Source organism: Rhamphochromis sp. 'chilingali' (genome assembly GCF_963969265.1).
Source record: "Rhamphochromis sp. 'chilingali' genome assembly, chromosome: 8".
NCBI lineage: Eukaryota > Metazoa > Chordata > Actinopteri > Cichliformes > Cichlidae > Rhamphochromis > Rhamphochromis sp. 'chilingali'.
This window is the reverse complement of record NC_137935.1, coordinates 29111597-29255775: the sequence shown is the minus strand read 5'-3', so window position 1 is coordinate 29255775 and position 144179 is coordinate 29111597. Positions and strand designations below refer to the sequence as shown.

The 144179-nt window shown below is 40.1% G+C and overlaps 7 protein-coding genes and 2 long non-coding RNA genes across 14 annotated transcripts; 3 read left to right on the top strand and 6 right to left on the bottom strand.

Moving 5' to 3' along the window:
- Positions 1-6229: 6229 nt before the first annotated feature.
- Positions 6230-8426, bottom strand: LOC308401808 (tripartite motif-containing protein 16-like). The gene has a single exon (XM_080890241.1). The coding sequence runs from the start codon at positions 8373-8375 to the stop codon at positions 6702-6704; it is 1674 nt and encodes a 557-aa protein (XP_080746367.1). The 5' UTR covers positions 8376-8426; the 3' UTR covers positions 6230-6701.
- A 6021-nt stretch (positions 8427-14447) lies between these two features.
- On the top strand, positions 14448-41337 carry LOC308401806 (von Willebrand factor A domain-containing protein 5A-like). 2 transcript variants are annotated; one of them, XM_080890239.1, is made up of 23 exons: positions 14448-14594; positions 16506-16553; positions 17138-17340; positions 17430-17652; positions 18223-18389; positions 18473-18587; positions 18727-18875; positions 18974-19062; positions 19155-19299; positions 19686-19765; positions 19856-19970; positions 23118-23276; positions 23362-23465; positions 29555-29772; positions 30435-30461; positions 30758-30784; positions 31668-31706; positions 35701-35739; positions 36624-36665; positions 37274-37428; positions 39372-39495; positions 39602-39725; positions 41083-41335. In XM_080890239.1, exons 2-22 carry the CDS (start codon positions 16514-16516, stop codon positions 39679-39681), a joined length of 2340 nt encoding a protein of 779 aa, XP_080746365.1. In that variant the 5' UTR covers positions 14448-14594; positions 16506-16513; the 3' UTR covers positions 39682-39725; positions 41083-41335. The 2 variants fall into 2 exon arrangements, with proteins under 2 accessions (XP_080746365.1, XP_080746364.1); XM_080890238.1 differs by having other exon boundaries at positions 39602-41337.
- A 4457-nt stretch (positions 41338-45794) lies between these two features.
- Positions 45795-61725, top strand: LOC308401807 (von Willebrand factor A domain-containing protein 5A-like). 3 transcript variants are annotated; one of them, XM_080890240.1, is made up of 21 exons: positions 45795-45978; positions 46558-46605; positions 46731-46933; positions 47023-47245; positions 48443-48609; positions 48693-48807; positions 48938-49113; positions 49206-49294; positions 49440-49584; positions 49955-50034; positions 50197-50311; positions 50414-50572; positions 50669-50772; positions 50901-51109; positions 51190-51222; positions 54236-54262; positions 55146-55184; positions 56883-56930; positions 59267-59415; positions 59586-59709; positions 59798-61725. In XM_080890240.1, the coding sequence occupies exons 2-21, from the start codon at positions 46566-46568 to the stop codon at positions 59875-59877; spliced, it is 2325 nt and encodes a 774-aa protein (XP_080746366.1). In that variant the 5' UTR covers positions 45795-45978; positions 46558-46565; the 3' UTR covers positions 59878-61725. The 3 variants fall into 3 exon arrangements, 1 of the variants encoding a protein (XP_080746366.1); XR_013972613.1 differs by lacking the exons at positions 59586-59709; positions 59798-61725 and having other exon boundaries at positions 45796-45978; positions 51190-56441; positions 59267-59321; XR_013972614.1 differs by lacking the exons at positions 56883-56930; positions 59267-59415; positions 59586-59709; positions 59798-61725 and adding an exon at positions 55299-55326 and having other exon boundaries at positions 45796-45978; positions 51190-55184.
- Positions 61726-78803: 17078 nt separating this feature from the next.
- On the bottom strand, positions 78804-109355 carry LOC308401803 (von Willebrand factor A domain-containing protein 5A-like). 3 transcript variants are annotated; one of them, XM_080890233.1, is made up of 22 exons: positions 109232-109355; positions 108411-108458; positions 108045-108247; positions 107733-107955; positions 107253-107419; positions 107055-107169; positions 102933-103108; positions 102764-102852; positions 101783-101927; positions 98366-98445; positions 98175-98289; positions 96318-96476; positions 96139-96242; positions 95203-95423; positions 93806-93847; positions 90984-91016; positions 88818-88847; positions 88002-88022; positions 87021-87065; positions 81990-82144; positions 79140-79263; positions 78804-79049 (listed from the first exon to the last, which is right to left on the bottom strand). In XM_080890233.1, the coding sequence occupies exons 2-22, from the start codon at positions 108451-108453 to the stop codon at positions 78970-78972; spliced, it is 2370 nt and encodes a 789-aa protein (XP_080746359.1). In that variant the 5' UTR covers positions 108454-108458; positions 109232-109355; the 3' UTR covers positions 78804-78969. The 3 variants fall into 3 exon arrangements, with proteins under 3 accessions (XP_080746359.1, XP_080746360.1, XP_080746361.1); XM_080890234.1 differs by lacking the exon at positions 90984-91016; XM_080890235.1 differs by lacking the exons at positions 78804-79049; positions 79140-79263; positions 81990-82144; ... (1 more) ...; positions 88002-88022; positions 88818-88847 and adding an exon at positions 89191-89889.
- A 2799-nt stretch (positions 109356-112154) lies between these two features.
- On the bottom strand, positions 112155-113953 carry LOC308400907. Its single transcript, XR_013972438.1, has 4 exons — positions 113721-113953; positions 113553-113609; positions 113313-113442; positions 112155-113229 (listed from the first exon to the last, which is right to left on the bottom strand). It is a non-coding gene; the product is annotated as an uncharacterized lncRNA (long non-coding RNA).
- A 4728-nt stretch (positions 113954-118681) lies between these two features.
- Positions 118682-121419, bottom strand: LOC308401591 (uncharacterized protein; the record flags this gene model as incomplete). The annotated part of the gene is made up of 7 exons (XM_080889865.1): positions 118682-118799; positions 118921-119031; positions 119334-119423; positions 119738-119852; positions 119936-120038; positions 121103-121215; positions 121411-121419. 6 exons carry the CDS (start codon positions 121417-121419, stop codon positions 118937-118939), a joined length of 525 nt encoding a protein of 174 aa, XP_080745991.1. The 3' UTR covers positions 118682-118799; positions 118921-118936.
- Positions 121420-122005: 586 nt separating this feature from the next.
- Positions 122006-124412, bottom strand: LOC308401210. The gene is made up of 4 exons (XR_013972488.1): positions 124159-124412; positions 123991-124047; positions 123751-123880; positions 122006-123667 (listed from the first exon to the last, which is right to left on the bottom strand). It is a non-coding gene; the product is annotated as an uncharacterized lncRNA (long non-coding RNA).
- A 4743-nt stretch (positions 124413-129155) lies between these two features.
- Positions 129156-136895, bottom strand: LOC308401544 (von Willebrand factor A domain-containing protein 5A-like). The gene is made up of 9 exons (XM_080889815.1): positions 136630-136895; positions 134809-134923; positions 134512-134670; positions 134323-134426; positions 130410-130471; positions 130212-130326; positions 129808-129897; positions 129395-129505; positions 129156-129273 (listed from the first exon to the last, which is right to left on the bottom strand). Exons 2-5 carry the CDS (start codon positions 134869-134871, stop codon positions 130426-130428), a joined length of 372 nt encoding a protein of 123 aa, XP_080745941.1. The 5' UTR covers positions 134872-134923; positions 136630-136895; the 3' UTR covers positions 129156-129273; positions 129395-129505; positions 129808-129897; positions 130212-130326; positions 130410-130425.
- Positions 136896-142761: 5866 nt separating this feature from the next.
- Positions 142762-143904, top strand: LOC308401543 (regenerating islet-derived protein 3-gamma-like; the record flags this gene model as incomplete). Its single annotated transcript, XM_080889814.1, is given in 6 exon segments — positions 142762-142788; positions 142790-142812; positions 142913-143001; positions 143127-143483; positions 143569-143613; positions 143827-143904. Coding segments are annotated over 6 exon segments (564 nt in total). The 3' UTR covers positions 143850-143904.
- Between the last annotated feature and the right edge of the window lie 275 nt (positions 143905-144179).

The window sequence follows — 144179 nt, the reverse complement described above, 5'->3', positions numbered from 1 at the left end:
GAATTACCTTTTTTGCATTAGTAATCCCTTACTTTACTCGTTACTTGAAAAAAGTATTCAGATTACAGTAACTTGTTACTGTCCATCTCTGGCTATGACATGAAAATGGAACAATCAGACTAAACAGATAAACATTGTGTATATTTATAGGTGTTTGTACTATTTGTGTTGTATTTGCATATCCAGGGCCGTTTTGTTTTTTTATCGTTTACATAGGAGCTCAATACTGTATATAGCTTTGATAGCCTTTGTAATGGGCTTTGTCCCAAAGCGAAGACTTTTACCTGATAACCTCAGCCTGTTTGAGGTTGATTAATACATTTTAAAGCTGGATGTGGCGTTTTCATTTTTCTCTAATATGTTCCGCCTGTTTTGTTTTTTTCTTGTTTTTTTTTTTTTCTTTTTTTTGCATAGTGCCAAGTTTGGCTCCACTTGGGTGGGGTAAGTTAAAGCTGAGCAACAACAAGCATCTACACACACACACACACACACACACACACACACACACACACACACACACACACACACACACACACACACACACACACACACACACACGTGCATTTCTGTAGAATAAAAATAAAGAAACCAACACATTTGTATTTGAACTAATTTGAAATGTTAAATGCAAATAGCTGCAGTATTTGCTTTAATAGCCTTTGTAATGGGCTGTGTCCCAAAGTGGAGCTTTTTACCTGAAAACCTCAACCTGTTTAAGGTTCATTAATAAAGTTAAAAGATGGAGGTTGTGGTAATGCCAGTTGTTATTTTTCTCTAATTTGTTCAGCTTGTTGTAAACTTTAAACCGGATTGTTTTTTTGTTTTTTTTACATAGCATTACGTGGTGATCCAGGTAAGTAGAAGCTGAGTGACAACACACATCTACACACATGTGCATTTCTGATAATCAAAACAAAGAAACAAACATATTAGTATTTGAGCTGATTTGAAATGTTAAATGTCGAACATTTACTGCACATTTGCTGCAGTATTTGTTTGCTGTTTGATAGTTGCTGTAACTGGCTGTGTCCTTAGTCAGCCACTAAAGGCATGCAAACAATTCCTTCCTGTGAATTTTTTTGAATTATTAAATAATTAGAAATGTAATATATTAAATATGTGATTCTATTACAATTCATAGAAGGTCGTATATCTATATGTAGCTCCTTCAATAAAGAGCTGTTTTCTTCTTAACTGCACAAAAGAGTAAAAACAATGAAAAAGACCCTTTAATGAGTCAATGTGTCCAAACTTGAATGATTAAATATAGGTGGTGTTTATCAACATGTAGATTTAAATATAGTTTAAATATTGTAGTAATAGTCTAACCTGCTGTAAGACTCCAGAAACTTAGTATGATGTGAAGAAATTACATCATAAGATTAATGTTTTTTTTCATGGTTATTTGCTTTCCTTAAAGATAAAGAGATGAATGTGAAGTACAATGATACGTTTAAGAGCAGAATATCTGAGTGTGGTTCAGATGATCCAAAAGCAAAAAATGACATTGACTTTAAAGTATTTGTTACAAGAAATCAAGATTTGGATTAGAAAGGTGACAGTGATGTACATTTAAATACTTTTATACTATTTGTTTTCTATTTGTATTTTAACACATCAGTAATTAAGTGTTCTTTAACAAATTCTGATAAATGTACTGACTCTATTTTTTGTTTGTTTAATTCTTTCTTTATTTTTTACATTATAGAGTGTAAATTAAAGGGTAAGTAAAACCTAAATGACACATCTGCACAGTCTATGTTAATGTGTAGATGTGTGTATCTGTACATTTGGGGGGGGAAAGGGTTAGGGTTACCCTAAAATAAAAATCAACTTTCATGAATGTGAGAATCCATATTTTGTACTTGTAATTTGGCCATTTCTGTGATCTGTTAAACACAGAGGAAATGATGTGAGCTATTACATGTAGGAGCTGGTAATGTGGTCCATAGCAACATGTATGTCAGGGGAATGTTTGTGTCTCTGACAGCCAAAAGAATATTATCATGGAGTGTGTATGCTAAGGGCAGAGGGGCACAATAGTGCACATTTCTTACATTGTATTAAATCAGGAAGTGAAAAGGTTATGATTTTTTTCTTGGAATATGACTGTTTTTGTGAAATTCATGCATTCAGATACTATTGCTGAGGCATTCTGTGTAATTACCTCAAAAATGTTGCTTTGTGTTTACCAATTAAAAAGGATTCTTCATGAACGGGAGGAAACAAAAGGTAATGGAAGGTAAGTTTAAAAAAAATGAGAGCATGTATTTTAGTTTTAACATGTGTGTTTTTTCAAAAGGTCAACTGAAAGAAATTCTTTTTTTCTTAATGGGTGTGACACCATCAGTTATAATTTGCTGGGTTAGAATAAAGTAAGAAAAAAAATTAGCATGCATTGTCTTAGTAGATATGAAGGAAATTTAATGCTTAGTGGAAGTAACTGTATAACAATGTTTAGTTCATCTTGATGCATTCTCAATCATCCAGGGAAGTAAATCTTTAAAAAGTTGATTCTGTTCATCTGGACGTAGCGTTTTGTGGGAGAAACGTTTCGTCACTCATCCAAGTGACTCAGCTGAGACTGAAGAAGTCACTTGGATGAGTGACGAAACGTTTCTCCCACAAAACGCTACGTCCAGATGAACAGAATCAACTTTTTGGAGAATGTTTAGTTCAGTTACTTTGATATTGAGACCCAGTTTTCTCCTGTTGAATAATCTTTTAGTCTTATATTCCAATAAATCATATTAAATTAATCTGATTATGTGTATTTATGTATGTATTTATTGGCCATACATTTTCCCAGTAAAACATGCGAAACACATACTTTACAGCGTATCAAGCTTTCATTTCATCAGCTTGATTGCCTTCAGATAGTATTCATTAAAACCACTTTAACTGATGCTGGGGTGTTGCCAGTTTTATTTTTCTTTAATAAGTTAGACTCCAAACCTATATTTGCTCCAATGGCCATGAGTAAGTTAATATGACTATTTTTGACAAATCTGTGCATTTAGATACTATATCTTAAGGAATTATCTGTAATTACCTCAAAAAACTTTTTTATGGTTTAACAATTTCAGATGCAGACCCAAGAACAATGATGGCAGCAAAAGCACGAAGGAAATGTAACAACTTGAGATCATGTATTTAATTTTAATTAACATGTAGTTTTTGTCTAAAGTCAGCTGATGGAAATTTTTATTTTCTTAATATGTGTCTGTCAAGAGATGTATTCTAAAGACACTTCTTCAGTAGAGAGTCAGAGAGTGGAAACACACAGTTTTACTTGCAGCAAGGGCAGTCACAGAGCGCTCACACGAGAGTGGGGGCTCAGGGACTTTCTTAATATTTGTCAAACCATCATTTACAATTTGCTGGGTTACAATAAAATACTAAGTACTTATTCATTTCTATTTTTCTTATATTGGTAGACATGAAGGGAATTTAACGCTAAGTGGAAGTGACTGTACAATGTTTAGTTCAGTTGCTTAGATAATGAGTTTTCCAGTTTTCTCCTATAGAATAATCTATTAGTCTTATATTCCAGTAGATCAAATGAAAACAAGGATTTAAACACTGTTTTAAGCCCCTGAATTTAATATATTGTTGATATATTTTCACAGTATAGTATGTGAAATGCATAGTTTACATCGTATCAAGCTTTCATCTCATCAGTTTGATTACTTTCAGATGGTATTCATTAAGACCACGGTAGCTGATGGTGTGGTGTTGACAGTTTTTATCTTTATTAGTGAGTTCAGACAGTTGTAAACATTTGATGTTTGATGTGGAGCTCTTATGTAATGATTACATTTTTAAGATGTAATTTTCAAGTGAAAAACATAATATTTATCTGTTGCATAGTTTACAGTGCGGTGTTTTATGCATTGAGTTATCATGTAGAGTTCTGTTTGTCATCTAGCACCATAATCGGGTTTTGTTTTTATTGCATCTTAGATTTTCCAGCTGCTGTGCCTGAGCAGCCACCCAGAGACCCTTTGCTGCAGTTAGTCTCCCTGCAGGAGGCGTCTGGCTGCTGGCTGCTTGATCCAGCTCTGGCTGCTGCACTGGGACAGACCAACGAGGAGGTGGAAAAGTCAAAGCCTGAAAAGGTGCACTGCTGTCAATTTAAATATTAACACAAAATGATGATGTGAGATAAAACAGATTTGATTCTATAATTTGAACAAAAACACATGATATAATTAAAAACACACCATAAAACAAATAAAATGAAGTCAAACTAAACGTAGGCCTGCCTCACAGCCTGAGAATAAACATCTGCATATCAGAAGCAAAAACACTGGTGGTAATCACACTCCTAACCTCCCACTGAGCTGCACCAGCGTCTGATATTATCCAGAAACCACACGGCAGCAGAAATTATTTTCCTCATCAGTTGTTGTAAAAACATGTCAGCACATTATTTTAGAGCATTTATGACATCACTGTTTGGGATTTCATCAGGAAGAGCATCCAGTGTAATAATCTGCCAAATCAAATATGCAGAGCTGCCCACCTTGGTGACCCCGTGTGACAAAGAAGTACACAAACATATGTAATATTACTGGTTGTAGAAAGTAAAATGTGTGTTCTGTCTGGTTTATTTGATTGATTTTGATTTGGGGAATTAGACCAGCAGTGAAGTGTGGGCCACCATTGTGGCTCTGATCTGGCTTCATGGTTTCAAGATGGATGCAAAGGACGAGTGGGAGCTTCTGGCTATGAAGGCTGCCTCGTGGCTCTGTGCTCACAATGGTACTAGCAATGATTGTAACAGATAAAATAACAGCTTTAAAAAACTGTTTCATTCTACAGCTTTCCTCCCACAATCATTATTTTAATATCTGTTTTGTGTTTTTAGCACCGTGTGTGTCAGAGTGTGTGGATGCTGGAAATGTCCTGCTGGGTTGCAGCATGAAGAAAGAAGCTCTGGGACTCTGAGGGTTTTCTTAAAGTAGCTTCATCTTCAGAGTGAACAGAAGCAGGTCTGCTTACTCCACACTGCCTTTGATACAGAGCTGTTTTATATCATCAGCCCCTTTTACATGTTTATTTGTTATGAAATGAAAATTGCTATATATTGTTGTTCTTAATTGGTACTTGAAATTTGTACCATATTTTGGTTATGTGCACAATTATCTGAATACTCCTAACACAGTAGAAGATTGGACCACTGCTGTGGCAGCTCATTCACAAAGTGTTTTAATTCCCTTTCTCTGCCACTAGATGGCGATTATGTTCATGCTTTTACTGATTTCACACAGAAACACCAAAACCAATCTAAGAAGTCTTTTCCCTTCCTGTTATAGTTCTGAAAATGGCTTCAATTCAGGACATTTTCAAGATGGTCCTCAGTAAATTGGAGTGAATAGAGCTAAACATTTAAAATAACTATTTACAGTGTTTACACCATCTTATAAACAAAAAGTCTATCTTGTTTATTTAAAAAAACAAAACGATTTTAAGGCCAAATTAAAATGAAAACATACAGAACGTCATTCTGTTTTTCCCACAGGAGTTACAATTTTATCCATAAAACACTTTCATTCTGGTAATCGACACTGATTGATCCTTGAACGTCTTAAGGCAGCACATAGTCTTCGTTCATGTTTGCTTACTTATGACTGTAGCTGGAGTTGAACTGTAGTCAAATGTAAAAAGAATGCCAACTGAAAAGCTGTGTTAGGTCTAATAAAGACTTGTCAATAGTTTAATTGACTTTACATTTCAGGGAGGTATGAATGGCAAAGTACTGAAGAAATGACAAAAGATATGTTTTTAAATACTACCAGTTTTGTATTTGTAAATCACAATTTCAAAGTCAGTACTTTAGTTGTTCTTTTTATAAACTTATGATGCAATTTCATCCCTCTTTTATTTTCCTCGATATATAACACTCTCATTTTCTTTTGAATGTTGCTGTTCTTGTTATCTTTGTATTAATTGTAATCATTTTTTATTTTGAAATCATAGCATATACCTGACCTTCTCCATACATGGGGAGCTACCTGCTGTGATCACTGTTTGTGAATAAAGGGGCAGCTGAAAGTAGCTTTTAGATCATTTGGTATTATTTCATTTTCATTGTTAAATCATGAAGTGACATCACATTTTTACGTGAAAAATTATATTAATTTAGACATACACACATATTTGTAACTATAAATGCAAGAAAAGTATATCCATATAATTGTCATTATAATCTCAAACAACTCCAGGATCCAAATTTTGGTTACATTTTAAAAGTTGAAGCCACATTAGGTTTACAATCATATATGAAAAGGAAAATTATTTTTTACATTTTAGAGTACTCATTATTTTACTTTTGTGAGTAAAATGATAAAACAATAAAATGCCTAATCATTCACTAACAGATGAATCTTTACAGCTCCAATGCATGTTTTGCACTTAGCCTAGGACAGCCACAGAGTTACACAGAATAAAACCACTAACCAGACTAAACTAGACAGATTAATGATTTAAAGTATGCTGAATATAAAAAGTAGCATAATTTAAACTCACATTAACTCATGTTAGCTATAATAACAAATTCTGATTTATATTTATATAAATATAAGTACAGTTGTAATCACTGCAAAATTATTCTCAGATCTGTCGCCCACTGAATGCTTCAGAAAAAGCCTCATTTAGAGGTATACATAATGATCAGGGATCAAAATGAACTTGTCCTTCTATTTGATTTGAATCAACTCTGCAGTGACTCCATCTACCCAAAGCCAAAGTCCAACCGAGAGAGGCTGAGTGAATGTGGTCTGGACTCTGTGGAGGAGGGTCATGGTTTCAGAGATGCTGTAGAATGACATAATGCCTGCACTGTGATCCAGGTAGACCCCTACTCTGAAGGACCGAGGACCTGAGAGCTTAGTTTGTACATTGTTGTGCCAAAATACATAACTGTTTGTGTCACAACATAATGCCCATGATTTGTCATTGAAACCAAATAAACATTCATATGACTTCCCTATTCTTCTGATATTCTTATATGCAACTGCTACACCGACTCCTCCCCCTCTCCATTCCACCTCCCAGTAGCAACGCCCAGTCAGACTCTCTCTACTCAGGACCTGCTCCCATCCACTGAATCTATCTGGATGATGAAAATAAGCCTGTTTTTGTTTCACCCTTGTTGCTTTTCTATTGCCCTCAGATAATAACACATGTGGAAATGCAGTGTTTGGATCCAGTGTGATTTCACTGGAGTATTTTAAGAATCCAGCCCTGGTCTTTGGCTCTGGTGGTGAGAGCAGAGCATCCTTTTCAGTGACTTTTAGTGAGGAATTTGTCCATTTCTCTCTCAGAAATTCCTGTAGTTTATCTCTGGCCTCTGAAAGAGCTGCTGTCACATCCTCAAAGTACCTCTGAGGACAGATGCTTATACTGGATGAGGGTGTAGAGTCAGTGAGTGTTGACAGTGAGGGGTAGGTGTGTAGAAACTGGTTGTGATCCTCAGTGTGTGAGAGCTGCTCCAGTTCTGCATCTTTCCTCTTTAGCTCAGCGATCTCTTTCTCCAGTTTTTCCAGAACCTCTTTGACTCGATTCACTTCAGTTTCCTGCTTGGATCTGATCTGCTGCTTCACATCAGAGCTTCTATTCTGAATGAGACTAATCAGTTCAGTGAACATCTTCTCACTGTCCACCACTGTTTTATCAGCAGAGCTAATGATGGCCTCCACCTGTTGCTGAAGCAGCTTGACATCTTTCTCTCTGTTCTGGATACTCTGCTGGATTTTTAGTCGTCTCACCTCGAGCTCTTTCTGTTTCTCTGTCCTTTCTGTTGCAGCCGGGACCGTTTCATGGCCTTTATGTTCATCCAGCAAGCAGAGATAGCAGACAGTCTGCTGATCAGTACGACAAAAAATCTTCATCACCTCATTATGGCGAAAACAGATGTTCTCTTGGAGCTTCTTGAATGGCCCAGCAAGTGTATGCTTACTTAGTTGGGCAACATCATGGTGAGGTTGTAGGTGTTTCCTGCAGTCAGAAACTAAACAGACCAGACAGGTTTTGCTGGCTTTTAGCTTCATTCCAGTACAGACATCACAGGACACGTCTTCAGGTCCAGCATAGCAGTGATCAGCCAGAATAGCCTGGGGTCTAGTTTTCTTCATGTCTTCCACCAGCTCTGCCAACAAGATGTTTTTCTCCAGGATAGGCCTTGGTGTGAAAGTCTTCCTGCACTGAGGGCAGGTGTGGATTTGCTTCCTGTCCTCATCATCAAAGTGGATTTTAATGCAGTTCAAGCAGTAGCTGTGTCCACAGGGAATAGTCACTGGAATTTGCAGTAGCTCCGAACAGATTGAACAAGAGAATTTCTCTGAATCCAACTGATTTAGTCTCTGTGCCATTTCTCCTCTCAACAGCAGTGAATCACCAGATATTGGGCAAAAGCAGCTCAACTCAACTCACAGCATTCTGTGAGCTGAGTCTGGAAGGGGAGGAGCCAGCACAAAAGCAACACTGAAACCTGTTTCTAAGAAAAGCTGCCAAACTATCAAAGATTCCAGGACAGGGAGCAGTCTGAGTCGACTTCCTTCTTTCTTTAGAACTCCTTTGGCATGTTAACCTGAAATAACCTTTTAATATATAAATTTTTGGTGTTCACCTGTGCATGTTTATGTTAATTTTTCTATTCCAAACAGCAAAAAAAAATGTGATCCAGTATTAGTCTGTGAAGGTTCTCAGTCATCCAGGTCATCGTAGTCTAAGGAGCTTGGAAAGAAAAGACTTTGCTTTCCAAGGCATGGCATTTCCTTCCTTTTTTACAACAGCTGTGTTTATTAAATTCATATTGATGAATCCAGTGACTTAAAGTTTATCCCGTCTTCACATTTCAGATAGTAGAAACGGCTGTAGAATATGGGTAAAGCCTTTCTTCAATCATGACTAATAACTGAAACTCCTCCAATAATTAGTGAAATGCTACACTACTAAGCAACAAATGAACCTGAATGCTTGTGGCTCAGGAGATGCACTCAAAACAGAGTATAGAAGTGTTATATAAGTACCAGTCCATTTAAGGTATATTGAATATGAAGAAATAGTATAGTTTAGCTCAGAATAAGTAAGAAAGGGGAAGTGACTTTGAATTTGGCGTGGTTGTTATTGCCAGATGGGCTCATCTGAATATTTTAGGAACTCTTCATCTACAAAATAGTGAAGAAGGCACTAATTCTCCCATTTATGAACTAACTACTTTCAGCTGCTCCCTTGTAACATGGCACCACCACAGTGTGATGCTCCACGTGTGTGATTTTGGCAGTTTCATATCAGAAGCCCTTCCTGCTGACAGTTGCTCTGATATGAGACTGATGACTCCATGAGATAATAATAATGGATTGGATTTATATAGCGCTTTTCAAGGCACCCAAAGCGCTTTACAATGCCACTATTCATTCACTCTCACATTCACACACTGTTGGAGGCAGCTACAGTTGTAGCCACAGCTGCCCTGGGGCAGACTGACAGAAGCGAGGCTGCTATATCGCTCCATCGGCCCCTCTGGCCAACACCAGTAGGGTAAAGTGGAATCGATAAGGGCACAACGACCAGGACAGAGAGCCCGGGGATCGAACCGGCGACCTTCCGGTTACAGGATACACTTCCCAAACCCCTGAGCCACGGTCGGAGCATCATGCCTCGTTAGCTGGGGGTCCTGGAGGACCCAGCCAGCACATCCCCGTGACCACTGACAGCTCTGGGGAGTCCGTTTAGCCACCGCCTGCAGTGTCACCTCCTGTGACTTCCACACTGTCGCCTGCAGCGTCTTGTCCTGCAGTTGCCATGCCACCAGCTCGTCCACATCTGGCTCAGCCTGCTCGACCTTGCCCACATCTGGTTCGGTGTCAGCAGCCACCTTCCAGGCCGCTGACTGGACTTCTTCGCCGGCGTGGTCAGCCTCCTCAACTGCTCCGTCGCCACCGCTGGTTCTGCGGTCGGCCTCCTGAAATGCTGTGCCATAGACTTTTGTGCCGTCAACCTCCGGGTCAGCCCCCTGAAGTGCTCAGTGATGAACTATTGAGCCGTAGGCCTGCAGGTCGGCCCCCAGATCAATGTGTTTGAACTCATGACACCTATTCTGTTTGGGACTGTTCTGTGCTCCTGTGCCCTCTGTGGACATTTTCTTTTGGACTTTGTTTTGGACTGGGTTGGTGACCCAGTGTCTTCAGTTTTGCATCATTATTGAATTTTTTGTCATCACTTTCCTTTTCTAGTCTTTTGATTTCTGTTCTGTGTTCTATGGCTGCTGTATCCCTAAGTCATGTCGGCGTCTGTTTTGTTTCCTGTTTTACTTTGACATAAGACACAGACTTTCAATGTATTTAGTTTTGCTTCCCTCGCTCTCGTCATGTCAGATTACTCCCAGCTGTGCTCCCCTTCTGTGTCTCATGCCCTCGTTATCCCAGTGTGTATTTAAGCCCTGTGTTTTTCTTGTTCTGTGTTGGGTTGTGGATAGGGATGGGTATCGAGAACCGGTTCACACTGTTTCAATTCCTTGGAATTGTTTGCCATTTTTGCAAACGATTCCCTTATCGATTCCAGTCGCCCCGAATGACGTCACCACGTTGCGGAGCGTCATTTACCTGGCAGGAAACACGGCGCGTAAGCGGCTCAAACGCTCAAAAGTTTGATTATACTTTACGAGAACGGATGACAACAGGGCAACTTGCAATACTTGCAAAGTAGTTTCATTTAAGGGAGGAAACACTACGAATATGCAAAAGCATTTGCTCACAAAACACGTGATGACCTTAAATGAATGTCATGTTTTTAATTCCGCTCCGGACTCGTGAATCTCAACCCAGCAGCAGCGGTAACGTTTGCACGTCCTCTCCCATTAATGCGGCAGGTAAATAATCAACTAACAGTGCATATTATGTTAGCGCAATCTGCCTTATTACAAAACCGGCCATTACTGTGCATTTAGGTGACCATGATGAGAGAGACAGACAGAGTCTGGCTCAGATGCTGGCAGTTCTCGCTGCAGTCTACCGGTAGCGCCTCCTTTCAGGCCAGGATAGACGAATGTCACCGAGCAGTGACTAAGTTTGTGGTCAAAGGCTTGCACCCATTTGCCACAGCAGATGCCCCCGATTTTCGGTAAGTGAATGTGTTTAATTGTAGGCAGGGACATTACTGGATATTCTTGTGTAATTGCTACTGAATAATTTATAATTTATATACTTTGTTATTGCTACAGAAGAATATTTATTTTATTATTTTACATTTACATTTTTTTTCCCTGGGGACCCTGTGACACCCATTGAAGAGCCGTAGGCTGGATCTCTTAAGATCTCACTGTTGGGTTTGTAAGGCCATGTTACTCCTAAATTTCTATCTTGTTAAAAGAGAAGATATAAAACAAAGTTCTAAGCTAATCGACCTTAGTGTTCTCCTTTTTTTAAAAAGAATCGATAAGAGAATCGATAAAGAATCGAATCGTTAAACAGAATCGAAAATGGAATCGGAATCGTGAAAATCTTATCAATACCCACCCCTAGTTGTTGACGTTCACGGCCTCCCTGTGCTGTGTTTGGAAATTATTCTTAGTTCTTGGTTCTGTTCCCGTGGGTTCTTTAGTTTTAGGTTCCAGTGTCCAGTCTAGTTTTGTGTTTATGATTTTGGTTGTGTTTCAGTAATGTTTATTTCTCTGATGAGTCATCCCAGTGAATAGACTGCACTTTAAGTTAACCTCTTGGTTATGAGTCCTGTGTGTGGGTCCTCCATCCTGCCTGCTCCACAGCACACTGCGACTGCTCCGTGACAAAAGATCTGCATTCGTAACAGAAACTACAACATACTCCTAAACAGGAACCAGGAAATAAATACATGTACCAGCAAAACTGGATTCCGTTTCTGAGAAAAGGAAGTGATTGTCAGAGGTTTGTAATTCTAATGAAGAGAGCAGTTTAAGCTGACTTTATAACTTGTTTGGGATCCTTTTCCCCTGTGGCATTAAAATTTTAAGGTTGTGGTTGTTAAATAACACACTGGTGTCATGAAAGGATATTTGTGATAAGCTCAGTTTGTTATAAATTTTACAGATGATAATGTCCTTTTCTTTTGTAAGTTACATTTAAATAAAACATTAAATAGCTGTGCTTTGCTCCTAGGAAGAAGCAAAGTAGTGGTAACTACAGAGGATAGCTACTCAAAAACTGTTCTCTTGCATATGCATGTTTTGTTATAGTTGCATATCACCCAGCACAGTGAATGCTTGTGCATCACCCAATTCACCTACACAATACCCTACACAATAATACACATAAACATACAGTGATATTTTTCAGTGTAAACCAACTGATATTTGTGGAAGTTATAATACTGAAGTTAGGGGATGATGTTATCAGTGCATGTGTAGTGGGTTAGATTTTGTAAATGTTCTGTTTCTGCATGGTGTCTGTGAACGCAGCATGAACATTCAACTTTCCCCTAGCTCTCCAATCAGAGGTTGGTTATAAGGTGCAGCTGTGGCCTACACCCTGAGATGAGTTTGATTTTTATTTGGGATTAATAGAAGCTTTAGTGTCTTACTGATTGATTAATTACTTAGGAACCTGCAGACATATCAGTATAAAATGTGCGGGGGCAGCTGCAAAGCCCATAACCAGTGCTTGATATCCATCATGGCCACCTCTTAGCTCAGGGCCTGCAAAACAAGCAGCTTCTCCCCACCAGTTTTAACTGGTTGTAAAACTCTGCCGGGGGGTTACTCTTTTGGGAAGACTAACTGAAGAAAACTGGTTCTGAACAAAAGTTGCGCATGATAATATTTAATCACTCCTTGCCTGCTTTATTAAATAATAATTGAAGGAAGAAGTGTAAATAATGTAAATACCACCATATTTATATCATAGTTCATAATATAGCATGTGTATTTCAGTAATAGCCTATTTATTTTAGTATAATTGTGTGCAGTTCTTAACAGTCCACACGAGTCCAGATTTCCAAGGACACAGATCACATGAGAGTTATCTGTGATACTCCTAACTATAAGTTAACTTCAGTTAACCAAGTCACAAAATTCTTTTATCATTAAAAACAAAAACACTCATATCTCCTGTTAATTATCGCAGTGTCAGCTGTTTAATTCACAGCAACTTCTGCAGCAAATATGGTAACCATGGACACTGAGCGGATGGATCGATGCAGGTCAGACTTTGGGAAGTATCCCTCATGTCTCTTTGAAACTAAAAAGAGGTCATTCATCAACTGTGCAGCTAGTTTTCCAGCACGGTTCTGCTGTAAAACTGCAAAACAAATGGAATGTGTTGATGATGACAATAGTGGGTCTGCCTGGGAGTTTTACTGATGAGCATCAGTAATAAAGTCATAGACAAAACTTTATTTACCATTTTCATGTTGGCTGCAAAATTTTTTTTACATATAAGATCTCATATGTAGTGTCTGTTAGACACAGACACTCCTTGCTCAGAATGGTCGTACCCATGAGAACAACAAATAAAATATTCTTTCAAACACTGTTTGATGCTGTAGTATGTTTTTATTTGATTTGTTCTCATAATAACTTTTCTATTTTAGCAAGATGTGTGTCTGAGTGTGTGGAAGCTGGAAATGTCCTGTTGGGCTGCAGAGTGAAGAAAGAAGCTCTGGGTCTCTGAGGATTTTCTTAATGTGCCTTCACCTCCAACAGAAGCAGATCTACTTACACCATACTGCCTTCAGTTCGGTGCTGAGTGTTATAAATGCTGTTTAATCAGTATTTCTTTAAATTTCTTTTGAACTATTTCTATGATCTGTAAGCCAACTATACAACCTTATTTGTGCTGATTAATGAAAGGTATGCACAGTAAATTACAGAATAACGTGGAAGAGTAAGCTCAATTATTTTGATTAAGATTTTTCAGCACTTCAGAGCTTTTGCAAAGTAAAAATGAAACTCACAGAAGGTATTCTCAAGTAAACAAAAAGAAAACAAACAAGCTATAGCTCCGCCCACCCAGTACATACCGTTTTTTTGAGACAACAAGGAAATGGAATTGTATAGGATGCAAAATACAGTAGAAGTTAAAAGAAATAAGGGAATGAATAGGCGGGGGGAGATTGTTATGTGTAGAATAAGAACAGGGCATTGTTTCCTGAATGGCACTCTTTTTAGGATGGGGAAACATTTAACGGGGCTGTGTAATGTAATTGGTGTGGTGTTATGGAAACAATTGAGCATGTATTTATTAACTGCAGAAGGTATGATAACCATAGGAGAATGATGAGGGTAGAATTGGGAATTAGGGGGGAACTCAGGTTTGAAAAGGTGGTTGACTGGCTAAGATGTCATGAAAGGAAAGGAGTGGTTCTTCGGTTTCTGAGAAGAATGGGATTGTTGAAGAGGATTTAAAGAGCTAAGTGCAGTCTAAGTAACAGCAGAGGGTGGCAGTAATGCAACTTCGATGGATGCAAGCTGCCGTTAAACTGGAAGAAGAGGAAGAACAAGGAACTGGGACGTATCCGACAGAAGTGACTTGTTTCTGCAACGGGGTGTGTAAACACTACTACAAGCAAAAAGAGCTGTAGTCAGCCTGCCCGGATACAACTACCTGTCCACACAGGTAAGCTTCTATTGCGCATGATTCTTCATTTGGGGTCTCGAGTGCCATATTATTCATATTTGACAGGTGGATTTTAACCATCCCATTCTTCATGAGTTTGTCCGTCAGTTCATTCCTAATGTCACATCATTGGTTTCTGTTTCAGTTTTCATTATTGCCTTTAAAAAAAAATGCTTTCGGGTCAAAGTCAAAAAAAAGTTTCAAAACTGTTTCAAAACAATTTCAAATAGTTTTGTGTTTTGTGAAAAAGAACTACTGCCTTAAGTTAACTTTTAGAACCTAAGAACCTAAGGCAGTAGTTCTCTATTATTGCCGAGGTGCACAGTCACTCTGTCACAAGAAGAAAGATGCAAGTTTTCGTCTGCACAGTGAATCCTCTGACTGGAAGTTATCAACGCATGGAAAAAGTCCTCGGTTTTCCATCTTAACTGGTTTTCTGGTGGCGTTTTTCAACATTTCACTCCGTGTAAAAATAATCCATATTTTTCTAGTCACAGATTCCTCACATTAATGCGAATCTTTGTAGAAGCGAAGACGCAATCTTAGTAAGACGCGTGTCGAGTCATTGACGTTTAGACGATTTAACGGGTCAAGGGGAATTTGTTTTCTCTTAAGAAAACCGCTCCCATAAAGCATGCACTCTATATAACGCACTCTACTGCGTTGGTCAGGAGCAGGATTTGTTCAGAGTTGCAGTTTTAAATTGATTGGAATGAATTGTTTCACACTGTTGGATTTGCAGATACAAACACAGAACGCATTTAAGGATTTCAGTTCAATAAATAAAAATCTATTTGGTCGATGTTATTGACTCAACTGATAATTAATTTCATATTTTTCGGTGATAATTTGATATGATCTGCTGACAAACCGAAGCATCTAAGCGAATTTTATGTATTTTATGTTCAATATAGGTATTTGTTGTGCCTGAAAATGAATAAATAAATGAAAATGAAATGAATGAATGAAAGTAACTCTTGATGTTTTAATATTTAAAGTTTCGGAGCTCTAATGCGCAGCTGCCATATTAGAAATAAACAGCAACACTGAGAGTGCACTCAGCTTTATAATAGTAAATTAAATTAAGATTTTTATTTCATCGCTCTGTGTGCGCATATTCTGTTATAGATTTATTTTTAATCACCCTTTTATCATTGTCACCTGATAAAGTGTTTGAATGGATTGCGCTGTATTCATAAGAAGCGCCATGTTACCAGTAGAGCCCCCCCTCCCCCGTCGTTCGTGTGCCACGGTGAAGTCAGCCGCCTCTTATCCGACGGTTAAATTGCTTGCGCCTTTTCAGTAAGCTTTACGGTAGCGCATCTTTGTGTCCTTTGTTGTTGCCCCCAACACACATAGGAAATTAAGCGAAATAAAGCTCTTGGAGTTCTTGTTTTTACCAGTTAAGTTTTTATTTACTTTTCTTTTTACTTTTGTTGGTAATGTGCTTCTTCGTTCATGATTCATTAAAATCCTAAATGTTACCTGCACCCACACTACATTTGTCCCCAGTTTCACCCCAGTCAACTGCAAAATTCCTGAGAGGTTAAAGGACAGTTATGCTCAAACTCAACTAATGCTGCAGCTATAGATTATAATTCTATCGAATATACCGTTGATTAATCGGATAAGAAATACTTTTGTCTTATTAATGAGCAATAACAAAAAAAAATCAAAAGAAAAGCAATACAGGGCTTTTAAAATGAACTCCAATGTTTTTGTTTCATTTGTTAAAAAACTAAAAACAACAAAAACAACCCTTTAAATGTCATATTAAGTTTTTGTTTTAAGGAAACGTTTTCTTAAATGCAGAATTTTATATGTATATAAAGTAGAGCATTGTTCCAGGCTGCATAGATGAGAAATATTTCTTGTGTTTAATATTAATATCGCTATGTTTTTGTTTCACAGGAACGATTATGAACCGCTGTGGTCTGCTAACTCTCCAGAGGGAACCAGGTACTGACAGGAAATAAAGTTTTCTCTGCAGACTCTTTTCATTCATGTAACATTCAAATGTAAAGACTTTAATCAGTTGTAGTAACAAATAATAATATATAATTGTTTCACCCTGACTGAGGCTGTACTCAACTATCAACATGAGAATTGCATTGAGGTTCGTGGCCATTTTCATCTTCTACTGGCCAAAGCATACATAATAAAAACGTCTGGGTCTCCCACACTTACTGGTGGAGAGTTCAGGATGGCAGCAAGCTCACTCTGTACAAGTTGGTAAAGTTGACCATATGCATCCTGGGCAGTGGGCTGCTGCTACATATGGCTACGGGTCATGCAGAGTATATCCTTGTAGTAGAAAAGTAAAGAGGAAAATTAATTGATAAAAAATAAATAAATAAATGAATCAATATGAATAAAAATAAATACACATTGCGACACTATCGAACAGTCAAGTTTAAGTATCAGCTTGTTAATAGTTGACTTTTGTGTGGCTGAAATATAACACAAGACACAATCTGTGAATCAACCATTTGCAAAACATCTGTATGGTTTATGTAGTTATTCTAATTCTGTTTGTCTGTCAGTTCCTCTGAAGAGCATTGAGGTGGAGCTGGAGGTGAGGGACCATGTGGCTACAGTGGTCTCCACTCTGAACTATGAGAACAAGGAGGACAAACCATTAGAGGCTGTTTTTGTCTTCCCTCTGCCTGGAGATGCTGCTGTCTGTCATTTCAGTGCTCAGATTGGACAGACGCAGATTGTAGCTGAGGTGAAGGAGAAACAGAAGGTGAGCTGGACAGTAAATATAACCTGATTATAAGTGAGCTTCAAAATAAACACAGTGAATGTCACTGACATGTGTCAGCTGTGCTTCAGGCTCGTGAGGAGTATGATGATGCTCTGAGCTCCGGTCAGCAGGCCTTCCTATTGGAGGAGAGTGATCAGAGTCCAGATATATTCTCTCTGAGTGTGGGCAGTCTGCCTCCAGGAGAGAGTGCCTCCATCAGGTTGGAGTACGTCACTGAGCTGGCTGTGCAGGCTGATGATGGTCTGAGGTTCTGTCTGCCTGCTGTGCTCAACCCTCGATACCAACCTCAGGGTAGGACAACTTCAGAATACTTGGACCAGAAATGTTTAAACCATATTAGGTCTTTAACAAACATTGAAAACACTGACAGAATACAATGTATGGCAGAAAATTAAGTCAAGATCCAACTTCATTTTCTAGAAGAAAAAGTGATATAGATATTTTTCATATTATAAACTTTGTAAGAAACCAGAGGCAGATGTGTTGAGTAACCACAGACTGTAACTTTTCAGATTTTCTTGTCAGCTTGATATGTTGCAAGTGAAATTTGAATATATAAAATTGTTATGGGGATTTGTGTATGTTACAGTTTGCTATTAGAATTGATCAAGTATGTGGAACATTTGCAAAACACACAGAGTACAGCTGTTAAATTGTAAAGCTGCTCACACAGATGCATGGTTCTCTATCATTTGTACTCTGATAATCTAGTTATTCCCGAACAGCTGAAATAGAACTGTTTTTTAAAAATACCTAATTTTACTGAAATCCTTATTCGAAGCAGAGGTTTTTAGCAGCTGAAGTTTTTTCTTGTGAGCAGCCTTATTGTTTACAGCATTTCTAACCTGATACTGTGTGCAGGTAGTGAAGGTGCAGGTGTCCAGGTGACTTCTGTTCCAGCCTCTCTGGTGCCCTACAGTCTGTCTTTTTCTGCCCGAGTGTCCTCTCCTCGTCCAATCTCTAAAGTAGAGTCCAACTGTTCCCTGGACCGTCTGCAGTACCTCAACACTGATCAAACCCAGGCCACGGTAGGTAGAGTGCTGATGTGTCTGCTGTGTGTGGTTGTTGCTTATTACTGAGGAATAAATATGAATGTGTTTGTGGTGTGCAGGTCAAGCTGGCTGCAGGACACAAGTTTGACAGAGATGTTGAACTGCTGATTTATTACAAAGACGCCCACCAGCCCACTGCTGTGGTGGAGGCAGGACAGGCCTCTGCTGAGCCGGGTGAGTGAAAATGGAAGAGGTTGTTAGATACATTTTTATTAGCAAATTATCTTTACTCATCAGCTCAGGAGTTCAATATGTTTGAATAAACACTTAAAGGCGATGTTGTTTTAAGTTTTTTCTGTCTCTGATTTCTCAGGTTCTCTGATGGGTGATCCAGTGGTGATGGTGAGTCTGTACCCTGAGTTCCCCCAGTCTGTGATGTCTTCAACGGCTTCATGTGGAGAGTTTGTGTTCTTAATGGATCGATCTGGAAGTATGAGTAATACTCGCATCCGCAGTGCCAAGGTATCCATCATTTGTTCTTACACTCATATTAGATAGATATTCTTTCACAGTGTTCCTCTCACACAGTGGCCTCACCATCTTTTCCCTCTTCCCTTCAGGACACTCTGCTGCTCCTGTTGAAGAGTTTACCAATTGGCTGCTATTTCAACATTTACAGTTTTGGGTCCAGATATGAACACATCTTCCTGTGAGTATCAACAACAACAACAACAAAGGCCCTGCTGTCTTTGCTAAGCTATCTTAATGGATGTTTTGGTGCATGTGTTTATGTGATGGCAGTAAGAGTGTGGAGTACAGCCAGCAGACCATGGAGGAGGCTCTGAAGAAAGTTGAGCAGATGGAGGCTGATCTTGGAGGAACAGAGATCCTGAAGCCCATCAAACATATTTACAGCCAGCCCTGCATTCCCAATCAGCCCAGACAGGTAACACATAAAGTGGGACACTAGGAAAGCTGCACAACCTGTCTGTCAGGTTGTGCAGCAGATAATCTGCTCATAAGAACATTGGTGGTTCGATTCCTGGCTGCATGGCAATGTGTTCTTGATCCCAATGTGCATAATGTAGAGTGAGTATGTGCATGTTACTGCTTTATAGAAACCCATGGAAAAAAGGGCCTGTATTCACCCATTTTATTTGAATAGGTGAATGAGACATGTTGCATAAAGAGATTTGAGTGCTCAAGCAGAGTAGAAAAGCACTAATAAAACACAGCCCAGTTACTATTTCTGAAAACTAACTCAGCTCTCAGAACAAGCTGTGTGTTTGTGGGTCTGGTGATATGTCCTTATGTGTAAACTCTCCTCTCCAGCTGTTTGTCTTTACTGATGGAGAGGTGGGGAACACCAAAGAAGTGATCGATCTGGTGAAGAAGAATTCAGGTTCTCACAGGTGAAACCACAAAACCACAGTTATATCTACACAGTTTTCAGGATGTCCAACATGTCCTCTTTGTGCTCAAAGACAATTGTTTTATTGCAGGTGTTTCTCTTTTGGGATTGGGGAAGGGGCCAGCTCTGCTCTCATCAATGGGATGGCCAAGGAAGGAGGAGGTCACGCTCAGTTCATCACAGGGACTGACAGGATGCAACCAAAAGTAAGACATTAAACACAATTATGAAGGAGGATAATGACACCATATGAAGGTCTTACTAAACATACTTAAGCAACTCATAAAAGACACAATCTTATTCTGCTGTTTTGATTAATGGTAATAAATCCAATCAAAGGTTTTTGTTTGACACCATCAGCAGATTCCTTAATCCACCTCAACCTGTTTTCCCTGCCATGTATTCTAGTGACTGCTTAAAAAGTCTGCACGTCTTCAACTGGACCAAGTCTCTTGATCAGTTCTCTTCTCTGAGTTTAAACTAATTTTCTCGACAGATCTCCTTGACATTATTTCACACATGCAGTTTTTTTACTCGGAGGTGCACTACCCTTCCCAGTCTACCCAAGACTGGCAGCCACGACCAGGCCGGCAGACATCCAAGATCCTGCACATCAGCCACGCTGCTTTGCTAGCTAAAACACCGGTGTCGGCACATAAGAACGTTGTCATAGCCTGTCAACGATGTTGATTAGCTGCGTATATACGAATGTGAATCGCATCATTGGCTGGAGCAGCCAGTCACCGGTCACTTACTGACTCACACTCCAACGCAGATTCTCTGTGTGCGGAGCCTGTGCCAGCAGTGCGCGATTGCACAGAGGGAACATTGCCTAAGGGTACATCTTTTGCCATCTTACAATGCTGTGATTGCAGCCATTCCCCAACTCTCTGTGAATGGTGCTCATGGCCATTGATCAGTGGTTGTTGATCAATGTTCATGAGTGTTTGCATTAATGATCAAGGAACTGACCTCCCACCCCATGTTCCTTCACTGGGCTGGTTTCAGTCATAATGCAAATGTTCTGTTTATAAGATTGGGGAAACCTGCAGTCAGCTGAGACTGAAGAAGTCACTTAGTTGAGTGACAAAACATTTCTCCCACTGAAAACGCTACATCCAGATGAACAGAATCAACTTTTGGGGATTTACTTACCTGGATGATTGATTATGCATCAAGATGCTGGTGGCTTCAGTTTAACTACCTTGGGGCTAATGATGGAGCCCCACCTTGTATGGGTGAATGCAACAGTGACTTTAGGTAAATATCTTTTGCAGCAAGCCATACCTTCTGCCCAAGTAGCTACCTGGGAGTGCGTGGTCTGTGGTGGTCTGCTTAACGGCGCTAGCGCTCATCTTTCCAGACTAATGTCTCTCTGGCCCGTGTCCAGACACGTTGATATCGCTGCTGCTGCGCTGAGGGAACTGCCAGTTCTATCTCTGTTTCTGGGAACAAAGTGGCTGGTATCCTAAGGAGATTTCAAAAGAGAGAGAAACCAGTAACGGATGAAGTGTGAGAGTTGTGTGCATACTCCACTCAGAGGAGATATGATGACCATGTTGAAGGGTTGTTGAACGTGAGACAGCAAAGTGTAGCCTCCAGCTCCTGTTTCATCTGCTCTGTTTGGCTGCTGGTCTGGCTATGATATCCAGAGCTCAGACTGACCCGGCCTCCTAATGCTGAACAAAATGACCTCCACACCTGTGAAGTAAACCAAGGGCCTTGATCAGACATGATCTCCACCGGAATACCATGGAGTCGGAAAACATGATCTGTTAACAATTTAGCTGTCTCAGCAACTGAAGACAGTTTTTTTTTTTCAAGGCTATACGGTGGGCTAACTTAAAAAAAAACAAACTGTTAAATATGGTGATTATTACAGTTTTGCCTGAGGAAGCAGGGATATGATTGTAGGAAACAGCGACGTTAAAACATGCGTAAAATAGTGACCAGCGAGCCTGATGGGCTCTCAGTCTCTTGGCTGTCCTTAAATAGATTAAGTTCTTATGATTATCCAGATCACAAAAGGATGCTCTGCCCCCCTTGTAAGTGTCTCCATTCTTCTAGGCCCAATTTTACAGCCAACAACTCACGGTCATCTACATCATAATATCTGGGGAAAGACTGCGAGAAAAGAAGGCACAGGCTTGTAGTTTGCCTTGAGAACCTGAGTACTGTGAGAGGACTGCTCCAACACCAGAGTCTGATGCTTCCACTTCTACAATACACAACTTTGAGTGGTCGGGGTGGATGAGAATGGGAGCAGTTGTGAATAAGTGTTTTAATTTTGAAATGGCGATTCAAAGAAGGCAGTGTGTTTGTTCAGCCTCACTTCTAGTACCGGTGCCCACCTCTCAATTTTAAATACACGTAGACATTGAGGGTTCTTTGGGGGGGGGGCATGCTGACACTTGCTTTTGTCTGGCAGGTGAACAGGGGCAGGTCATTGGCACCATGCCCCTCCCATGTTTTAAATTCACTTTTGAACAGCACGAATCAACACCACATATGAATGGGCAGAGTGACGCATGGGGTCGTCACAAACTGCTGATGCCAGGAGAACAGGAGAACTTCCCTGCTGCTGCAGGACTGGAAGCGGCCTCCTTGTCTCCACCCCAGAGTAAAGGAACCCTCTCCTGGGTCTGGTTATTGCCTCAGATAATAATACTGATGGCTTTGGTCTGGTGGGTAATGGTAGTGAAAAATTGGTTATTAAGGGCTGTAGCAGGGATGGGAGGATTTAACAGGATCAAAGGGAGATGTAACTCGTTAGCTAACCTAATATCAATTAGGTTCTGCTCAGCTCCTGAGGCTTGAAGTGACCTAGTGATCTAGTTGAGACTGAGGATGACCAGAAGGAGAAGCAGAGATTCAGTGGAAGTGAGGGATTCGCCCAACCGTATGCCCGAATTTACCAGTGGGCGGAGTCTTTTGGCCAAATTGGACAGGTCGCCATAAAGTGATTTGGAAAATTTCTCTGCAACGGAAGCATCTCTCCCTTTCTTCAGCTGGAGGTGGCGACACTGGGACTGGGATCGGAAACAAAGGGAGTCAGGACAAAGACAAGCTATGAAAGAGAGAAAGCATTCATTGGTTACCTTACCCTTGATCTTTTCCCCTGTATTTTGGTCCATAGTTTGCATGTTGGAATAAATGTCTGAATGTATGGTTGATTATGTGTCTGTTTATGTGCATGTATGTATGTTCAAACATGTTATATACATTAATAATATTATAAGTCAAGTTAAACATTACAGCAGCAGCAGATACATATTGGAGATCAGACCTGCAGTGAGTGAAATGTCTGTTCCAGCTGTTTGTGTATATTTGGAGAGTTTTTCATTATTTTTCAGGTGATGCAGTCGCTGCGATTTGCTCTGCAGCCAGCTGTGGTCGACATCTCAGTCACATGGGATTTACCAAAGGAAGTGTCTGTCACTGTCCTCTCTCCACCAATCACAACACTTTTCCAGGGTCAGAGGTCACTGATTTATGCCCAGCTCACTGGACAGGTAGGAGCAGCAGCCTCTCATGTTGTTGTTTAGGTATTTGATGACAGTAATTAACGTGACTTCTAACACTGTAATTCTGTGTCAGCGCTCAGAGGCAGCAGAGGGCTGTGTGATGCTGAAGTACAGCCTGGCAGGTCATCCCTCTGAGAACCAGCTGCACTTCAGTCTCAGACCTGCAGAGGACGCTGGGTAAAGCAGTTTAACACAAACAACACTTCTGTTTTGAATTGTGAGTTTCCACGTGTTGAATTTAAAACAGTATTTTCAGAAACTTAACTCTACTTACTGGAAAACAGTTAATAATACCCAAACCTAATGCTGTGTGTCTAGTTTTAAACATGTTTCACTTTTTCCTAATCATTATTTCTTGGATTAGGGATATCATAACATCTAATAGTATATCATTACTGATCACAAACATATTAGACATGACAGAGTAATCTCAGTCTGCCGTTTGTGTGAAATCAAGGAGACATTGTTTGAATTCAAGTCCAAACACTTTTGTGCAATAATCTGACACTTTTACTCTAAAATACACTAAGAACAAACAGATTGACACACACAGGAACATCACCAACAACAACTAATTTGTGTCCTCAGAGCCTGCTTTTGTAAAGAATGACAGACTTGTCTGCACATTGCACACTGTCATAGTGTTTGTTTAGAGAAGAAAACAAAGTCTGTCTGACTTTTAGAGGCAAATCCATCAGCAGCAGAAAGAAATCTGTGCAAGATACTGTCAGGACTCCTTCAGCCTGATTACTGCGGTTACGTCAGTGGTTCCCAAACTTTCTTTTGCTAGGCCCCCTCTTTATTTTACAAGAAAATCTTGTCCATGATTTGGACAGGGGGAACAAATTGTGGCAGGATCAGCCTGTCATTATTTGTGTTCCACTATAACTTTACTGTATAAAGTGTCAAAATGTCAGGGATAGTAAGTCATTATAAGAAGTTTTTGTGAACTAAAAATCCAGAATGTGGGATTCTGTTTGTCCGTGATTTGGAGAGCCCAGGGGTGCTCCCGACGCAGGGGAAACTAATTCTGCCGGGGAGACCTACCTTGGCACTTGTGCAGGTGAGGCCAAAGGCAAGATATGCTTCACCATATTTTCTAGTCTTTGGCTTGGAAGGAAGTTAGTTTGGAGACATAGTTGTGGGAGCCCTGTCAAAAACCTGTCCATTATGATAGCAGTGTCCAAGCATTCTTTTTTTCTTTAATTCATAACACTATTTAAATTCAGGCACTATCTCTATTTTTAACATTACTCGTCAATACTTTCCCGTTGGAGCTGTATCAGATGACCCTAAACCATCCCTTAGGTATGCTGCAACTGGGTTGTTGGTGGCTTACCATGATACACTGAGCATTTTATTTTCACTCTCCATGTGTTTATACACCAAACTGCACTTCTCTTGCTTTCTCTCTTTCATAGCTTGTCTTTGTCCTGACTGCCTCTGCTTCCTTCTGTGGGATTTCTGCCTTTCTTTGAGGTCTAGGGAGCGGACCCAGCTTTGGTGTTACTTTAAGGACAGCTCGGGAATTTCTTAAGCTAATGGGTAGTTTTTCTTGTACTACACAAACTACTACCTGCTTGTTAAAAAGTAACTTCAAAAAGTTAGTAAAGTCAAACCCAGCTCATGGGTCATTCTGTTTGAAATCAACACAGGACTTCTGCTCAACCATCCATGATTTTCATAAAAATGTTATGGTACAAAGTTTGGGCACGTATAACGACTACTGTGAAATTTTAACTTCAAATATTAAATACTACACAAGATATTTTCTTCAAAAAATGCTCTTTTGAACTACGCTGTACTGCTAAAACAAAAATATCAGTAGGTTGTCCTGTCAAAATAGAATATATGTATATTTTTAATTTGTGAGACCCAAGTGACTCCATTTCAAATAATAACATTTTGTCAGGGTCCTGGGTCTCCTGACCCAGCGTTTTTAGTTCTTTGTGAGTTTTCTTAGTATTTTGTCGAGTTCTCATGTGATTTATTCTATGGTTTCTAGTTTTGATCCCTTGCCCCTCATGTTTCTCTGTGCCCCCTCTGTTCTGTGTAAAGTCCGTGTTTCTTGGTCTGTGTCTTGGCATGTTTTGAGTTTCCTGTGTTTTTTGTCACTCTGTATTGTGAATTATGTTCTCATGGTTGGTATTTTGTTGCTCCCTTGAGTCAGTTTCTTGTGTTCCAGGATTTCACTCTGTGTATTATTTATCATCTCTAGTCTTTTGGTTCTTAGAGTCCTCTGCCTTATGGTTATGTCTCCGTTTCTTAGTTGTTCTGTCTCCACCATGTCAAGTTCGCGCCTCAGTGTTATACTTCCTGTTTTACTTTGAAGGTCTGTGTCTCATGTGAGTGTATCCTAAGCTGTATCCCAATTCAGGGTCTGCAGCCTTAAAGTACGCAGCCTCAACGGTCCTCAAGGGCCGCGTACTCAAAGACCGCTAAGGCCGGAAGTGCGAGGCTTGTGAAATGGGACGGTCTAGCCTCCGTCGCGCTGCCCAGGTTGCCTAGCAACTATGATAGCTGGAAACGTGTGGTTGACAGAAATGAAGGAGAACATATTTTCACTTCCTCAAACACTGCTGAGTTTGTCCTGGTGGATCATCAGGGGTGCAAAGCCTCACAGATGATGTGCAGCAGTGGATCCCTCAGTCTGTCCTCACTCTGGACACTTGCAGTTGTCACACATGGGAATCAAATGTGTGATAAGCTGCAGGATTCAAACACAAGTGTAACTTATAAATACATGTTCATACTTTTATTCCACAATCAGAGAGAAAGAAACAGAGAGAGCGTGCAGGGCAGACAGACAGGTGACAGTCTCAGGTGTATACACTGCTACAAAACAGCACAAGAGAAGGAGGATTTAGTGTTTGTGTTATTACGAGTGCTAAACAAGAAGAGTTCCCAGATGGTACAGTGGACACATGTGTGACTCCTGTGATTAAAGCATCTTTCTTTCAGCTTAACGAGTGAACCGTCAGCTCGTTCAAACACACGTTAAAGTCCGTTTGGCTCGACACCACCGAACAGAGGCAGCAATATAACATAGCTAACATTAACATTGCAGTGAATCCTGCTTGTGCCGTGATATTCAGGACTGCAAACCGAGCAGCATCACTGACTTTCAGCTTGTTGTGATTGTGGATATATGACTGACTTTAATTATCCATAAAATCATCACATTCTCTGTAAGATTAAGGTCGACTATTGTATTATTATATTTTAAAGGCTTTAAAAGCAAGTAAAAGCTGAACGTACAAACATCGCTAATGGCGACATGTGGCCAACAGTAATGTTTTAATGTTCCTCATTATTAAACATTCGCACATAAATAAGTGACATAATATTCCGTACTTACTTTTCACAGTTTACTCTTCGGCCGCTCCGCTTCTGCCATCTGCGGCAAAATTATCCACACCGACTGCCACACTATGAATTGTGGGATATGTTGGGCCATGAAGTCTACACTGCCACAGCCTTAAAATTCAGGGAAATGAAGGACGCATTTCGAGCAGCCTTTGAATTGGGACAGCCTTCGGCGCGCCACTGTGACGTAATCGGCCTTAAAATGTGGCCTTTAAGGCTGCAGACCCTGAATACGGCCCTACTTTGTTTCCTTGTCTCGTCAGTTCTGATTTCCCCCAGCTCTGCTCTTCTTCTGTGTCTCATTCCCTCGTTATTCCCCAGTGTATTTAAGCCCTGTGTGTCTCTGTGTCAGTGTTACGTCGTCCCTCATTGCGGTGTGTTACTCTGTCCCTGTGTTTCCTTGAACTTAGATTTCCCAGTGTAGTTTTTTTTTTTTTTTTTTTTTAAATGCGTCTTCCTTGCCAGCCAATAAAGCTGTGATTTTGAGTTCATCCCTTGAGTCTGAGAGCCTGCATTTTGGGTCCAACTCCTTCCTGCCACACAGCACTTACTGACACATTTAAAAAAAAAAAATTCCACTTGACCTTCTGGACACTCTAGTATTTGTTGTATTTTGAAGAGACAACGTACTGATTATTTTTGTGGCATGACTTGTCATGTTTGCTCAATGCCACATGAAATTTGAAAGGAAATACCATTTTCTTTAATTCAATTCAGTTTTGTTGATACAGCCCCAAATCACAACAACCGTTGCCTCAAGGCACTTTATATTGTAAGGTAGACTCTATAGTAATACATACAGAAAAAAACCTAACACTCATATGATCGCCTATGAGCAGCACTTTGGCCACAGTGGGAAAGAAAAACTCCCTTTTAACAGGAAGAAACCTCCAGCAGAACCAGGCTCAGGGAGGGGCGGGGCCATCTGCAGCGACCGGTTGGGGTAAGAGGAGGAAGACAGGATAAAGACATGCTGTGGAAGAGAGACAGAGAATAATAACAAGTATGATTCTGTCCAGAGAGGTCTGTTAACACATAGTGAGTGAGAAAGGTGACTGAAGAAGAAATACTCAAGGAAAATAATAACAAAATCCAAATTTTTTTCAATTTTGTTATTAAGAATATCATGTTAAAAAGTATTAAGCATCCTTTATTTTGTCATATTGTGAAATTAAAAAATAAATATTCAGAAATTGGCACTAATCACCTTTTGAATAGTAAAGCTCTTTAGTGCTGTTTACCTATATCTGCCTTTGAAGGAGTGCTGGACTCCATTGCCCTTATATCAATAAAGTGCCTAACACACAGTACACAGTGTAACTATAATATAAAATATGCATATGCACAACACAACTGAATGACATAATTTCTTTGTACATTAGAAACATTACAGTCTATGTGAATAAGCCAGCTAATTTGGATCATTCCACCCTGGAACAACAAGAATCCAAAGAAACCATTAAAAGCTCAGAAATACCATCAAATTCATGCCCTTGATGAGTGTATGTAAACTTCTCATAACACCTGTGCAAAGTTTTGTGTTCTTGCAGAAATTCTTTCACAATGAGTAGACTTTAACCCTGTGACTCAGTGGTCCTGAACAATTGCATACAATATTGTTAACAATCTACCAATCAATGTTTGACTCACTTCCAGCTTATTGTAGCTTTCCTCCCTTTCAGCAACTTCTACGCTGCAGTCTGAGCTTTTCTACACTTGTTATGATCAAATGAAGTGACAGTGTTGACTTTTTAGCTGCAGTTACTTGTCAGAATCAAAGGCAGAGACTCCATTCCCACAAAAAAAAAGCAAAGTTAGACTGAGACTGAGGCTCAGATACACAGATAATTTGGGTTATTTTGGTCATTCTTTTAAATGGACATTTGTGAGGTTGGTCATTGATCAGGTTGAGTTGAGGACTCTGTGCCGGCCAGACCAGTTCTTCCTCATCAAACTTGCTTATGTATCTTGCTTTGTGCACTGGTTTGCAGTCAGGGATGACCCCTTCCTGCTAGAACAGGTGGGGGCCCAGTAACCCTAGCCCAGGCAGGGTTAACTGTTCCCTGATTTTTTTTCACTCAGAGGGGTCTTTTGATACATAGACAGACAATTTATTAGTCATTTAATATACCTGATTATATTCGATCAGTATTAAGCATAGCTATTTGCAATATATGTAAAAACCACCATCACTTCATGCGGAGACCCCTTCGGCGCCAGCTGCGGCCTTAAGGCTGGAGCTGAATAAAACTCCCTGATAACGACTGTGTTTAGACTGTTCCCCCCCATTCCATACAAGGCCACCTGGGTTGGCTGGAAGACTGTTTACTTAGCCTGGCGGGCCGAAGGACACTGTCTCAGCTGAACTCTGGACACACACATACACTGATATGCACACACTGATCCCCCCTCCCTTTCCAAACGCCTTCGATGCTTGTGCCCTACCGGGGAAGATGGCAGTCGACTGGACCAGCGCAGACACGCTGCAGGACCGGATGCGCTGTCTACACCGGCTCTCTCTTACCCTTTACCCGCCCCTGTTGCTTGTCTTGTGTTTCTATGGTGTATTGATAGTCATGTGCTTTTTGTGCTGAGGTGTTTTTTCTGTTATCAAACTGTTCTCAGGAGCTCAGTCTGAGTGGAGTTTTTTTCTCCTCCTCTTACCTCATGTTATGTATTTCCGTTGTTTTTTCCTATCAGCCTACCTTTCTGACATGTCTCCACAATGTGATGTTTGTGTAAAGTTGGTCAGAAGGTTCCTTTGTAAGTGTGCATGCGCCATTAGCGTGCTGCCTGCTGTAACCCTAATTTCCTTCGGGATTAATAAAGTATTCTGATTGTGATTCTGATTCTGATCACATATGACATATGATTCTGTGTGTTTTCCTTCTTGCCTGCAGACTAACAGTTCACAGGTTGGGTGCTCAGACTCTCATTCGCTCCCTGGAGATGGAGGAGAGAGAGCACAGAGTACAGCAAGATGGAGTGAAGGAGAAGGTGGTGCAGCTCAGTGTCGAATCAGGAGTGAGCAGTTCGTTCACTGCCTTCATTGCTGTCAACAAAGACAACAGCGAAGTGATTCAGGGACCTCTTGTGCGCAGAAATATTCCAACAGCCCGTGAGTTGTTGTTTTTTTTTTTTTTAAACTAAAATACTCAAACACAGTTTGAAGATGAAGAAAGCTGAACTTGAATGAAAAGAGTACAATGATAAATAGAAGAGCAGACTATCAGAGTCAGTTAACAGGATCCAGACGTTGTACAAATTTTTTCTTAAAAAGGTTGGTTAAAGCAAAATATGAGATTCAGTAGCAAAAATATGGTACAGTTATTCAAGATATTGACAGGAGAAAAAAACAGTATATTTTAAACAGTGTTTTTGTATTGTGTTATATTTGCATATCAGCCTATGAATGTTAAAAAGTAAGACATTAAATCTCTGGACCTTTAAAAAAAAATCATTTTACATCTGTGCATTTCAAAATATATATATATATATATATATATATATATATACATATATATATATATATATATATATATATATATATAAAAACATTTCTGTTTTTAACTTTTTTTGAAATGGTAAGTATACAATACTGTATGCAAATAGCTTTGATAACCTTTGTAATGGGCTGTGTCCCAAAGTGAAGACTTACCTGATAACCTCAGTCTGTTTAAGGTTGATTTATACATTTTAAAGATTGACGGTGTTTTGTTTTTCTTTTTCTCTAATAATATTCAGGCTGATATTTTTTTTTTCTTTTATTTTTTTGCGTAGTGTTTCTTTTGGCTCCAATTGGTTGTGGTGAGTAAAAGCTGAGCAAAAACATGCATCTACACAAATATGCATTTCTGAAGAATAAAAATAAAAAGACCAACACACATTTTTATTTGAATTCATTTGAATACTGTATGCAAATAGCTGCAGTATTTGCTGTGACAGCCTTTGTAATGCGCTGTGTCCCAAAGTGAAGTCTTCACCTGATAACCTCAACCTGTTTAAGGTTGATTTATACATTTTAAAGATCAACGGTGTGGTAATGCCAGGTTTTATTTCTCTCTTATATGTTCACCCTCAACCTGACTTTTTTTTTTTCATAGTCATGAGGGCTGCTCCATCCACGATTAGTAAGTAGAAGCTGAGTGACAACACACATCTACACACATGTGCATTTCTAAAATAAAAACAAAGAAACCAACATATTTGTATTTGAAATGTTAAATGTCAAACATTCACTGCACAGTTGCTGCAGTATTTATTTTCCCAGTTGTTGTAATTGGCTGTATTTATACTACCATTTATGATAAGTTGCAGGTCATGATAATGACCTCAGAAGCCATAAACGTACTGATCTAAACAGCAAATGAAATGTCTAATTTTCCCAACATTTCCATATTAGCGTCATAATCAAGCTGCAATTCCTTCCTGTGAAACTAACTTTTTTGAATTATTAAATAATTAGAAATGTAATATATTAAATATGTGATCATGTAGTTCCTTCCATTAAGAGCCATTTTCTTCTCTACTGCACAAAAGAGTAAAAATAATGAAAAAGACCCTTTAAATGAGCCAATCTGTCTGAACTTGAATGATTAAATATAGGTGGTGTTTATCAACATGTAGATTTAAATACAGTTTAAATATTGTGGTAATATTCTAACCTGCTGTAAGACTCTCAGAAGCCAGAAACGTAGTATGATGTGGAGACATTACATGTTAAGATGAAATATTAATCTGTTTTTGTCAGACAGATGAATGTGAATAAAAAGAGTACGATGATAAATTTAAGAGCAGAATATCTGAGTCAGGTTCAGATGATCCAAAAGCAATAAATGACATTGACTTTAAAATATTTGTTACAAGAAATCAAGATTCTGATTAGAAAGGTGACAGTGATGAACATTTACATACTTTTATACTATTGTTTTGTATTTGTATATCAACAAATCAGTAAGTTAGTACATTTCTTAAGAATTTGCTAAGGAACACTGACTCTATTTTACGTTATAGTGTGTGACTCCGCAGTGATGTTTGAGGAAATTGAAGCAGGTAAGTAAAACCTAAATGACACATCTGTACATCTATGTAAATGTGTAGCTGTTTGTAGAAGGGACCGGGCCCATACAACTACTGGACATAACCTGCATCAGTACCACATGGAAGCTTCTGTTCAGGCATCATAGCGGCAAAGATGAATAAGCACATGGCTCAATACATAAGCGGGGCACAAAAAGGAATTGGCATCAATACCAGAGGCACAAAACACCAGCTACTGATAGAGACTGCAAGACTTGGCTGACCAAGCCCCACACTCGGATCCTGGAATGCCTAAAACTGTACAAGATCAACAGGACCCTAAGAGCTGTGGAGAGGCTGCTAGGAAGGCTGAAACCACCAAGTACCTGCAGAGGGTCAGACAGGTCCTGAGGAGTCAGCTGAACAGTAAGAACAGATCCAGGCTATCATCACTTACGCCCTGCCCATGATCAGGTACCCGGCTGGGATAATAAGAGATAGAAGCCACTGACATCAAGATAAGGAAACTCCTGACCATGCATGGAGGGTTCACCCTAAGATCAGCACCCTGAGGCTGTATGCTAAGTGGAAGAAAGGAGGACGGGGACTGGTGAGTGTTACACCCCGGCCTAGGCAACCGGAGTGCAACACGAAAAAAGTAAAAATAAAGGAAAAAAAAAAACCACACACCCACACAAAAACCCCCCACTAAAGCTCACCACCAAAATCCCGAAACGAAAGTATCGACAAATCTATTTACAACAAACTATTTATTTACAACAAAACACCAAACTATTTACAACACGGGGGAGATCGCGACCATGACACACTGAAACACAGGGTTTAAATACCTAGAGGGAGCAATCAGGAAAATGGACAACAAGAGGGAAACACAGCTGGGGCAACTCAGAACTGACGAGACAGGGAAACATAATCTGAAAAGACTAAGATAACACAGACTTTCAAAGTAAAACAGGAAACGCATAACAGTCACGCCAAAAAGAACACACTGACAACACCGAAACGTAACAGTTCCCCCCACCCAAAAATCAAACATTTAACACCAAGTGAAAAGTTTGATCCAGACAGACGAAGCCGATGAAGGCTGGAGCGGTCCCACTGACCCTCCAGCAGACGATGAAGGCTGGAGCGGTCCCACGGACCCTCCAGCGACGACAAAGGCTGGGGCGGTCCCACGGACCCTCCCCTCAGCGAAGGCAGACGAAGCTGATGAAGGCTGGAGCGGTCCCACTGACCCTCCAGCAGACGACGAAGGCTGGAGCGGTCCCTCGGACCCTCCAGCGAAGGCGGATGAAGGCTGGAGCGGTCCCTCGGACCCTCCAGCGGAGACGGACAGCTGAAGCGAAGGCAGACGAAGATGATGAAGGCTGGAGCGGTCCCACTGACCCTCCAGCAGACGACGAAGGCTGGAGCGGTCCCTCGGACCCTCCAGCGAAGGCGGATGAAGGCTGGAGCAGTCCCACGGACCCTCCAGCGAAGGCGGATGAAGGCTGGAGCGGTCCCACGGACCCTCCAGCGACGACAAAGGCTGGGGCGGTCCCCGGACCCCCCAGCGAAGGCAATCCCGGACGAGCCCCCATATGTTACACCCCGGCCTAGGCAACCGGAGTGCAACACGAAAAAAGTAAAAATAAAGGAAAAAAAAAAAACACACACACACACAAAAACCCCCCACTAAAGCTCACCACCAAAATCCCGAAACGAAAGTATCGACAAATCTATTTACAACAAACTATTTATTTACAACAAAACACCAAACTATTTATAACACGGGGGAGATCGCGACCATGACACACTGAAACACAGGGTTTAAATACCTAGAGGGAGCAATCAGGAAAATGGACAACAAGAGGGAAACACAGCTGGGGCAACTCAGAACTGACGAGACAGGGAAACGTAAACTGAAAAGACTAAGATAACACAGACTTTCAAAGTAAAACAGGAAACACATAACAGTCACGCCAAAAAGAACACACTGACAACACCGAAACGTAACAGTTCCCCCCACCCAAAAATCAAACATTTAACACCAAGTGAAAAGTTTGATCCAGACAGACGAAGCCGATGAAGGCTGGAGCGGTCCCACTGACCCTCCAGCAGACGACGAAGGCTGGAGCGGTCCCACGGACCCTCCAGCGACGACAAAGGCTGGGGCGGTCCCACGGACCCTCCCCTCAGCGAAGGCAGACGAAGCTGATGAAGGCTGGAGCGGTCCCACTGACCCTCCAGCAGACGACGAAGGCTGGAGCGGTCCCTCGGACCCTCCAGCGAAGGCGGATGAAGGCTGGAGCGGTCCCTCGGACCCTCCAGCGGAGACGGACAGCTGAAGCGAAGGCAGACGAAGATGATGAAGGCTGGAGCGGTCCCACTGACCCTCCAGCAGACGACGAAGGCTGGGGCGGTCCCTCGGACCCTCCAGCGGAGACGGACAGCTGAAGCGAAGGCAGACGAAGATGATGAAGGCTGGAGCGGTCCCACTGACCCTCCAGCAGACGACGAAGGCTGGAGCGGTCCCTCGGACCCTCCAGCGAAGGCGGATGAAGGCTGGAGCAGTCCCACTGACCCTCCAGCGAAGGCGGATGAAGGCTGGAGCGGTCCCACGGACCCTCCAGCGACGACAAAGGCTGGGGCGGTCCCCGGACCCCCCAGCGAAGGCAATCCCGGACGAGCCCCCATATGTTACACCCCGGCCTAGGCAACCGGAGTGCAACACGAAAAAAGTAAAAATAAAGGAAAAAAAAAAACCACACACCCACACAAAAACCCCCCACTAAAGCTCACCACCAAAATCCCGAAACGAAAGTATCGACAAATCTATTTACAACAAACTATTTATTTACAACAAAACACCAAACTATTTACAACACGGGGGAGATCGCGACCATGACACACTGAAACACAGGGTTTAAATACCTAGAGGGAGCAATCAGGAAAATGGACAACAAGAGGGAAACACAGCTGGGGCAACTCAGAACTGACGAGACAGGGAAACGTAAACTGAAAAGACTAAGATAACACAGACTTTCAAAGTAAAACAGGAAACACATAACAGTCACGCCAAAAAGAACACACTGACAACACCGAAACGTAACATGAGTGTCAGTGCCACAGTCCAGAATGAGACAACAAATATCCACCAATACAACCGACCACGCGCTCAGTGAATACCTCAGGCAGCAGAAAACCAAGAAAGAGGAGGAAGAGGCTGTTGTAGAAGGACAGTCCCCTGAACGGTGTGTACCACCGGCAGATAGAGGAAGAGGCCGACATCCAGATGTCCTGATCTGAAAGACAGCACAGAGGCACTAATCATGGCAGCACAGGAACATGCTCAGAGCATATATACCTGTGTGTATGTATGAGTGAGACAGTTTTTGAAAGTCAAAGTGATCTGATTTGTTCACTGAACTTAAACTCAGTATTTATTCAGGTTAGGATGTACGCATTTGGAAAAAAATAGTTTTAGGTGTGGTTCAGTGTGTGGACTGAACATGCACATGTGAGTCCTCATGTGTCATTGTGCACACTTGTGGAGCTCAGTTTATGCTTGTGGATCGACCCTTTGTTGAACACATTTTTCTCCATACATATGCATCAGTTAGAGCAGCAAACAAGCAATAAAAAGAGTAAATACAGCAAAACCAGTTTTCATCAATGTGATATTTTGTACAGTTTCTGTAAATACACAGACTGTTAAACACAGAGGAAATGATGTGAGCTATTACATGTAGGAGCTGGTAATGTGGTCCATAGCAACATGTATGTCAGGGGAATGTTTGTGTCTCTGACAGCCAAAAGAATATTATCATGGAGTGTGTATGCTAAGGGCAGAGGGGCACAATAGTGCACATTTCTTACATTGTATTAAATTGGGAAGTGAAAAGGTTATGATTTTTTTTTCTTGGAATATGACTGTTTTTGTGAAATTCATGCATTCAGATACTATTGCTGAGGCATTCTGTGTAATTACCTCAAAAATGTTGCTTTGTGTTTACCAATTAAAAAGGATTCTTCATGAACGGGAGGAAACAAAAGGTAATGGAAGGTAAGTTTAAAAAAAAAATGAGAGCATGTATTTTAGTTTTAACATGTGTGTTTTTTCAAAAGGTCAACTGAAAGAAATTCTTTTTTTCTTAATGGGTGTGACACCATCAGTTATAATTTGCTGGGTTAGAATAAAGTAAGAAAAAAAATTAGCATGCATTGTCTTAGTAGATATGAAGGAAATTTAATGCTTAGTGGAAGTAACTGTATAACAATGTTTAGTTCATCTTGATGCATTCTCAATCATCCAGGGAAGTAAATCTTTAAAAAGTTGATTCTGTTCATCTGGACGTAGCGTTTTGTGGGAGAAACGTTTCGTCACTCATCCAAGTGACTCAGCTGAGACTGAAGAAGTCACTTGGATGAGTGACGAAACGTTTCTCCCACAAAACGTTACGTCCAGATGAACAGAATCAACTTTTTGGAGAATGTTTAGTTCAGTTCCTTTGATATTGAGACCCAGTTTTCTCCTGTTGAATAATCTTTTAGTCTTATATTCCAATAAATCATATTAAATTAATCTGATTATGTGTATTTATGTATGTATTTATTGGCCATACATTTTCCCAGTAAAACATGCGAAACACATACTTTACAGCGTATCAAGCTTTCATTTCATCAGCTTGATTGCCTTCAGATAGTATTCATTAAAACCACTTTAACTGATGCTGGGGTGTTGCCAGTTTTATTTTTCTTTAATAAGTTAGACTCCAAACCTATATTTGCTCCAATGGTCATGAGTATTAAATCAGAAATGAAAAGGTTATGATTTTTTTCTTGGAATATGACTGTTTTTGAGAAATCCATGCATTCAGATACTATTGCTGAGGAATTCTCTGTAATGAACTCAAAAACGTTTTTTTGTGTGTGTGTTTACCAATTCAGATGGATTCCCAATGATGGAAGAAGAAAACCAGTCAAGAAAATGTAAGTAAAAAACAAAATGAGAGCATGTATTTAGCTTTAATTAACAGGAGTGTTTTTTCAAAAGGTTAACTGATGGAAATTCTTATTTTCTTATTGTCTGTAACACCATCAGTTATAATTTGCTGGGTTAGAATAAAATAAGAAAAATAAGCATGCATTGTCTTGGTAGATATGAAGGAAGTTTAAGGCTTAGTGGAAGAGACTGTATAACAATGTTTAGTTCAGTTGCTTTGATATTGAGATCCAGTTTTCTCCTGTGTAATAATCTTTAAGTCTTATATTCCAATAAATCAGATTAAAATAATTTAATATATAAAACCATATATTTTCTCTGTAAAACATGTGAAACACATACTTTACATCATATTAAGCTTTCATTTCATCAGCTTGATTGCCTTCAGATGGTATTCTTTAAAACCACAGTAACTGATGGTATGGTGCTGCCAGTTTTAGTTTTCTTTAATAAGTTCGAACTGTTGTAAACATTTGATTTTGTTGTGGAGCTCTTATGTAATTATTACAGTTTTAAGATGTAATTTATGGTTATCATGTAGAGTTCTGTTTGTCATCTAGCACCATAATCGGGTTTTGTTTTTATTGCATCTTAGATTTTCCAGCTGCTGTGCCTGAGCAGCCACCCAGAGACCCTTTGCTGCAGTTAGTCTCCCTGCAGGAGGCGTCTGGCTGCTGGCTGCTTGATCCAGCTCTGGCTGCTGCACTGGGACAGACCAACGAGGAGGTGGAAAAGTCAAAGCCTGAAAAGGTGCACTGCTGTCAATTTAAATATTAATACAAAATGATAATGTGAGATAAAACAGATTTGATTCTATGATTTCAACAAAAACACATGATATAATTAAAAATACACCATAAAACAAAGAAGATGAAGTCAAACTAAATGTAGGCCTGCCTCACAGCCTGAGAATAAACATCTGCATATCAGAAGCTAAGGCTACGTCCACACTAATGCGTTTTCGTTTGAAAACACATTGTTTTCTCTCCGTTTTGGTCTCCCGTCCACACTGAGACGGCGTTTTCCTCAAGGAAAAATGCACCATTTTGAAAACGCTCTCGAAAACGTATACACTTCAAAACGGAGCTGCCCCATCGCAGTGTGGACACTCAAAAACGCAGACTTTCTAAAGCGATGACGCATTTTAGTCATGTGATGCAGTCATGTGACCAATTAAACAAAGATAGCGGAGGGCATTATACAGCAGTTGTTTTGATTGCTCTCAATTTTGACAGCCCTAAAACAGATTATTATCAGTTTGTACATGCTCCAGATAGCTTTTCTTCAAATTCTTTAATTCTCACGCGCTTTTGCGCATACGCAGTACTGGAACGTAAGCGTTTTGGGCCGTTTCAATGTGGACGCGCAACTCAGACGAAAACGCAGTCTGCAAATCTATCCGGGCTAGTGTGGACGTAGCCTAAAACACTGGTGGTAATCATACTCCTAACCACCCACTGAGATGCACCAGCGTCTGATATTATCCAGAAACTGCAGAGCAGCAGAAATTTTTGACTGGCAGGCTGGCAGTCCATCAGGATCGGCAACAGCACTTCAGCCAGCATTATTACAAATACTGGCGTCCTCAGTCCCATCCTATACACCCTGTACACCGTCACATCCAACAAGGATAACATCATTTTGAAGTTCGGACAATTCTGCAGTGGTCGGTCGCATCACTGGAAGAGATGAGGCGACTTACAGGAGGGAGGTGGTCAGTCTGGTGTCATGGTGTGAGGACAACAACCTCACCCTCAACACTGGCAAGACAAAGGAGATGATAGTGGACACGAGGAAGAAGAGGAGGCCTCACCCACCGCTGTCTATCCGGGGCCTTGAGGTGGAGAGGGTGAGCAGCTTTAGGTACCTGGGCGTCTACATCTCTGAGGGCCTCACCTGGACACTGAACACCACACAGCTGGTCAAGAAGGCTCAGCAGCGGCTTTATTTCCTGAGAAGGCTGAGGAAATTTGGTATGTCGGCCAAGATCCTCAGCAGGTTCTACAGCTGCATTGTGGAGAGCACACTGACCAGCTGCATCACTGCATGGTATGGCAGCACTACTGCCATGAACTGAAAATGCTTGCAGAGAGGTTCAGAAGTGTGAAATCCAGAACATCCAGACTCAACAACTTCCCCACTGCCATCAGACTCTTGAACAGCTGACCCATTCTGAACAGTAATAATAAATTTTTTTTGCACGTCTGGTCATCTTACATATTAAGCCAACATATTAAGCTATAGCTCTTTTACACACATCTGTTTCAAATTTTCATATTTTGTCTCCTTTTCTGTCTTCATTTTTTTATTTGTACTATTTGTATTATATGTTCTATTTCTATTGTATATATTAATCGACATTTGTGGGTGGAAGGAATTTCATTGCACAGAAAAATGCCTTTTCTCTTGTGACACATGACAATAAGCACTGTGAATCCTTGTATTATTTTCTTCATCAGTTGTTGTAAAAATATTTCAGCACATTATTTTAGAGCATTTATGATATCACAGTTTGGGATTTCATCAGAAGAGCATCCAGTGTAATAATCTGCCAAATCAAATATGCAGAGCTGCCCACCTTGGTGACCCCGTGTGACATAGAAGTACACAAACATATGTAATATTACTGGTTGTAGAAAGTAAAATGTGTGTTCTGTCTGTTTTATTTGATTGATTTTGATTTGGGGAATTAGACCAGCAGTGAAGTGTGGGCCACCATTCTGGCTCTGATCTGGCTTCATGGTTTCAAGATGGATGCAAAGGACGAGTGGGAGCTTCTGGCTATGAAGGCTGCCTCGTGGCTCTGTGCTCACAATGGTACTAGCAATGATTGTAACAGATAAAATAACAGCTTTAAAAAACTGTTTCATTCTACAGCTTTTCTCCCACAATCATTATTTTAATATTTGTGTTGTGTTTTTAGCACCGTGTGTGTCAGAGTGTGTGGATGCTGGAAATGTCCTGCTGGGTTGCAGCGTGAAGAAAGAAGCTCTGGGACTCTGAGGGTTTTCTTAAAGTAGCTTCATCTTCAGAGTGAACAGAAGCAGGTCTGCTTACTCCACACTGCCTTTGATACAGAGCTGTTTTATATCATCAACCCCTTTTACATGTTTATTTGTCATGAATTATGTACCTAATTTTGGTTTTACCATTGTGGAAAAAAAAGTATGTCAAAATTGTCTGAATACTCCTAACACAGTAGAAGATTGGACCACTGCTGTGGCAGCTCATTCACAAAGTGTTTTAATTCCTTTTCTCTGCCACTAGATGGCGATTATGTTCATACCTTTACTGATTTCACACAGAAACACCAAAACCAATCTAAGAAGTCTTTTCCCTTCCTGTTATAGTTCTGAAAATGGCTTCAGTTCAGGACATTTCCAAATGGTCCTCAGTGAATTGGAGTGAATAGAGCAAAACTTTTAAAATAACTATTTACAGTGTTTACACCATCTTCTAAACAAAAAAGTCTATCCTAGCTTTTATTTTTAAAAAAGTAATATTTTAATGGCCAAATTGAAATGAAACCATACAGAACGTCATTCTGTTTTTCTTGCAGGAGTTACAATTTTATCCATAATACACTTTCATTCTGCTAATTGACACTGATTGGTCCTTGAACGTCTTAAGGCAGCACATAGTCTTCATTCATGTTTGCTTACTCATGTAGTTCGAGTTGAATCTGAATTTCCCAAAACTGCCTGTTTTGTAATGACTTTCCAAATAATACTTAGCATAAAAAATTAGAAAATTTATGTTTGGTCTCTCATTTCTTTGTTTGTGATTCCACTAATTACACAAGGATTTCATAATTTTTGAAGCCACACTGAAAATACTCAGCAATCTGTGCATTCATGACTGGACGTAATACCGGTAGCTTAGCTGTAACATTTGTAAGGCTTCAGCTTCAGGTTACAAGGAAATGACATCATTCACGTAGATTACTGATTAGCAGTGCTAACTCGAAATTTCTAGTTACTTTTCTCAAAATTTTGAGTTAATAAGTCAAAGTTTCGATAAAATAAGTCAAAATTTTGAGTTATGGATCCTTTTTTAATTTTTTTTTTAGTGGCAGAAACGGTCTTCCATACAGAGCACACCTCCTTATCTAAGGTTTTCTGTGTTTCTTATTCTCTTTAAAAGTTCTGCTGAGGGCCTCCTATACTCGAAGTCTAAGAGCCAACTCTGTTCTTTGGCTCGACTTTCTTTCATAATCTTTTCACTTTTGTGAGAAATAAAACACAATTTAAAAACAGATTGTCATAAAAAGAAATGACATCAATAACTACACCAAGGACATTCAAAACAAATTTTAAACTTGGCTTAAAGACCATAAGTCTGATCTGAAAATGTCGACCAACTTCAACATTTAGATTGTGACACTAACTTGTCTCTCTTCCACAGTGTGTTTCTTTTGTCCTGCTCCCCTCTCCCTTAACCAATTGTGGCAAATGGCTGCCCCTTCCTGAGCCTTGATCTCCCAGAGGTTTCTTCCTGTTAAAGGGAGTTTTTATTTCCCACTGTTGCCAGGTACTTGCTCAAAGAGGATCATTCAATTGTTGGGTTTTTTTCTGTATTACTTAGTGTATTTACCTTACAATATAAAGCACCTTGAGGTGACTGTTGTGTTGATTTGGCGCTATATAATTAAAACTGAATTACATCTCTGAAGAAATGTTACATGCATGTTTTGTTGCCTTTTTAAAGTGATGGGGGAGTAATTGTAATGGGCTAATAAAAAGGGACAGACGTGCTCTGTGTAAAGATCAACCCTTTGACCACCATTCACTGCATCATTAATTGCTTTAACTTATAGTCCATAATGCTGTAAAAACAAAAGAAGGAAAAGCTGAGTCATTTTCACATTTTTATTGAGGTTTGAATTCAGAAAGTCTGTTGCTGATCTCAGTAAATGTAACAGGATGTCTCCGTCCCTGCCTGAAAATTTACAGATGTGGGTAAAACAGGGTGATGTGTTATTGTCAGGTTTGCGTGAATAACAGGACCCAAATGCAGGACTTCCTGAGAAGCCACAGGCAGTTTATTTACTTCACTTACTATTTATATCAGTTTGGCCAGCAGTCACGTATAGGTTCAAACAAAATGGCACGAGGCTGCAAAAATATTTATCATCTAGTAATCTTTATTAATGAAAGCATGAGTGTACCCACCAAAACACACCAAAGAACCCAACCCCTGTAACAGCAACTGGCTTCTTTTTATTCTCTATCAGTCAGGTGAGCATCTGGAATAGCCCAAGTCTGGGGGAAGCAAAAAAATGAGAAACAAAACATCCACATATGCAAACATCAAACCACAATATAACACATGGAAGACATTTATATTTTGTACAAAGTCCTATGAATAATTCAATATGTGTATGCTAGAAAATGCACAGATACATAAATAACAATCTTCTTGTGGGACATGTGTGTGTGAGAGAGACGCAGAGAGTGTCGAGTGTATGTGTGTATGTCACCCCCAAATTTCACACCTAAAAATAACTATATTAATAGTATTAATTAATATAATTATATTAATATTAATTTTAGTATCATTTTCTCGAATGATTTTCAAATGTTATATTTTCCTAACTTTTCTATTGACAACAGTACAGGATAGAATAAAAACAGGTTTTATATCCAGTTATGAGGCATTGCTGCTTCAGCAGTCTGGTTTGTCATTAAAAAGACTTTGGTTGCTGTGGCAGAAAGGTAATTTCATGACACAAATCAGTGATGCAAATTTATAAAAACACTTTAACTGAAATATAGTAAAAGTTCAAACTGGAGCCTAACACGTGGAGACAGACAGACCATTTGCCCTCACATTCACATATGGACACTTTAGAATGACCAATTAGCCTAACCCCAAGCCAGAGTACCCAGAGAAAACCTACGCAAACACATGGGGAGCATGCAAAATCCACAGCCAGCAGGTGGTGGAATCGAATTGAACTGCCCTGCTTGCTGTAAGGCAACAGTGCTAATCACCGCACCACCATGCTGCCAGCTCACTGGAGATTACTCCTCGTTCTTTTGGAAACAGGGACAAAACGAAAAAAAGACAACAGATAGTTAAACTTTCTGATTTAGCCCAATTATTTAGGCTAAAGCCAATAAGATAGTTACAGACTATGTTTATATGAAACATGCGTATACTTACTGCATGTGATGTATTTTAACCATACGTATTGACTTATACATATTACAGAATTTAATGTTGCGGGTCCCAAGGATGAAGACAACCGTGATAAATATGTTACCTGAAAAAGCAGGTGAAGAGCAGAGTAATGAAGACACAATGCGTCTCAGTTTTTCTCCAGTACGTGTCTGAGGAAGCAGTGGAAGGTGGGCTCCCTTACTGCTCCCCGAAACCCTGGAGCAACCACCAACATTCTGCCCCCACTGCTTTCCAACGTAATATGGGTTTCTATTCTTTTAAAGAAACTGAAAATGAATACATATATTAATGAAACATGTCCCATAACACGTGTTTTACACAGAATATCCCACTCTGGGATCCCACAGTAACACCAGCATAGAAGAAATGGCTTTGATTTTGCCACCCTATTTGATTTCCATGCCACCCTCTTTCAGTAGACAGGATGTGTGAAACAGGAGTATATGAACACACACACACAGTGTTAAAGGTGCTATGTTGGGTGGGTGTATCGGGGAGTTTGAGTGTACAGAATGAGTATGACTGTATGAAAACTAGAGTGCTGTTAAAATGTTTTGACTATGGTGCACTTTTTTTACTGCAATAGGAGGGGGTCTTTTTTCTTTAAAAAGACCCCCTTTCACAAGTGTAACAACTGTGATTCGGCCGGGGACATTATTTTTGGGCCCTTTCCACCTGAAGCAAAAACAGCTTCTCACAGTCTTTCTCACCCTCTCTTGCTCTCTCTCTCTTTCTCACTGTATTGGTAAAATAATGCATACCAATAATCAATACTGTCAGTAGATTCTTTCCAGCTTTTGATCAGCACCATGGACAGCAACCACAGTCAGAGGTCAGGGGAATGGACACATTTACTCACACCATCGTCTTCCACTAGGATGCCACGAGCCCTAAACAGATTTAATCTTGGTAACATAACAGAAAGACAATTGTAATGTTGATAAGCATGAAAGAGAAGAGAGAAGCCCATTAGACGCAGGTCCTCACAGATAGAATGAAAGGGAGTGATAATATAAAACAAGAGAATTCCTCACTCACAGACACACACACACTAGGAGTGAAGATTTCAACATACAAGTGGTAACAAAGTTTCGCTCCTTTACAAAAAAAAAACACTCACTCTTTTGTTCAGCAAAACATTGACAATCTTCCTCTTCTGAGCATCTGTTCTTTCTCCTTTGACTCACTAAACAAAATTTAAAATGCAGCTGTGCTAACTAGCTCCTAGCTGATAAACAAATTGCTTCATAGATGATACCAGCAGTCAAATATGTCAAGTACACTGTCAAGAGGCAACCCGTTCTCACTCCCAAAGCGTAACATTTTACGCTAGGTGACAAATCGTCACCATATTACGTTTTCGGCTACCCACCACGTTCCTAAATGACGACCTCGGAAAAAGAGGAAATATGAGAACCGTCTGGACTGAACCTACACATGTTCGCTCTTTTTCTTCAAATCGCTTAGAAACACGCTATTTAACATCATTAAAGACCTGGTTAAGGTCAGGAATAAGGTTATGGTCAGGGCTAGGGATAAGGTTAGGTTTAGGGCTGGAATACAGGTCTGGAACGTCTACTACCGCGGGAGCGTCATTGCACTGGATTCCAGCCATAACCCGCCGCGTACCATAAGAACGCCGAAGGTCTCCTTTCGCGTTCCTCAGGAACGCCGCGGGACGTGACAAAACGTCCACATGTTACGCCTCGGGAGTGAGAACGCTCTGCAAGAGGACACATCCTCCAAAGTAAAGAAGTATTTGTACTTTGTTAATTCCTGCCTCTGGTAACATGTTTCTCTCAATCACAACACTTACATTATCTAAAATTAAATAAATAAACAGATAATAATAATAAGAAGAATATTCAAACCTCATTTTTTTTCTAGGTTTTAATGATAAGATACTAATAATATACCCATCGTGAAAAAAAAAGACTGATCGGATTAAAGGGGTGTGACTTGAATGAAAACTGTGATGATGGTTACAGATTGACAGAAACTGTAACATAAAGCTCCTCACACCTGTGCTCTCAGGAGCGGCCTGTTTGGTACCCTGGGTGTACACTCCCTCTGCCTTTTTTCTAAACTGAGCCTAAACTGAGCCCTGAACTCTTTCAGCTCCCAACCGGCTCTTCAGGTTGTTTTGTTGCTTTAATTTATTTATTTTTAACAACAATATAAAATGATGCACAAAAGGAATTACTAATGTAAAAGAAAACACGTGGTTTTATTTATATATGTATATATATATATAAATATATACGGTGGCCCCTAGAGACAAAGTACGTACAAACTCCAAAGCACATTTCTAGCATTAACTGAACTTCCAAAACAAGAGCTACCTAGATCGCTTAAATTACACAATTGAAAGCATATGTGTATTGTTTGTGTATTTATACACAAGCACTCACATATATATTATATTATACAATAATTATAATTATATCATATAATACAAACAACTACTATTTACATTTCAACTTTTAACTATTTAAATTTTCAGCTGTTTCCTTTTGAACAAATTTAAAACGAAACAACACAAAACACTGCAAACCACAGCGCAATTAAATATAAATTCAAATATGAAAATAAAAAGAAGATGCACATTCTCTGTCTTGTAGGCCTGCATGAATAAACTTTCTGAATCCTTTATCATCCGCAACTGAAAATAGTTGTGGATGCTCACTATACCTTTCTAATGTGACCTTGTTGCCCCTGGCTCTCTTTCTCTCGCTTTCCCTCTGACTCTGTTCCTGTGCTATTACCGCCCCTCCCCCCTCTTCCCAGCACAAAGCACAAGGCTCACGTGCTGAGTGAAGCAGAAAAAAGTGCCAGAGGGTGAGAGAAGGGGGAAAAATCCACGACTCCCAATAAGGAGTCGGCTCGCATCGTTCACTTCAAAGAATCGGCTCTTATAGCCGTTTCGTTCGCGACCGACACATCACTACGCCACTGGGTGCTCTCGTACAAGAAAATCGAGCATACCCGGTGGCAGTCTTGTTTCAGTTAGGTCAGTGTTGTTATCGAAAACATTACGTGTTTTAACACCATTCTTCACGTATTTAGAGGAGGGGGCTGCAGTAAAACTGTACCGGAAACATCAGTACATTCTTTGAGGTAAGTCTGTCCGTTATTACAGCAGCTGGACTGACAGGAAAACCTGAAAGCTTATCGCTGTCATGTGGGCGCTGTCACACAGACATTCCGCACTAACTGTTTATGTGTGTCTACAGTCATGCAGTGGAGAAAGTCCACAGGATTATACAACAGACGGCATGTTTAATGTGAAACTGAAAGTCATGGTCAGAGGGACGCTTGGCTGGTTATAATAATAAACAAAACCCGAGGCCTGTACAAAAAACCCTGATTAATGCGTCAGCGAGCTGTTCCCGACAGTGACTCTCCTTTTAGCTGCTTACATCACCAAAGTAACTTGTACTCAAAACATAAATCGGTCAGGAGCAATTTGTGTTACGAGTTTCGGTTAAAAATCGACCAGAAGCGCCATGTTTACAGTGATTCCTTTATTTGATGAAGGTTTATTTTAGGCACAGAGCCTAAAAAAGAAAGTAGTTAACGGAGAACGTTTATTCCCACGGTCGACATACCCGTTCTCTCTGACTGCGGCTATATGTTTTGAATGTTCCGTATTTGTAAAGTGTAAAAGTTTCAGTATTAAGTGTTCTTGTTTTACAGGTAAGATAATGGATTGCTGTGGTCTGCTAACTCTTCAGAAGGAACCAGGTACTGATGGAAAAGAAGTTAATTAAAACAACTTCAAATGTAGATTTTGTTGTTGTTGTTGTAATGGCACATAATAATACCCTGATGTATGGTTTGTATTTATTCTAATATTATTTTTCTATCAGTTCCTCTGAAGAGCATTGAGGTGGAGCTGGAGGTGAGGGACCATGTGGCTACAGTGGTCTCCACTCTGAACTATGAGAACAAGGAGGACAAACCATTAGAGGCTGTTTTTGTCTTCCCTCTGCCTGGAGATGCTGCTGTCTGTCATTTCAGCGCTCAGATTGGACAGACGCAGATTGTAGCTGAGGTGAAGGAGAAACAGAAGGTGAGCTGGACAGTAAATATAACCTGATTATAAGTGAGCTTCAAAATAAACACAGTGAATGTCACTGACATGTGTCACCTGTGCTTCAGGCTCGTGAGGAGTATGATGATGCTCTGAGCTCCGGTCAGCAGGCCTTCCTATTGGAGGAGAGTGATGAGAGTCCAGATATATTCTCTCTGCGTGTGGGCAGCCTTCCTCCAGGAGAGAGCGCCTCCATCAGGTTGGAGTACGTCACTGAGCTGGCTGTGCAGGCTGATGATGGTCTGAGGTTCTGTCTGCCTGGTGTGCTCAACCCTCGATACCAACCTCAGGGTAGGACAACTTCAGAATACTTGGACCAGAAATGCTTCAACTATATCAGTGAAAGTCTTGAACCACCTTCCAACCTTCACACCACTGACAGAACACACAAAAAAACCGTCTTCCAACTTTGCCAGTTACTGTAAGGTGTGAACACAGAACCAGATATGAAACTGTTGCCACATACAGGAAAACACATACAGTGCGAAAAATCTGGAAGATAATTAGGTCAAGTTTCAAGTTGATATTCTGCAAGAAAAAGGATTCACTTCTCATCACATTGTGATTACCAAATATAAAAAGCTGTGAAAAAGAAATGTTCCAGTCCAGTGAAAAGCTTTAGTGCATCCTCAGAGAAATTACAAAAAGCCCAAAAGCTGTATCTCAGATTCTACAGGCCTCAGCTAGCATATCAAATGTTAGATTTCGAGGTATTAGAATAAGACTGAACAAGTGTGGCTTATTTTTTAGGGGTTGCAGGAGAAAACTTCTTTTCTCAAAAAGAAAATGGCAGCATGGCTTTTGTTTTCAAAGTTGCACCTAAACCAATCACAAGACTTCTTGAAAGATGACAAACAAACCCAAAACTGGAGATATTTGACTGATTGACCATCACAGTCAGAGAAAACCAAACCAATCAGCACAAACACCTCATAAAACCTTGTTGGAACTGGTGTGTTTAGTTTTGACAGGACTGCATTTGTCAGATTATAATTTTTTTTGGAAGTAGGTTGATGCAGTGTGCAAACACAGACTCTCCCTCTCGTCATGATTTTATATCAGTAAATGGTTTTAAATGAGTGTGTTTATATGGAGTTTCCCTTATTTTTTTCCAAAAGTTAGATCATAAAGAGGTTTATATACTTAACACTATTTAATTCTCGCTGACATGAAATTTTATATCACCCTAACAGATTTTTTGTTTTTTCTGAAGAAGGAATAGGCAAAAAATGATGTTTGTGTTTTGTTACCGATATGGTTCATTATTCCATCCATAGGTCATAAAAGTCAAGTTATTCCTTTTCTGTCACTTTTTCATTGTTTTGAATTAAAACAGCTGTAAAGTAGTTTTGTTTATATTGAGCAAAATGCTTATTTTCCTCATTTTATCTGTACTACCATGTGAACCAGAGAGTCTTTACAGCCTAAATTATTTGATTATATTATGCCTCATTAATTACATCATTTATAACCTGATGTTGTGTGCAGATAGTGAAGATCCATTATTCCAGGTGACTTCTGTTCCAGCCTCTCTGGTGCCCTACAGTCTGTCTTTTTCTGCCCGAGTGTCCTCTCCTCGTCCAATCTCTAAAGTAGAGTCCAACTGTTCCCTGGACCCTCTGCAGTACCTCAACACTGATCAAACCCAGGCCACGGTAGGTAGAGTGCTGATGTGTCTGCTGTGTGTGGTTGTTACTTGTTACTGATGAATAAATATGAATGTGTTTGTGGTGTGCAGGTCAAGCTGGCTGCAGGACACAAGTTTGACAGAGATGTTGAACTGCTGATTTATTACAAAGACGCCCACCAGCCCACTGCTGTGGTGGAGGCAGGACAGGCCTCTGCTGAGCCGGGTGAGTGAAAAATAAGTGAAGTCATTAGTTTGCAAATAAAAATTGTTCTTCTTCAATCTAAAAGTTAATTGTGTTGGAGCTATTACAAAATGTAAACTTGACATTTTTCTGTCCTTTTCATGTGTTTCAGGCTCTCTGATGGGTGATCCAGTGGTGATGGTGAGTCTGTACCCTGAGTTCCCCCAGTCTGTGATGTCTTCAACGGCTTCATGTGGAGAGTTTGTGTTCTTAATGGATCGATCTGGAAGTATGGACTGTGCTACGAATAACACTGAGCAGAAGGAAACTCGGATCAGCAGTGCCAAGGTATTTATGATGTGGTGTTAGTGTTACAAAATATTTCCTTAAATTGTTCCTCTCACACAGTGGCCTCATCATCTTCTCCCTCTTCCCTGAAGGACACTCTGCTGCTCCTGTTGAAGAGCTTACCAATGGGCTGCTATTTCAACATTTACAGTTTTGGGTCCAGTTATGAACACATCTTCCCGTCAGTTGTATTCATATGATCTCAGTGATATCACTGTAAATGTGTGATAAGATATCTTCCCTGCTGTTAGTCAACATGTTGCCTTTGGATGATTCTGCAAAACTCCAGGTTATGTTTGATCTCATTTGTGTGTTTGTCATGGCAGTAAGAGTGTAGAGTATGGTGAGAAGACCATGGAGGAGGCTCTGAAGAAAGTTGAGCAGATGAAGGCTGATCTTGGAGGAACAGAAATCCTGGAGTCGCTCAAACATATTTACAGCCAGCCCTGCATTCCCACTCAGCCTAGACAGGTAACACACACACACACACACACACACACACACACACACACACACACACACACACACACACACACACACACACACACACACACACACACACACTTTAATAATGTCATTCTTTAGTCTTTCTTTTTTCTCATTCATTACTCCAACATGTAAGTTAACCATGAATCAAGCCCTGTATCAGTCTCATATAATCTGCTAATTATACATGAGTTGATCTGTTGAGTGGCTACTGTTCCTCTCACTCTTGCTTAAAGCTTCTTCTCTTTGTTTTTACTTGTTAAAACAGTTTACTGACTGCATACTTGATTACATATCAGAGAGTTGTGTTTCAGCTTGTGCAGTTGAAAAACTGTGTGTAAACTCTCCTCTCTAGCTGTTTGTCTTTACTGATGGAGAGGTGGGGAACACCAAAGAAGTGATCGATCTGGTGAAGAAAAATTCAGGTTCCCACAGGTAAAACAAAAAAATGTGATTATATGTGCTATATGCCAAGTGTGTCTGTTTTTAAAACAACTGCTGTATTCTCGCAAACCAGAAAACAACAACTACATCTACACAATTCCCAGAATGTCCAACATGTCCTCTGTGTACTCAGAGAAAACTGTTGTGTTGCAGGTGTTTCTCTTTTGGGATTGGGGAAGGGGCCAGCTCTGCTCTCATCAATGGGATGGCCAAGGAAGGAGGAGGTCACGCTCAGTTCATCACAGGGACTGACAGGATGCAACCAAAAGTAAAACAATGACTCATAAGAGTTACAGCAAAAAATGATTTGTGTTTTAAAAAAAAAAAAAAATTGGACAGAAGATATGATTTCAGTTTTTGTACTCATCAGGTGATGCAGTCACTGCATTTTTCTCTGCAACCAGCAGTGGAAGATGTTTCTGTTACATGGGATTTACCAAAGGGATCCACTATCACTGTACTCTCTCCACCAATCACATCACTTTTCCAGGGTCAAAGGTCACTAATTTATGCCCAGCTCACTGGACAGGTAGGAGCAGCATCTTCTCACAGTGTAGATCTCTGTGTTTATGCTTGTCATGTTTTGAAAAGATAAAATTGATTTGACACCGTAATTCTGTGTCAGAGCTCAGAGGCAGCAGAGGGCTGTGTGACGCTGAAGTACAGCCTGGCAGGTCATCCCTCTGAGAACCAGCTGCACTTCAGTCTCAGACCTGCAGCAGACTCTGGGTAAATGAGCTGTTAATCTACTGGATTTATTAGATAATAACTTTACAATAGTTCACTTTGCATGTAACATGATAATTACATGGTAATTGTGACCATGTCACCATACCAATATTTTCTCTTGTCTGTAGCTTAATAGTCCACAGGTTAGCTGCTCGGACTCTTATTTGCTTGCTAGAGATGGAAGCAGAAAACAATGAGGAAAAAGAAGAAGTAAAGAAGAAGGTGGTGCAGCTGAGTGTCCAATCAGGAGTGAGCAGTTCTTTCACTGCTTTCATTGTTGTCAATACAGACAACAACAAGGAGATTCAAGGACCTATTCTGCACCGAGATATTCCAAGTAACATGAATAATTAGCAATCCTATCTACTTCATATTGTTCTTGGGGCATTCTTATCTTATCTTATCCTATCTTATCAGTGCCTGATGTCTATCGTTCCTGTACTTCGTTTGGTGAGTACAAGGTTTTTTACCATTGCAAACACAGTACAAGTACTTCTACACACACACACACACACAGTACTCATGAAGTGTTAGACGCATACGTGTGTGTGTGTGTGTAAAATCCCCCTCTCGCCCCTGTTGGTGGTTCTGAAAGATAGGTTCATGGTGAAGCTGAGAAACGTGACCTCAGTGACTGATTATCAAGATTACATGAAGTACACTCTGAGGGTCTATTAGAAGATACGAATGCAGCAGTGCAGACAATGCCTATTGTGACCATCACTGAAATCAACTAAATGATCTACACCACGGCAGCAGTTATCGGTGAGATGGTTGTCTACAAGATGAATAGCCACCAGGAGCAGTACATGTACCAGAAGTCTAGAGGCCAAGATCAAGGCATTATGGAGGGAACTAATCCAACTATCAGAGCTGCAGAAAGATGTGATGAAGACAGGGATGCCTAAGTAGTATAGCAAGCTGTCCATACCTGATGCCTTGGAAATTGCTGACCAAAGACAGAGCTATTATATTATTATGTTAGATTTATAGGACTTAGTATAATAACCATGGTAATCGGAGCACTCAGTGCAGTGACCCCCAAGATAGGTGAGTGGCTCCAGCAGATCCCAGGAACATTATTTGAGCTCTCTGTCCAGAAGAGCACAGTCCTGGGAACAGCAAAGATACTATGTAAAGCACCTGAGCTTGAAGGCTAGACTGCCCTCAAAACTAGTGGGGAATTTATATGTATATTACATAAAAAAGAGAAGCTCTATATTTGGAGACTTCAAATGGCATTTTCAATTTACCCTATTTGGTGCTTAAATCTTTGTTTTAAATCTTATCTTATCTTATTAGTGGCTGCACACTAGGGCTGCCACAAACAATTATTTTGATAGTCGACTAGTCACCGATTATTTTTGCGATTAGTCGACTAATCAGATCATCATCCATTGGACGTAAAACTACAGCTTATTGCACCAGCAGCATCTGCTCTTATATAACTATCATTAGCTTACAGCTTTGAGTGCTTAAGGTCTGTGCTAACTAAAAATAAAGACAAGATGATAGTTTATTGAATTTTAATGAAATTTGCAGATTGTTTCGGTGAAGATTAATAAACTCCTTGCTATCTAAAATATAACAGGACACCGGAGTATATTCTCGAGTATCTCACACTTCTGATAATCAGTTGTCTGCTTGACGTTTATTCAGCTGTGTAAAACTATAACTTGAACCTCAGCCAAACCGATTTACTCAGGAACAAATAAAATACAAAAAAAAAGCCAAACAATAACATTTTAAAGTTATCTAAGTGACTTATGTATGTTTAACCTGAGTAGTGAAAGACGGCGGTGGGTTTGAAAACGATTTGCAGGGAGTCCGGTGTTCTCACAGGCTCTAGTGAGCCTTGCCCCCCCGCTAGCTATCGAGCTGGTGGGTAACAGACGTCTCCGAAAACGTCGGAGCGCTTTTGAAAATATGTGGTGTCCTGATAAACTGAGCCGATATATGTTAAACGTTTATTTTGTGACCCAGAAAGAATAATAAGAGTAATAATAAAACTAACTAGCTGCCGCCATTGTTGGAAACTGAGCTGGGCTGCGCTATGAATTCTGGGACACAGCTTCTTCTTCTTCGGGGTTTAACGGCAGCTGGCATCCTTGTACATGCAGTGCTGCCATCTTTTGTTTCAGTCCGTTATTACACTCTTAAATCCTACTACTCATTCCTGCGTCTTTTGTGATCTTACAAAGCTTCAAACGACGCGCTGACTATTAAATTACTCGTCAACGATTTTGATAGTCAACGTAATCGTGACTAGTCGACTAATTGTGGCAGCCCTACCGCACACTATCGTTCCCCTGTTTCGCTCGGGGAGTTCAAGGTTTTTTACCATTGCAAACACAGTACAAGTACTTCTACACACACACATACACACACACACGTGTGTGTAAAATTGGCTGGCTGAAGAAGCTGACTGCACTCCATGTGCGTCTGGCTGCACAAATGAACCAGCTACTAGTCAATGACACTTGTAATGGCTAAACAAAGGCCTGATTCCCAAGGACCCCCAGGAGAAACCAGTCCCATCCAACTACTGGCCGTTAACCTGCCTCAGTACCACATGGAAGCTCCTGTCAGGCATCATAGTGGCAAAGATGAATAGGAACATGGATCAATACATGAGTGGGGCACAAAAAGGAATAGACAGGAATACCAGAGGAGCGAAACACCAGCTACTGGTTGACAGAGCAGTCACCCGAGACTGCAACACTAGGCTTATCAACATGTGCGCTGCCTGGATTGATTATAAGAAGGCCTATGACGCGATGCCCCACAGCTGGATCCTGTAATGCCTAGATCTATACAAGCTCAACAGGACCCTAAGAGCCTTCATCAGAAACTCAATAGGGATGTGGTGTACAACAGTAGAGGCCAACTTCAAGCCCAAAGCACAAGTCACCAACAAGTGTGGGATCTACCAAAGAGACGCACTGTTCCTACTACTTTTCTGCATACGCCTGAACACCCTCAGTGAGATCATTGACAAGACTGGCTGGATACCGACTATGGACCAGAGCAATCGTCACACCACCTCCTGTACATGGATGACATCAAGCTGTATGCCAAGAGTGAACGTGACATTGATTCACCAATCACCAGGGTATACAGTAATGACATTGAAATGTCATTTGGATTTGAGAGGTGTAGTCAGATAGTAAAGAAGACTGATTGGATCAAACTATGAGAATGCAACATTGCAAATACCTGGAAATCCCACAGGCAAATGGCAACCGTATAGAGGATGAATTCATTTGAATACTGTATGCAAATAGCTGCAGTATTTGCTGTGACAGCCTTTGTAATGTGCTGTGTTACAAAGTGAAGTCTTCACCTGATAACCTCAACCTGTTTAAGGTTGATTTATACATTTTAAAGATCAACGGTGTGGTAATGCCAGGTTTTATTTCTCTCTTATATGTTCACCCTCAACCTGACTTTTTTTTTTTCATAGTCATGAGGGCTGCTCCATCCACGATTAGTAAGTAGAAGCTGAGTGACAACACACATCTACACACATGTGCATTTCTAAAATAAAAACAAAGAAACCAACATATTTGTATTTGAAATGTTAAATGTCAAACATTCACTGCACAGTTGCTGCAGTATTTATTTTCCCAGTTGTTGTATTTGGGGTATTTTTTACTACCATTTATGATAAGTTGCAGGTCATGATAATGACCTCAGAAGCCATAAACGTACTGATCTAAACAGCAAATGAAATGTCTAATTTTCCCAACATTTCCATATTAGCGTCATAATCAAGCTGCAATTCCTTCCTGTGAAACTAACTTTTTTGAATTATTAAATAATTAGAAATGTAATATATTAAATATGTGATCATGTAGTTCCTTCCATTAAGAGCCATTTTCTTCTCTACTGCACAAAAGAGTAAAAATAATGAAAAAGACCCTTTAAATGAGCCAATGTGTCTGAACTTGAATGATTAAATATAGGTGGTGTTTATCAACATGTAGATTTAAATACAGTTTAAATATTGTAGTAATATTCTAACCTGCTGTAAGACTCTCGGAAGCCAGAAACGTAGTATGATGTGGAGACAGACATTCTGCTCTTAAATTTATCATCGTACTCTTTTTATTCACATTCATCTGTCTGACAAAAACAGATTAATATTTCATCTTAACATGTAATGAGTCAGGTTCAGACGATCCAAAAGCAATAAATGACATTGACTTTAAAATATTTGTTACAAGAAATCAAGATTCTGATTAGAAAGGTGACAGTGATGAACATTTACATACTTTTATACTATTGTTTTGTATTTGTATATCAACAAATCAGTAAGTTAGTGTTCCTTAACAAATTCTTAAGAAATGTACTGACTCTATTTTACGTTATAGTGTGTGACTCCGCGGCGATGTTTGAGGAAATTGAAGCAGGTAAGTAAAACCTAAATGACACATCTGTACATCTATGTAAATGTGTAGCTGTTTGTAGAAGGGACCGGGCCCATCCAACTACTGGACATAACCTGCATTCCTACCACATGGAAGCTTCTGTTCAGGCATCATAGCGGCAAAGATGAGTAGGCACATGGCTCAGATCAACAGGACCCTAAGAGCCTTCATCAGGAACTCTATGTGGATGTGGCGAACAACACTAGAGACTAACTTCAAGCCAATAGCACAAGTCACCATCAGGTGCGGGATCTACCAAGGAGATGGATGATCTGTCCCCACTGCTGTTCAGCTTAGACCTGAACCCCCTCAGTGAGATCACTGACAAGACTGGTTACAGATACCGACTACAGAATGGAGCAGTTGTCAGCCACCTCCTGTGCATGGATGACATCAAGCTGTATGCCTAGAGTGAACGGGATATCAATTCACTGATCCACACCACCAAGATATACAGCAATGACAGAGGAATTTCATTTGGACTGGAGAAGTGTAATCAGATGACAACAAAGAGAGGGAAGGTAGTCAGAACTGAGGGGATCGAACTACAAGAAGTCAACATTGCAGACATAGAGGACAGGTACAAGTACCTGGGGATCCCACAGGCAAATGGGAGCCGTGGAGAGGCTGCTAGGAAAGCTGAAACCACCAAGTACCTGCAGAGGGTCAGTCAAGTCCTGAAGAGTCAACTAAATGGTAAGAACAAGATCCAGGCTATCAACACCTAGGCCTTGACGGTCATCGGGTACCTTGCTGGGATAATAAGTTGGCCAAAGAAGGATATAGAAGCCACTGACATCAAGACCAGGAAACTCCTGACCCTGCATGGATGGTTCTGACACCAAGTTCAGCACCCTGAGGCTGTATGCTAAGCGGAAGGAAGGAGGCAGGGGACTGTTGAGTGTCAGTACCACAGTCCAGGATAAGACAACGAACATCCACGAGTACACCAAGAAGATGGCCAAAACCAACCATGTGCTCAGTGAATACCTCAGGCAGCAGAAACCAAAGAAAGAGGAGGAACTATCATGGAAGGACAGTCCCCTGCACAGTATGAACAACTGGCAGATAGAGGAAGTGGCTGACATCGAAATCAGGCACTTCTACGAGGGGCTGGACAAAGCTGGACTGAAAGACAGCACAGAGGCACTAATCATGGCACCACAGGAACAAGTTCTGAGCACAAGATCCATAGAGGCTGGGGTCTATCACACCAGGAAAACCCCAGTTACAGGCTGTGTAAGGATGTGTAAAGATTGATTTTCTCTCAAATAGTTTAATTAAAGCATTAATTTATTATTTTTAACTGGCTATTAGAGATTTTATCTGCAAATAACTATTTTGTTGTAAAGTATATAGGATGATTTTAAACATTTCAGTACTGCCTAGGGTTGGTTTTGTCTTCTAGTAGTTAGTCAGTATTGGGATTACTGCAAGTTAATTGAGTTGCACTTCTGAACGAGGACACAGACAGATTTAGTCTGGCATGCTACACATGAGCAATTAAGATAATTCAATTCCAGTCAGACAAGTGCAATGAGATTGCACATCAGTTAACCTTGCTACTGAATTTAGTGTGCAATGAAAGATACATGTTTTAATTTTGTTTGCATTTGGATTAGAATTATAGAACTAAGAATATCTGGTGTGCTTACTGTTGTGTTTCCTTTGAAAAAACAGAAGACAGATGTCTCATGGATTTTTGCTGTTTGTACAGCATGGATGGAGGTATCTGTTTTGACTTCTTTTTTATGTATAATTGGTGCTTTTGTACTCTTAATTGTTGTTTTTAGTGTGTGGCAAACTATAAAAGAGACAGCCAGCGTGGTTCATTTTTCCTAATAATAAACAGAAACATCATAGGTAGCCCCCCGGTAGCCTATTGCAGCATTGCTAAGCGATTGTTCAAAGTCATCTGCTTCAGCCCAAACTTATGAGCTTTATCATAAAGGAATGTTTTCACTGAAAGTTCTCCTCACTCTATATGAAGGAAAGGATTTTAAATTAAATTCTGAAGACAATGAATAGAAGATAATATGAGAGAAATATGCTCTGTCTTTCATAGTTCCTGTTTGTACTCTCACTACAACGTTCTGGATCAACTGAGGATTTTTCAGACATTTTTAAAAGTGATCTATAATAATGAATTACAATAGTGTAGCCTAGAAGTAATAAATACATGAACTAATTTTTTAGTATCACTCTTACACATAATGTTTTTGTTTGTTAGACACATTGCAATAAGGCAGTCCTACATATTTGATTAATATGTGCATTGAAGGACATATCCTGGTAAAATTTCCCACACTTTACTGGAAGCCAAGTTAATACCATCAAAATAAGTGTCTGGTTAGACACCATGTTTCTAGGTTTTTTAGGACTTATTAAAAGTTACCTAGTGTCAGGGTTCCTGGGTCGGTGACCCAGTGTTTTCAGTTTTGTTCATGTTCAGTTTATTTTGCCACTTCCATGTTCTCACTTCCTGCTTTTCCTGTGTCAGCTCGTCTCGTGTCATTTTCCAGATTATGTTCAGCTGTGTACTCACCGGCCTCTCATTATCATCCTCATCAGTCTGTGTATTTAAGCCCTCTGTTTCCACTCATTCACTGTCGTGTCATTGATGTACGTCTGATGTTAGTGTCGTCTGTATGTTCAATTAGCCAGCCAGTCCTTTGTTCGTTCATTCGTTCATTCAGTCAGTCAGCCAGCCAGCCAGCCAGCCAGCCAGCCAGCCATTTTCCTCCCTCTGTACTGTATGCTCACTCCTTCGGCAATAAACATCCACCTTCACCTACCTGCCTGTGAGTCCGGCGATTGGGTCCTCCTTCTCTCGTCCACGACACTACTCCTGACACCTAGACCTTAATATCTGTAAGACATTTCTGTAGTTAAACTAGTTGATTTGTGTCTTCTGATTTCATGGTTAATAAAGCTGAGGGTCATCTGCAAAGTGATAAAAATGTATTAATTGTTTTCTAATAATTCTGCCTAAAGGAAGCAAGTATTACGCAAAAAGTATTGGTCCCAGGACAGAACCTGGTAGAATTCAGTAATTAAGTTGTGCATGTCAAGAAGACTCATCATTTACAATCACAAATTAGAATCTGTTAGATACATGTGGATACATATGATTCAAACTACTGTAGTGCACTTCCTTTAATATGTGTACTGTTATGATCAATAGTATTGAACGCTACACTTAAGTCTAGCAGAACAAAGAGGAGTCCACTGTCAGATGCCATAACTAAATTCAATTTGATTTTATTTATATAAGGCCAAATCATAACAACAGTTGCCGCAATGTGTTTTATAATGTAAGGTACAATAATACAAAAAAATCCAGAGAAAACTCCCAATAATCATATTACCCCATATAAGGAAGCGCTTTGGTGACAGTGGGAAAGAAAAACTCCATATTAACAGGAAGAAACTTCCAGCAGACCCAGGCTCATGGAGGTGTCACCATCTGCTGCGACAGTCTGGAGTGAGGGTAGGAAGACAGGACAAAGACACGCTGTGGAAGAGAGCCAGAGAGGAAGAATAATTCAATGCAGAGAGGTGTATAAACACATAGGGAGTGAAAAGGGTGACTGAAGAAGAAATACTCAATGCATAATGGGAATCTCCCAGCAGCCTAGACATATTGTAGCATAACTAAGGGAGGATTCAGGGTCACCTGATCCAGCGCTAACTATATGCTTTATCAAAAAGGAAAGGTTTAAGCCTAATCCTAAATGTAGGGAGGGTGTGTGTCTCCCAAATCCAAACTGGGAACTGATTCCACGAGAAAAGAAATCATCAAATATCCAAAAAGCTATGAAATATATCTGGTTGTCAAAGCTGACGTCTTTTGTTAAATGTTGTTCTTTTAATTGCCCAATTAGAAATAATAACAACTCTAAATATGACACATATATTGCAACATGTGGAACCAAATCATTAGAACTATTTTCTTACTTAACTCAGCACATTATTTTAAATATTGCTTTCAATTCCACCCAGGAAGGGCATTTTATTATGTAACTTTTCCTCTAAATTTTCCTCTTCACAACTGCCGGATGAAGAATTTCCACCTGCTAAGAAGCCACTCAGAGACCCTTTGCTACAGTTAGTCTCCCTCCAGAAGGCGTCTGGCTGCTGGCTGCTTGATCCAGGTCTGGCTGCTGCACTGAGAAAGACCAACGAGGAGGTGGAAAAGTCAAAGCCTGAAAAGGTGGGCTATTAAATAAATAATAACACAGTAATAGTGGGTGTTTGTAACGTATTCATTAAAATGGTTTCAAAAGTGAATTTTCAAAATTACACACTCATGTTAACGAACATCTGCATGCTGCCTCACTTAATTTAATATTTAACTACATGGCTTCTGATTCTATACGCTAGGCCAGCAGTGAAGTGTGGGCCACCATTCTGGCTCTGATCTGGCTTCATGGTTTCAAGATGGATGCAAAGGACGAGTGGGAGCTTCTGGCTGCAAAGGCTGTGTCATGGCTCAGTGCGCAAAAAGGTGATGGTTATACTGAGTTGCTACAGTCGGTCAGTTATTAAGATGCTAATTGAATATTTTATTTTGTGTTTCCTTTTTTTTTTTCCAGCACCGTCTGTGACAGAGTGTGTGGAAGCCGGAAATATATTGTTGGGTTGCAGTGTGCAAAAAACTGCCCTTGGCCTCTGAGTTTTTTATAAACTAACAACTTCTTTACGATTCATCAGAGGTGTGGACTCGAGTCACATGACTTGGACTCGAGTCAGACTCGAGTCATTAATTTTATGACTTTAGACTTGACTTGAAAAAATGTTCTAAGACTTGTCACTTGACTTGGACTTTTACACCAATGACTTGGGACTTGAATTGGACTTGAACCGGTTTACTTGAAAAGACTTGATATTTCACCCCAAATATAAAATTTAACATGCATATTATATAGAGATTGAAAATGTGATGTCATTCACGGGTAGAACCGCAAAGGATTCTGGGAACTCGTGGCAAGCGGTACTAGCGCACGCAGGCTTTCAATTAAAATCAGTTATACAGCGATAAAAAGAAACACAAAAATGTCAAGAAGCTGTTGTATTATTAACTGCAATAGCCGGTCGCATGACAGCCACGGGAAGCCGACGGGTAAAGAGATCGGTTGTTATCGGATTACGTCGTGGAAGAGAAATTGTTCGAGCCATGTTTCCGAAGTAACAAAGAGGCGACTGGATTGCAGCCATTCAAAGATCAAATATAACGTCCTAGAACACTCCAACTCACAGGTTAGTCTGCTCCAAGCATTTCCACAAAGGTCAGTCTGCTGTTGTAGTTAATGCGTCATTTTCATAACATAATTGGTGATATAGGTTACAAGCAAGTCTGGCGCTGAACAGAAATTGTCGCGCTATGCTCCTTTATTTATTGTGCATAAATAGTGAATTGTCCTGACACAATATTGCGTTTCACTTCTGTTATTATGGTACATTGACAAAAACATATACTTTTATTCACAGGATAAAACAGGTTTTTTGTATCACTAATTGCCCAGTACGATTACAGCATACAATATTATTGTCACTGCTACATTTCTGTGATGCTACCAGAAATTATTTCCACTGCTAATTAATTACCATTGAGCTCAAAGGTCCTATTAATAAACGGTTAACAAATGTGTATTTATGACGACGATTTGTGAGACTGGTAAACTTATGATACGTACGATGGTCTTTCGTTCTACACGGTGCATTTCAAGGTCCTGCACCCATCCGTCGGTAAACTGTACCTGGGCTTGTTGCAGTGACCGGAAGTTACTAAACTTCATGAGTGTATGCACTCACTCCAAGAACCGTATAATTATAAATATGCATATAAATATGCTAAGATGAGATAGCTGACTTCATCTAACTAGCAAATGTTTTCCAGGCTACGTTGGTGATACAGTTTTTTTTAATGTGTATGATATTTTTGTCATGCGATTTTAAAGCTGGTCCTACAACCGCATCCAAGAATGACATGCAGCTTATCTCAGAACTGTCGGTGAAAATTATTCTAGGAGCTAGGTTTAATTGAGCTGCATTTTAAAGAGGTGCAATTTCACAATTTGTGTATATTTTCTAAGTTCACTATTTTGTATGTGTTGAGAAAAACACAGATTTTAAAATTACATGGTCTAATATTTACATTTAGCATATAACTGCAACATTATTTTTTCATTTGTTTTTTTTAAAGACTCGAAAGGACTTGAAATTCAAAGTTTCAGACTTGTGACTTGACTCGGACTTTTACACCAGTGACTTGAGACTCGACTCTGACTTGCCTGACATTACTTGAGACTTGACTTGAGACTTGAGGATAAAGACTTGAGACTTACTTGAGACTTGCAAAACAATGACTTGGTCCCACCTCTGCGATTCATACACAGAAGCAGATTTACTTCATACTTCATCCACATTGATCTTTGCATCGTCCAACTTTATTATCTAATGTGCCTTATTTTATGCTGCATGTGTCCAAAGTCAGCTTTGTAAGAGTACCAGAGATTATTGCTTTTGTATTCTAACTTTAATGTTACTGTTTGCTTGAAAGCATCAAATATTAAACAAATAACAACACACATGAGTTTGGACCCATCATTCCTTCTAATGAGTCACCATGAAAAAAATAAATAATTAAATTTTAAAATATTTAAAAAGACCAACACACCTGGCCAGTTCTGTCTTTCAACACATTTTTTTAATCATGGTTGAGGAAAATATGCAGCTTAAATTCAAAGTCATAGTGAAGCAAAATTCTTCCTTATTCCAATGCATATCTTTCATTTTTTAATTCATGTCATGTAAGTAAACAGCTGGACATAATTTCCACTAACAAATGAGACCTCATCATCAGCCATGTCTCACAGCGAGTGAAATCAAGGCCAGCAGAGGGACTGCATAGCTAGATTTGTTCTGCAGTCATGAGCCATCCATCACATACTCTTAATACAACCACAAACAAACTATAACTTGTTCATCTGAGTAATGGCTGCTACAACAAAGCTATTTTTAAACCTCCATGTTTTACATTTTGAAACCAGGAACCTTTGCCCAGAAGGTAGAAACTGAAACTCACTATGCAACAGGTGTGAGCCATCAAGAAAAATTAAACCAGCAAACTGCTGTAACGGTCTGGTGTACAGGGATGCTCGGCTCAGCTGTGGATCAGCCTGCTCAACCACTTAACAATTTGATCGAGTGAGTTTCTGTTTTTTACATTTAAGTATCCAACCAATGACCTTAAATAAAGATCAAACGGATTCAATGAAAGCGCACTAAACTAAACTCATCACGGTTGTATCAATGTGGAAATGAGATCAGAACATGGTTTCTTAACGGAGGGCTGCAGGCCTGGACTGGGACAAAAAAATCAGCCCTGATATTTTAGGTCCAGGCGTTACCATGTTCAGTCCAAAGTGAAAAAAACAAAAAACAGATGTGACACGTGTAATGTGATCATCAGAGAATATGATTTTTATAAAACATTTATTATTACTTTATAAAGTTTTTCTTACACTGTGCTTAGCTCCTTGATGAATGTGTAATCACATGTCTTTGATAAATAAAATATTTAATCTTGGATTTGTGTAATTTGTGGCTATTGAATAAAAGTTAGTCATGTATCCACTGATAAAAACAGATGGCTGAAAGAAATGTTTGATGTAAAAAGGAAACACAGTGTTGTGCTGTTGAACTGTGAGTTTCTAAATTACCAATGTTTAAATGCCGAGAGGAGACTAGCAGCCCTGAGTCTGCATGTAAAACATTAAACTCCATAGCAGTGATACCTGTTCTTACACAGGTATGCCTATTCTTTCTTATGGGACTTTACTGTCCCAATGAAACAAGAAGATCTTGTTTTAAAGTACATTTTTTGGCATCCCGTAATCTCAAGAATGTTTATGTTAGATTCTGTTTTTAATCAGGTTGTGATCTTAGAGTCAATCTCATAGCACTCGGCCTGTGCTTCAAGGATTCTGATAGTTAGTATGACTCCGGGGTTTTGACTCATTTAAGTCGGTGTTTTGCTGGGAGGAGAGAAGAGAGGCATGTAAGACTGCAAGTCTGCTTCTTGATCCCAACTCTGGATAGTCATGTTTTTAATATGTGTTTAATAAATTTTATTTAGAAATAAATTTCTAGAAATGACAGCTGCTCCATCTAAGAAGCTACGCTACAGGACACACTCAACGACGTCGACTGGGACATGTTCAGAGCATGCGCAGTCGACATCAACGAGTTTACGGAAGTAGCAGTATGCTTCGTCAATATGCTAGCGGAGGAGATTATCCCCACTGCGAGAGTCACCACATTCCCAAACCAGAAACCGTGGATGGACAGATCGATCCGCACTGCAGTAAACGCCAGGACCGCCTCCTACAACGCGGGTCTCGCCACTGGCGATATGAGCGCCTACAAAGCGGCCTCATACGGCGTGCGGCGCGCGGTGAGAGATGCCAAACGCCGGTACCGGGAACGTGTGGAGTCCCGCTTCCACCAGGGCGACACACGGAGTATGTGGCACGAACTACGCACCATTACGGACTACAAAGCCAGGGACACTGCGCCGATCAACGCCGACTCTGCATTCACCAACGAGCTGAATCGGTTCTACGCCCGTTTCGAGGTTAGCCAGGCAGCTAATGCTATCTACCGCCTGACTACCGAGGACAGTGACGTCATCAGCGAGAGACCGGTGACCAGCATCGCGGAGCATGACGTCCGAGCGGCACTGAGGAGAGTGAACACAAGGAAAGCGGCGGGGCCAGACGGCATCACCGGCCGTCTGCTGCGCTGCTGTGCTGACCAGCTAGCAGGTGTGTTCACTTACATCTTCAACGAGTCCCTGGCGAAGTCTGTGGTCCCCACATGCTTCAAAAGATCCACCATCATCCCTGTGCCCAAGAACAGCAAACCCTCATCCCTGAACAATTACCGGCCAGTTGCACTGACCTCGGTAGTAATGAAGGTGTTTGAGAGGCTGCTGAAGAACATCATCTCCTCCTCCATCCCAGACACCACAGATCCGCTGCAGTTCGCCTACAGATCCAACAGATCCACAGAGGATGCCATCGCCCACGTCCTACACACCACTCTCAGCCACGTGGACAAGAAACAGGGTAACTATGTGCGAATGCTGTTTGTTGATTACAGTTCAGCGTTTAACACAATAGTGCCCTGCAGACTGTTCACAAAGCTGAGGGATCTGGGACTTAACAGCCGTCTGTGTGCATGGGTGTTGGACTTCCTCACTGGCAGAACTCAGGTGGTGAGGGTGGGCAGGTGCTTCTCCAACAGCATCACCATCAACACAGGAGCACCTCAGGGATGTGTCCTCTCGCCACTGCTCTACTCCCTCTACACTTCAGACTGTGTGGCCACCCATGGCTCCAACACCATTGTGAAGTTTGCTGACGACACAGTGGTGTTGGGTGCCATCTCCAACAACAATGAGGCGGCCTACATGGATGAAGTGAAGAATCTGGCATCGTGGTGCCAGGACAACCACCTCCGGCTGAACGTCAGCAAGACCAAGGAGCTGGTGGTGGACTTCAGAAGGGGTCAGCACAGAGACTACAAGCCCATTATCATCAATGGAGCTCCAGTGGAGAGGGTGCAGTCCTTCAAATATCTTGGTGTCCACATCTCCTCAGACCTGACATGGGCTGCCCACATTCAGGTCCAGACCAAAAAGGCTAGGCAGCGCCTGTATCACCTACGACAACTGAGGAAGTTCAGGGTCTCTCCAAAGATCCTCAGGATTTTCTATACAGGCGCTGTGGAGAGCATCCTCACACAGAACATGACATCGTGGTTCGGGAACAGCTGTGTGAAGGACCAAAAAGCTCTCCAGAGAGTGATCCGTACAGCAGAACGCTGCTGCAGGATTGCTCTCCCCCCGCTTCAGGACACCTACACCAGGAGATGCCGGACCAGAGCAGCGCAGATACTGAAGGACCCGTCCCATCCAGGCAACAAACTGTTCCAACTTCTGCAATCTGGTAGAAGGTTCCGCATCATCCGGGCAAGGACAGAGAGACTCAAGAGGAGCTTCTATCCCCAAGCCATCCGTGCCCTAAACACACACACCCGCCCTCTCACATCATCTATAATTGACTGAGACAGGACTCTCTTCCAGACACTCTAAACCAAGGCACACTGTACATTTCAAATTCCTTTAAATTTAAATATGTTTATATTGTCTCCTGTAAAATAGTCAGATGTCTATTCATATTAATGTACAGAATTCACCTGCTTGCTGCTACTACTGCACATTCACCCAGTGTATATACTATATGTATATATATATATATATATATATACGGTATATATAATGTTCTTCCTCTACACCCCCCCCCCCCCCCCCAATTTTTGCACATGTCGAGGAGCGTGTCAGGCTACATTTCACTGTGTGTTATACTTGTATAACTATGCATGTGACAAATAAAGAACCTTGAACCTTGAACCTTGGAATGTTGTCTCTCCTAACAAGACCGGGTTTCCTCTGGAAAGTTTCCCAATTATCTATGAAGCCCACATCGTCTTTTGGACACCACTCAGACAGCCAGCAAGGAGAACATGCGGCTAAATATGTCACTCCTGGTCTGACTGGGGAGGGGACCGGTGAAAACTACAGACTCCAATATTGTTTCCAAAGTTACACACCGATTCAATATTCATTTTTGGTGACCTCCAATTGACGCAACCGGTTATCATTACTGCCGATGTGAATTATAATTTTACTGAATTTACGTTTACCCTTAGCCAGCAGTTTTAAATTTTCCTTGGGCAAGACACTTCACCCGTTGCCTACTGGTGGTGGTCAGAGGGCCCGGTGGCGCCATTGTCCAGCAGCCTCGCCTCTGTCAGTGCGCCCCAGGGCAGCTGTGGCTACAATGTAGCTAGTGTAATGTGCTTTGGGGTCCTTAGGGACGCTAAACAAAGCGCTATACAAGTACAGGCCATTTACCATTTGTCATTATTCTACTTTTTGTTTTATTCTGTTAAGTGTCCTTGAGTTTCTTGAAAGGCGCTTTTAAAGTAAATGTATTATTATTATTGGTAGTAGTGTTAGTAGCAGTAATAGTAGTAGTAGCAGTAACAGTAGTAGTAGTAGACCCCTCCCATGTTTTAAATGTACTTTAGAACAGCAGACAGCAACATCACAAATGAGTGGGCGGAGTGAGTTATGGGGTCTTCACACCCCTTTTCTCTGTTCGCCATTTTGGGCAGAAGGGCTGAGAGGAGAATATATGGATATACTGGCTCACTCCTGGTGGCCCTTGTGGCTCGATCAGGCCCCTTCCGGGATGTAGAGATATTTATTATTTACTATAACTTGTGCTTATGTTGGTTTTTGCTGTGGTTTTGCTACTGTGTTATTTCCCTTTTTTTTTGGCTTGTTTTTATTTTCCCAGCAGGTGATCAAACAGATTTTTAGTGTCTTCTCTCTCTGTGTCTCTCTTTTCCTATTTTTTTGCTTTCCATCTCCTTCTGTTGAGCATCTTCCCAACTTCTCTTTTCTTCATCTTTCTCTTTCCCATCCCCCAGTCCTGTCCGTTCTGATTGTAATAATTTCAAAGTAAAGAAAAGAAAGAAATAATAAAGAGCTAATACACTTTGACAATCAAGTGGACCAGTGTGGCAAAAGCTGTAATGATCCATTTGGGAACATAAATCTGTTGGACTGGTAAACTAATATACTATAATAATCAGTGTTGGTCAAGTTACTTGAGGAAAGTAATCAGTAACTCATTACTGATTACTTCCCCAAAAAAGTAATCCCGTTACTTTACTGATTACGTATTTTCAAAAGTAATTAATTACTTAGTTACTTAGTTACTTTTTAAAAACACGATTTACAACCTGAATAGGTGATAAAGCGATAGCTCTTTCAGCCCAATTCTACTTTTTCTACATAATCCATCATACAAAATGTAATCAAATGGAAAAGTCCCTTTTTAAAACTTGTTTTATTAGTTTTAATCTTTTAACTTTATGCATCAAGCAAAAATTTAATTATATGCAACATTCTCTGACTGGAAGAAATTTGTTTAATATTTAAACCTATTTTCTACACATTCCAGCACATAATTTTTTTTTTTTTGTGTTTACACTCACTCTTTCAAATAGATGCAAGTAAAACACAGCAGAAAATAAATAAAGTCAAAGACTAGCGGTCCTTTTGCTCTATTTTCACCTGTAAAGCAGGAGTTGGGTAGGCGGAGGTTTGCCCTGGTGCAGGTGTGCCGCGGCGGTCAGTGGAAGAATCCGCGAGTTTCTCTGTGAATTTCCCATTACGTCGTTGCGCACTCGGTGCTTGCTTGGAAGTTTAGGGGTTTTTTTCGCTGTAAAAAGAAGTTTTCTTCCCCCGCACAGCGGACGCTAATGTTTTTGTCACTTTTTATGGAATCAAACTCAAAGTCAGGTCAGTACTTCCACGCTTTAAACGCTGCACGCTCATACTCTCTCCCGCACTGATATATGATCCATTGTTGATCTGCACACAGCTGTTGTCACGAATGTCGCACTTGCTTACGTCACTGTCATGAGACATTCTCGCAAAAAAATCACGGTTTTAGTAACGCAGTAACGCAGCGTTCCTACGGGAAAGTAACGGTAATCTAATTACCGTTTTTGCAATAGTAATCCCTTACTTTACTCGTTACTTGAAAAAGTAATCGGAGTAACGCGTTACTGCCCATCTCTGGTCCTAAAGCAGCGAAAGAAGAACTGAGTTCTTACAGCATTTTGCAATATTTAGGATTTTATTGAACACTTTTACCTTTCAACATTTGTAACATTAATGAAGTAATGAAGCATTGCAGAATAATCCTGTGTTTTTGATTATTTATTGTACACTACAAGTAAACAACAATAAGTTAAACATCTGTCACATCTGTCAGAAGATTGGATAATTTACTCCTACAAGGATTTTACTCTTATGAAATGTAAAAAGAACACTGAAATTATATTTTACAGTTTTTCACATAAACTGTTTTGCTTTGCTTACAGTTTTATGCATTACAGATGTCATCTTTCACTTGTGTATTTTAATGTGTTTCAGAACAATATTTCTGTTGTGCAGACTTACGGTTGGTAAACAGCAAATATCTAAGTCATTAAAAATAATATCTGTCATGTAGCTCCTGACTCCCTAAGAGTCAAAAGCTTTACAGTATTTTATGAAGACATACAAACGTTTAGCTTCAAACTAATAACTGAGTTACAGGGTCAAAAATAAAAAATTAACAGTCAGTACTTTTGTTGTTCTTTTTGACAAATTCCTGTTAAATGTATTGGACCCTCTGTTTTTAGGTTTTATTTTTTTCATCTTGACTTCCTTGGAAATGCTAGCAAGAAGTCAGTTCAACAGATGTAACTTATAGTGAGATTCGAGGCGGTGCAGTATTAATATCAGAATCCCTTAGTTTTGATTATTAATCCTCTGGTTGACCCCATATTGCATTTCTTCATCTTAAAATGATGCACAGTCTTTATGTGAAATGTACTGTCTTCTTGATATTTATCAACCCATCAGTTTGTATTTCTGGGTGTTAATAAAGTTCCAACTTTTGTATTGTAACATTTTTGTGTTTTTCTTTCTTTAGTTTTTCAGACAACTCACACTTTTATACAATTGTAATGATGTGTGTGTGTGTGTGTGTGTGTGTGTGTGTGTGTGTGTGTGTGTGTGTGTGTGTGTGTGTGTGTGTAAGAAGTAGAGATGTATCGGTCCGATACTGACGTAAATTACTGGATCGGATATCGGAGAGAAATAAAAAACTGTAATCCGATCCATTAAATAACAAAAAAGCACCTCACAAAACTTGCAACACGGCGTAACTCGGCTCATAACCGTAGCACCTCGGAGCAGTGTGCGTCACGTGATAGAGCGGCTGTGTGTATTTGTAGCCTCGCTACCAATCCAGCATTTCATCTATGAGGAAGTTATCCCAGAGAGAAGTAAAGCAAGTGTGTAAGTTCATCTCTGAATGTTTGTAAAGCATTCCCGCGTTAAGCTTAACAACCAATATATGGAGCGACTTCCTCTTCTCTCTCCGTCCTTCTCCTGCTGCTACTTCAATCGTGAAACTGATCAATGATCAGCTGATCGGCTTTTCTGTCGCGAGTCCGTCTCTCTTGTTTGTTTATCGCCCACTTCGCGCCAGAAAGAGGAAACCAGCGGCTGAACAACAGCAGCACGTTTAAGCTTGATAAGCTGTTGTTAGAATTTATTTAATATTACTTTATACACCAGGATCCTTTTCTATGCAGCTGATGGCTGGTAACTGTGCAGGGGTGGATCTAGCAAAGTTTAGCCAGGGGGGCAGATAGGACATTAACAGGGAAAAGGGGCACAAAGACATGCTTTTCTTTCTTATTCTCATTTAAAATGTCTAGCTTTCAATAAAAAATTATCCGAATCTTACACCCAAAGTTTTAATCTGATGTAAAATGTATAGAAGTCCATTACTGTATATAGTAACTATTAAGTCTAATGTACCCTAGTAAGCTATAGTACTTTGGGAAGATACCATCAGTGCAGTCTGCAATTCTGTTGAATAAAGATGTTGAATCTATTTAATTATTCTTGAAAGATAATTGATTTCTGTGCATTTTTTTCACACTGCATCAAATTAAAGTAAAACATCGATTAAGCATCATGAGGTCGAGGGGGGGGGTTCCCTATTTTTTTTTTTTGCTGGGAGTTTTATAACCCTATTGGTTAGGTTGCTTCTCTTTAAAATACAAGAATAGGGTGGATGGAGTAGGTTTAAGTTTATTAGATTGATCAGTATTGCTGAACTATGAAATTGTCAGGGTTCTGGGTCTGAGCGACCCAGGATCCCTGGGCAGTCATGGACCGGTTATATTATATGTATTTTTGGTGTTTTGTTGCCCCCTCTTCTCCGTCCTTGTAGATATGAATGTGTGTCTGTGTGTATGGGTGCAGGTGTATCTGAACCCTTGTTTACAGGCGCCTTCAGGCATGGTGGGTGTGGCCCCGCTAGGGGACTGGCCACACCCGAAGCCACGCACCTGCTGCTGATGAGGCCTCGTCGAGGGAGCTACTTAAGAGAATCTTGGAGCTCCCACCGACGCGGGATCATTCCATGAGACTCCACGTTAGTCATCCTGTTGAGCTGAGTTAGTGTGTGTATGCCCGCGGTTATATGTGTCCTGACGGCTGCGTCTATTGTGTCCCCACGAGAAGTGTGGAGCGCCAGACAGCAGCCAGCACGAGGAGTGCTGAGACATGGGAGCGGAGAGCACTGAGACACGGACTGTTCACGGAGAGACACGACACGGGAGTCAGGGAAAGCACGGGGATTTATTGTTGTTTTGTACCATGTAACAAACCTGGCCAGAGACCTGGCTTATAAAGTGTATTGTTGCTGACGGCGAATAAAGGTCTGTTATTGGATTTAACCGACTGGCTTCGTGTTATCCGGCTAACCTCCACACCACATGCCCGCTGGACCTGCTAGCCGCTCCTTCCTCGCCAGACTACTGTTACAACCATACACTGTAAATAAAGTGCAGTGTTTGCATCGCAGAGTACCGCGACTGGGTCCTCCTTTCCCCACATCCCCACGGTCTGCCAACACAGACCGTGACAGAAATATTTTGGGTGGAGTGTATTTTTTGCATACAGGTATAACAGAATAGCTTTAGTGTTTTTGTTTTGTTTTTTTAAAACTTGAGCATAAACTTATACAAAAAGCAGCAAGATATTAAAAAAACAATTTTATTGATTAAAAAACACTATATCGGATTCATATCGGTATCGGCAGATATCCAAATTTATGATATCGGTATCAGACATAAACAAGTGGTATCGTGCCATCTCTAGTAAGAAGTATCACTTTTAATAACTTCATTAATATTGTTTTGTATCATAGTAATAAAGGTTAGTTTTAATGTCTGTATCTCCTCCTTATTTAATCTGGGATGTTCTTTTCTAAAAACCTCAGGATTGTGCAAGTACTTGGTGAGTTTAGAAGGTAAGTGAAACGCTAAACAGAAAAGAAAAGAGACAGAGATGTGTGTTTTCTGTTACAGTTTTTTCTGATTGCTTAAGCACATTTTTGGTAACTATTGGCTATTTTTGCAAAACTCTACACACAAATAAGAAAACCTGTCACCCAATTACCAAAACATTGTAGTTCTCTTGCAAAAGCGAACACAGCTAGATTAACTCTTCCCACCTTCGTAAAAATGGTGTTTCCGTATCAAACAGTACACACAAGCCATCATCTACTAAGCACACAATGCGCCAACTGCACACTGATGGTATGAATACAAAACACATCTGGCTTTTGCTTTCTCTGTGCACAAGGTAGGCTATGTCAGTTTGAGCTCATACTTTTGGCATAGGTCCATAAACATAGACGGATCCAAACTGTACTGGTGTTTATTCACACACATCAAAACAAACACAAGTGTTTATTTCCAAGTCAAAACGAAATAGTAATTTCACTGAGGAAAAAAAAGAAATCAGTCTACATCGCGTCGTCTCTGGATCTGGCCACAAAATTTTGTCTACATCACATGCAATGTGCAATCCTCCTTGTCCTTGTCGTCCTCTTCGTCCTACTTCTTCACCTCCACGTCCTCCTCAGTCTCCTCTACTTTTCACTCTTCCTGCTCCCTCCATTGTACTCCACACACAGAGCTTACCTGTATTATAGTACTTAGGCCGATTGCAAAGTGAACTAATTATCTAAAAAAGTTTTCACATGTGACAGTGTGCCAGACAGTTGGCAAAATAGTGTAAATAATGGCCATAAATGTGTATAGTTTTGCTAGGAGTGCATTGATCATTTGGAAATTGAGTGTAAAGCAGTGAGTTGTGTTTACAGTTCTGCAAAAAGAGTGCTGTGCAGTGGATTGTAGCTACAGGTTTGCAAAGTGTGTGTTACAAAATGGCAAACTGAGTGTAAAGCAGTGTTTGTGCTTTTAGTTTTGCAAACTTAGTGAGTGGTTTTGCTATAAGTATCAATAGTTTTAGAAATTGTGCTATAAGAATCACAGTTAGGGTTTAAGCATTCAGAAAAAACTGTAATACCATAATTGCAGTCATCTTAAACAAACACATGACATTTCTTTGGCACGATTGCTTTTTCACTGATTTGAAACTTTAATGTGTGGTACAACAATTCTTCTAGTTAAATAATTCTTGTAGAATTATTTAACAGAGGATAGATAAAAAATACATTGTGTCAAGTTCCCTGGTTAAATGGGCTGTCTGTGTAAAAAGCATAAATGGCTGTTTGTCTTGGTGTATTGGTCTTTTGCCAGCATGGCAAACTAGATCAATCTGCTGGGACATCTGATTTGAGGACAATCACTTGCTTTTCCACAGGACACTGACAACCAGACATTAGATGCCACAGCCCTGGCCTACGGTATTTCCCCCCCCCCACCCCATGCATGCGGTAGGCCTTCTGTAGCCAATCAGCACTAACGATTAATCAGAGGAAAGAGAGCAGCTTAATGAAGGTGACAAGGTGAAAATAGGGTGATTGATGTGCCGGTGCTGTGAGGGCATGTATAACACCACCTACCCAAGTGTTGAATATAAGGAGGCTTTGAAGAATCTACAATAATTGTGTGTTGTTTGTACATGAATCACAATGTGTTACTTCAGAGGAGTGATGTTTTCAGTTTTTTTTTTCTGCACTGCAGAAAATTGTAAAACTACTGTGAACTTGGTGGATCTGTCCAGATCTTTGACTGGAAACTATTTCTATGAATGAGTGGTTCAAAAATGTGTAAGTGAAAAGCTGCCATATTTCAGGTCCCAAAGTCAAACGAACACTGAGGGATCACTGAGAGCTAAAAACGGTCTAACTTCTTTCATCTTTAATAAAATGATCAGCGTTGCTGTTTTACCGGGTTTAACAATTAAGTTTAACATCCAGGCATCCAAGAAAACAGAGTTTATTCAATTTAACTGAGTTAGAGGTTTGCAGTAAGTTAGCTCGCTAGTTTCCATCTAAACATGATCATCATAAGCAGTGTTACCAATTCATACACTGGTTTATCATCTAGACTTTTTGTCTCATGCAGCACCATGATCAGGTCCAGTTTTTATTTCATCTTTGATTTTTCAGCTGCTGTGCCTGAGCAGCCTCCCAGAGACCCTTTGTTGCAGTTAGTCTTCCTCCAGAAGCCATCTGGCTGCTTGATCCAGGTCTGGCTGCTGCACCGGGAAAGAGCAGTGAGGAGGTGGATTGATAAATGAAATTCATAACAAAAATTCATAATGGACTTTTTCCATTTAGGAATAATAAAAATCAGCTTTGTTTTTAATTGTTATTAACTGACTGCACCTTAAACATCAACTGTTTACAAATGTCATGACACAAACAAACGTTTCAATACCGTAAATCACTTTTTGGACTGTGATCACTTTTTGGCACAACATAACATTTAAAGCGCATTGAAAAACTATTCTTTAATGCTAAAAATCCATTATCAATTGTAATTATTTATTTATTTATTTAAATTTCAGATATCGATCTTCATTTTTGTAAACTGGTGAATTAATGATTGTTTGGCAATATATTTTTTAAAAAGGATGAATAAAACAGTAAAATAAAATGAGAAATATATATATTTTTTAAAAAACTATGTTAACTCATTCACTGCCATTGACGGCTATAGACGTCAATTGAAAGCATACGTTTGGAAATGGCTGGCAGTGAATGAGTTAATTAGACAAACTTTATTTTAAATAAATAAAATTGATTTTCGGTGGCACTGGGAGTCATGGTGATGATGACGTGTTTGAGTGCAGGTATAAAAGCAGGAGGCAAAATTGGAATTCGGGTTTCACGTTTGAGCGCAAACAGGAGCTTTTTCCCACTAGTGCTGTGAAAACTCGGATTTTTCAAACTACAGCCAACGTTTGAAAATCTTCAAGAAGGATTTGCAAAATGACTTCTACAAACTTCAGTCGCGAGATGCACCTGCTCTCCCTTTTCATTGAGGAGGTGTTAGATCAACGCTATGGTGAGTACAGCAGGCTAATATGTCAGAGTGCTAGCAAACAAATACAACTTAGATTTTTGTCTTTTATTGTTTGGAAGTAGGACTTCATGAGTGTTAACGTTTAGGATGAGATGTTTCATACTTGAGTAACATCAATTTTAACATGTGCCAGTACACTATAAAGATGGCGCCATGTTTTTTTTTTTGAATCTATATGTGGAGTAGAGTTTTGGGACAGCTAATATGGGAAACTAGATTAAACATACAATGGAAAACATAAGAGTTTTCATCCATACATGCACCCTTTTTCAAGGCTACACTTAGCTTGTTTGCAAATCTAAATTCTAGGCTCCATTCATAAAATACCATCATGGCTTCTTTAGGATCCATTCATGACTTCCTTACTTAACGACAGAGTATATGAGTCAAAAGGAATCACGTTGTCTGTATGTCACCTGTCAATATCAGCCAACATAAGTACTGATCAGGGCTGGAGCTGCCAGGTCTAATATGTGACATTGCAGCAGATTGTGCTGTGTGGTGTAATTCCTTATTACAGGGTTAGGCCTACTCCAATATACATGGTTGATGGATTCTTGTGTACCCTGCCCCCCCCCCCCCCCCCTATACTCAACCATCTTTCTTCCTTTTTTTGTGTCCAATTACAGTTGTATTAACCCCATTTCAGGAACCATCAGTCATGTAATTGTCCAATCAGCACGAAGATCAGGCTCCTTATCAGGTTTCCTAACAAATATTAAGACCAACTGGAAACAGTACAGATTCATGAGCCCTTGGGAGAGGGCTCCATACCAGAGACCCGCACTTCACCCTCTTCCCGGTCCTTCTGTGTCTGTCCGCTGTTCTTTATTTTTATCATCTCAGCTCTCTCCATCGTCCTGATTTCCTCTTTTCATTTCCTTATCTCCTTACTAGCATCAGTCAGTCATGTAAAGATGTTGTCCCCCCTTTTTTTTGTTCCCCAAACACTCTTTTGTGTCCTGGATAGCTCTCCCGTTGACCCGCTTTCCAAATCTAATCTCGAGGGTTTAATCAATAACGGAGATGTATTAAAGCCTTTTTTCTTTTATGGGCCTTTCATTCAGCCTCTGTCACAAATACACACACATGCACACACACACACACACATGCACGCGTCACTGACATCGTCATTAGATAAACATGATGACTGTGTAGATGTAATTACTGTTGAATTAGCCATAATTAGCACCAGCTAAATCCAAGAAGGATTATAGGCACGCACTGCTGTACAAGAATGGTACAGCTTGTACTAGTTTTGATGTAAATGTAGAGCACAGCATGTCCTATTTTTCTTTGCGAGTTTACAACCTCTTAATCTTAGCTCCAGGTGACAGAGGGCCGAGTTAAGTTACAGTGCACCTAATTCATCCAACAATCACCTTTTTTTTGTTTTGCAGTTTAAACAACCACTTTATTGTTGTGGATAGATGAATGGCTATTTCACATGTGACTATCCAGTTCTTGGAAGAGTACCCAGACCTCACAGACCCACACAGCTGTTCCTCCCCAGCAGTATTAAAAGAATCTAACAGTGTGGCAGTCACTGCCCATTTGCTCACTCAGAAATGAATGCTGCACATTATCCATGCTAGCTCAGAGCCAGAGGAATGAATGCAATTTGACCCTGTGATCTCACCTATAACAGCCTGTGTGCTTACTTGATAATGTTGTTTCCCTTTCCTTAAACGTTTATCCAAGTGATAGGCAGGAACCTGTCCTAGCTGATACAGGGTGAAAGGTGAGATACACCAAAGCAGGTCAGCGGTCTTTCACAAGGCTAACACAAAGAGACCACACACTGTCACGCTGCCGATTTAGAACCGCCAGTTAATCCAACATGTATATTTTAGACGGTGCGAGGAAGAAGCACAGCTGCACATGCAAACCTATGCAAAGAAAATTCACATTCTAAGCAATACTGCTTGCAAAGCCTTGTGAGCTACCTAACAGGCCCGCATTTTGTTTTTTTAACCACACTGTAGTTTTTACTCTTTTTTTTTTACCAGACAATTATTCAGGTATTTAGTTTTTCTTTGACCACAGTTCTTGTTAATTAAAAAAGTGCCTATTCCCAGAATTTTCATCTTGTGTTTATCTTTGCATCTGAGTCACAAAGTTGAATACACAGCAATATTTCCAAAACCTACCAGGGCCTTTAAAAAGTGCCCTAGTTTCTGAAGGAATAACTAGAAATCTCAAAGATTCTTCTTTCAGATTTCCATCCATTGCTTTACAAGATTACATGTTAAATAAAAGTTTCTCTGCTCTATCTTTTTCTGTCTTCTTCATGACAAAGTCAGAGGCTCCAGAGCAGACTTGACAGCTAATAACTGGTGCCAATGCATAATGCTTCCTTTTCTTATATATCTCCGTTTTTATCATTTTGTAATTTCTTCCAGTGCCACTGGAGTCTGTGGCAGCCCACAGAACTGTATAATAGCTTCAACCGTCTATATAAGCCAATCACATGACCACTTCAAGACAAAGCAACAAGGTGATAAATACCAGTTTATAAATTGTGTTGATAGGCCACGTAAAACCAGAGTCATGATAAACAATATATACACGGCATTTTTTCCTCAATAGTTTCGTCATGTTTACTGTCTAAGGACAGAGCAGCAAGCACTCTCTGCTTATGAGCAAAAACAAACTAAACAAAAAAGGGGAACGTTTAGGAGTGACGGCACGAGAGAGAGCGAGTTTTGAGATGTGAGAGATTTGTGACGTTTAGCGTGTTTGGAGTGTGTAGTTAATGTGTTGTCTTGTGTAGTGTAGTTAGTGTGTAGTGTTGTGGATAGTATTGCGTTGTGTGTCAGAACAATGAGGCGACTGCTGTCTCCAGGTAGAAAAAGGAGTGATACACCTGCTGCTGTCAGACCTGCAGGTATCAGGCTGTGATGTTCTCCTTTAGAATAGAATTCAACTTTATTGTCATTGCACATGCACAGGTACAGGGCAACGAAATGCAGTTTGCATCCATCCAGAAGTGCTTTAGTGATATAGATATATTACAATATATATTAGCAATAGTATAGATATGTAAGTATATTACAGAAATGGGTCTATTATGGTATGTTATAATGTACACAGTATGAAGTATGTTGTGAATATTCTATAACTATAAGTATGTACAGGCTGTAGTGAGTACAAGCTATGTACAGGCTATGAACAGGATATAAATATGAAAATGTCAGTCAAACATTCCACTTTATAGTGGACAGAAATAATTTTTTTGGAGTGGCACAAATAATTTGTGTGGCATCTTATTGAATGCAGAACAGCTGATTGTTCTGTAAATAGTTTGAAATGGTTATTTAAAAAAATCAAGGTAAAAGGTAAATATAGATAAAAAAAATATAACTTTTTCTACCCTGATTTTAGATCAATTGTGTTAATACAGTATGTCAAAATGAAAACATGACTGTAAATTCAGACACGTGAGGTTGTGCTGAAAAGGATGATACCAAACAAGGCAAATAAATGTTTTTAAAGGTGAAATGTGGAGGGGAAATCAAAAGTAGTTAAAAATGGCCAAAAAGTAACACAATAGTTACTTTTCAAGTAATTAATTACTTTTAGAATATTGTAACTCAGTTACTCAGTTAATTTTTTGAAGAAGTAACTAGTAACTATAACTAATTACTTTTTCAAAGTAACTTGCCCAACACTGCTGATTGTAGGGTTCCCCACCTCATGAATCCCACTCTAACCTCTGCCCTACTCATTTTCCTGTTTAGAGGCAAACTCACACTCTACAATGTAGGAAATAGAAAATTTAGATTTTTTAACTGTACTTTTCATCTGCTCCTGTTTTATTTTACTGATTCAAGCTGAACACATTTAGTAGAATTAAAATTTAGACTGAAGTCAAGCTTAAGTAATCCCATTAATTTATATGATTTTATTATTACATTAATATAGCACAAGGCTCACTTAGCTTTGGAGAAAAATAAGTGGTAGAAATGTCCCCCAAAGACCTACTTTTTTATTTTCTTACTTTTAGTACATTTTAGAGCCTCTGCTTTTTCGGTTTTACTTGAATAAAGAAGTTGGATCATTACCTCAAATGAGCAAATGAGCAAATGAGTCCTAGGTGAGAGACCAGACAAAGAGCAATTCAGAAGTAACTGGCTACAAGACCAAGTGAAGAGTTCACCTCTAAATGCCACCATTTAAAGAGAAAATGAAATGTTCATCCAGAAAAACACATACTGAAACTCTCCTTTAAATTGTACAGTAGATCGTATTATTGTACGATCTACTGTACAATTTAAAGCCCCTTGAGGCAACTGTTTTTGTGATTTGGTGCTATATAAATAAAATTGAATTGAATTGAAGACTTTAATGCAGAGAACCAAGTCTGTGTTACCAAATCATGTGTTTTCTTTGACAGGAGGTTGACAGCAACATTTGACAGGAGGTTATGTTAGTGACAATGAAACAAGTCAATCACATCTAGTGGAAGAGAAAGAATGAACACACCTTCTGATTGAGCTTCTACAGTAGATGTCAGAAAGTGTATTTGGAGTATTCAGATAATTCTGCAGACACGTGTTACAGTGTTTAATCCAATGTTAAATACCAATTTGGATTCAAGGAAAATAATGATTTTATAACAATTAAAGGGTCAGACTAAAGAAAGCAACACAGTATAGTGTAAGTCAGTATCCTTCTGCTTAACAGTGCTGAAGGTGAGGTCACTTTAAGAAAACCCTCAGAGTCCCAGAGCTTCTTTCTTCACGCTGCAACCCAGCAGGACATTTCCAGCATCCACACACTCTGACACAAACGGTGCTAAAAACACAAAACACTCAATGATTATAGAAATTGATATGGGGGAAAAAGCTGACTATAGCATTTTATTTTCATTGTGATGATTACTACCTTTGTGAGCTTGGAGCCATGAGGCAGCCTTCACAGCCAGAAGCTCCCACTCGTCCTTTGCATCCATCTTGAAACCATGAAGCCAGATCAGAGCCAGGATGGTGGCCCACACTTCACTGCTGGCCTAATTCATCAAGTGAAAGACAATCAGATAAAACAGGAAACATGAAAATTATCATCTTAATTTCTGCAAATAATATAAATGTAAAATAAGACAGTGATATACTTTAAGAACTTCTGATGATGAAAATGATTTCTGCTGCTTTGTGGTTACTGGACAATATCAGACTTTAGTGCAGCTCAGTGGTTGCTCATGAGTGTTGTAACGTGCGGTGGAGATGAAGCCAGCCGCGGAGGTGTGCAGGTGGATAGCGAATGAGCAACAGCTTCTGACTTTCCAAAAAGTACTCATTTATTTACAATATCAAAAATAAAAGTGCTACCTCTACCACACATTACTAAAGAGCACACTAGTCCGCGTACACACGGGAGCAGCCATTACAGGAGGAGTGCGAAGAAGAACAAAAAGGGGGTGACACACCAGTCATGAGACAGGAGGCGACGCCATGTGGCCATACACTGCATTACAATAGCAACTGTTACATAGTCCCCCCTGGTGAGAAAAAGACTGTCCTCAGCCGTACACAGCTGAAAAAGCACACACCACACCTAACAGTACCCTACACATAGAGGTTACAGCTAAGATTGGTGCACACACACAGGGCAAAAGACCATTTAAAAATGAAATTGGTGAAAATAAGACGAATATGTACAGTGGAAAATCAGTTTTCTTAGTTTTTTTCACTTTTTTTTTTAAAGTAAAGGCCAAGAATGAACCTTAATGCACTAAAGAGCCATAAAACTGGATTAAGTAGAGCAAACAGAAACATCTACATATCACGACTCAAAATAGCAATGCAACAAGACAGCATCAAACAGGTTTAACCAAAACATTTCACTTCAGATCAAGCCTGGTTGTGTGAAAATCATGAGTCCATCTTTTGTTGCTTCAGCCAGACGTAACTCTGGGGCAACGTCTGGGCCTGAAATTGCAATGTCCACCAGCAGCTGGGTGCTGGACAGATCTGGGTGAAAGACTGTCTGAAACAGTGCCCACACCAGAAGAAGAGTCAATGTCCGGTAAATCAAAGGGGAATGGCTCAGAGTCAATGTCAGTGTCTGCAGGGGGGCCAGGGTGGGCCTGAGAGTCAGAGTTCAGATCCTCTGTGGTCTCTCTCCCAGCAGGCGATGAAACAGATTGTTCTTTGGAAGTGAGAGAGTCCCAGGTATGGAACGGTTGCATGTTCACAACATGATAAACACCTGCATCCACACCGGAGTCCACCCAAGTGAGCCTGTAATTAACATCACTGAGTCTCTGAGATACACACAATGGTCCCTCAAACAGTGGTGCAAGTTTAGCAGTAAAGTTAGACTGAGCGTCTGACCTGGGGTGTGTCTTAACTCTCACAAGGTCACCAACACGAAACGTGGCATGTCAATGTCTCAAGTCATAGTAACATTTTTGTCTGTTATGGCTATAGTCCAGAGCTCCTTTGGCGTGGTTGTGAGCTTCCTGCAGGGAGGCTCTCAGAGTCTCAGGGTAAGGCACATCCGGTTCATCAACACCTGTTTTAGAAGGCTGAGTGATAAGGTCAAGCGGGGTGTCTAACTCACGACCATAAAGCATCATGGCAGGAGTCATACCTGTACTGTCATGGGGGGCGGTACGCAGAGCAAAGCAAATCTAAGGGAGAAACTTGTCCCATGATGTGTGCTTATCACCTACATAAGTGCGGATTGCAGTTTTCAGAGTCCGGTTGACGCGTTCAGTAGCATTTGTCTGAGGGTGATATGCCGTAGTGAGTCTGTGCACCGAGCCTAAGGCAGAAACAACATGTTCAAAAAGCTCACTCACAAAAGGAGACCCTCTGTCAGAAATCAGGTAAGTGGGTGTACCATGTCTGTTTGACCATGTCAAACAGTTTCAGCTCTTTCAAAGGGTGCAAAGCACATGTGGACTTGGGTTCTCTGTAATACAAAAGAGAGTCATACACAACATACTGTAACAAGGTGGCATTGTCCGAGCTGTTCAGAGAGTCTGCTTCAATGTCTCTGAGGAGTGGACCTGTGACATGATCGTCTAACTGCAGCTGTCTCAATTGTGAACGGTCAGCCAGAATGACGGGGGGCAGAGTACGAATGTCCAGGCTGCCCATAACAGCATGATCTGGTAAAAGATCAGTCGGCCTGTCACAGGTCAGAGGCAAAGGGTTGCGTGAAAGTGCGTTGGGAACTTTGTTTTGTGCACCAGGTTTGTGCACTATTGTGAAATCAAAGTCCTGCAAACGAAGTGACCAGCGGGCGAGTCGGCCCGTTGGGTTTTGACGAGACATGAGCCACCTGAGACTGTTGTGGTCAGTGAAGATAGTAACATGAACACCTTCAACATATGGGCGGAAGTGTTCCAGAGCCCATATCACAGCAAGGCACTCCTTCTCTGAAGTGCAGTAGGGGAGTTCAGCTTTGTGAAGGGAGCGACTAGCAAAAGCCACAACATACTCACGACCCTTGTCATCCTTTTGCATCAACACTGCCCCAAGACCAATGTCACATGCATCGGCGTGAATGGAAAAGGGACGGTTGAAGTCTGGAACTGTTACAGTGTGAGTGTCTGATATACAGATGCTTACTTTCATGCAGCAAGAAGGCCTACAGTTAGTCTGACTTTATTTCCATTTGTTTTCTGTTGTGTTGTAATTCTAGTTTTCATTCAGATCATGCTATGAAATTAGTTATACAGTATTTTACATTTGTGTTACTATTTCAACAGCCAAAGCAACAGCCCACCTTTTCAGGCTTCGACTTTTCCATCTCCTCGTCGGTCTTTCCCACTGCAGCAGCCAGAGCTGGATCAAGCAGCCAGCAGCCAGACGCCTCCTGCAGGGAGACTAACTGCAGCAAAGGGTCTCTGGGTGGCTGCTCAGGCACAGCAGCTGGAAAATCTAAGATGGAATAAAGACAAAACCTGATTATGGTGCTAGATGAGACAACATAAAGTGTATATGACTAACCAATGCACAAACCATTACACCTTAAACAGTTATAAATAACGCCTTATTTGATTAATTTGAATATCTGTCAAAAATGTAACATTAAATCTAATTACCAAAGCAATTCATGTGACAAATTGTGTATTTACAACAGCCTTAAAACTGACAACACCACACACCCCAGCATTAGACTTTATGAATTGAACAGGCGGAAGTTAGTCGGATTTTAATGAATAACTTTTGAAAGTAATCAACCTGATCAGATGAATACTGACGAAATGATGTTATATACAGGGAGTGCAGAATTATTAGGCAAATGAGTATTTTGTCCACATCATCCTCTTCATGCATGTTGTCTTACTCCAAGCTGTATAGGCTCGAAAGCCTACTACCAATTAAGCATATTAGGTGATGTGCATCTCTGTAATGACAAGGGGTGTGGTCTAATGACATCAACACCCTATATCAGGTGTGCATAATTATTAGGCAACGTCCTTTCCTTTGGCAAAATGGGTCAAAAGAAGGACTTGACAGGCTCAGAAAACTCAAAAATAGTGAAATATTTTGCAGAGGGATGCAGCAGTCTCAAAATTGCAAAGCTTCTGAAGCGTGATCATCGAACAATCAAGCGTTTCATTCAAAATAGTCAACAGGGTCGCAAGAAGCGTGTGGAAAAACCAAGGCGCAAAATAACTGCCCATGAACTGAGAAAAGTCAAGCGTGCAGCTGCCAAGATGCCACTTGCCACCAGTTTGGCCATATTTCAGAGCTGCAACATCACTGGAGTGCCCAAAAGCAAAGCACAAGGTGTGCAATACTCAGAGACATGGCCAAGGTAAGAAAGGCTGAAAGACGACCACCACTGAACAAGACACACAAGCTGAAACGTCAAGACTGGGCCAAGAAATATCTCAAGACTGATTTTTCTAAGGTTTTATGGACTGATGAAATGAGAGTGAGTCTTGATGGGCCAGATGGATGGGCCCGTGGCTGGATTGGTAAAGGGCAGAGAGCTCCAGTCCGACTCAGACGCCAGCAAGGTGGAGGTGGAGTACTGGTTTGGGCTGGTATCATCAAAGATGAGCTTGTGGGGCCTTTTCGGGTTGAGGATGGAGTCAAGCTCAACTCCCAGTCCTACTGCCAGTTTCTGGAAGACACCTTCTTCAAGCAGTGGTACAGGAAGAAGTCTGCATCCTTCAAGAAAAACATGATTTTCATGCAGGACAATGCTCCATCACACGCGTCCAAGTACTCCACAGCGTGGCTGGCAAGAAAGGGTATAAAAGAAGAAAAACTAATGACATGGCCTCCTTGTTCACCTGATCTGAACCCCATTGAGAACCTGTGGTTCATCATCAAATGTGAGATTTACAAGGAGGGAAAACAGTACACCTCTCTGAACAGTGTCTGGGAGGCTGTGGTTGCTGCTGCACGCAATGTTGATGGTGAACAGATCAAAACACTGACAGAATCCATGGATGGCAGGCTTTTGAGTGTCCTTGCAAAGAAAGGTGGCTATATTGGTCGCTGATTTGTTTTTGTTTTGTTTTTGAATATCAGAAATGTATATTTGTGAATGTGGAGATGTTATATTGGTTTCACTGGTAAAAATAAATAATTGAAATGGGTATATATTTGTTTTTTGTTAAGTTGCCTAATAATTATGCACAGTAATAGTCACCTGCACACACAGATATCCCCCTGAAATAGCTAAAACTAAAAACAAACTAAAAACTACCAAAAACATTTAGCTTTGATATTAATGAGTTTTTTGGGTTCATTGAGAACATGGTTGTTTTTCAATAATAAAATTATTCCTCAAAAATACAACTTGCCTAATAATTCTGCACTCCCTGTAAGGTCTTGTTCTCATGCTTTATAATAAAAATATGTCTCCAATTTGCTAAATCCAAGAGGTCAGAAGACACTAAAGCAAAGAAAACTTAATAACAGTAAATCCTCGCTTTTATCTATTTTATTATTATTGTTTTATTATTAAGGGTCCTAAAAGAGTGTGCAGACCAACTGGCTGGGGTCTTCACTAAGATCTTCAACACTTCACTGTCCCAGTCCTGCATCCCGCCGTGCCTAAAGTCAGCCACAATTGTCCCACTGCCAAAGCGTTCTAACATTAGCAGCCTCAACGACTACCGACCAGTTGCTCTAACACCTGTTATAATGAAGTGCTTTGAGAAACTGGTCCGACGTCACATCATGTCCTGCCTGCCTGCCACCCACATTCGACCCGCTCCAGTTTGCATACAGAGCTAACAGATCAACTGAAGATGCCATTGCTACAACGCTCCACACCACCATCTCTCACCTGGAAGTGCAGGGCCGTTACGCCAGGCTGCTTTTTGTTAACTTTAGCTCTGCTTTCAATACGATACTCCCGGACAGACTAATAGTTAACAACCTGTGTGTAGATAACAACCTGGACCTCAATACCACCAAGACAAAAGTCGACTTCAGAAGGAGGAAGTCTGAGCTGCAGCCTGTCAGCATCAACGGGGAGTGTGTGGAAAGGGTCTCCAGTTTCAAGTTTCTGGGTATCAACATAGACACAGGCTTCCAATGGAGCTCTAACACCTCTGCGGTCTTAAAGAAGGCCCAACAGCATCTCCACTTTCTGAGAATCCTCAGAAAAATGGACCTGAAGAAAGAGCTGCTGACCGTCTTCTACTGCTGCTCTATCGAAAGTGTGCTGACATATTGCATCGGTGTGTGGTTCTCCAGCTGCACCACAGCACACAGAAAGGCACTCCAGAGGGTCATTAATATGGCCCCAAAAAATCATTGGACATCCTCTTCCCTCCCTGAAGGACCTGTACAGCACTCGCTGTCTCAAGAGGGCACGCAGCATCCTACGGGACTGTAAACACCGAGGACACCAGGTGTTTAAGCTGCTGCCGTCGGGCAGGAGGTTCAGACTGCTGAGGTCCCGAACAAATAGACTCAAGGACAGCTTTTACAGCAGGGCAATAGCCCTGATCAATGCAAATAGCTGACCTGATTGGCTACTGTAGAAATGTTTAGCTTATTTTAGAGCTTAGAAATGTATTAACATAGAATGTAGAATTATTGTAGAGACACTGACCTCAATGTAATAAAGGCCTGACTGTGTCATGAACTTAGGAGTAGATTGTAGGAGACCCCTCCCCCAGTTGAACTGTGAAAGGTCTCAACATTTGTAACTGGATAACTGTGGTCTGGAAGGGAGATGGTTTTTTATGACCTCTAGGGAGTCACCTACACCCACAGTGTTTTAACTGTCACGCACTCACGTGCACACACATACATACAGGTATGCGTACAGAGTCACACACGAGCACTCACATAGACACAGACACAGAGTTTGCAGCACACTGTGGGGGGGTTTTATGATGGGGTCGCCTCTATAAAGCTGGCTGTAACTAACAAAGGGGTGAAGATTTTGCAGAGGGACACACCGGCCTCGTCTTCCCTTCTAGAAGTGCATGCTTAATTGAAGATGAATAAAGGTTTTGTGAAATAACTACTGAGTTCTGGTGCCGTTTCTGGATGCCTCGACGAATAAAAAAAAACAGGGGTAAAACTGCTTTTGCAACACTACCTCCCTGGACTTTTTTGGGGGGGAGGTAACAATGTTTAAAACAATAACAATAATAATATTTATATTTATAACAAGGTGCAATAATAATTAATGTGCAATAATAACAGTGTTCAATACACATACACTTATTCTTCATTTGTTTTATTACTAAGTTATTATACTGTGTTGTGTTGTTTGTGTTGCGTTGTGATGTGTCGTATTGTGTGTTGTGTTATATGTAGTGCCGACGTAGGACAGTTTTCCAATTTCATTGTACTACTGTACTATGTATGACTGTGCAGTGACAATAAAGAGTTATCGCATCTTATTAGAATAATAGACTAATAAATTATTCAGCAGGAGAAAAGTGGATCTTCTGTCAAAAAAGGCATAAAGTAGAATCAACTGCTACCACCAGCAGCTTAACAGCTCAACATTGCTCATTTGCTGTTGTAGTTTACTGTATATGTCACATATTCTCAAGATTGCTGTAACAATTTCTACATGCAGTAGCTAGAATATAGAATAATAATTTGCTCAACTTCAAAAATGTATTGATATATAGGGTGCCTTGTCCTTGATTTTTATATATTGTGACTGTCGTCTGTCTTAAACTACACTATTAACGGCTTATTACTGAAATCGCATCCATCTTTTTGCACTTTAATAAATATAGTGAGGTATTTTTCCCCAGAGGCACTGCATAATCACTCTGTGATTAAATCTGTCTCAGTTAAGGTAAATGACTGCAGAGAAAGCGTGGGGTTATTTCTGTAGACTCAACATTCTTTTGTCCAAATGGACTCTGCCGTATGTGTCCATGCAAGATGACTGCAGCATGGAAATACAAAAGATGTTTTGCTCTGAAATTCTCAGTCTTACACGAGGCACTCCTGTGGCTGGTTTTTTAGGGGTTAAAATGACCATAGCTTACCCTGGCATTCCTCACAATATCTTCAAGGTAAAGTATGTTGACCAATATCAGTTAAGGTAAAGTATGCTGACCACGCCACAGTCGTGTATCTGGAGTGACAGTGGGCTGGAGAACAGCTAAAACCCATCCACTCAAAAATCAAAACTATTGTGATGCTCTCAGTGCAGTCATCCAGGTGTGAGTTGCAGCACTTTTGGAGTTGCAGCACTTTTGGGGGATGGAAGGTTAGTGCAGAGGTTTCTGTAAAAATGTTTCCACTGTCGCTTACTGTATTTACACAAAACACACATCTTTGTTTCTTTTCTGTTTAGTGTTTCACTTACCTTGTGAAGCCATAGCACACTGCTGGGCTTCTGAGGAAAAATGTTCTAGATTAAAAGAAGAGAAGAAATAAAGACATTACAAATCTTTATTATTTTGAACTTGTATGATAGGTTTGTAGCATAAACATATTTGCTGAAACGTTAAGGACAATTTAATTACACAGCAAAGCAAGACACGAGTAGGCAAAGTTCTTTATGTTTCTCGTGCACGGGAGAGAACTGGACAAACGCCGTGTGTGTGTGTGTGTGTGTGGGGGGGGGGGGGGGGGGGGGGGGGTTAGAAGACCGATTAAGACTTCCCTAAACCTGCTGGTCTGGAAGTTCAGCAGTTCATCTAAACAAAAGGCACTTTTAGACTAAAACTGACATAGCTACGTTTCTACGTTTATCCTACCATAAAACAAGAGAAGGTACGACCTCTCCCATGCTCCCAGGATGTGGGTGTGAATGCCAGAACACTCTGGAATGCACACAAAGCCTTTGCAGACTCCTAGGGATCGCACATCCTATCACTACACAATCGATTATGCACCTCTAAGCATATATGGTTAAATATTTCTAAGCATAAATGACAACAACAATATAAACCTAACATTGTTAAAATGTAAAGTTTTTAAAAATGCAACTTTTTACACACTGACTTAGAGCACATTACAAGTGTTTAAAATGAGTGAGTCATTTAAAACTACAATTAAAATCACAAAAAGATACAACTTTGAATATTAATGTTGAAACTGTATCCTCACCCAGAAATTAATTAATTAATTAATTAATTAAATATATATATATGCATACTCTTTTTTTTATTTTCAGTCCACAAACCACATGTAGATTGGTTAGGCAAACTCCCATGCACACTCAAGTATCGTTGAGAGGATAAAGAGCACTGGTCCAGTGTTAAAACAGAAATGTGTTTGTTTGCGTCTGTGTTTTTGAAAATGCATGAAGATATGTTGTTCTGCCATTTAATTTTTTACTTACTTTTATGCAGACGATCACCAACTGAAGTAAAAACAAAGAAGAAAGAAAGAAAAGGGAGTCAAAATATTTCATAACAATTTGTTAAAGAGAACAATTAATGGACTGACTTCGCCTGCATCCTGTTCTCTGATTGGTTGCTGAAGTATTTCTACCAGTTGCTCACCATCCGCGATTTGCACAATTGTCTATTTCCATTGTTTTCTAGTCTTAAGCTTTTTCATGTTAGTTCTTTTCCAATTACTTGTCCATCCTGCGTCAAGCACTATCTGCCACATGTTTGATTTAGCAGTTAAGACGAGATGATTTGAAAACAAAATATAAATGAAGCTACTGGATTCTGATTTTACTGCAGTACCTTACAGTTCATTATAAGTAGTCTTTCAAGTCTATGTGGTGTTCAATAATATTCTGAATATATCAAAATGTTGTAAAAGTTCAACCTTCTTTAGTCACCATGTGGTGTGAATGAGACACGGCGGGTCCAGGGATCATAGGTTTGAGCCATTTTATTCAATATTTGTCACACCACAACACACACCAACCCCTGAGTCCCCGTGTTTTTAACTAGGCGGGTGTGATTAAGGATGCCGTGCAGGTGCGTCCGCCCTCCTTGCACGGCACCGCAGACCACGCCCCACCACACACCACTTTAAGATACTCTCTGTTAATATGTTAATAATGGCAAACGAAGAAATACAGACAAAGCATTTTACTTTCAACATTTCAAATAAAATTCAAAGAGAAATGTGTTGGTTTGTTTACATTTATTTTTAAACATATGTGCTGTTCTGCCATCCAGCTTTTACTTATACTTACCCCACCGACTAAACTTCTGGAAGGTACCAACTGTGAAGTCAAGAGTTAAAAAAAATAAATTAGGGTTAAAACATTTAACAAGTATTTGCTAAAATAACAACAAAAGTACAGATTTTTAATATTACTGTGGTGATATATACACTCAACAAAAATATAAACGCAACACCTTTGTTACTGCTCCCATTCCCCATGGGATGGACGTAGAGACCTAAAATTCATTCCAGATACACAATATAACCATCCCTCCCAAACAGTGGTCACAAATCAGTCCAAATGTGTGGTAGTGGGCACATCTGCCATATTGAGATAATCCATCCCACCTCACAGGTGTGCCACATCAGGATGCTGATCTGACATCATGAGTAGTGCACAGGTGTACCTCAGACTGCCCACAACAAAAGGCCACCCTGGAATGTGCAGTTTTTTGCGCTATTGGGGGTCTGGGGACCCAGAACCGGTCAGTATCTGGTGTGACCACCATTTGCCTCATGCAGTGCAACACATCGTCACATGGAGTCTATCAGATTGTCAATTGTGGCCTGTGGAATGTTGGTCCACTCCACTTCAATGGCTGTGCGAGGTTGTTGGATATTCGTGGGAACTGGTACACGCTGTCGTATACGCCGGTCAAGCACATCCCGAACATGCTCAATGAGTGACATGTCCGGTGAGTATGCTGGCCATGCAAGAACTGGGACATTCTCAGCTGCCATCTGCCCTGAACAATGTGAACCATGATTCATCCGTGAAGCGCACACCTCTCCAACGTGCCAGACGCCATCGAATGTGAGCATTTGCCCACACAAGTCTGTTACGGCGACGAGCTGGAGTCAGGTCAAGACCCCGATGAGGACGACGGGCATGCAGTTGAGCGTCCCTGAGACGGTTTCTGACAGTTTGTGCAGAAATTGTTTGGTTGTGCAAACCAATTGTTCCAGCAGCTGTCTGGGTGGCTGGTCTCAGACGATCTTGGAGGTGAACCTGCTGGATGTGGAGGTCCTGGGCTGGTGTGGTTACACGAGGTCTGCGGTTGTGAGGCCGGTTGGATGTGCTGCCATATTCTCTGAAACGCCTGTGGAGACGGCTTATGGTTGAGAAATGAACATTCAATGCACGGGCGACAGATCTGGTTGACATTCCTGCTGTCAGCATGCCAATTGCACGCTCCCTCATTGCTTGTGGCATCTGTGGCATTTTGCTGTGAGACAAAACTGCACATTCCAGGGTGGCCTTTTGTTGTGGGCAGTCTGAGGTACACCTGTGCACTACTCATGATGTCAGATCAGCATCCTGATGTGGCACACCTGTGAGGTGGGATGGATTATCTCAATATAGCAGATGTGCCCACTACCACACATTTGGACTGATTTGTGACCACTGTTTGGGAGGGATGGTTATATTGTGTATCTGGAATGAATTTTAGGTCTCTACGTCCATCCCATGGGGAATGGGAGCAGTAACAAAGGTGTTGCGTTTATATTTTTGTTGAGTGTAAATACAACACAAATATTACAAACAGTATTTTAGGTTTATCTTAGCAGTCTAGTTTTTACATCCTGCGAGGACCTGTAACTCATTCAGAAATTATATTCCCAAATACATTAAGAAGGCAAGTGGAAATAATGTCCCCAACTAATAAAAGCAAAATAGTTTACATAAAATGTAAAACACAATTTCAGTTATTTGGACTTTTGACATATCATAATCTTATTTGTGTTATTTTATAGCTCTGAAGTCCTGAATGTTGTAAATGTAGGAAGTAGTAAACACAGTCAAATCCTTCTATGAATAAGTGTAATCAAAGTTTTGACACATAATACAAATTTTTCTTCTACTCCCACTTTTTGTTGCACACTCGTAGTATACAATAAATAATCTAAAATACTGGATTCTGATATTATGTTGTGCCTCAAAAGTCATAACAAAAATATAAATGTAAATATGTTCAATTAAATTATAAATGTTGCAAAATGTTGTACGAACCTGATTTTCTTCATTTACTGATGTAGCATACATCCTGTCTACCAAGGCAAGTACTGCAGCTACACTACATACAATATTTAATATATAAAACTTCAAGTTAAAAGAGAAATATTTTCTTTCTGTGCCTTCATTTGCATAGCTGTGTATGTGTGTGTGTTGATTTGTCATTCAAATTTTACTTACTTATGGGCAATGGAGCACTCTTCTTCATTTTGCCTACAATGAAGTCAAGCCAAAAAAAAAAAAGAAAGTCAGATTTTTCTGGTATTTGAAGTATAACAGCACTAAGTTGATGTTATTTTGGTGATATAACACAAAGGCAAATATTACAATTGGGTTTTAGAGCTTCCTCTTTTCAGTCCGTGTCATTTCAAGACTTTTTCCCTTTCACAGTTCTCTCATCTCTAATTAGTCACTGCAGTATTTACACCACTTGCTCATTACACTTTTTTGGGGTCAGATTTGTCAGATTACCTAGTTCTATTGTTCAACAGTATTTAATTTTTTTTCCCCTCAGTTTATTTTGATTCCTTGAATCATGTGTTTAGTAGTAAATGTCACGTTTTGTTTAACTGCCGTCCCTTTTAAGGAGTCATACTTTAGGATCCATTGAGCTGACTCTAGTATATTCTGCTCTTCACTATATCAAAAAAATTATATGCAAAATAAAACAAAAACCTGCTGACTGTAATAGTATAACACAGTACACTCTTATGCTTTTTTACTCTTAGCATTTTCATTGTGCTGATTTCACTCACACTCAGGTAGATGTTTAAATGTGTTAAATCTCAGGGACACAAGCACACCTCCATGCACGCACACAGTTTATATGTAACATAGGATTCTGAACAGCAAACTAATGAAGCTGTAAGATGAAAAAAGGAGATAAAGTATGAGTTCAGGACAGGTTAGAATTTATAGAGTTGCCCTGGCAACAGACTTTTGCGGTGCAGCTCTGCACTATAGACATGCATAGATGTATCTTGTACTACCATTGATCTTTTTAACTTTCTAATGCTACTGACATATGCATTAGAAATGTGCTTTGAACCATCTCTGATGTTGTCCTAATCATGATAATATTCCTTTTATTTATGATCAGCGATCTTTATCTTCAGAGCTGTGGGTGACACTTTTAGTGTTTGCTTAAAATAAATAAATAAAAACCTCACAGGGTGTTGGAAGATTTCTCTGTACAAGAGGTCCAAGAGGAGCATTGCTTTCAGCTTAATGAAGCTTTCATATGCTGCATTGGTTCATTCTAGTTTGTTCAAATAAGCTCTCAAGTGGATCAACTACTCTTGTGCTGTTCGGCAAAAATTTGCTGAACCACGACCTAGGAAGGAGCAAAGTGCAGCCATGTCCTTTGGTGCAGGAGCTTCAGAGATGGCAGTCAGGTGGACTGGGTGAGGACACAAGCCCTTCTTTGAAATGACGTCCCAGGAATGGAATATGCGTCTGCCCGAATGAACTTTTACTGGAATAGATCTGCGGACCAACATCCTTCAGATGCCTGAGAAAAGCATGCAAACGTTCATTGTGTTCTTCTTTAATGCGTCCATTATTACGCTTTTATTAGGTTCCCCCAGATCCACGCAAAGTCTCAAGTCGCCCTTATGTTTTCTTGCCACGATTAGAGGACTCAGCCATTCAGATGTGTCCACTGGTACAATAATGCCTGCTTGGAGCAGATGTTTCAGTTCAGCTGACACCTCTTTGCATATGCTGAGTAGCAGATGCCTCAGTTTTACTTCATTGTTAACCTGAACTTTGTGAATGAACCCTTTAACACATCCAAGATGGTGGGCAGAAACAGAATCAATGTTGTTCACCATGCATGTCTGTTTATACTTTTCCATCTATAATATTAATTTTGAGTGCTTTATATGATCTTTAACTATGTAGGATAATCCTGGCACTTTTTTGTCATCATTTGTCAGCACTCTCTTCTTCATCTGCCTAAATAAATACTGATCCATATGCGATGGGTTATGGTACACATCCATTTTTAAAAGTCCCCCATTACTGATGGTGTGGCAGAGGTGTGGCCTGTGGCTCAGCTGCAGCTGCAGGGGAGGGGTGGGGCAGTGAGCTCAAGGCGGCGGTGCCAGGAAGGCTGGAGGGACAGGTGGTGATGATTGTCCTAACGAGGCTTTTCCTTTTTATAGTGAAGCCGGAGACCAGAGAAGCCAACTGGAAAGTTGGTGGACGGGGTGCCGAACTGTAAAAACCATGTGTGCAACTTCACTCCTGAAAGTGGTCCCAGTAACAGTCTGTTGGGTCCCAGTCTTTACAGATGGAAATCTCAGTCTAAGGCTAGCTGCCCCAAGATTTGATTTTCAGCCAGGTGTCACCCACACACCTATACCAATGGCCCAGTGGTGTTCCAGGGTAGAATGACAGACACTTCTTTTACACTTCCTCAAGATAAAAATGGGCTGCAGTGGGTGAAAGTGGGGAACCCATGTTTCTTCCTGTAGTACTGACACTTGTATGCGAATCCATAATGACATCTTTCACCTTAAACAAAATCCAAGGAGTTCTGGATGTGGTGTGGCTGTGGTGTTTAGGGCTGACTAACAATTTGTTGAAGACCAAAGCCAGAAACTATGAGGCTGACTTGATCATACAGATAGTGGGTCTTAAAAGGTACACCATGTTTATGTGTCTTCTTTGAACCCTACAGACTTTGCGTAGCTTCTGCTGGGTATCACCTGCGGTATGAGGTCAATGAGCTTTCTGGGATTTCTTTATCTGGATGACTAAGCATGCATCAAGATCTTTTTAATAAAATTCAAAATAATAAAAACCTAATTTAAAAAAGATTGCTGATTTTTATAAAACACACTGCCCTTTTGTGTCTCTCTGCACTTTACATTACCATTGTGGTGATGTCATTCACACTCACCTATATGTACAATATAAATTTATTAAATCTCAGAGACACAAGCATGCCTCCATGCAAAAAATAGTTTCCACTGACATTCATTCAGGTTTGTACTTACATGTTCTATATGCTGCTGATGATAAAAAGCAATCCATTGCCACTATATAGGATGAAAAAGACGCGATATCATAGACCGGCAGATGTGTGTTGTACTTCCATTCAGCTTTTTACTTTCTAATGCTCTGTGGAGAACACAGTAGCCCATAGGCATCTACTGCTTCATTAAACTTGTTCACCAATAAGTTGCGCTTTGGTGTTCCTTGGACTAACTCTCATATTCTCCTCATAGCATCATAATAGTATTCCTTTCGTTGATGCTCAGCTATTTTTAGCTTCAGATGTTGGTGACAGTTTTAGTTTTGCTTTTTAACAAAATAAACTGGACGGGGTTTCTCATTGTTATTCTGATTCAGTAAAAAGGGCTAGCTGTTAGAATTAGGGATGCACCGATACCGATCTCGATACCACATTTTCTAAAGTACTCGTACTTGTTAAAAGACCCCCGATACCAAGGACCGATACCACGGTCTGAGACCTGGCTATGTTTGAGCGGCATGTAAGGGGTTAATCACAGGCCCCGAGAAAGCGAGGCGAGACATATCAGCTGTGTGGAACTATTTCAAAGTGAACGAAGACGCGAAAACAAAGGCGGACTGCAAATTGTGCTCAGCGAAATTGTCCAGAGGAGGCTCTAAAGGTAGCGCATTTAACACAAGCAATTTAATCAAGCAGCTAAAATCCCAACACAACAACGAGTACAAAGAGTTTACCCACGCTTATTTACCCCACTTATTAGCACAGAGGAGCATAGCTGATGCTATAGCAGTGGGACAGAAAATAGCTGGGCATTTTAAACATTCCGCCTTAGCCTACTCCCGCCTCGAGGACATTCAGGGACAGCTCAACCAGCCAATAAAGAGACTGTAGCAGGACGTACAGACGCGCTGGAACAGCACGTATTACATGCTCCAGTCCCTCATTGAGCAAAAGCGAGTGCACGAACTCCCTGACTATCTCACTGCTCACCAATGGGCTCTTATGGAGATGACTGTTGCCATCCTCGCCCCCTTTGAGGAACTAACTAAAAAAGTGAGCAGCTACGACGCACTAGCCTCTGATGTCATCCCAGCTGTGACTGTGCTAGTGAGACTTCTAAACAGAGAAACAGACGAACAAATTTAAAATTAAATTTTGTTTTTTTATAATTATTTATTCTGTAATATGTTGCATACAACATGCTTTTCATTTTAAATAAATGTTCTTAATTCCAAACTAGTCCCTTGTTTGTTTTTTGTTAAATTATAGGACTAAAGCTGTTACCTGCAAATTTAAATCATGTTTTTATTAAGTACTCGGTATCGGCGAGTACTGAAATGCAAGTACTCGTACTCGTTTCCAAAAAAGTGGTATCGGTGCATCCCTAGTTAGAATCCCTGACAATGAAAAAAACCTCACGGGCTGTTGGAATATTTCTCTGGACAAGAGGTCCTTGGATCGCCTCTCCGTTGTCTTTGTTGACAGCAATGAAGGCAGTGAAAGAACTGCTCACTCCTGATTGGACACTGAGCTGCACCACCTTCTCCTTCACTCCTCCACCTTGCTGTCCTCTGTGCTCTCTCTCCTCCATCTCCAGGGAACGAATCAGAGTCCGAGCACCCAACCTGTGGACTGTTAGTCTGCAGACAAGAAGGAAAACACACAGAATGCTTGTCATTGTTAATACTGTGTTATTATAGTATATTAGTTTACCAGTCATTTTACTGTTTTTAACACCACTGTGTCCTCTTCGGGGTCACACAGTGAGGAACATGTAAAAAGGCAGCATCTGATGCAGTCAAAGCAGTCCCTCAGTTGCAGTTTAGTCCAGACTGGAACAACTCAGGTTATCTTTCTGTATGGACAAGTGGGGACCAAGTGAATCATACAGTGATCTGACAAAAAAAACAATTAGCTCCTCTGATAGTGCCGTATGTTTACATTTGTTCTCATCTTGTTGGATACTGGAAGTTATTCACTCAGTCAAAGGGTGTTTACTAAAACCTCCCCCCAAAACAGTGGTTCCATTGGAGCATATGCTAGAACATCTATAACCATAAAGATATCTTGAAAAAGTTCTGAGTAAATATTTCAAGCCTTTTTTGCTTTAGCTTTGATGATGTTAGCTCATGACAATCAGAAAACCAGTAGTTTGTGACACCCTGAACTCTCGCCTTCAGCCATGCACCAACTACATGAGGAGAGAGAGCTGTGCTGCTCTTCACAAGTGGCACAGCACCTGAAACCATTCTGCTCCACCTCTCCATCCTACCAACCACACACCCCTGCTGCATTTAGTTTCAATTCATGGTCATGACCCACAGAGCACTGTGCTCTACATTAAACATGTTGTACCCAGCGTCCACTGCAGGTCTGAGACTGAAGTGCAGCTGGTTCTCAGAGGGATGACCTGCCAGGCTGTACTTCAGCGTCACACAGCCCTCTGCTGCCTCTGCGCTCTGACACAGAATTACAGTGTTAGAAGTCACGATAATTACTGTCATCAAAACAACATGAGAGGCTGCTGCTCCTACCTGTCCAGTGAGCTGGGCATAAATCAGTGACCTCTGACCCTGGAAAAGTGTTGTGATCGGTGGAGAGAGGACAGTGACAGACACTTCCTTTGGTAAATCCCATGTGACTGAGATGTCGACCACAGCTGGCTGCAGAGCAAATCGCAGCGACTGCATCACCTGACAACAACAAGAATTAGAAAACAATTATGCATTTATGTTTATTTGAAATTATGTCTTCTGTCCAAATAATAACATCTAGAGATGGCACGATACCACTTTTTAATGTCCGATACAGATTCCAATATCATAAATTAGGATATCTGCCGATACTGATATGAATCCGATATAGCGTATTTTGTAATCAATAAAACAGTTTTTTTTATAAATATCTTGCTGCATTTTGTATAAGTTCATACTCAAGTTTTAAAAAACAAGAGACTGAAGCTATTCTGTTATACCTGTATGCAAAAATACACTCCACCGAAACATTTTATAGTTCAGCAATACTGATCTAATAAACTTAAACCTACTCCATCCTTCCTATTCTGGTATTTTAAAGAGTACTTACCTACCTAACTAATAGGGTTGCCAACTCCCAGCAAAAAATATTAGGGAACCACCCCCTGCCCTTAATCGATGTAATCAACTTTAATTTAATGCAAGTGTAAAACAAATGCACAGAAATCAATTATTTTTCTACAATAATTAAATAGATTCAACATCTTTCTTCAACAGAATTGCAGACTGCACAGATGGTACCTTCCCAAAGAAAAAAGCAGTATAGCTTACTGGGGTGTATATTAGACTTAATAGTTACTATATACAATGATGGATTTCTATACATTTATTCAGATGACCACTTTTGTTGTAAGATTCAGATAATTATTCATTCAAAGTTTTTAAATGACATAACAAATAAAAATATTTCTTTGTGCCCCCCTTCCCTTCCCTTCAACTCATTCATGTCACCTAAAAGGTAAACCTGTTTCTCCATCACCTGTTCAGCTCTGATGATTCAGTAAGGACATCTCCTGGTTTCATCTTCATGTTTCCCTCTCACCAGATATCCAAACCGATATCATGACCAGCAGCTTTTACAGCTGTGGCTCCAGCAAACGTCAGCTGATACTAGAAAGTAATATTAAATACATTCTAACAACAGCTGATCAAGCTTAAACGAGCTGCTGTTGTTTATCCGCTGGTCTCCTCTTTCTAACGCAAAGTGGGCAATAAACTAACAAGAAAGACGGGACTTGCGGTAGAAAAGCCGATCAGCTGATCATTGATCAGTTTCATGTTTGAAGTAATAACAGGAGAGGGAGGGGGAGTGAATGAGAGAAGTAGATACAACTGCGCAGCAAAGACAGAATAACTCCAGCTTTGTGTCTATTTTTTTAATTCTAGCTGAAGTACGGGACAAATCGCTTCCTTTTCACCTCAATATGGAACCAGTCCAGCTGTGGCTCAATATATCAGTTGTTAAGTTTAACGTGAAAATACTATGCAAACATTCAGGGATGAACTTACACACTTGCTTTACTTCTCTGGGATAGTTTTCGCCGAGATGAAATGCCGCGGTTAGGAAGCATGTAGCGAGGCTCCAACAGACCGCCGACAGGTCTCGCAGAAAAATAGCTGCTCTATCACGTGACACATACTGCTCCAATGCGCCGAGCTGGGTTACACCAAGTAGCGCGTTTTATGAGGTGATTTTCTGATACTTCGGATCGGATTACATTTTTTATTTCTCTCCGATATCCGATCCTGTAATTTAGGTCGGTATCGGACCGATACCGATACGTAATATCGGATTGGTCCATCTCTAATAACAACATATTGCCTTTTAATAATTGTTATTATGACTTATTGTCTTACTTTTGGTTGCATCCTGTCAGTCCCTGTGATAAACTGAGCGTGACCTCCTCCTTCCTTGGCTATCCCATTGATGAGAGCAGAGCTGGCCCCTTCCCCAATCCCAAAAGAGAAACACCTGCAACACAACAGCTGTTTTTAAGACACACAGGTTTGGTACGCAGCACATGTCATCATCATTTTTGCTGTTTCACCTGTGGGAGCCTGAGTTCTTCTTCACCAGATCGATCACTTCTTTGGTGTTCCCCACCTCTCCATCAGTAAAGACAAACAGCTAGAGAGGAGAGTTTACATGAAAGGCCAAATTACACAAGCTAAAAGTAACACATATACACATAGGACTTTTTTACCGATCGGGAACTGGATCTAATGCTTTTAACGGAAACTTGGCAGAGAGTCGGTGAGTCCAGTTGTTTTACTGAACTTTTACCGCATGATTGTGAGTATCTTAATGTGCCGAGGATGACTGGGCGTGGTGGTGGAGTGGCAGCTGTTTTTAGGAAGAAGCTCTCTTGCAAACAACTCTTAACTGACTCATATTCTAGTTTTGAACTTCTGGCGTTTGAATTGAATTGTATACAGACCTCCAAAATACCACAAGGATTTTATCCAAGACTTTTCAAACTTCTTAGCTGGAACTGTGCCAAGCTACGATCGAATCTTAATCGTTGGAGATTTTAATATTCATGTGTGTTGTCCCTCCAATTCGCTGGCCAGAGACTTTTTAAGCTTGACAGACTCCTTCAGTCTTGCTCAACTTGTGTCTGGGCCAACCCAGAAACAGGGTCATACATTGGCTCTTGTGCTGTCTTTAGGGTTACCGGTCCGAAACATGGAAATATGTGATGCCGTTTTTTCTGATCACTGCCCTATTGTGTTTGACATACTTTTATCTCTCCGCCATTTTACACCTCTTATTTCAACACGTCGTTGTCGTGTTTTTAACCCATCTGCAACAGAACAATTTTCTATTGCTTTTAAAAAAGTTTTAAGATCTCCCCTTGGCTTTGGTACCGAGGAAATGACAGTTAATTTTTATGATAAATGCAAAACTGTCCTTGATGAGGTCGCTCCTTTTAAAACTATAAACTCGAAACCACGACCAGACCCATGGATAAATAAGGCCACTCGTTCAGCCAGACGAGAGTGCAGGAAGGCTGAACGTAAGTGGAAAAAAGATGGGCTGCAGGTGTCCTTTCTCATGTTGAGAGACAGTCTGTACAGGTATCAGGACATTGTTAAAGCAGAAAAGTCAAGGTTTCTTTCTAATGTTATTGAGAATAGCTCCAATAATTCTTGGGTTCTTTTTTCAATTATTGACTCTGCCCTGAATATTTCCCCAGCTTCTTGTATTAATAGTTCCTCAGACACCTGTGAAAGGTTTTTGAAGTTTTTTATCAATAAGATAAAACAGCTTCGATCTATGATCGCCCTGCCTTCACATGACGTGTCTAAAATATTCACCTGCTCTGCTGTTTTTGATCAGTTTGAGCCTGTGTGTCTTGATCAGGTGGAGGAAGTATGTAGTGGCACAAAGACATCATCGTGTCCAAATGACATTATTCCAACACATCTTCTAAAAAAGATTTTTAAAGTTGTCAGTTCTGACATTTTAGCTATTTTTAATAGCAGCCTTAGCTCAGGTGTTGTGCCAGCCTGTTTTAAACATGCTGTTGTACAGCCTGTACTTAAAAAACCTAATCTTGACTCCTCCGTCCTCACTAACTTCAGGCCTATTTCAAAGCTCCCCTTCCTGTCGAAAATTTTGGAAAAGATTGTGTTTGTTCAGCTGCAATCTTTTCTAAATGGACACAATGTTCTTGAGAGGTTTCAGTCTGGTTTTAAAACTCTTCATAGCACAGAAACTGCACTTTTAAAAGTTCTTAATGATCTTTTATTAGCCACTGACTCAGGTGACTCAGCTGTGCTTCTGCTTTTAGATCTGACCGCTGCCTTCGATACTGTTGACCACAGCATTTTAATCTCACGGTTGGAGCATTGTGGCGTAAAGGGCACCCCATTAGAGTGGTTCAGGTCATACCTGTCTGACAGGACCTTCTCTGTGAGCTTTGGTGATTTTATCTCTTCCTCAGCTCCCCTTACTTGTGGTGTTCCCCAGGGATCTATACTGGGGCCAATATTGTTCTCCATTTATATGCTGCCTTTAGGTCTAATTTTTAGAAAATACAACATTTGTTTTCATTCATATGCCGATGATACTCAGATCTATCTTCAATTGAAGGGAAACAGTCCTGCCTCACTAGAACCCTTACTTCAGTGTCTCGGTGAAGTTAAATCCTGGATGGCCTCAAATTTCCTTAACTTCAATGAGAACAAAACCGAAGTGATAATTTTTGGACCAAGCGGCAATCCCAACACTTCTAATTTTAACCTGCACAGTCTTGAGCCTTTTGCCAAATCACATGCCAAAAATTTGGGGGTTATATTTGACAGCAATTTCACCTTTGAAAAACAAATTAGCTCAGTCGTACAGCGGTCTTTCTTCAAACTGAGGCTTTTATCTAAGGTGAGATCATTTTTATCTTTTAAAAACTTTGAACGAGCGATTCATGCTTTTATTATATCCCAGCTGGACTATTGTAACTCCTTATATGCTGGAGTCAGCCAGACCTGCCTGGCAAGGCTGCAGTTGTTCCAGAATGCTGCAGCTCGTCTTCTGACACGCACTAAAAGATGTGAACACATTTCCCCCGGTACTTGCCTCCCTTCACTGGCTCCCTGTCCGCTTCAGAATTAATTTTAAAATATTATTGCTGACTTACAAAGCCCTGAATGGACAGGCTCCCGGGTATTTGTCTGACCTCTTGCAGACTTATACCCCCCTTAGATCTCTTAGATCAAGTGATCTTTTGCTTTTAGCTGTACCAAGGTCTAGGCTGGTTCATAGAGGTGATCGAGCATTTGCAGTCGTAGCGCCTAAGCTGTGGAATAATTTACCCCTACACATCAGACAGGCTCATACTGTCAATCTTTTTAAATTTTATCTTAAAACGCATTTTTATTTACTGGCTTTTAATACAGCATGAGAGTTGTTTGTTAATTCATATTTAGTGTTTGCTTTTAATACTCTAAGTTGTTTTATTATGTATGTTGTATTCTTGTACAGCACTTTGGTCAACGCTCCTGTTGTAATTAAATGTGCTATATAAATAATTAAACTATTAAACCAGTCAGACATGACATTATGACCACGTGCCTAATGTTGTGCTGGTCCCTCTTTTGCTACCAAAATAGCCCTGACCCATCAAGGCATTGGGTGCACTAGATCCATGAAGGTGACGTGATATCTTTAAGATCCTTTAAGTCCTGTAAGTTGGAAGGTTGCGCCTCTGTGGATCGGACTTGTTTGTCCCACAAATGCTCAATTGGATTGAGATCTGTAAAATTTGGAGACCATATTTCACCCATATTTGCTTTGTGGCAGACCAGGAACACCCAACAATGGCTGCAGATATCATGGTGAATACATAATCAGTGTTATTTAATTTACCTATCAGTTAATTAATATAAACTCATACACTGTGTGTGTGTGTGTGTGTGTGTGTGTGTGTGTGTGTGTGTGTGTGTGTGTGTGTGTGTGTGTGTGTTACCTGTCTGGGCTGATTTTGAATGCAGGGTTGGCTGTAAATATGTTTGAGGGGCTCCAGGATCTCTGTTCCTCCAAGATCAGCCTCCATCTCCTTAACTTTCTTCAGAGCCTCCTCCATGGTCTTCTGGCTGTACTCCACACTCTTACTGCCATGAGATACACATAAGTGTCACAGTACTGGCTCTCTGACCCAGTGTTTGTGTTTCAGTTCTTGGTTTAATATTCTTTGATTGTTATTCCTGGTTTCGGTTATCTTTCGTTTGTGCTTAGTGATCTTAGTTCTTCCTCCCTTTGTACATTTCTCGGTCTGTGTTTAGTCTCTGCCCCCGTGTTTTCTCTGTGCCTGTCCTAGTCCCAGGTCGCATGTCTAATCACCTTGTCTCCATGCTCCATGTCAGTGTATCCTGCTTTGCTTCCTGTGCCTTGTTATGTCGGATTAGCCCCAGCTGTGCTTCCCTCCCGTTTTCCCGTTCCCTCGTTACTCCCCAGTGTATATAAGCCCTGTATTTTTCTCTGTTAGTTGTCGTTTCCTCCGCATTAGCTGCGTGTCATGTTTGTTATGTCGTGCACTCCCAGTTTAGGTCATTCTTCCTAGTTTGAGTTTTTGTTTTATTTCTAGTGCTCATATATTGTGTTTCTCAGTTTGCTTTTGCCAGCGAATAAAAGCTGCTGCCTTCAAGTTAAATACTCAATCTTAGAGTCCTGCGTTTGGGTCCAACCACTACCTGCCACACAGCAAACCTTGACAATAAGTGATTGATGGCTGTTTAGCACTGCCAAATTCTACATTGTAATTTAATGAGTTTCACTCATACACTTTCAAAACTGCCTTTGAGAACCATAACATAACAGCAGCTTACCTAAATGAGCTGTAAGTATTCTAGAAACGCATTATCTGGTGTAACTAGAGCAGATATCTTATTACACACTTTACACACAAGTGACATCATTGAAGCACACTTTTATGGACTGAATCACTCACGAAAAGATGTGTTCATATCGGGACCCAAAACTGTAAATGTTGAAATAGCAGCCCATTGGTAAGCTCTTCAACAGGAGCAGCAGAGTGTCCTTCAGGGAAGAGGGAGAAGATGGTGAGGCCACTGTGTGAGAGGAAAGGTTTTATAACTCTAACACCACATCATAAATACCCTGGCACTGCTGATCCGAGATTCCCGCTGCTCAGTGTTATTGGTAGCACAGTCCATACTTCCAGATCGATCCACTAAGAACACAAACTCTCCACATGAAGCCATTGAAGACATCACAGACTGGGTGAACTCAGGGTACAGACTCACCATCACCACTGGATCACCCATCAGAGAACCTGAAACACATGAAAGGACAGAAAAATGTCAAGTTTACAATTTTTTATATACTCCAACTGTTGCAGTGTCAGCTTGGTAGTCTGTGTCTGTAAGTTCAGTCAGGGTTTCCTGTTTTACTTTGAAGGTCCGTGTCTTATGTTAATGTGTCTGGTTTTGTCCCAGCTGTGTCTCTCCCTCCTGTCTTCCATTCCCTGATTGCCCCCTCTGTGTATGCAAGCCCTGTGTCTTCTCAATTATCCCATGCTGTGTGTTCCGTCCGTCTGCCTGCCAGTTTAGTTTCTGTATTCCCAGTTTAGCCAATTTTCTGTTTTTGTCATTTAGTAATAAATCTTTGTTTTTAAAGTCTGAACTTTTGGGTCCATCATTCCTCCTATCCTGCCTGCACACAGCCTTCACATGACACCAACATGTTTGTAGTTGTGGTTTATATTCACTTATCATGTGAATGATTGTCATTTGGCTTTTGACTTCCCGGGGGGGGGGGGGGTTTGAGGGTGAAATGAGAATGCAGTCATCTTTGGTGACATTATTTTTGACTTTCTAATTCACACATGGTCAAAATTATGCAAACAGGCTCAGATATGACCAGTTTAAGCATGATGTTACCACCACAGTGCTTGACAGCTGGTACATTGTTCTTATATTTGAAAACCTCTCCTTCACTCTTGTAAATTTAAGTCAAATGTAAGGGGCTTTATTTTTGTTCCAGAAATGTAAAGTTTATGTTAGGGCTGGGCGATATGGCCTGAAATTCATATCGCGATATAATTTGAAGCAGTAATTTGTGCGGTAACAATATATATCACGATATATTATTTTCTTCTGTATTACGTATTTTCTACACACTTAAAATCCTTTAATTTTCTCAAAAATCGAGAGTGTGCCTTATGCCTTATGTATGAATTCTGGTTGTGCTTACTGACCTCGACCGATTTTGGCGTGCAGAAATCTGTTAAAAAAAAGTTTTAATACAACTTTGGTAAACAGCACTGCTTGATGGATTGTCAGAGCATTATGCATTAGTGAGGAGCTTCGCGGAGTAATCTGGGTCCAAAACTCCGTCCCTTCAGGTCCCAAAGTCAAACGAATACTAAGAGTTAAAAACGGTCTAAATTCTTTCATCTTTAATTAAATCAACAGCATTGCTGTTTTATCGGGTGTAACAATTAAGTTTAACATCCAAGCATCCATGAAAACAGAAGTTATTAAATTTAACGGAGTTAAAAGTTAGCAGGAAGTTAGCTTGCTAGTTTCCACCTAAACATGACACACCATGTTCTGACTGAGAGATTTTTGAAACTAATTAAAATGTACAGCTCTGCTACCACTTCCAACATAAATGAAGACAGAAAACTAAACATCAGTGGCGTTTGTAGGGTTACTGAAGTTGGACTACCTTGTATATAATGTTGTGCTACGTGATTGCTAGAGACACAGCTATGTTAGCATAACATTAGCACAGTGAAGCTGGAGGATGGCCAACTTTTTATCCACTCGATAAAAGTTAACGTGAGAGATTCTGGTGGTTAGGGACAAATACAATCTCATAGCAGGATGCTATACACGGGTCAAATGTCAGTCAGGAGAACAACTGAGATTATTCATCCACAATACGAGGTTAGTTATTAATATACTGCAACAACATGGGAACAGAACAGCTGCGAGAGAATTCAACATTAATGAATCAATGTTACGGAAGTGGAGGAAGCGCAGTTTTTGGCTTTCCCCATATTTAAAGTGCTTCATCTCTTTGCTATGACTGTCGCCCGGCATAATTTGCAGATAATAATGGTTGTAGCCGCTGCGATAGTTTCGACCAAAACAGGCGCAGCTTGATGACATCATCAACATGCGCCATCTTGATAGAGTAATATAGTCAAAATCTCTATCATTGGCCAAATTTATATCGTTTCTATCATATATCGTTTATATCGCCCACCCCTAGTTTATGTTACAATTGAGAATTAGTGATACTTGTTCCTGAAGATCTCAACCAATTTCTTAAAATTAAGAGTTTGGGTCTTTCTTCGAACTTATTAAAGTGGTGACACATCCAAAAAAAAACTTTACATGTAGTTGTTTGAACCTAGAATTTGCAGGTGTTTCATTTATGCAAATCTAAAATTCTCCTCCTTAGATTTTCACTGACTTTTCTTTGATTTTTTCCCCATTGTTATGATTATTGGTCAGGCCAATGAGTGGTGATGTAACAAATAACTTGATGAGAAAGAGTAACTACAGACGTGAACAAAATTGTTGGTACCCTTTGGTCAATGAAAGAAAAAACTCACAATGGTCACAGAAATAACTTTTATCTGACAAAAGTAATAATAAATAAAAATTCTATAAATCCTAACCAATGAAAGTCAGACATTGCTTTTCAACCATGCTTCAGCTGAATTAATTACAAAAATGATGGTGCCCACAACTTAAGATTTTGTTAAACAACCTTTTGAGGCAATCACTGCAATCAAACGATTCCTGGAACTGTCAGTGAGACTTCTGCACCTCTCAGCAGGTATTCTGGCCCACTCCTCATCAGCAAACGGCTCCAGTTGTTTCTGGTTTGAAGGGCGCCTTTTCCAGACAGCATGTTTCAGCTCCTTCCAAAGATGCTCAATAGGATTGAGGTCAGGGCTCATAGAAGGCCACTTTAAAATAGTCCAATGTTTTCCTCTTAGCCATTCTTGGGTGTTTTTAGCTGTGTCTTTTGGGTCATTGTCCTGTTGTAAGACCCATGACCTGCGACTGAGACCAAGCTTTCTGACACTGGCCAGCACATTTCTCCCTAGAATCCATTGATAGTCTTGAGATATCATTGTACCCTGCACAGATTCAAGACACCCTGTGCCAGAGGCAGCAAAGCAGCCCCAGAACATAACCGAGCCTCCCCCATCTTTCACAGTTAGGACAGTGTTCTCTTCTTGATACGCTTCATTTTTCCGTCGGTGAACATAGAGCTGATGTGCCTTGGCAAAAAGTTCAATTTTTGTCTCATCTATCCACAGGACATTCTCCCAGAAACTTTGTGGCTTTGTCAAGTTTAAAGAAATCGCAGAACTTTAAGCACCACTCAGTAAAATATTTTAGTGATTGTATGTACTTAAGCTGTATGTACAGTGGTATGAAAGAGTGTTTGTCCCCTTCCTGAATTCACAGTTGTCTCATATCTCAAATAAGGTCAGAGTTCATGATTTAACAATTTAAAAAAAAAAAAAAAAAAAAAAAAACTGGTTAAAATGGCATTCACAGGAAAGTTCAAGGAGAAAACCACTGCTGACAAAAAACAACAAAGCCTCACTGTGGTAAATGGAACCATGAATTCTACTAAAACATCCTGAAGGAGAACGTCTGGACATCTGTTCGTGACCTCAAACTGGACAATGATCCAAAACACAACAGCAAGTCCACCTGTGAATGGCTTAAGGAAAAAAAATGAAGACTTTGGAGTGGCTTAGTTAAAGTCCTGACCTAAATCTGATTGAGATGCCGTGACATGACCTTAAAAAGTCAGTCAATCGCTTTATCACACAGGGCGATGTAGGTTTGGGTTTTTTCCCTTTCATATAAAACACGTTTATTTAGAAACTATATTTTTTGTTTACTTCTGTTGTCTTTGTCTAATATTTCAATTAGTTTGATGACCTGAAAGTGTGACAATCTAAAAAATCTAAAAAGGGAAATCAGGAAGAGGGCAAACACTTTTTTAGACCACTGTAAACTTTGAACCATGTATGAATTAGAGAAAATCCAAAATACATTCAAACTTATGCAAGCTTAACAATTCTTTTTTTTCCAAATTCATTAAAGATCTATGCTGGACAATAAATCCACTCATACCCACAACAAGTGTAAATTTCTGATCACAACGATAACTCTTGAGCTGAAGAATAAAATAATGATATTTTTTACTAAAAAGCTAATAACAACACTAATGTTACTCACCCGGCTCAGCAGAGGCCTGTCCTGCCTCCACCACAGCAGTGGGCTGGTGGGCGTCTTTGTAATAAATCAGCAGTTCAACATCTCTGTCAAACTTGTGTCCTGCAGCCAGCTTGACCTGCACACCACAAACACATTCATATTTATTCCTCAGTAATAAGTAACAACCACACGCAGCAGACACATCAGCACTCTACCTACCGTGGCCTGGGTTTGATCAGTGTTGAGGTACTGCAGAGGGTCCAGGGAACAGTTGGACTCTACTTTAGAGATTGGACGAGGAGAGGACACTCGGGCAGAAAAAGACAGACTGTAGGGCACCAGAGAGGCTGGAACAGAAGTCACCTGGACACCTGCACCTTCACTACCTGCACACAGCATCAGGTAAAATATGCTGTAATTAATGAGGCTGCTTACACTGAAATCCTTTACGTTACTAAGAACCTCAAAACAGTTACCTGTGCTTTATACTCTAAATGCTTCAATAATACAGAGAAACCCCAACATGACCCAATATGAGCAATAATTTGGCAACAGTGAGAATGAAAAACGGACTTTCAACAGAAAACCTCCAACAGAACCAGTTTCAACCATCTGCCATGACTCGTTGGTGTTGTGGTTTTTCATTTTCAAAAGTGTCATTGAAGCATTTCTGGTCCAAGTATTCTGAAGTTGTCCTACCCTGAGGTTGGTATCGAGGGTTGAGCACAGCAGGCAGACAGAACCTCAGACCATCATCAGCCTGCACAGCCAGCTCAGTGACGTACTCCAACCTGATGGAGGCGCTCTCTGCTGGAGGCAGACTGCCCACACACAGAGAGAATATATCTGGACTCTCATCACTCTCCTCCAATAGGAAGGCCTGCTGACCGGAGCTCAGAGCATCATCATACTCCTCACGAGCCTGAAGCACAGGTGATGCATGTCAGTGACATTCACTGTGTTTATTTTGAAGCTCACTTATAATCAGGTTATATTTACTGTCCAGCTCACCTTCTGTTTCTCCTTCACCTCAGCTACAATCTGTGTCTGTCCAATCTGAGCACTGAAATGACAGACAGCAGCATCTCCAGGCAGAGGGAAGACAAAAACAGCCTCTAATGGTTTGTCCTCCTTGTTCTCGTAGTTCAGAGTGGAGACCACTGTAGCCACATGGTCCCTCACCTCCAGCTCCACCTCAACGCTCTTCAGAGGAACTGACAGACAAACAGAATTGTGATACAAACACAGCCCATATATTCTAGTGAAAAATGTTACATTTTAGCCACATGAAACTGTTATAAGAAATAAGCATACATGAAGATTTTAATAATGAAGTGAGGTTCTGGTGAATACAGTCTCTTTATTTTCTATCAGTACCTGGTTCTTTCTCGAATGTTAGCAGACCACAACAGTTCATCATCGCACCTGTGAAACAAAAACATTTAAGGAAATGGTGATGCAAACACTTTTATAGCTGCTGTACAATCTTGCCTGTGAAACTCATCAGATAATGTAATCACATCAATGAATGTGGTTATCTTTACTATTCATATAATAATATTATTACTATTATTACTACTATCCTCACAGGAAGAATGTCCTAGGTTTGAATCCACCATCTGGCCAGGGCCTTTGTGATTGAGTTTGCATTCTCTCCTGTCTGCGTGGGTTCTCAACAGCTTCGTCCCACAAGAAGACAACCAGTTAGTGGGGTTAGGTTAGTCAGTGTCAGTGATTATCTGCAGCCCTGCGACAAACCTGCGAGGTGTCATAATCTGAATTGGATACGCGAGAGAGAAGAGATGGACGGATCGATGGATTAGTCTCGTTAGTAGTAATTCTGATTCAGTAAAAGGACTAGATGTTGTAGTCCCTGATAATGCTAGACTGCTAGATAGGTACTAGATTGGACATAGTGCTGGTGATGGTGGTGATAGTGATGATCACTATTATTCTTATGGATACGGCTGACAGTGCGACCAGTGTCACGCCCCTCCAACCATGACTTTCACTTTCCTGTGGTCGGAGTTTAAAAACAGCACAAATGTCTCATCACCACATGGATCTATTTCATTTTATAACAGAAACACAGCTCGTACAACTTCACGTGACAGCATCCAGATTGTTGTCATACATGTTAAAGTTGTCATGTCAGTGAGCTGTTGAGCTGCTTAAACAAACGCACACTGGGAACTTACCTCTAAGAACAGACTGTAAGAGCTGTGTCGCTTCACTGGAGTCCTGTCTTGTAAATACGTGGAGAATATTCTGCAAACATGAAGCGCTTTGGCCCACACAGCGACTTTCCCGAAACAGGAAGACTTGCGGGTGTGCTCGATTCGTTAATAAGACAGCACCGAGTGGGTGGAGCTTTACGCTGCCTCTGATGTCTCTCTTTTTTTATATATGTATCTGAAACGCTGGAAACTCTCGCACTTGTAAAATTATACTGTATTTGTATTTTGCTGTTCTCAAACAAACAAAAAAACGCTGCATCTACCAGAATGGAACAAGCAACACAGTTTTCATTCAAGTCACATCCAGTCTAATCACAGTCATTTCCTTTTGGTGATGAGTGTATGATGATGGGTAGATGTATTATCTATTATGTTAAAGCTGAAGCTTTGGACTGTATCGCTTTCATCTGACACCAAATCTATCCCCATCAATACATATTTTTTCCTTCATAGTGCACCCGTCTTGGATCTGATAGAACAGGCAATATCAAGATATGAGGCTGTGTTTTTTTCTTTCTATTTTATGCTATGGTTTAATTTTGTTGATGGCATAGGTTCCTGTGGGTTAACTTTTCAGTTATATCTGTCCATATGAGGTATGAGTGCTTCAGATTATCGACTCGTGCAGAAAAATGATCAAATTGAGCTATTCTTGTAAAGTGGATGGTTTATAGTGTGTTCAAGAGCGAGTCAACACAGCACTATTCCCTAAATGTTTTCTCTTAAAGACAAAAATGCAGTGAACCAAGTCTTGCTGTTTGAAAGCGTTAGAAAGCAGCTGAGACAGTAAACATAGTTCCATTTTTAGATTGTGTTTTACATATTCTTTAGAAAATGAAGGATCGTGTGCTGTTGTGGGACCTTTAAGGAACGATCAGCAAACATTAGCAGAATACAAGCATTTTATTGACAAAACTGCCTAGAAGCTGGAATGAACCTGTTATATTAAGTGTTTGGTTCCTTTCACTGTCTCATGAGCCTCCTGAACTGAAGAAAGTGGAATGACTCCTGAAATTGGCTTTGGTTTGCGAAACAAGTCAAAAGTCACAAAGTATGAACATCATCACCATCTAGTGGCAGAGAAAAAGAATGGGCACGCACACACACAGTAGCTGTCCAATCTTTACTGTGTATTATGAGTATTCTACGGTGGCCCTGAGAGGCCAAACGGACTGCAACTTCAGAAAACACTTGCAAAAAGAAAAACGCTGCAAAAAGAAAAACGCTGCAAAAGCACAGAGGTTTATTCGGAGGTTTATTCCCCATTTCTCAACCTTGGCAGCCCCTCTTACAGATCTCACGAGAAAACACTTCTAAAGTGATGTGGAATGATGACTGTGAACATGCCTTCCAATCTTTAAAAAGGCAGATTTCTGAAGCCCCTGTTTTGCAAAGCCCTGATTTTTCCAAACCATTTGTTGGTAAATGCCTCTAATGTTGGACTTGGAGCAGTACTGGCTCAGGGAGAAGCTGGTGAAGCTTTTCTTAAGTAAAAAGCTGTTTGACAGGGAGACAAAATATTCAACAGTAGAAAAAGGACTGGCAATCAAGTGGGCAATTGATTCGTTGAAATATTATTTCCTTGGAAGAGAATTTATTCTTCAGACAGATCACAGACCCCTGGTGTGGATGCACTCCAAGCAACATCAAAATGCGAGCATACTGCGCTGGTGCCTAGCCCTCCAGCCATACCAGTTCTGATGTTTCCCTCACGACACCTCTCTGCGTAACATTCTACAAAAGCAGCTGTACATGCCCACTCCATTTTTGATGTACCCTCCTATGATGATGAGCCTGTTCCAATACAGACTACAAAACAGAGCGAGGCATCTAAGCTTGAAAGGAGAGTGGATGAGGTTGCAAAGCAAGTAGAAACTGAGCCAAAGGTCCAAGAATCCTCCTCCTGTCAGTGAGCTTAGTGCAGCGTTAAAACAGAGACAAGAAGAAAATGTTAAACTTCAAAATAAGAAAAATGAGTTGTCTAAGCTACTGAGAGCTCGCTCAGAACTAAAAATGTTAAAGAAAATAACAGTGATGGCAAAGATTACTTAATGGCAAGAAATGGCAGTGCCAGGAGACCTGTTAAGGTTCCCTCTATGCCAAAAGTGTGATTCTCCTTTAGATGTGGTGAAGAAGCCTATTACTGCTCGATGTCCAAATGAACCTAACCAGAAAAATGTTGAGTTATTATATTATATATAATTAAAATGTTAATTCATTTAAAACCAACTCATTCATTTTTAGGAAAAATTAATTATTATTTTTTTCCATGTTTACTGTGATGCACTGCATGATGAATTTATTTCATCCGTCAACCTCACCCATCAGAGTTAGGGGGCGGGACTAACAATGAAACGGTTAAAACGCTGCTTTAGTCCAGAGTCGATTCCTTTAGATGGCATCTCTCAGTACCAAGTAAAGAGATCGTACATGCATACTTGCTAGTTCTTATTTGGCACGTTCGCTCACGAGTCCAGACTTCTGTAGATGAGAGGACACAGCAGACAGGGAGACGGCAGCATCATCTGCCCTTCACTGTGTACTTAAACAACTACCACAGACCTTGCACGGCACAAGAAAGACTGAGTGGACCGACAGTAACAAGTATTAATAACAAAGTTGGCCATCAGATTTCTTGCAGTGATGTAATAAATGATTTTTCCTCTAAAAAAGCTGGAAAACCAAAATGTTAAGAGGAGGATGGAGTATTGAGGAAAAACAAAAGTCAAATGTTTGGATTCCAATCATTCATTTTCAAATGTAGTTCTTCCTGTTTTTACCAAAGAGTTTACACAGTTTTACAGTTTTCAGAACAAATTATTCTACTTAATTATTCGACTGATTTACAAATCATGTTCCCTTATTGCACCTACCTCTATGAATTTACAGTACTGAAGCATTTCTCTGATATTTTTTGTGTTTTATTTAGTAGTTAGAACTTAAAACATATGAACTAGGTACTGTTTTATTTAAGGGATTTTTTCTTTGTTGTTGCACATTGCTCTTACAGTTTATTTAAAACCAGAAATAATAAAGCAGTTGACGTGTTTCAGGCTGTGACTTTTAGTATCTGTTGGTACTTCATCACTTTGAATAAGTGTAAGTCAACACCAGGCCACGCTTTCAGTCTTTCCATTAAACAAATGAACAACAATCCATTATTTTCACCATTAAACAGTAAAATATGCTTCTTGACTCCTTGATGCAGGTGCCCACCTACGACCTGGTTTATTAATACTAAGCTAAAGAGGAAAGCAACTCACTGTAGTTCTCACAGCTCAGGACAAGCAGACACCTGATGTTGAGTGACTGAATGGAACTAAAACAAGAATTCATAATTATGTTTGTCTGCCATGAACACGTGATGATAAAACTCTGCATATGCAGTCAGGAGACTGATGACCTGTGAAATGAGCTGTTAGAAATGTGCAGATATGTGTAAACAGTGATCAGCATTTAACATCCAGGATGGAGCAAAACTTCTGACCTGCATGTATGAGAACCTTTAATCACATCATCTTTGTAGCGAAATAGCTGATGACTCATTAAACGTTTCCATGTAATTTATCCACAGTGAAAAATATTCACTTTGCTTGATCTGAAAATCACGTGTTCATTTCATTAGACACTAGCAATACTATTAAACTGGACCTTATCATTCTCATATAGCACTAAATGTGAAACTGAGTCATATCATAACAATCTATATATGTAATATGTGTTTGCCTGAATCTTCCAGCACAAACAGAAAGAGGAGCTGTTGTCTGAGTATCAATGCAAATACACACCAGAAATCGTTCAGTAAAGACAAATTTAATAAATGAAAGCTGGTGAGAGGGCCTTTGATGTTTCTCTTTGGATCATCCTTCCATCCATTTCTTCAGCTTATCCAATTCAAGATTGGAGCCATCCCAGCTGTTATGGGGCCAGAGGCAGGAGTACAACCTGGACAGGTCAGTCTAACACAGAGAAACAGACAACTATTCACACTCACATTCAACCTAACTGCATCTCTCTGGACTGTGGGATGAAGCTGGAGTACCTGGAGGGAACCACAAAGGCGCCAGGACTGTCTTGCTCTCAGGTGACGGCCGTTCACGCTGCTCTGAAGACCCTCAGTTGTCTTTGGATCATCCTGTTGTTTGTCTCCCAGTGTCGTTGCTGCTCTTCTCCTTTCAAAGACAAACACCAAATAACACCAAATGAGAGTGAATCACTTCAGAACAACGGGAACACTCCTGGTTATTGTGAGCAAACGTCATAACAAGATGAATATATTTACCATTTTACTGAGGGAACATCTTCTGTGTGGAGTTTCTTCTCATCTTGGCTCTTTTTCCTGACATTTAGAAACAAGAGGCAGAAAAGAAAGAATAAAAGTTAAAACCTCAACGATTTTTTAATGTTTGGGATATTTTAGAAACAACCGTAAACACTATTTACTACTTACCACTTTGTTCATTCTTGCTGACGTTCACTCTCCTCATCTTCTCTCTAAAGGACAAATGACAGTAAAGAGGGAATCGTTTTAGTAACTTTATCAACCAGGTGAGCAGAATTTTAGATATTTATCAATATTCTGATTAAAAGCAGAGTGAATACTTATCTTTTTACGAGAAAGGGTTCAATCCGTCCTGTCTTAGGTCTTAATGTCACCTTGTCTCCTCTCTGTTTTCTCTGAAAAACAAAAGACAAATGGGAAGAAAAAAATTAGCAAATGATTTCAGCAACTAGAGGAAGTGTTCACTGAGGAGGAGCTGTCATAATAATATAAAATCAATATGTACTTATCTTTTTTTTAATGAGAGTTTACAGAGCACGCTGGCTTCGCTCCTCCCTCCGCTCCTCTCTGAAAGTTACCTGGATAAAGGATAATAACAATTAATAGCATCATCAAAACAGACAAACCTGAAAGAATTGCTGATCAGAGTTGTGACAGAGTCGCAGGTTAGATGGATGTATACTTATCTTTCACAATGAGAGCGTTTGCATCTTCCTTTAGAGAGAAGATGAGGAGAGTGAACGTCAGCAAGAATGAACAAAGTGGTAAGTAGTAAATAGTGTTTACGGTTGTTTCTAAAATATCCCAAACATTAAAAAATCGTTGAGGTTTTAACTTTTATTCTTTCTTTTCTGCCTCTTGTTTCTAAATGTCAGGAAAAAGAGCCAAGATGAGAAGAAACTCCACACAGAAGATGTTCCCTCAGTAAAATGGTAAATATATGTGTACTTTGTACTTTAAATGTGTAAAATGAGTTCTTATCTTTTTTTTGTGAGAGGGCCTTTAATGTTTCTCTTTGGATCATCCTTCCATCCATTTCTTCAGCTTATCCAATTCAAGATTGGAGCCATCCCAGCTGTTATGGGGCCAGAGGCAGGAGTACAACCTGGACAGGTCAGTCTAACACAGAGAAACAGACAACTATTCACACTCACATTCAACCTAACTGCATCTCTCTGGACTGTGGGATGAAGCTGGAGTACCTGGAGGGAACCACAAAGGCGCCAGGACTGTCTTGCTCTCAGGTGACGGCCGTTCACGCTGCTCTGAAGACCCTCAGTTGTCTTTGGATGAAATAACACCAAATGAGAGTAAATCACTTCAGAAACACAGGAACACTCCTGGTTATTGTGAGCAAACGTCATAACAAGATGAATATATTTACCATTTTACTGAGGGAAAATCTTCTGTGTGGAGTTTCTTCGCAGCGTGACTCTTTTTCCTGACTTTTAGAAACAAGAGGCAGAAAAGAAAGAATAAAAGTTAAAACCTCGACGATTTTCAAATATTTTAGGACATTATTTTAGAAACAACCTTAAGCACTATTTACTACTTACCACTTTGTTCAGGCTTGCTGACGTTCGACATGCTTCACTGTATATTATAATCTCAAGCGCTTCCTTGCTGGACTCGGGCTCCGGATGCTGCTCTCTTCCTCCGGAGCCTTCCTCTTAGCACGCTTTGCCGACATATTTAGAAAACGGCAGAGCACCGAAGTGAGAACTCTGCCGTCCGCGCTGTAGTCTGTTATTCTCCAGCGGTTCGTCATCTCAGTGTCCTCTGTTCGGTAAACAGTGGAGATGACTCTGGTGACGAGGAGGCCGTCGACAGTCAAGGTGCCGACACGGTTCCTCCGATCTGCCTTCAGCACAGCAAGATCCGCTTTCTCTGGAAGAACTGGAGTCAGGAAGCGTGGATGAGAGCTGGAGCCCGCAGGCGGCAGCATCATGCCAGCTGGTGAGTCCGTAGGAGGAGAAGGAGTGGTGTTCTCTCTCTGGCTCTGCCTCACATGGACAAATGGTGTCGTCACCTGGTCCCGATGGAACAATCCTTTAAAAGGTATGTAAGGAAAGTCCTTGGACCCCGTCACCAGGTTATGGTAAAGAGTGAGGACCAGGTGGGACATGGAGTCCAGTTGGCTGCTGCTCAGTTCACGGTTCCTCAAGTTAATGACGACCATCTGAGGAGCAGTGATTGGACTCACCAGCTCAGCTACGAGAAAGCAAAGCATGCGTGTACGTTAATCATGTGATCACACAAACTAAAGCCTGAATTTAAATTGTCCAGACATGGCTTTACATCATCATAAGCTCTTCCACACACAAACAGTAAGAAGCTCCCAGCAGAACTCATTGTTTATGAAAGCCTTCACCTTTTTTGGTAAAAGTTTTCATGCAGTGTAAGGCTGCATGGACTTTCACTGAGGTTTTAATACGCATTCACATTAAGGAGTAATATCTTCATATTAGTTGAGCATCGATATTTTGAGAATAAAGCAGCTACATTTAGGTGAGAAACCTCCCACCTCCTCATTGCAGGCACACACTGTTTCAATCTCAAACTCATCCAGCGACTCTGTGAACTTTTAAAACTCCATTCTCCAGCTTTATAAAATTCACAATCTATGAAACTTTCACGTATAACTCAGCGCCAGCAGCCCAAACATGTCAACTCAAACCCTCTACATGCAACAACGGCCGCGCGCTGACGTCAGCGTCCTCCAATGCCTTACGTCGTTTCCAGGGCGCGTGCATTCAATTGGTTTTTTTTCCAGCGATTTAAAAAAAAACATGGCGCCATCTTTATAGTGTACTGGCACATGTTAAAATTGATGTTACTCAAGTATCAAACATCTCATCCTAAACGTTAACACTCATGAAGTCCTACTTCCAAACAATAAAAGACAAAAATCTAAGTTGTATTTGTTTGCTAGCACTCTGACATATTAGCCTGCTGTACTCACCATAGCGTTGATCTAACACCTCGTCAATGAAAAGGGAGAACAGGTGCATCTCGCGACTGAAGTTTGTAGAAGTCATTTTGCAAATCCTTCTTGAAGATTTTCAAACGTTGGCTGTAGTTTGAAAAATCCGAGTTTTCACAGCACTAGTGGGAAAAAGCTCCTGTTTGCGCTCAAACGTGAAACCCGAATTCCAATTTTGCCTCCTGCTTTTATACCTGCACTCAAACACGTCATCATCACCATGACTCCCAGTGCCACCGAAAATCAATTTTATTTATTTAAAATAAAGTTCGTCTAATTATCATAGCTTTTTCAAATATATATATTTCTCATTTTATTTTACTCTTTTATTCATCCTTTATAAAAAATATGTTGCCAAACTTTGTCGTTTTAATTCGTTAAAAAAAATCATTAATTCACCAGTTTACAAAAATGAAGATCGATATCTGAAATTTAAATTAATAAATAAATAATTACAATTGATAATGGATTTTTAGCATTAAAGAATAGTTTTTCAATGCGCTTTAAATGTTATCAGAGCCGATATTGTGCCAAAAAGTGATCGCAGTCCAAAAAGTGATTTACGGTATTGAAACGTTTGTTTGTGTCATGACATTTGTAAACAGTTGATGTTTACACAACACTCTGGAGGGTGGTGTTGTGCGCATAATACAAAGTGATGGCGAAACCTAAAAGACGGTGTCATGTCTGCTCCCTGAAGCAATCTCATAACAGTTTCAATCTATTTCAAGCCAGTTAGCACATTTCTGTTATGAAGTTTAATAATTTTTGGCAGTAAACTTTTAAATCCTTTTATTATGAATATCACGTTTTCAGATTTTCAAGAGAGACCAGACCAATAGGGCAGCAGAAATCATAAAAATAAATAAATAAATAAGAGTTTTATAAAGATTAAAACAGTAAAAAGAAAAAGAAAAAGAGAGACTGGAATGATTATGATGTATAACACAGAATATGTACAATAACAGAGTTATAAACACACCTAGAAAACACGTGATACTTTTTATTTCATCTATAACCTCTGTGTAAATTTTGTTGATTGCAAAGTGTTTATGAATATGTTTTTAAAAGCTGGTTATCTGACTGTCAGTTAATAGCAATTAAAAAGAAAGCTGATTTTTATTATTCCTAAATGGAAAAAGTCCATTATGAATTTTTGTTATGAATTTCATTTATCAATCCACCTCCTCACTGCTCTTTCCCAGTGCAGCAGCCAGAGCTGGATCAAGCAGCCAGATGGCTTCTGGAGGAAGACTAACTGCAACAAAGGGTCTCTGGGAGGCTGCTCAGGCACAGCAGCTGAAAAATCAAAGATGAAATAAAAACTGGACCTGATCATGGTGCTGCATGAGACAAAAAGTCTAGATGATAAACCAGTGTATGAATTGGTAACACTGCTTATGATGATCATGTTTAGATGGAAACTAGCGAGCTAACTTACTGCAAACCTCTAACTCAGTTAAATTGAATAAACTCTGTTTTCTTGGATGCCTGGATGTTAAACTTAATTGTTAAACCCGGTAAAACAGCAACGCTGATCATTTTATTAAAGATGAAAGAAGTTAGACCGTTTTTAGCTCTCAGTGATCCCTCAGTGTTCGTTTGACTTTGGGACCTGAAATATGGCAGCTTTTCACTTACACATTTTTGAACCACTCATTCATAGAAATAGTTTCCAGTCAAAGATCTGGACAGATCCACCAAGTTCACAGTAGTTTTTCAATTTTCTGCAGCGCAGAAAAAACCCCCTGAAAACATCACTCCTCTGAAGTAACACATTGTGATTCATGTACAAACAACACACAATTATTGTAGATTCTTCAAAGCCTCCTTATATTCAACACTTGGGCAGGTGGTGTTATACATGCCCTCACAGCACCGGCACATCAATCACCCTATTTTCACCTTGTCACCTTCATTAAGCTGCTCTCTTTCTACAGAAGGCCCACCGCATGCATGGGGGGGGGGGGGGATACCGTGGGCCAGGGCTGTGGCATCTAACGTCTGGTTGTCAGTGTCCTTTGGAAAAGCAAGTGATTGTCCTAAAATCAGATGTTCCAGCAGATTGATCTAGTTTGCCAACAACATGAGAGGCTGCTCCTACCTGTCCTGGTGAGCTGGGCATAAATCAGTGACCTCTGACCCTGGAAAAGTGTTGTGATTAGTGGAGAGAGGACAGTGACAGACACTTCCTTTGGTAAATCCAATATGACTGAGATGTCGACCACAGTCAGCTGCAGAGCAAACTGCAGCGACTGCATCACCTGAAAAATAATGAAAAACCCTGAAAAAATATACATTTATGTTTTTGGAATTTATGTCTTCTGTTCAAATACTAATATCATCTTGCCTTTTCATGATAATTGTTATGACTCATTGTCTTACTTTTGGTTGCATCCTGTCAGTCCCTGTGATGAACTGAGCGTGACCTCCTCCTTGGCCATCCCATTGATGAGAGCAGAGCTGGCCCCTTCCCCAATCCCAAAAGAGAAACACCTGCAATACAACAGCTGTTTTTAAGACACACAGGTTTGGTACGCAGAGAACCTGAATTCTCAATCACTTCTTTGGTGCTCCCCACCTCTCCATCAGTAAAGACAAACAGCAAGAGAGGAGAGTTTTTTCACCTACACAAGCAAAAGCTCAACTCTTTGGCAGGTATACAAGTATGCTTTCAGTAATCTGTTTTAGCAAGTAAATCAAACATAACCTGGAGTTTTGCAGAATCATCCAAAGGCAACATGGTGTTTTACAGTGATATCACTTTAAGTCACTGAGATCACATGAATACAACTCACGGGAAGATGTGTTCACAACGAGACCCCAAACTGTAAAATGTTTGAATAGCAGCCCATTGGTAAACTCTTCAACAGGAGCAGAGGACTGTCCTGAAGGGAAGAGGGAAAGATGGTGAGGCCACTGTGTGAGAGGAACGATTTGAGGAAATATTTTGTAACTCTAACACCACTTTATGAATACTCTGGCACTGCTGGTGCGAGTATTACTCATATTTTCAGATTGATTCACTACCAACACAAACTCTCCACATGAAGCCATTGAACACATCAGAGACATGAAAAGGACAGAAAAATGTCAAGTTTACAGTTTCTAATATATTCCAATACAATTAAATTCCAGGTTGAAGAACTGGGATCTTGAATTTTTATTTGCAAACTAATGACTTCACTTATTTTTCACTCACCCGGCTCAGCAGAGGCCTGTCCTGCCTCCACCACAGCAGTGGGCTGGTGGGCGTCTTTGTAATAAATCAGCAGTTCAACATCTCTGTCAAACTTGTGTCCTGCAGCCAGCTTGACCTGCACACCACAAACACATTCATATTTATTCATCAGTAACAAGTAACAACCACACGCAGCAGACACATCAGCACTCTACCTACCGTGGCCTGGGTTTGATCAGTGTTGAGGTACTGCAGAGGGTCCAGGGAGCAGTTGGACTCTACTTTATGGATTGGACGAGGAGAGGAGACAGAAGAAACATCACTGGACAACCAAAACTATTTTACAGCTATTTTAGTTTAAAACCATAAAAAGTGACAGAAAAGGAATATGTTTGTTTTTGTAAATATGCTCTTGACTTTTATGATCTATGGATGGTATAATGACAAATATCAGTATAATGAGGAAAACATCATTTTTGCCTCTCTGTTTTTTTAAAACAAACCTTTAAAGTGATATAAGATTTTATGTCAGCGCAAGTTAGTGAGTGTTAAGTAATTATAAACCTCTTTATGATCTAACTTTTTGGAAAAAATAAGGGAAACTCCACATAACATTTTCTTAATTAGTTAAAACCATTTACTGATATAAAGTCATGACGTTTGGCCAGCTTGAAGATGGAGAGAAAGACACTCTTTTTTTATTAATCCTTTATTTATCCAGGTAAAAAAAATCTCATTGAGATTAAAAATCTCATTTCCAAGAGAGACCTGGCATCATGGCAACAAAAGTCACATACCACATCATCTTCTCGTCCTCACAGGAGAAGTCAGATTCCAGTGAGGTTAAAAAGCTACAGAGAAACAGGTCAGTTCTTAAATCGACGTAATGATGAGTCAGAATGTCAGACATTTAAACTCTTCAGACTTTTAATCAGCTGTTGTGTGAGAGATAAACCCTCCAACCAGAGTTTACACATTGCTAAAACACATTGAATGTTAAGCTGTTGCCATGGTAAAATATCTATAGAGGTCAAAAGTTTGACATTTCAGCTTCACTTTTTATCCAGGCTGTGATTTGGTTTTATTTGAATACAAATTTTGGTAAATGGTTAATTAAGACTGATTATGATGAATTGAAAACTTGAAAAATGTAATTAAATAAAAACACTTATAGACATACATGGTTTGCTCTCCCCTTTAAAGTGCACTTTAGTCTTGTTCATTTTCAGCTGCAAACAAACAGAAATGTGAGTAATAAATATTTCATGATCTAATCTGTGCAGACAAAGAAGTTGCTGGTGTTGTGAGGCTGGTGACAGCCCAACATATGTTTGAGGCATTGGAGCAAACAATTTAAAAAAATGTGGATGCCTCTCTGCCCCAAACTATTGCAGCTCGTCGGAGGCTAATTCCTTCCCGAGCTCCAGCTCCTCCTGGAGCTCCAGCCCCTGCTCGAACTCCAGCTCCTCCTCCAGCTCCAGCTCCTCCTCAAACTCCAGCTCCAGAACAAAGGAAACCTCGAAGGGTTGTTAGACACCCTCCAGAGGTGGACTTTAAAGGGCTTATCGTGGGGTACCTCCTGTCAATTGACGAAAAGTTAGGGGAGGAGCTTCAGCCAGTCTCTGATCCTTCAGAGACTCTCCGGCTGAGCCTCAGCCTGCTGAGTCAGGGCGACTGGTAAAATGATTTTCTACTGTTAGCATTAATTATTTTCAATTTAATGTGAGGATGTGAGTTTTAAAACTATTTGATGTTCCTACAGGAAGAAAAAGATAGAGGGGTTGCGATACATCCGCACCCTGGTGCGGCATCACCAAGAGGAGTTGGAGTTAAACCTCCGTAGAGTTTGCTTGGGGGTGACACAAGAGGTATACCAGCTGTTTTTCTCTACATCTGTCTTTATGCCACCCTCTTCTGTCCATGTTTGCAAGCGTGCCCTGTCTCATGTATCTTTGTAACAAGTTTGATTTCTAACTGCTGAAATTTCCTCTGATTCTTTAGATTAAAAACAATCCCTCTTGTGTGTCCTGTGCGGCACTGGACACCGTAATATATTTGTGTGTACACCTCAGAGAGAGGATGGACAAAGAAGCTGAATGGACCTGTGAGAGTTTACTCCAGGTGTTTGCAAGGGCAAATGCCAATGTGTTCATCCAGCAGCATGCCAAGGAAGCTCTGACCTCTCTGGCTCACGGTTGCAGCCCGAGTCGCTTTCTAAACAGCCTGGTGACTATGGGTTTGAAGTAAGTTCACACCTGTGAAGAGTATCTGTGACCCCAGCATCACAATCAGATCAGGTGAAAATCAAACACACTGAGTGGATTTGTCTGTGTTTCCTTCCTCAGACATAAGAGCGTTCTCGTGAGAGCTGGTGCCGCACTGGGGCTCCTTATAATCAATAAATTCATGGAAGCGGAGAAAGTCCTGTCTGCAAGACGGATTTTCACCAAATGCTTCCTGTTGGCTGTCAGTGAACTGTGTCAGGATGCTTCCTCTGAAGTCAGGTCAGTGTGAACTTTTAACAATTATAGGCTGATATTTCTATTTTGACTTTCTTTTGATAAATTCTCTGCATTTACTTAGAAACTAATGTGCTGATTAAAAATGCTTCTCTCTGCAGAGCTCATGGAAAGGCCATCCTAAAAGACCTGGTCAAACAGAGGAAATTCAGAAAGATGTGGGAAGAAAGCGTCTCGGATAAATCCTGCTGGGAGGTGGAAAGAAGAAGGATTCCAATCATTCATTTTCAAATGTAGTTCTTCCTGTTTTTACCAAAGAGTTTACACAGTTTTACAGTTTTCAGAACAAATTATTCTACTTAATTATTCGACTGATTTACAAATCATGTTCCCTTATTGCACCTACCTCTATGAATTTACAGTACTGAAGCATTTCTCTGATATTTTTTGTGTTTTATTTAGTAGTTAGAACTTAAAACATATGAACTAGGTACTGTTTTATTTAAGGGATTTTTTCTTTGTTGTTGCACATTGCTCTTACAGTTTATTTAAAACCAGAAATAATAAAGCAGTTGACGTGTTTCAGGCTGTGACTTTTAGTATCTGTTGGTACTTCATCACTTTGAATAAGTGTAAGTCAACACCAGGCCACGCTTTCAGTCTTTCCATTAAACAAATGAACAACAATCCATTATTTTCACCATTAAACAGTAAAATATGCTTCTTGACTCCTTGATGCAGGTGCCCACCTACGACCTGGTTTATTAATACTAAGCTAAAGAGGAAAGCAACTCACTGTAGTTCTCACAGCTCAGGACAAGCAGACACCTGATGTTGAGTGACTGAATGGAACTAAAACAAGAATTCATAATTATGTTTGTCTGCCATGAACACGTGATGATAAAACTCTGCATATGCAGTCAGGAGACTGATGACCTGTGAAATGAGCTGTTAGAAATGTGCAGATATGTGTAAACAGTGATCAGCATTTAACATCCAGGATGGAGCAAAACTTCTGACCTGCATGTATGAGAACCTTTAATCACATCATCTTTGTAGCGAAATAGCTGATGACTCATTAAACGTTTCCATGTAATTTATCCACAGTGAAAAATATTCACTTTGCTTGATCTGAAAATCACGTGTTCATTTCATTAGACACTAGCAATACTATTAAACTGGACCTTATCATTCTCATATAGCACTAAATGTGAAACTGAGTCATATCATAACAATCTATATATGTAATATGTGTTTGCCTGAATCTTCCAGCACAAACAGAAAGAGGAGCTGTTGTCTGAGTATCAATGCAAATACACACCAGAAATCGTTCAGTAAAGACAAATTTAATAAATGAAATCTGGTGAGAGGGCCTTTGATGTTTCTCTTTGGATCATCCTTCCATCCATTTCTTCAGCTTATCCAATTCAAGATTGGAGCCATCCCAGCTGTTATGGGGCCAGAGGCAGGAGTACAACCTGGACAGGTCAGTCTAACACAGAGAAACAGACAACTATTCACACTCACATTCAACCTAACTGCATCTCTCTGGACTGTGGGATGAAGCTGGAGTACCTGGAGGGAACCACAAAGGCGCCAGGACTGTCTTGCTCTCAGGTGACGGCCGTTCACGCTGCTCTGAAGACCCTCAGTTGTCTTTGGATCATCCTGTTGTTTGTCTCCCAGTGTCGTTGCTGCTCTTCTCCTTTCAAAGACAAACACCAAATAACACCAAATGAGAGTGAATCACTTCAGAACAACGGGAACACTCCTGGTTATTGTGAGCAAACGTCATAACAAGATGAATATATTTACCATTTTACTGAGGGAACATCTTCTGTGTGGAGTTTCTTCTCATCTTGGCTCTTTTTCCTGACATTTAGAAACAAGAGGCAGAAAAGAAAGAATAAAAGTTAAAACCTCAACGATTTTTTAATGTTTGGGATATTTTAGAAACAACCGTAAACACTATTTACTACTTACCACTTTGTTCATTCTTGCTGACGTTCACTCTCCTCATCTTCTCTCTAAAGGACAAATGACAGTAAAGAGGGAATCGTTTTAGTAACTTTATCAACCAGGTGAGCAGAATTTTAGATATTTATCAATATTCTGATTAAAAGCAGAGTGAATACTTATCTTTTTACGAGAAAGGGTTCAATCCGTCCTGTCTTAGGTCTTAATGTCACCTTGTCTCCTCTCTGTTTTCTCTGAAAAACAAAAGACAAATGGGAAGAAAAAAATTAGCAAATGATTTCAGCAACTAGAGGAAGTGTTCACTGAGGAGGAGCTGTCATAATTATATAAAATCAATATGTACTTATCTTTTTTTTAATGAGAGTTTACAGAGCACGCTGGCTTCGCTCCTCCCTCCGCTCCTCTCTGAAAGTTACCTGGATAAAGGATAATAACAATTAATAGCATCATCAAAACAGACAAACCTGAAAGAATTGCTGATCAGAGTTGTGACAGAGTCGCAGGTTAGATGGATGTATACTTATCTTTCACAATGAGAGCGTTTGCATCTTCCTTTAGAGAGAAGATGAGGAGAGTGAACGTCAGCAAGAATGAACAAAGTGGTAAGTAGTAAATAGTGTTTACGGTTGTTTCTAAAATATCCCAAACATTAAAAAATCGTTGAGGTTTTAACTTTTATTCTTTCTTTTCTGCCTCTTGTTTCTAAATGTCAGGAAAAAGAGCCAAGATGAGAAGAAACTCCACACAGAAGATGTTCCCTCAGTAAAATGGTAAATATATGTGTACTTTGTACTTTAAATGTGTAAAATGAGTTCTTATCTTTTTTTTGTGAGAGGGCCTTTAATGTTTCTCTTTGGATCATCCTTCCATCCATTTCTTCAGCTTATCCAATTCAAGATTGGAGCCATCCCAGCTGTTATGGGGCCAGAGGCAGGAGTACAACCTGGACAGGTCAGTCTAACACAGAGAAACAGACAACTATTCACACTCACATTCAACCTAACTGCATCTCTCTGGACTGTGGGATGAAGCTGGAGTACCTGGAGGGAACCACAAAGGCGCCAGGACTGTCTTGCTCTCAGGTGACGGCCGTTCACGCTGCTCTGAAGACCCTCAGTTGTCTTTGGATGAAATAACACCAAATGAGAGTAAATCACTTCAGAAACACAGGAACACTCCTGGTTATTGTGAGCAAACGTCATAACAAGATGAATATATTTACCATTTTACTGAGGGAAAATCTTCTGTGTGGAGTTTCTTCGCAGCGTGACTCTTTTTCCTGACTTTTAGAAACAAGAGGCAGAAAAGAAAGAATAAAAGTTAAAACCTCGACGATTTTCAAATATTTTAGGACATTATTTTAGAAACAACCTTAAGCACTATTTACTACTTACCACTTTGTTCAGGCTTGCTGACGTTCGACATGCTTCACTGTATATTATAATCTCAAGCGCTTCCTTGCTGGACTCGGGCTCCGGATGCTGCTCTCTTCCTCCGGAGCCTTCCTCTTAGCACGCTTTGCCGACATATTTAGAAAACGGCAGAGCACCGAAGTGAGAACTCTGCCGTCCGCGCTGTAGTCTGTTATTCTCCAGCGGTTCGTCATCTCAGTGTCCTCTGTTCGGTAAACAGTGGAGATGACTCTGGTGACGAGGAGGCCGTCGACAGTCAAGGTGCCGACACGGTTCCTCCGATCTGCCTTCAGCACAGCAAGATCCGCTTTCTCTGGAAGAACTGGAGTCAGGAAGCGTGGATGAGAGCTGGAGCCCGCAGGCGGCAGCATCATGCCAGCTGGTGAGTCCGTAGGAGGAGAAGGAGTGGTGTTCTCTCTCTGGCTCTGCCTCACATGGACAAATGGTGTCGTCACCTGGTCCCGATGGAACAATCCTTTAAAAGGTATGTAAGGAAAGTCCTTGGACCCCGTCACCAGGTTATGGTAAAGAGTGAGGACCAGGTGGGACATGGAGTCCAGTTGGCTGCTGCTCAGTTCACGGTTCCTCAAGTTAATGACGACCATCTGAGGAGCAGTGATTGGACTCACCAGCTCAGCTACGAGAAAGCAAAGCATGCGTGTACGTTAATCATGTGATCACACAAACTAAAGCCTGAATTTAAATTGTCCAGACATGGCTTTACATCATCATAAGCTCTTCCACACACAAACAGTAAGAAGCTCCCAGCAGAACTCATTGTTTATGAAAGCCTTCACCTTTTTTGGTAAAAGTTTTCATGCGGTGTAAGGCTGCATGGACTTTCACTGAGGTTTTAATACGCATTCACATTAAGGAGTAATATCTTCATATTAGTTGAGCATCGATATTTTGAGAATAAAGCAGCTACATTTAGGTGAGAAACCTCCCACCTCCTCATTGCAGGCACACACTGTTTCAATCTCAAACTCATCCAGCGACTCTGTGAACTTTTAAAACTCCATTCTCCAGCTTTATAAAATTCACAATCTATGAAACTTTCACGTATAACTCAGCGCCAGCAGCCCAAACATGTCAACTCAAACCCTCTACATGCAAAAACGGCCGCGCGCTGACGTCAGCGTCCTCCAATGCCTTATGTCGTTTCCAGGGCGCGTGCATTCAATTGTTTTTTTTTCCAGCGATTTAAAAAAAAACATGGCGCCATCTTTATAGTGTACTGGCACATGTTAAAATTGATGTTACTCAAGTATGAAACATCTCATCCTAAACGTTAACACTCATGAAGTCCTACTTCCAAACAATAAAAGACAAAAATCTAAGTTGTATTTGTTTGCTAGCACTCTGACATATTAGCCTGCTGTACTCACCATAGCGTTGATCTAACACCTCGTCAATCAAAAGGGAGAACAGGTGCATCTCGCGACTGAAGTTTGTAGAAGTCATTTTGCAAATCCTTCTTGAAGATTTTCAAACGTTGGCTGTAGTTTGAAAAATCCGAGTTTTCACAGCACTAGTGGGAAAAAGCTCCTGTTTGCGCTCAAACGTGAAACCCGAATTCCAATTTTGCCTCCTGCTTTTATACCTGCACTCAAACACGTCATCATCACCATGACTCCCAGTGCCACCGAAAATCAATTTTATTTATTTAAAATAAAGTTCGTCTAATTATCATAGCTTTTTCAAAAATATATATATTTCTCATTTTATTTTACTGTTTTATTCATCCTTTATAAAAAATATGTTGCCAAACTTTGTCGTTTTAATTCTTTAAAAAAATCATTAATTCACCAGTTTACAAAAATGAAGATCGATATCTGAAATTTAAATTAATAAATAAATAATTACAATTGATAATGGATTTTTAGCATTAAAGAATAGTTTTTCAATGCGCTTTAAATGTTATCAGAGCCGATATTGTGCCAAAAAGTGATCGCAGTCCAAAAAGTGATTTACGGTATTGAAACGTTTGTTTGTGTCATGACATTTGTAAACAGTTGATGTTTAAGGTGCAGTTCACGTGGAAGCCAGAGGAGGGTGGTGTTGTGCGCATAATACAAAGTGATGGCGAAACCTAAAAGACGGTGTCATGTCTGCTCCCTGAAGCAATCTCATAACAGTTTCAATCTATTTCAACCCAGTTAGCACATTTCTGTTATGAAGTTTAATAATTTTTGGCAGTAAACTTTTAAATCCTTTTATTATGAATATCACGTTTTCAGATTTTCAAGAGAGACCAGACCAATAGGGCAGCAGAAATCACAAAAATAAATAAATAAATAAATAAGAGTTTTATAAAGATTAAAACAGTAAAAAAAAAAAAAAGAGAGAGACTGGAATGATTATGATGTATAACACAGAATATGTACAATAACAGAGTTATAAACACGAAAACACGTGATACTTTTTATTTCATCTATAACCTCTGTGTAAATTTTGTTGATTGCAAAGTGTTTATGAATATGTTTTTAAAAGCTGGTTATCTGACTGTCAGTTAATAGCAATTAAAAAGAAAGCTGATTTTTATTATTCCTAAATGGAAAAAGTCCATTATGAATTTTTGTTATGAATTTCATTTATCAATCCACCTCCTCACTGCTCTTTCCCGGTGCAGCAGCCAGAGCTGGATCAAGCAGCCAGATGGCTTCTGGAGGAAGACTAACTGCAACAAAGGGTCTCTGGGAGGCTGCTCAGGCACAGCAGCTGAAAAATCAAAGATGAAATAAAAACTGGACCTGATCATGGTGCTGCATGAGACAAAAAGTCTAGATGATAAACCAGTGTATGAATTGGTAACACTGCTTATGATGATCATGTTTAGGTGGAAACTAGCAAGCTAACTTACTGCAAACCTCTAACTCAGTTAAATTGAATAAACTCTGTTTTCTTGGATGCCTGGATGTTAAACTTAATTGTTAAACCCGGTAAAACAGCAACGCTGATCATTTTATTAAAGATGAAAGAAGTTAGACCGTTTTTAGCTCTCAGTGATCCCTCAGTGTTCGTTTGACTTTGGGACCTGAAATATGGCAGCTTTTCACTTACACATTTTTGAACCACTCATTCATAGAAATAGTTTCCAGTCAAAGATCTGGACAGATCCACCAAGTTCACAGTAGTTTTTCAATTTTCTGCAGCGCAGAAAAAAAACCCCTGAAAACATCACTCCTCTGAAGTAACACATTGTGATTCATGTACAAACAACACACAATTATTGTAGATTCTTCAAAGCCTCCTTATATTCAACACTTGGGCAGGTGGTGTTATACATGCCCTCACAGCACCGGCACATCAATCACCCTATTTTCACCTTGTCACCTTCATTAAGCTGCTCTCTTTCTACAGAAGGCCCACCGCATGCATGGGGGGGGGGGGGGGGGGGGGGGGGGGGGAGGGGGGATACCGTGGGCCAGGGCTGTGGCATCTAACGTCTGGTTGTCAGTGTCCTTTGGAAAAGCAAGTGATTGTCCTAAAATCAGATGTTCCAGCAGATTGATCTAGTTTGCCAACAACATGAGAGGCTGCTCCTACCTGTCCTGGTGAGCTGGGCATAAATCAGTGACCTCTGACCCTGGAAAAGTGTTGTGATTAGTGGAGAGAGGACAGTGACAGACACTTCCTTTGGTAAATCCAATATGACTGAGATGTCGACCACAGTCAGCTGCAGAGCAAACTGCAGCGACTGCATCACCTGAAAAATAATGAAAAACCCTGAAAAAATATACATTTATGTTTTTGGAATTTATGTCTTCTGTTCAAATACTAATATCATCTTGCCTTTTCATGATAATTGTTATGACTCATTGTCTTACTTTTGGTTGCATCCTGTCAGTCCCTGTGATGAACTGAGCGTGACCTCCTCCTTGGCCATCCCATTGATGAGAGCAGAGCTGGCCCCTTCCCCAATCCCAAAAGAGAAACACCTGCAATACAACAGCTGTTTTTAAGACACACAGGTTTGGTACGCAGAGAACCTGAATTCTCAATCACTTCTTTGGTGCTCCCCACCTCTCCATCAGTAAAGACAAACAGCAAGAGAGGAGAGTTTTTTCACCTACACAAGCAAAAGCTCAACTCTTTGGCAGGTATACAAGTATGCTTTCAGTAATCTGTTTTAGCAAGTAAATCAAACATAACCTGGAGTTTTGCAGAATCATCCAAAGGCAACATGGTGTTTTACAGTGATATCACTTTAAGTCACTGAGATCACATGAATACAACTCACGGGAAGATGTGTTCACAACGAGACCCCAAACTGTAAAATGTTTGAATAGCAGCCCATTGGTAAACTCTTCAACAGGAGCAGAGGACTGTCCTGAAGGGAAGAGGGAAAGATGGTGAGGCCACTGTGTGAGAGGAACGATTTGAGGAAATATTTTGTAACTCTAACACCACTTTATGAATACTCTGGCACTGCTGGTGCGAGTATTACTCATATTTTCAGATTGATTCACTACCAACACAAACTCTCCACATGAAGCCATTGAACACATCAGAGACATGAAAAGGACAGAAAAATGTCAAGTTTACAGTTTCTAATATATTCCAATACAATTAAATTCCAGGTTGAAGAACTGGGATCTTGAATTTTTATTTGCAAACTAATGACTTCACTTATTTTTCACTCACCCGCCTCAGCAGAGGCCTGTCCTGCCTCCACCACAGCAGTGGGCTGGTGGGCGTCTTTGTAATAAATCAGCAGTTCAACATCTCTGTCAAACTTGTGTCCTGCAGCCAGCTTGACCTGCACACCACAAACACATTCATATTTATTCATCAGTAACAAGTAACAACCACACGCAGCAGACACATCAGCACTCTACCTACCGTGGCCTGGGTTTGATCAGTGTTGAGGTACTGCAGAGGGTCCAGGGAGCAGTTGGACTCTACTTTATGGATTGGACGAGGAGAGGAGACAGAAGAAACATCACTGGACAACCAAAACTATTTTACAGCTATTTTAGTTTAAAACCATAAAAAGTGACAGAAAAGGAATATGTTTGTTTTTGTAAATATGCTCTTGACTTTTATGATCTATGGATGGTATAATGACAAATATCAGTATAATGAGGAAAACATCATTTTTGCCTCTCTTTTTTTTAAACAAACCTTTAAAGTGATATAAGATTTTATGTCAGCGCAAGTTAGTGAGTGTTAAGTAATTATAAACCTCTTTATGATCTAACTTTTTGGAAAAAATAAGGGAAACTCCACATAACATTTTCTTAATTAGTTAAAACCATTTACTGATATAAAGTCATGACGTTTGGCCAGCTTGAAGATGGAGAGAAAGACACTCTTTTTTTATTAATCCTTTATTTATCCAGGTAAAAAAAATCTCATTGAGATTAAAAATCTCATTTCCAAGAGAGACCTGGCATCATGGCAACAAAAGTCACATACCACATAACATTTAAAACAAATACAATATCCCATACCAACATGTGTAAAATATACAATAACACATTAAAAACAATCACACTGAGTAAAAGAGCTGTTCTCTCGTTCCTTTAAGACAGACTTAAACTCTCCCAAGGTAACCAATTCTAATAATTTGAGTTCCTTCTGCAGATTATTCCAGGAAGCAGGGGCAGCGTATTTAAAACCTTTTTCCCCAATTCTGTTCTGATTTTTGGGACAATCAATTGTATGATTTTGTTCGAACGAAGGCTGTATTGGTTGTGGTCTTTCTCGAATTGATGAGATTCTAGATTGGTTTTGGTGTTTCTGTGTGAAATCAGTAAAAACATGAACATAATCGCCATCTAGTGGCAGAGAAAAGGAATTAAAACACTTTGTGAATGAGCTGCCACAGCAGTGGTCCAATCTTCTACTGTGTTAGGAGTATTCAGACAATTTTGACATACTTTTTTTCCACAATGGTAAAACCAATATTAGGTACATAATTCATGACAAATAAACATGTAAAAGGGGTTGATGATATAAAACAGCTCTGTATCAAAGGCAGTGTGGAGTAAGCAGACCTGCTTCTGTTCACTCTGAAGATGAAGCTACTTTAAGAAAACCCTCAGAGTCCCAGAGCTTCTTTCTTCACGCTGCAGCCCAGCAGAACATTTCCAGCATCCACACACTCGACTTGATTTGGCAGATTATTACACTGGATGCTCTTCCTGATGAAATCCCAAACTGTGATATCATAAATGCTCTAAAATAATGTGCTGACATGTTTTTACAACAACTGATGAGGAAAATAATTTCTGCTGCCGTGTGGTTTCTGGATAATATCAGACGCTGGTGCAGCTCAGTGGGAGGTTAGGAGTGTGATTACCACCAGTGTTTTAGCTTCTGATATGCAGATGTTTATTCTCAGGCTGTGAGGCAGGCCTACGTTTAGTTTGACTTCATTTTATTTGTTTTATGGTGTGTTTTTAATTATATCATGTTATTTTGTTCAAATTATAGAATCAAATCTGTTTTATCTCACATCATCATTTTGTGTTAATATTTAAATTGACAGCAGTGCATCTTTTCAGGCTTTGACTTTTCCACCTCCTTGTTGCTTCCTCCATGGAAGACATGCCAGTGGGATTAAGGAGGTCCTTGAAGCATTCCTTCCACCACCCGACAGTGTTCTCATTCGAAGTCAGCAGCACTCCACCCTCACTATGCACAGTGCAGGTAGATCACCTCTTTCCCCTCCTGAGTCGCCAAACGGGTGGCCATAATCTTTAGGCGGTATGGTTCAGTGGTTACCACCACAACCGGCACCAACCACCCTGCAACCGCAGCTCTGATGATTTGAAATGGAGTCCCTCAAGTCTCGCAAATGAAAAATATGCACATATTCTTGTTGGACAGAAAAATCTACTGATATTTTTGTTTTAGTAGTACAACTTTGCTTAGTCCAGGTTGAAAATAAAATGAAAGAGCATAATTTTTCCAAAATTATAGAGCCTCATTCATTTTGATGTCTGAAAACTTCAGGGAGTTTTCTTGGTTTTTGAGATGGCATCAGATTTCAGTGCGTGAAAAAATAACATGCCTGAAAGTGGGTTGACAGAGCATTTTTCAAAGGAACTTATTTTGAGTAGTATTTATTATTTGAACCTAAAATTTCACAGCACTCATCATATGTGCCCACACTTTGTATCTTAACATTTTTTATGAAAATGATGGATGGTTGAGCAGAAGACCCGTGTTGATTACAAATGGAATGATCCATGAGTTAACTAAGCTGGACTTGGTTTTACTGACAGTTTGAAGTTACTGTTTAACAAGCAGCTAGTAACTTGGGTAGTAAAAACAAAAACTACCCATCAGCTTAAGAAATTACTGAGCTGTGCTTAAGTTAACACTGAAGCTGGCTCCCTAGACTTCAATGTTGTGGTATTTGTTTTGGTAAAAGAACATGATCCTAAAATAGTTTTAACAGGAGTTATAGTGAAGAGAGGCTGCAGCTTAGCAGAAATCCCCCATAATCACTTTGATAGACTGTATAAATGATCATTTATCATTTGCAATTAGCCAATTTGAATTTTATTTATATTCCACTACTTCACAACTGTAGTTGCTTTAAGTCACTTTGCATATTAAGCTAAAGACCCTATAATATTAGAGAAGAAAAACACAACAACCAGATGTTCCCTATGAGCACGCACTTGGCAACATTGGGAGGGAACGACTCTGTTTAAAAGAGAAGAAACCTCCAGCAGAACCAGGTTCAGGGAGGGCAACTATCTGCTGGTTGGGGGTGAGGGGAAAGACAAGGATGCAGAGGGAGTCAAGTATCTGGACTCTGTGTTTCTAACATTTTTAGGGTCGAGCACAAAAACTCGCTTTCGCCTGAAATTAGAAGCAGGAAATTCGAGGTCATCCAGGCCTTGATGTCTTTAAGACATGACTGTACTTTAACTAATTGATTTGTGTTACAGGGCTTCATGGAGACATTGTTAAGAAACCAAATAGAAATCTAAAGATTTTTAACGAGAATCTGGTAAACATAGACAACAGTGCATTTAACTCACTGTAAAACCTCTGTGTTTCTTCCTACTAAACTCTAAAAATGCTTTTTTAAAAAAAATAAAATTATGCAGTATTGCCAGTGACTATATTTTCAAGATTTATCGTGCTATACTTTGTTTCTATCGCACATACTGACAGAGGATGGTGACCTTTAGTCCAGACAGACATGCTGTCTTTACTTAACCCCAGTTATCAGGCTGAAGGAGTCCTGACAGGATCTCGATTTCTTTCTGCTGCTGATGGATTTGCCTCTAAAAGTCAGACAGACTTTGTTTTCTTCTCTAAACAAACACTATGACAGTGTGCAATGTGCAGACAAGTCTGTCATTCTTTACAAAAGCAGGCTCTGAGGACACAAATTAGTTATTGTTGGTGATGTTCCTGTGTGTGTCAATCTGTTTGTTCTTAGTGTATTTTAGAGTAAAAGTGTCAGATTATTGCACAATAGTGTTTGGACTTGAATTCAAACAATGTCTCCTTGATTTCACACAAACGGCAGACTGAGATTACTCTGTCATGTCTAATATGTTTGTGATCAGTAATGATATACTATTAGATGTTATGATACCCCTAATCCAAGAAATAATGATTAGGAAAAAGTGAAACATGTTTAAAACTAGACACACAGCATTAGGTTTGGGTATTATTAACTGTTTTCCAGTAAGTAGAGTTAAGTTTCTGAAAATACTGTTTTAAATTCAACACGTGGAAACTCACAATTCAAAACAGAAGTGTTGTTTGTGTTAAACTGCTTTACCCAGCGTCCTCTGCAGGTCTGAGACTGAAGTGCAGCTGGTTCTCAGAGGGATGACCTGCCAGGCTGTACGTCAGCGTCACACAGCCCTCTGCTGCCTCTGAGCTCTGACACAGAATTACAGTGTTAGAAGTCACGTTAATTACTGTCATCAAATACCTAAACAACAACATGAGAGGCTGCTGCTCCTACCTGTCCAGTGAGCTGGGCATAAATCAGTGACCTCTGACCCTGGAAAAGTGTTGTGATTGGTGGAGAGAGGACAGTGACAGACACTTCCTTTGGTAAATCCCATGTGACTGAGATGTCGACCACAGCTGGCTGCAGAGCAAATCGCAGCGACTGCATCACCTGAAAAATAATGAAAAACTCTCCAAATATACACAAACAGCTGGAACAGACATTTTACTCACTGCAGGTCTGATCTCAAATATGTATCTGCTGCTGCTGCAATGTTTAACTTGACCTGTAATTGTGTTTATGTCTTACTTTTGGTTGCATCCTGTCAGTCCCTGTGATGAACTGAGCGTGACCTCCTCCTTCCTTGGCCATCCCATTGATGAGAGCAGAGCTGGCCCCTTCCCCAATCCCAAAAGAGAAACACCTGCAATACAACAGCTTTTGCTGAGTACACAGAGGACATGAGTTCTTCTTCACCAGATCGATCACTTCTTTGGTGTTCCCAACCTCTGCATCAGTAAAGACAAACAGCTGGAGAGGAGAGTTTACACACACTTTTTCATGTATGTATGCTGTCAGTAAAGTGTTTTAACAAGTTAAAAAAAGCAAGAGTGAGAGGAACAGTAGGAGCCACTCAACAGATCAACTCATGTATAATTAGCAGATTATATGAGACTGATACAGGGCTTGATTCATGGTCAACTTACAAGTTGGAGTAATGAATGAGAAAAAAAGGAAGGACTAAAGAATGACATCATTAAAGTGTGTGTGTGTGTGTGTGTGTGTGTGTGTGTGTGTGTGTGTGTGTGTGTGTGTGTGTGTGTGTGTGTGTGTGTGTGTGTGTGTGTGTAATGCAGGGTTGGCTGTAAATATGTTTGAGGGGCTCCAGGATCTCTGTTCCTCCAAGATCAGCCTCCATTTGCTCAACTTTCTTCAGAGCCTCCTCACCATACTCTACACCAGACCTTCCCAAAGTGTGGGGCCCGCCCCCTAAGGAGGGCACAGAGCCATTGCAAGGGAGGCGCAGTATGAAAAGGAAAAAAAAACAAAAAAAAAACAATGCTTGGACACTGCTAGCATGGGGCGCCTCCACAAACGCAAATCAGGAGATGAAGCATCGCTGAATATGTTTCCAAACCAACTTCATTCTAAGCCAAAGACTAGAAAATATGATGAAGCAAATCTTCCCTTTGGCTTCACCTGCACAAGTGCCGAGGTAGGTCTCCCCTGCAGAATTGGTTTTCCCTTCGTCGGGAGCAGCGCTGGCCTCTCCAAATCACGGACAAACAGTATCCCGCATTCTTGATTTTTAGTTCACAAACACTTGTTGTAATTACTAACTACTCCTGACATTTTGGAGATTTTAGCTCTTTATACAGTAAAGATACAGCGGGATACAAATGACATCAGGCCACAATTTGTTCCCCCGGTTCAAATCACGGACAAACAGCATCCCACAGTTGTTTATGTTTTTAAACCTATTTTGCAGAGGGATTGAAAAATGTATTGACAGCAATGTTGAATATTATTACACCGGAAAAAAACAACTACATGTAAAGTAATCACACCGTGACGCCTCTGCCTTTGTAAATAGAGGAACAGTAGCTGCATGTGTATATGTAAGCGTGTAAAACCTGCAGAAAGTCAGATTAACAGTATTTTGTCTCTACACAGCAAAATCTCCAGTGTTAAATTCACACTAGAGAGTGTCTATATGGGTCCACACCTCTGAGTGTTAAATACAACACTGTTGAGTGTTAAATTAACACTTTTGACAGTGTTATATGTTTAAAAGTAACCTAGTCAGTTTTGAAGATTAACAATGGCTAACACTGAGCAGTGCTGATTTTCTAACACTGGAAAATAACTCAAAATGTTAGAAATATTCCAGTGTTAGAAAATCAGCACTGCTCAGTGTTAGCCATTGTTAATCTTCAAAACTGACTAGGTTACTTTTAAACATATAACACTGTCAAAAGTGTTAATTTAACACTCAGAGGTGTGGACCCATATAGACACTCTCCAGTGTTAATTTAACACTGGAGATTTTGCTGTGTACCTGCTATTCTGCAATTCATCTCATGTAAACAATAACGTGGCGCACAGCGTGACGTGAAAAAAGACACATACCTTTGACGTTGCGTGACGAACTCTGTATTCCTCGTCCACACATAAACGCAAAACCGGAGTTTTAAAAAATCTCAGTTTTCGGTGATTTGAAACGCCGTTTACATGTGGACGAAACAGCTGCGTTTTCAGAAATACCCGTGTAGGTGTGGACGTAGCGTAAAAGAGTTAGTAGTTTATTTTCTTACTAAATGTAATTTATTGCAGATTACTTGTATTTGCTTAATTGTTTACTAAATGTTTGAGGTGTGAAATAAACCGCAATGGAGCAAAAGATGGGTGTGTGTGGTTGGAGAATGTGTTAGTGCGTGCGTGTGCGTGTGCGCATGCGCGCGATTATTTTCCGGGTTTAGATTTGCATGAGGTGGAAGCAGATGTGTTTCCTTTTCTTTGCGAAAAACAAAAAAACATGTCAAGTAATTGTAATGAAAGCTTTCCTGGAAATAAAGACTAAGTATAGAACAATGACTGGAAACACATTAGTTATAAATAGATGAAAAATAGGTTCGAGTCTTTGGATCCTGTGAAACAAATATAATATGTCATCATGAAAAAAACATGCTTCATCAGTGGTTTCAGTTACCACTGATGATATATATTCAGAGTATTTTCAATCTTTTGCTCTCGAGTCCCAGATGTTGTTTGAATAGGGTCAAACCTCATAAAAGAAGGATTCGTTAAAAGGAAAATGCATTCAGGCCTGTAACATGTGACTTCAGCAGCTGTGCTGCAAAGCAGTTGATGTAGTGGATTAATAGTTAAGAGACTTTAAAGTGCAACAATGTGAATTTACACATTAACTCAGAATGTCTGTGAGATGGTCAGTCTAACACCCTAATGTTATTGTACGGTTTATTTTTGCCATGTGTATTTTTATTTTACTTTTTTCAAAAATGGTGATGCTTGTTCATCCTTTCATCTCCTCCCACTTAGATTACTACAGTGCTCTATGGTATTGTCTGTCTAAATCATCTATTAATCATCTCCAATCTGCCAAAAATGCTGCTGTAAGGCTTTTATCCCACTCATAAATTCTCTCATATCACTCCATTATTAAAGTGTCTGCACTGGCTTTACTGTTAGATTTACATATCAGTTCAAAATCTTCATTCTTTCTTTTATGGCCTTCGGAGGAGAGGATGCCACTTATATGTCTCCGGTCTACTCGACACCTATTCTTCAAACCAAATCCTGAGGTCCAGAGATCGAAACCTTTTGAAACTAAAACTGCAGAACAACTTACCCCTCTGTCTTTGGCCCATCAACACTGTGGCATCCTTTAAAAAATAGCTGTGAATTAATGTATTTAGAAAGGCATTTGAGTAATTTTTTGTGATTTGTGTTGCTTTACGTAATTCGGGTGTGTCCATTTTGACCACATTTTTATTACCTCTGTAAAGCAATTTGTGACTCGTTCGTATCTTAAAGTGGTATATAAATAAACATTACTCTACTTACTCTTTGAATGTACAAAAACATTTAAGATGTCTACTTGTTTGAATGCCTCTTATTATAACTAAAGCACTTCAACAGAGGAGCCGTCTCCTGTTACTGTTGCAGCATAGACTTATGGAGGGAAAGTTGCCTCAAAAGGGTTGCAAAACCTACGATATGATCCACAAGCATAAACTAAGATTTACAAATATGTACAATCATTTGTGTGTAACCTTTGAGGGCTCACAAGTGCGTGCCTCAATCCACACACAAATACAAGGCAATTTGTTTAGTTTTACGAATCAGATATTCTTTTTCTTTGAAAAACCTTTCTGTGCACACAAATGTTTTGTCTTGTTTTGGGGACGTGGACGTGTCTTTTTCTAAATCAACTAGAAAATGTGATTTACCAATTAGAGAAACTATACAGTAGCCTATAAACGTTAGTATACAGTTTAAATAATCTGCTGCTAGATGCTAGGAAAAGTCAGCCAGTGCTCAGCGTGGCTGTGAATCAGACTCTGGAGTGAGTATAAGCTAACTAATAGTTAGGCATTGGAGGCCCAGATGTCCCAGTTTTACACTGTGACATGATCGCAGCTTACATTTGCAGATGATATGTGCCAGGGTGGGCAACTCTAGGCCTCGAGGGCCGGTGTCCTGCAGATTTTAGATGTGTCCTTGATCCAACACAACAGATTCAAATGGCTAAATTACCTCCTCAACATGTCCTGAAATTCTCGAGAGGCCTGGTGATGAACTAATCGTTTGATTCAGGTGTGTTGACCCAGGGTGATATCTAAAACCTGCAGGACACTGGCCCTCGAGCCCTGGAGTTGCCCATCCCTGAGTGACAGCGTTAAATTTGCCTCAAAACCCCACGTGGGCATGCAACATGATCGGTGCGTATCAGACGATTCGTCCACACATTTAAGGTTTTGTAAGGGAGCGAGAAGGCAGTTGCGTGTACTTTTAGACATTTGTGTGCACAGTGTGTGCTCAGGTTTGGATGTATGCATTTGTAAAATAGTTTTAAGTGTGTGCTCAAATTGCTTTGTGTCTGTGCGTGGACAGAATGCCTTCTTCAGTCGACACACTGCGAGTCCTCAAAGGTTACACACAAACCATTGTAAATATTTGTATTCTTAGTTTACGCTGGTGGGTAGTGAAAAATGCCAACAAGTTCAACATGTAAAGATGAAATCATGCATAATGCTCAGAGTGATGTCTGTTATTAAACAACAGCACAGTCTCTCTCAGACTGTTTGCACAGGTGCGCGTGACAGTGCGTAACCATGGTTACTGTGTGACGCCAATTGTCTGTTACTCTGAATCTCTCAGGACTTCTAATAAAGAATCTTGGGTTACTATGTCCTTACAAAGTAAATCAAGCTTAAGATTTCAGAGTAAAAATAACAGCAGGGAAGTTGAAGAAGAAGAAGAAGACAGATTATCAATTTAGAAGGTGCAACAGAGGCAGAAGCTATGAGACCAGAGCTGGACAAATTAGAAAAAAAAAAAAGGCTGGGCGAGGCCCCCAGTGTTAATAAGATCCTAGCCCTGTATGGTGTGTTGGTGGGCGTGTTTGTATAGTCAAAACAGGGATGAGTTTAGTATCTCCATACAGAGACACAAGTTTACATTTCCCAGTCTAAAGCTCTGTTATATTTCAGAGACCAACAGCAAGTTTTCACTGAGAAGGTAAGTTGAAATTAGATTACTAATTACCAGATTGTGTAAATCCTAAGAACTTCCTTCTAAAATTAACACAAAAAGAACTCGTAGAATGATTAAATGTTTATTATTATTAATTATTAAACACTTTAATATTTCTGTGTAAACATTATATAAACTGGCAAAAGGTCCACAGGGATAGCCTTCATGAGCCTTTTTTTAGTAAGAATAACTTCTCTGATAGTCTCGAGTTAAAGGTCAAGTTCATGTGAGTTCATTGGCAGAAGTTTGTGTATTTCATCAGAAGAGAACTGCACAGACAAGCCTTTGTTTGTCAGTGGTATCTGTCACGATTTGACTACCAAAGTACTATACTGCCCTATTCAAAGTGCATATTGTCATGTTGGATTTTGATGTACCAATATTAACGGTATATTATTTTGCATAAAATCCCATGTGTTCAACTTTTTCTGTTTTTTTTGTTGTTGTTGGGTTTTTATTTTGATTTTTGTATTTACAGGCCATGGAATTGCTGAGCCCTCTTTCACTACTTTTAGGTATGTTTTTTGGTGAATGATCATTGTTATAAATGTTAAATATGATCAGTGTTGGGCAAGTTACTTTGAAAAAGTAATTAATTATAGTTAATAGTTATTTCTTCAAAAAAGTAACTGAGTTAGTAACTGAGTTACAATATTCTAAAAGTAATTAATTACTGGAAAAGTAACTATTGCGTTACTTTAAAAAAAAACGTTTAACCCTCTGGGGTCCAGGGTATAATTGGCCATTTTTAACTACTTTTGATTTTCCCTCCACATTTCACCTTTAAAAACAGTTTATTTGCCTTGTTTGGTATCATTCTTTTCAGCACAACCTCACGTGTCTGAATTTACAGTTATGTTTTCATTTTGACACACTGTATTAACACAATTGATCTAAAATCAGACAAAAAACATAAAACCAGAGTAGAAAAAGTTATATTTTTTACTGTAATAACCACACACATGCTTAATGAATCATATTTCATAACTTTAAATGCAAATATAAATTGTCAATTTTAAAATACTATGCACAAGTTTTGCAAACAACAAAGTTATTTGCAGCCATTTATCTTTTACCTTTTTTTTAAAAAAAATAACCATTTCAAACTATCTATATAACAATCAGCTGTTCTGCATTAAATAAGATGCCACACATATTATTTGTGCCACTCCAAAAAAATAATTTCTGTCCACTATAAAGAACATCACAGCCTGATACCTGCAGGTCTGACAGCAGCAGGTGTATCACTCATGTTTCTACCCGGAGACAGCAGTCGCCTCATTGTTCTGACACACAACACAAAACTATCCACAACACTACACACTAACTACACAAGACAACACATTAACTACACACTCCAAACACGCTAAACATCACAAATCTCTCAAATCTCAAAACTCGCTCTCTCTCTCACTCTCACCGTCACTCCTAAAACTTCCCCTGTTTTTTGTTTGGGTTTTTTTTTTGGGGGGGGGGGTTCATAAGCAGAGAGTGCTTGCTGCGCTGTCCTTAGCCAGTAAACATGACGAAACTATTGAGGAAAAAACGTATATATTGTTTATCGTGACTCTGGTTTTACTCGACGCAATTTAAAAACTGGTATATATCACCTTGTTGCTTTGTCTTGAAGTGGTCATGTGATTGGCTTGCCACGACTACTTTATTCTTCCTCAGTCAAACAGCAGCACTCATGCGATTGTTTTGCCTCCTTAGCTCCAGGTGTTGTGCTAGAAAGTGATCGTGATTACCGTCCGCGGGAGCGCGCACAGCTGCTTAAAGCTGTAGCGTCCAGATTACTTATGTAGTCAGCTACTTCCGTGCAACTGATATAAGATGTGGTAAGATGAACACAGCTTCAACAGTCTGTTTGTTGAAAAATAGTAACGGACCGCATGTTCTTGTTAGTAACTGTAACGGCGTTGTAACGATAGGAATAGTAATTAGTTAGATTACTCGTTACTGAAAAAAGTAACGCCGTTAGTAACGCCGTTACTTGTAACGCTGTTATTCCCATCACTGAATATGATGTACCTAGATTCTAAAATTAATAAATAAACAAATATTTCCTGTTGTTATGGAGCTTACAGCATTTAGTTAAAGTGGTGCAAACATTTAAAAAGCATGAAGAGTAACGTGAACTGAACATTACAGTCTATATTCAAAAAGAGTAAAGAAATTCAAATTTTTTGCATGGTCTTGAAGAAAATAACACAAAAACATATTTGCCTTTAAAATTTAAATAATTAGAAATGTAAAAATAATGCACTTTTTTTGTATTTACATTTTTGCATATACATAAATATACTACATATATATCAGTACGTTTTTTAAAGATGAACTATAACAGTAATGTGTCTGTGCAGGTTCTCAGGTCTAAGGAGTTTGGAAAGAAAAGCAACTGGACTTTTTAAAGTTTCTTGTAGACTTTCACCTCTTACCTGAGAAGTTCTTCAGCTGAAACATCTTTAAGAAGTCCAGTCACCTTTCTTTAAATTCTAAATTTCTTTAGATAACAGTAATGCAAAAAAAACAAATGACTAAATGATACTTAAACTGTTGATCTGGTCTTATTCTGTTACAGCAACAGTCCAGCTGCACTTTGTTTTCTCTTCCTATGTGTGCCCAAATGCAGGAGATTTAGAAATTGGCAATTTAACTTGGAAACTTGAATGTTGTATGAGCAACAGAAACCAATTCACACTGAAAATTGTGGCTCAAAAATTGGACTCGTTGGACTCGATGTACTCGATGTACAGCTCAGGAACATGTCCTGGCACCAATTACAGAGAGCGAAAGTGTTTGAATTCCTCTCTAGCGGTAGAAAATGGTAAGCACTGCAAACCAGTACATTGTTTAAGAAATACTTTAAGCACACATGCAGTGTTATTTTCTCTGATGAATCTTTATATGTTGGTTTTGTGTATCAGGAATTATAAAGGTCTCTGTAAACGATACAGTTTGTAAGGAAAACTACACTCAGCCTGAATGCCACCCAAATGTCACTTTCAACAAAACAGCTGTTAATCTTACACAACAGTATGTTTCATGTGTACTCAATTACTGAATACAAAGATTCAGTATATTTGGTGCCACACATGCTTTCAATAAATCACCTGTATATTTTCCTCCACAAAAGGAATGGAAATATCTGCTTTAACATGACATCAAAGAATGGCATGAAAGTAAAGATTAAATTTCAATGTGCTGAGTACCCTGCTGCTAACAGTAAGCTCTACCCAACACAGTAAAATTGCTTAAAGACTGCATTTAATTTAACATAATGACATGGAGTTTATGTACAATATGTGTGCATTACATTTTTAAAACCTACTCTCGATTTTTGTGTCCAGTCAGTCTACACAACAAAAGTAAAAGTTGGATTGATGCCTTGGAGGACTGCCAGAGGGATCATTTCTCCCTGGTTGAGATCTGCGAAAAGAAAGTAAGGGATGATGTGAAAAGACTGCAAAATAAAACAGACTCAAAGACGGGGGTGTGGATTGGACTGCAAAGGTCCATTTTTGGCTACAGACCTGAGTGGAAGTGGATTTCAGGGTATAATGTTGTAAAATCACAGTTGAATAGAACTTCGTCCACCAACTCTGACTTTGACAACCACTGTGGAAAAGTCATCTTTGATAATAAGACAGAAGAAATCAAGTGGTCCAACGCCGACTGCCATGAAAAATTACCATACATTTGTCAAAGTAAGTTGCTGTTTTGTTGTCCAGTCAGACTTCTTCACCTGGTTTTTATTAAATCTTATTGTTTTTCTTTTTTCTTTTTCTCCAGGAATGAATGAAAAGCCCTGTACTGATGAATATACAGAGAAGTCAGGTATATCTACCAAAATGTTTTCTAGCCCGTAGGCATAAATTGACGTTTTACTTTATATTCTGCATCTTTTTTTATCTGTGTGACACATGTCACTGTAAGCTGCAATATTTACATATAAGTAGATGTATAAAGGTCAATGGGAAGTTTAAAATGAAGCCATTCCACTCTGCTTTTTATATATTTTTGAATTAATATTTGTGTTTTGGGCCACAGAGCTTTTCATTGACATTGACTGAACTGATAGCACCAAAGAAAACGATTCGCAGCGTCTCAATCGTCATCACATCAAGGTGAGATTCCTGGAGAAGCAGATGGATGACCCAGCAAACCCAATGTGTATTGTTAGATTATAATATTATTTTATGCCATGTTATACCCCTAATTAAAGATTGTGAATTATTATGTAGTTTTAGTTTGCATTATTCTCCTGAATTAGAAGAAGCTGATAACTATTGCATTAGTTAAACTGATTTGCATTACATTAGACTGCTGATTTATTGTGGATGAATGATATTGTTTTATGATGTTATAAGAAATACTGTTTGCAGAGAGTCATCGCCTTATTT

What these genes read in the sequence shown, in the direction of transcription:
- LOC308401803 (XM_080890233.1), bottom strand. Translation starts at nt 108,453, where the DNA reads ATGATGAACTGTTGTGGTCTGCTAACATTCGAGAAAGAACCAG. An exon ending in GAGAAATATTCCAACAGCCC is followed by an intron (nt 93,848 to 95,202) that starts GTGAGGTTTTTT and finishes CATCCTATATAG; the next exon opens with TGGCAATGGATTGCTTTTTA. An exon ending in TGGTGATCGTCTGCATAAAA is followed by an intron (nt 87,066 to 88,001) that starts GTAAGTAAAAAA and finishes CTTTTAATCTAG; the next exon opens with AACATTTTTCCTCAGAAGCC.
- LOC308401808 (XM_080890241.1), bottom strand. Translation starts at nt 8,375, where the DNA reads ATGGCACAGAGACTAAATCAGTTGGATTCAGAGAAATTCTCTTGTTCA.
- LOC308401806 (XM_080890238.1), top strand. Translation starts at nt 16,514, where the DNA reads ATGAACCGCTGTGGTCTGCTAACTCTCCAGAGGGAACCAG. An exon ending in ACAGGCCTCTGCTGAGCCGG is followed by an intron (nt 18,588 to 18,726) that starts GTGAGTGAAAAT and finishes CTGATTTCTCAG; the next exon opens with GTTCTCTGATGGGTGATCCA. An exon ending in TTTGGCTCCAATTGGTTGTG is followed by an intron (nt 30,462 to 30,757) that starts GTGAGTAAAAGC and finishes TTTTTTTCATAG; the next exon opens with TCATGAGGGCTGCTCCATCC.
- LOC308401807 (XM_080890240.1), top strand. Translation starts at nt 46,566, where the DNA reads ATGGATTGCTGTGGTCTGCTAACTCTTCAGAAGGAACCAG. An exon ending in AGACCTGCAGCAGACTCTGG is followed by an intron (nt 50,773 to 50,900) that starts GTAAATGAGCTG and finishes TCTTGTCTGTAG; the next exon opens with CTTAATAGTCCACAGGTTAG. An exon ending in ATGGCTCAGTGCGCAAAAAG is followed by an intron (nt 59,710 to 59,797) that starts GTGATGGTTATA and finishes TTTTTTTTCCAG; the next exon opens with CACCGTCTGTGACAGAGTGT.
- LOC308401544 (XM_080889815.1), bottom strand. Translation starts at nt 134,871, where the DNA reads ATGGCCAAGGAAGGAGGAGGTCACGCTCAGTTCATCACAGGGACTGAC. An exon ending in CTGACAGGATGCAACCAAAA is followed by an intron (nt 134,671 to 134,808) that starts GTAAGACATAAA and finishes ATTATTTTTCAG; the next exon opens with GTGATGCAGTCGCTGCGATT. An exon ending in AGACCTGCAGAGGACGCTGG is followed by an intron (nt 130,472 to 134,322) that starts GTAAAGCAGTTT and finishes CAATCCATAAAG; the next exon opens with TAGAGTCCAACTGCTCCCTG.